Source organism: Ptiloglossa arizonensis, chromosome 14 (assembly GCF_051014685.1).
Source record: "Ptiloglossa arizonensis isolate GNS036 chromosome 14, iyPtiAriz1_principal, whole genome shotgun sequence".
Taxonomy (NCBI): Eukaryota; Metazoa; Arthropoda; class Insecta; order Hymenoptera; family Colletidae; genus Ptiloglossa; species Ptiloglossa arizonensis.
Window position 1 is genome coordinate 5,921,935 of NC_135061.1, and position 118,732 is coordinate 6,040,666.

The 118,732-nt window shown below is 37.6% G+C and overlaps 1 protein-coding gene across 2 annotated transcripts; it reads left to right on the forward strand.

Moving 5' to 3' along the window:
• Positions 1 to 10,249: 10,249 nt before the first annotated feature.
• LOC143154278 (zwei Ig domain protein zig-8) lies at positions 10,250 to 94,939 on the forward strand. 2 transcript variants are annotated; one of them, XM_076326237.1, is made up of 7 exons: positions 10,250 to 10,361; positions 33,185 to 33,346; positions 62,187 to 62,428; positions 66,569 to 66,788; positions 84,035 to 84,218; positions 90,075 to 90,217; positions 94,628 to 94,939. In XM_076326237.1, the coding sequence occupies exons 2-7, from the start codon at positions 33,268 to 33,270 to the stop codon at positions 94,750 to 94,752; spliced, it is 993 nt and encodes a 330-aa protein (XP_076182352.1). In that variant the 5' UTR covers positions 10,250 to 10,361; positions 33,185 to 33,267; the 3' UTR covers positions 94,753 to 94,939. The 2 variants fall into 2 exon arrangements, with proteins under 2 accessions (XP_076182352.1, XP_076182353.1); XM_076326238.1 differs by having other exon boundaries at positions 94,631 to 94,939.
• The last annotated feature ends 23,793 nt before the right edge of the window (positions 94,940 to 118,732 follow it).

Here is a 118,732-nt window from a genome sequence, read left to right on the forward strand (position 1 = left end):
AAACCTTGCCCCCTGTCCGACTTGGTTTCAAAATTATAGACACTCGTAATATATCGACAATTCTCATTTCAAATCGGGATATTGTAATTTATTCCATTTGATTAATTATTAAAGAATCGACTCGTTATATTTCATTGGGAGTTAATTTTCTCGATAGAATCGAAACGATATTATCTTCTACGAAGAGAAAGAATCGATGTAATATTAAAACGATGATAATTCGGAATTGACGTTAACCAAGACACACGTATCGGTCAAAAATACATTAACTTTTTATAAAAAAGAAACTAGTTCTCGAAATTTTCTATATTTTGCATCGCAGCCAATTAGAAACTGATCAATTTTAATTCGGAACATCTTTCGTCACATTCTGTATTTCCCATTACAATTTAAACTTCGTTCCGATTTCGCTTCCACTTTCGAAGAGCGCAACAAATTCTGAAACATTCCAAGTCCCCTCGGATGTTTAATTACGTTCCTTTCTTATAACTTCTTAAATCGTCTTTATCCACGACTGAACTTTGATTATTTCCACGCGCTCCGTCTTGCTCGTCGAATAAAGCCGAACAAGTACAATCCGCGCTGGTTTTTTCACGAACTACACCGCTCTTTGTCGCGTACGAAACGTATCGGAGCGGATCCGTGGATTTCTTGAACTTTGGCTCCTCTCGTCCTCGTTTCTTCACTTTTTTTTTTTCTATTTTGCGCGCTCCTCGCTTCTTTTATTGCTCTCTTAACTGCACTTCTCAAGTCCTGTCTCTTCCCGTCGCCGAATTTCTCATCCGAGATTTTAATCAGTCGATAAAGTCTGCGACGAAATTATGCGCAACTACCGCGTAAAACATGCACACCCTCTTTACGACATCCAGAGTAATGAAACATGCAAAATTTTTCTTAAATTACTTTACACATTTATCCTTCCAACGTATCGCCCTGGTATCTCCCCGTTACAGCTGTCTTGCTATGATTTTTATAATTTATGTTCCATGGAAATCTCGCAGAATTCGTCAGCTCTATAATTTTATTTATCACTCTCGAAACACTCGACAGTCAACAGTCTCCTCTTTTCGCCGGTTTTTACTTCGTTTTGCTCTTATTCCGTGTCTTGGTGATCGTTTACTCCCCCTGACAGCAACCGCAACACCCCATAATTTTCGCTGGTAGGCGTTGGTCGCGTTAAGGAATCACGATAACGGAGCAACGAAGCGTTAAATTGACGGTTTATTTTATCAAATGAAAATCTCCATTCTCTCTGATTTCGGAGCCACGTTACTCCTCACCGTTCCAAGGATCCATTTGTCTTTTTAAACGTCGTGGCGATTTTTTCGCTCGTTTTTACCCCATTGCTGTGGATACAGAATTGTCGACAAGGCAATCTTTCGAGCGATTTATAAATTTGTAAATCGATCGTGCTATCTGAACGATAATTTCTAGTGGAAAATTGAACGTATTGGATTGTAACCTAAGTTCGTCTTATTTTTTCATTACTTTCGAAATTGTCTATTTAAACATAATTGCAATTTTTTCCCCCCTTTTACCCCATCGCAGTAGATACAGAATTGTCGACAAGATAATATTTTAAGTGATTATGAACAAATTTATAAATCGATCGTACGATTTGGACGATCATTTCTAATGGAAAATTGTAAATCATCGTATTCGATGTGAAAACTGATTTGTAAGTATCCAGATGAAATGATAGCAATTACCAACAACCTATACTTCGAAATTTTGAACTCGGTTACAGTCCAACTCGACGTATTTAATGAAATTTCTACCGGGCGAACTTTGATCGGAACTTCGAAAGTTAGTTATACGAGGAAATAAGATTAAATGAATTTTCAGAAATATAGATCGCATCGAAGCTCTAAATTGTACATTTTATTTAAAATTACCCATCGTTTCGAGTTCCTCGGGATTTAAATTTTCATCGCGGCATCGTAATTTATTTCGCTAACGAAAATTGCCTTTGGAATTTCCATTCGTCGGGTTATTTCGATTCAGTTTAATAGAGGGAATTTCTTTTTCTCTCGAATAAACTATGGTTTTTGTTTTTTCTTTCTTTTTTTTTTGTTCCTTTTTCCTTTTTTTTTTTTTTCTTTTTTCGTTCGCATCTCGCGTCGACCCATTCTATACGCGTGCTTTATTGCAACAAAATGTAGCGCGCCCGGTCACGTGACTAAACGAGTCTTTTCACGCGCGTTCTACGAGCGAAAGTCTGTCACGTCATTTCACCGCAAACGTCTGTTCGAAATCGTCACAAAGTACGTGAGAACTTTTATGCAAATGCCCGTTCATCCCCGCCAAATACGTACCAGTTCCGGTTATCTAAACTCGCACTCTTTTTCAGCCATTCGTGGTTTTATACCGCGCCGCGTCCGACATCGTGCTTTATAGTGTTCGTTTTTATTTTACCACCGGTAAAACGTAAAACCTAAAAGTTACCAGGACACGATAAAAACATTTCACGGTGCCAGGAATTTATCACAATGTTTAGAAATATGCTAGTTTCGAGGGATAGAAAAAAATACATCGAGCCGCGGAGATTTCGTATATTTTTCCACGCGAAACGAACGTTTCGGACGACGCGCGAGCCGTACGTTACGAAAATGGCGTCCATTGTTTAGGAAAATATGTATCCTCCGCGCAATATTTAAAAAAACGTGTGGACGTTGACGATGAAAAAGTTTCGACGTCAACCTGACAAAATTGTCGCGACTATCCTCTTGAATGGTAAATTAATTCGACATCGAACGATTTGTTCGGATATAGATGGATAATTAACCAGCTTTCGCTCGCTTGTTTATTAACCGAGTAAATTATTTTTGATAATAAATATGTTTTACATTTTCCAACGGGTTCCTTAATAATTGCAAAACTTCAAAATCGTATTTTAGATAAATTTAAAGAAGAAAGTGTTCTGATCGCCAAAAAACATACCGACTGAAGGGAAACGATAATAAAAAATTATTATTCAGACTCTGCTTTCAAATTCTCCGAAAAATCTCTATTCCACTTAATTTCCCAAGGAAGTTTAACAATAATTGTTCAATATTCGATCCATGTCGCGTACGCAGGATCACCTGCATCGAAAATCAACGTGTTTAAAAACGTCGGACTTTGCGAGATCGAATCGTTCTCCTCGTCGCTTCCCACAAATTTGAACAACACTCCGCTAAGAGTCCTTTTTTCAAAGGAGTTAACTTAAACAAGATCCTCTCGAATCCCACGGACCCGTCGCGAACAACGAAACAGAGACTAGCTTCGAATGTGTCGCGTTCAAAGAATTCCATGGAAAACGAACTTCAAAGTGCACCGACGTTAAGCTTGAAAACCCTTGAAAAGATTCGCAGGACGTTACGAGACGTTCCCTTCGACATTTGCAATCGGTGGACCAAAGAAGAATAGACGAGCACCGCGAGTGGATGAAGAACAATCGCGTAAAGAATGGAGCTGGTCACACGAATTACTAAACTTTTTCGAAATCGTCGATGTTTTCGAAATTACGATGCCGCGATGAAAATTGAAATCCGGAGGAACTCGAAACGATGAGTAATTTTAAATAAAATGTTTCTACTAGCTCGTCCAACGCATCGTTTCTCGCGTTGGCCATTTTCAACGTAATTAACCGACACACTGGCCTCTTAGAATACTAATTACTATTTTCCATGGGCGTCATTGGCCTCGTTCACGCTCGTCAATCGCGATTACGCTCTCTTCTCGTAGGCCTGGCAACTGTTGGGCATCGACTGTTTAAAATCTAGCTAGGCGGATCTCGATAACACGGTTCTACCCAGCGGGCGTAATTAGAACGTGCCGTTCGAGTTTATTATACTCCTTTGAGAATCGTAACGAGCGCCCTAAGCTACATAGAAAACTCCTTTTAACGTCGATCTATCTTCGTTCACGGACGTTTCGTGGATTTTGCGAGGCGATATCGAACGTTCCTTTCTACCGAGTCGACGTTTCTTCCGACGGTGTTCGCCATTTTCCTACGAGTTATACCCTTCAAACCCTTTACGACTGCGTCCCAGCGATCAACGATTCAGCGAATAGCGTTGATAGCGGTTAATGTGCCCGGCTAGCTTACGAAGAGGTTTTATCAAAAGGTACGGGGAGGGATTAGAACCTAACCTTAAAAATACCGCGGTGTTTCATTGTCCAGAATACTGATTTTCCGTTTGGAATTCCTTTCGTCTTGTTTACAGTCTCTTAAAAAATATCTGATAGAAGTTTTCTGCCTTCTGTTAAGGTTGTTCGATAGAATTATCGTGCTCGACTACTTTCTGAAGAAATTTTTCTCAAGTGCAAACAGAAACTGAGAGATAACCTCAAAAGTATACTCTGGTGCTTAAAGTTACTTAAAATTCTACTCTTGTATTTGTAATTTTTATTATTTGTGTTGTTCCGTTGTAATTAAGTACTTTTGCTCAAAATTTCAATTCGATTTACACGATACAGACAGTTTCCATTTTATCAATTTTTTCACACGAGTTTTCGATTAAAAAACGATCGACTACCCTTGTGCAATCGACCTACTCTAGCCATTTACTTACTTGGCAGAGTAGATTTTAAATTACATAAATATTTCACGTTAAGAATGAAAAAAAATCTGAAAAAAATATTCTATCTTCGTGCTTTCTCTTACAAGATACCGTAATCCATAATTCGTATTTTCCTTCTTGTAAAATTCTCATTAGTGAATGTACAAATGGCTTCAAACTCGTCCAAAATTCTCCGAAGGAATTTGCGACGCGAAGGTTACACGATTTGAAAATCCCTCTGCGTTACGATATCAAGGTTGTCGATTCTCGAAAGACTCCCCCTTGCAAAGAGATTTGTCTCGTGTCAGTTTCACGCGACCCCGTCAGTTTCAGGATCCCTCGTTGCCAACGACACGAAACAAAGATCCGACAAACCCGAAACATTCTTTTTAACGATATCTTCCCCGTGACTTGTGATTGATGCTCCGTGAAACTTGAGCTTCCTGTTGCTTCAACTTTCCCCCGAACGGATTGTGGGGGACGAACTTTGGCCCCGACACGACGAAACGAACCCACGGCGACGATTCTTTCGACTCGGGACGGAAAAAGGTGCAATTTACCGCGCTGCTTCGGGCGCGGAAGATTAAACTATAGAAAAAAAGGCGAACGTGCCGTTTAATCATAATAATTTCAATTGCTCCGGAACGAAGTGGAATTGCCGGCGGAAAGTAAAACGAGACCTCGGTGGAAATAAAGGTGAAAAGGGAGGGCTCGTGGCTCCGTGTCTCTTCGTTTGCCTTCTACTCGGGATTATGTTAAAAGAAGAGTCGTATCTCGCGAATTTACATCGAGCCGCCTGTTGACCGTACGAAGACATAATTAATCTCTTAAAATCTCTAACGAGAACGAAGCTTCCTGCAAACAGTCCAACTCCTCGTTTTGGCAATCGCTCGTTCAACCTAACGAAAATATTTTCATGGAAATACGTACCTCGTAATCGGTATAGATACCTGCATCTTCGTAACTTTATGTCGCATAGTCTGCATACAAGAGGGTATCGCGTATAACGTGCACCCGCTTGGAAAATGAGAAATTCCTGAATATAAAATGAAAACGAGACAATGGTAAATCGAATCTTTCCGGAATAGTTCTATTTAATCATTTTTATACAAGTTTTATGTTCATCTTGAACTATTTTCTATTAGATTTTGTATTTGATTGATTGTCATCGAGTGTACTGTCTTTGTTTCGTAAAATTGTAATTTTTATCTTACGTAAGTGTGAGTGTACAATTTGAGGTTAGGTTTCGTTTGTAACATCTTCAACTGCCCTTTAAATATTAGTTGATTCTTCGATATTTATTAGATGCACTCTCCTTGTATGATGATGAGAAATTCCTGAATATAAAATGAAAACGAGACAATGGTAAATCGAATCTTTCCGGAATAGTTCTTTTTAATATATTTTAATGATTTAATAATCATTTTTATACAAGTTTGATGCTTATCTTGAACTATTTTCTATTAGATTTTGTATTTGATTGATTGTCATCGAGTGTACTGTCTTTGTTTCGTAAAATTGTAACTTTTATCTTACGTAAGTATGAGTGTACAATTTGAGGTTAGGTTTCATTTGCAACATCGTAGATTCCACTGCCCTTTAAATATTAGTTGATTCTTCGATATTTATCAAATGCACTCTCCTTGTTCGATAAAATTATCATTTTCTTCTCACGTAAATACGAATTACAGCATTGCTTGCTGCACCTCTCGCGTATTTTTGTGTTTCTTATTTTTATTACGTCTGCGTAATAGAGACGTTGAAAAAGAAAATTGCGTTGCTGTTCCATTTTTAGGACAAGTACGGTAACTATTCCGGGTAAAATATATCGCGCGGTAACATTTTGTAATATAACTTCAATTTACATTTTCTGAAGTACAATCTCAAGCATGTTTTACGCTTTACGTGTCGGAGAACTTTTTTCTATTAAAGTTGTTCACAATTTTCCCATCTACACCGACGTATACAGCTACTAGAAACTGGACAGCTTAATATATTCTCAGCTTCAAATAATAGAAAGAAAGAAGTGTCGTTTGCTGAAGTTACGGTGGCTCTCGAGGCGACATAATATCTTGGCAATAAATTCCTAATGAGCGGAGACGTGGAAGAAATTCGAAGAGAGTGCTTCGTTTTTGTTAATCAAGTATCCAGATATTTAAAGGAGAACTTTAAATCAAGAATAAAAATGTAGATATTTAAATTAAGAATAAAAATGTTAAGTCACATCTATTGTACAATTTAATCCTACTTCTCCTTTGAGAAACAATTATGCTTAAAATACACTATTGAAAATAATTAAAAGTCGCAGTTTTAGCAACGATGCAGGTATCAGAATTAAAGAATATACTATGAATTTAATATCTAATATAATTTCGTACAAAATAAATGTATGTATTAATATTCTATCTGAAACGAGGTAAAAATTGAAATAAATATTTCCACTATTTGACAAAACATCAGTACGGTATAATATCAAAAAAAAACAAGACTAAAGGCGTCGTTATATCTTGAAATTTTATACGAGTAGAAATAATGTAAAATTATTTCAAAAAGCACACGTTTCGTAACATCCTATCCAGCAAAAGTAATGGCCTGTGCAGTATCCACATTAAGAGTTTTACCGAACGTTTACCCGACACGGTATAAACACCTTCCACAGTGTTTCGCGTAGACGATTGTTTAATTAAATTGGATACCGTAACGTTCGTTGCAATCCAGAACGAATGGAACGTTCATGTTCGAGCGTTTAAGCATTCTTTCGGAAAAAAATCTGAATCGTTCGCCACCTCGGTTGCGTCATTCCCTGTTCCTTCCCAGTCATTAAGATATTTACACCGTGGCTCGGCAATTCTCTTTATCGCTAACGACCGGATCGCGTAGTTCTCGTGAACATTAGGGAACCCATTTGAATAATTTCAATAATTACCAACGCGAAATTATCCGAGCGAGATGTATTCCAATGAGACGAAACACGCATGCCGGCGACAGTAGTCACGGTACGACCGAAAAGGTGGTTTAATTTCGTAAAGATACCTCGACCGTTTGCGGTCCCTTGTTTCAAGGTGAATACCAGGAACGAGTATTACGGCTAGCCGATATTTAAATGCTAAGCAGACTCACCGAACCACCGACTTCTTCACTCTCTCGCGAACCGAGTAACCTCTGAATACATTTCGAGGTGTCCGTTCCATCCCTCCTGTCATCTCGTCACTCTGAAATATCATGCGTGTTGTGGAACGACGACAGAAGGGTGTCGAATTGTGGTAATGTTTGTAAATTGTTTTCGAGCTCGTGTTTAGATACAAGTGTAATTTATGAGTCTAATTTTGAGACAATTTGGAGGAATGTTAGACGTCTGGGCAATTTAACTACAGTACACTGGTTTTATTACGATGATGATAATGTAAAATATATTTAAGAACGAAACTTTTGTTCTGTGATCCACACGTCTGGATTTTCTGATCTCGAACGTACGTAACGTGGCCCTTTCGAATAATTTATATCAGTGAACACGAGGGAAAATAATTGTACAATCGTAGAATTTTACCACGATTTTAAAAACGAAGCGTTTAATATATTTTCGATCGTACGATTTAAAAACAGCGTCGTTGCTCGTTTCACACTCTCGTCTCTCATCAGTCTTTTTAATTATTTTCATTCTACCCAGGTTGGTACATGGGTTACTGGAAACACCGCATAAAAATATTGTAAAATTGCATCGTTGCTGATGTGCATCGCTGCACGTTTAACCGCCACAAAGGTTTTCTGGGATACTTAGTACGTTAAAGTGTGTGATGCATAAATTTTATTTTTTATTCGGTAAAACGAGGTATTTTTAATTACTCGTTATGAAACCTTTATACGTTTCGAGATGTGTCGCGTATTTCAAGTAAGCCACGACGTGCACTTTTCGTTTCGATCGAATAGGGGATTATTAATTAAACGTCACTTTTTATTATTTACGTATTGGTTAATTAAACAAGTACAAACGAAAGGAGTAACGAATCGAGCGAAATGGATCGTGTAAAGAGATACGTTTGATTTATTTATCACGGATAATTGAGTAATTCTAGCCCAATTAACCGATATAATATAACGAACATATTAGCTGGATTAATTAGTGATTACTATGGAATCGTGAAGTATTAAACTAGATCTGTATGCTCGATTGAATTGTTTCCAGAAGTATTCTGTGAAATTGATGGAATATTATTAAGTAGCAAAAGTTACGTAATTATGTATAATAGAATGGGATATTCAATTGATTGACAACAACAGTTACACAATATTGTGTTTCTTGGTCATTGATTGTAATATCATTCTATCGTGTAAAATAATTGACATATAGGTAGCTATCTTACGCATAATGTTAATTAATAGTACATTATTGTTCTCAAGTTTTTTTCTAACGAATACATATTATCAATATTTTGAATTTCTTGTTACTTATGTAATTATTATTTCCGTTATGCTCCATCAATTGGAATATAATAAATAATTAATTAATTGGTACAGTATCCACTTTCAAATGATACTGCTTATATTAATTAAATGCCAATTTCACGTAAAGATTATATCCATCGTACCTCGTGCATAGTCATTGAAATCTTACGAGAATGATAATTATCTTTTCGCGTACTTGTCCCTGATTTATTCTTTATTTAACTGTTTAAATATTTTACAAACGCGGAAAGTGAATTTGTGTCAGATACTTAAGATGAGCGTAGGTACTTGTTTAAAAGAAGTAGTATGAATAAGGTGGACCAATTAGCACAGAAAAGAAAAGAAGGAGAATTTGAAGAAATCTCTTCAAAATCTCTTGACCCAATGTAAGTAAAACATTTCAGTATTACTAAGTATACACAGTGTCCTACTCGAAACAGCTCATCTGACTATGTATCTTCTTTAATTACGACGATAAGAATCGGGTGAATAGGTTCTGAGGAAAATTTCCTTTTCAGTGTCAATTGTTTCAAACTCTTTCGTATCACAGGTGTTTCTCCCACTGATAAGTAGGTACTTACGTATTTGTCTCTTGGGTGGGTCGCAGTACTTGACATTAATACGTATTTCGTCACAATAATGACTCTACAATGACCCAGAACTCCTCGGAATCAAAGTTCATCGATACTTCTCAAAATAAATGTTATTCTCGAGAAGAAACATGCTTTGCCAAGAAATCAAACGCATCGTGTATCAGGTAATTTCTTCAAAGAACAGTTGTGTGAAAAGGTAAATCAATTATCGAGGGTTTGCTTTACAAGGTTTCTCGTATTGGAAGTCGACAAAGCCTGGAAAAAGTTAATTATTCTGGAAAGAAAATTTGCAATTCTTTTGTGCCAAATTTATTCGAATAATTTATGTTAGATGGATGTACAAAAAAAATATAATACAATTGTGTCGAAATACTACTCTTAATAGTAGTATAATTTATAGTACTACTCTTAATAGTAATAACAACTCACTTTCTAACGTGAGAGCTTCTCGACATATTAAACTCTTTCGATGGTAACATTCATATCTACGAATAGGTATACGAACCTACTTTTTTGCGTCTCTGACTATCGTTGCAAAGGAATTGAGAATGCACCATTCCTGTAACTTTGAAGATTTATCATCCGTAAAATGTAAAATTTGTTACGAAATATTTTTCAAGCGAGAAAAACGTATTGAAGTCATTTTCATATATTTCGCATTGTTACATAGATTTCTGCACGAGTTTCGAGGGAAGTCTCAAAGGTACAATGAAAAATATCTCGTAAAAGGAGAGAAACTTCCAGGCTGTTGTGAAAAAGTCTCAAGATGTTTCGAATCAAGGTAAATCAAATTAAACGCGACATCGTCCGCCGTAGAACTTGCTTGTAACTTCTTTTAATCTAAATAATTGAAGAAAGGAGAAGAAAAATTGCTACGAACAAATACAGGCCATTTTCTAAAAGCAAACAGAAAACTACTCCGCGGAGAAAATATCTGCTCTATCCGCATACGGAGAATTATACGCGATACGTATATACATTAACATTCGAGGGTTTCGTTTGAAACGAAATACATGAATATGATTTTTTAGAAAAGTTTCTTCCCACAGGAGAAGGAAACGCGAAAGTCGAGGGAACCACGATAATGGATTTAAAGAACCACGCGATATTTTCATGAATTCTGAACTACATCCGTCACCGGCTGATAAGAGAGTCACGAGACCGTTCGATTTTCAGAGGCACCTCTTCAAACGGAGGTTCAAACTTACGAAAATGATGAGGAGATCGTGGGAATGCCACGTATTGATAAACGATAACCAAACATCGTTTTGTTTGTACGATTGCTTCCTCAAATTTTCATTCGAGAATCTAGGAACTAGCGAATGCCTAAAAAAAAATATTTTACATATTTTTATATACTATTACGCGTACAATTAAAATTGAAGATATTTAACATCGTCTGTAGCAAAACGATACATTGCTATCACTCGTCAGCGCGAATCGTGTTTATAACAATAAAACGTAACTTTCTAGTACCAAAGTTGTATATTACAATACGAACAGAGGAATGAAGTAAAATATATAATATTGCATTAAGTAAATCTATTTTAACGGAATAATAAAGGTAAATAGACATTCACGGTAGAAATGCGGGGAACACTAATACGTAGCTATTAACCTAACCTCACTTTGTCGTGTTTCGAGCGTAACCTGCGCCACGAGTGTAACTGGATGTTACAAGAGAACGGGTTAAAAGCATTCTCGGCCGGATTAGAATGAACGTCACCATCAGTATCGCGTTAACATTCACCGATTTGCAGCTATTTTATATTCACGGACCTATCAAGCCCTTTTCGCAGTCGGTTGTATTTACATTCAAGTTTGCTTCCCTCCCCCGCGTAAAGACCGGTGGGTTCACATTGCGCACACCCCGTCTTAAAGTTATGATTATGAATATTCAATTTTAGCCGGTTATAATCCTGGAAATTCCGCCGCCGGTATTAAAGATGCAACGAAATGCAACGAAATGCTAAGCGTAGCAAAATAGATCTCCGCCATTCTCGCCGCGGCATCGCAAACTGTTTATTCGTTAATACAGTTGCGTTCCCTATAACAAGAGGTAGGCGCAGAATTTATTTGCATCGCGATTCGTATCTTTGGTCGCTTCGCTGCAATTATTTAAAGTAAAGTTCCTCGATATCCACTAGTATCTCGAATGTACGCGAAAGATCAGGACCGAACGTATACAGGATACTTCGAAACGTACTAGCATAACTTCAGGGACGATTTCAGCACGTTGCAATAAGAAGAAAAGTTTGTATAAATATTATATATATGACTGACTGAATTGTTTTCCAGTTATAGACGTTTCAGTCTTCTAGTAATTCTTATACTAACTGAGATCTTTATAATACAATCTTTTTTTAAATTTGTAATTTCATAGAATTAAAAATAATCCAAATAAGATCCTAAAACGTTCCTCTTTATCGCAATCAAATTTTCCTCGTACATATTTGTAAATCTTCTTTACACTCATCTTTTAACTTCTTCTTTTCACTCTGTTATTGGTTAACCTTAATAGCACCTAAGCTGAAATTTGCATTGCACTCCGTTTCAAACACACTATTTTTATCAGTATAATAAAGACATTATTGTTAGCAACACGTTGCATGAATTATTATGGTAATTTATATCGTTGCGCATACTTATTAGATTTTTACCAATAAATTAATGTCGTAGAGGAACATTAACGTGTATAAACGTTGCCACTCGGGAGGGTTACAATTTGCCCAACGTGCTGCATCGTATCGGTCGAATCTACAAATATTTGTGGCCCGCACAGAATAGTACACTGAAAATCACGTCGTGCCTGAGGTGTTGGGCTATCCCGGTCTTCGACGAACTGTTTCTCTCTAAACCTAATATTCCAGATAGTTACCGCCTACACCTTACGGTCAAACTTCCATCGAAGATACCGTCTTCGAAGTCCGAAATTGCTGACACGTTCTAGATATTGGAATTCGAACGCGCTGGAAAATTTACAATGTTTCTCGATCGTTTTCTCGTAACTTTCATTCGAGAATTTTTAGTTACGACGCTCGATCGATCTTCCACGTCCACCGATGTAAAAGATACCTTTGCAATTGAACGTGGACCAATTTACAAGAACTTGGACATTGTAGGACAAATCATTACTTATTTTCAATAGCAACGTTACTCCTTCAAATACCTCAAAGATCGCAAGACAGATATCTAAGGATAATTGTTGCATTACAAATAGCGAGGAACTGTAAATTAACTCGTAGAACACTGTTTTTGATAGATAACACTAATTACATAATATTGCCAAATGTAACTCGACTATACGTGTACTTTGGATCTAGAGATTCAAAGTTTCTTTAAAAGATAGCTTTGCAAGTGAACGTGGACCTCGTTGTACAATAAATCGTTACTTATTTTCTGTAGCAAAGTTATTCCTCAACATAACTCAAAGATCACAAGACAATTCACTTAGCAAAGCGAAACTTCAGATCGCGATATGGACAACCACTGCCATCGTGATGATCCAACCTCATCGACTGGCTCGAGGGGCTTGGCACTCTGTCAACCCTGGCACTTGGGAACGATTGGGGAATACTCATCCTTGTCAATCTCTTCTGCCAACCTCCAAAGTGCCACTTAAACCATAACGAGGTCTTCGTGGCACCATTGGTAATACTTACAATCCTGTCATCTTGCAGTTCGTACAAAGGAACAACCACAAAGTGCCTCTCTACTATCATTTCTTACGAAACTCGAGTTTCTTGGGTATACATATTTACGTTTATCTACGGTAACCTAAATTCGAAACGCGAAAGAATCATTTACACCTTGTTATATTCTTTCAAAATTCTTATATAATAGGTTGCTCAATAAGTTTTATTTTTCTAAAAACGATACCACTGTTTTATAAACATGTGTGAAGTTTCGTGCAGATCTGTAAACTCATTCGTATATTTACAGTTGTTCAAAATTCAAGTGTCACAGTATTTTTTCACAATGAAAAAAACAACAAAACTTATCGAACAACCTAGTACTCAATCGAAGAAACCACCAGAAGGATGAAACTTTGACGTAGTACCAAAGTTTTATTAAAATTGAGAGGACACTTTGCAGATGCTTCTTGTTATCAACGATCAATTAGTGTTTCGAATATGCTGTTCCATCAACGATAACCGGTTTTCAAAATGGTCCTTCTGACGCCTAACCTCGCCCTAAAATGAACATCGCAATGTTCGAGGATCCACGTTTATTACCAGAGATGAATCCACTATCACCAACAAGCGCGAATTTATTCATTGGACTTGCGAAGATACGAATCAGTAAATGAAACGCAATAAACGTTACCTTTTCCCTCGAAACTGCTACAGCCCGACAAGATTATGCTGAAATCGACCCGCTGCCCTTATTACCGCGCTCGGTGCCCTCGACTGTATCGCAACGGCTGCATTACGCCATATTGAATGGCATCGTAGCGGGCATTAAACATATTAGACGACTATACTTTGGCCGTCGGAGCACCCGGGTCAAAAAGAAGTGATTTATACGTCGCGTTGCATAAAGGAAGAATGGCCGACTGGAATAGAACCGTGCTCCACCAGACAGAATTGTATTTAATTTCGCAGTGAATGATATATACGGTGTCCCGGTAGAGCGTGAACCGTGATGCTTATTGCCTTGCCGAGTTTTTCGATCTCACTCAAAGCCGTAATAAAAAAGGTAAAGAATATTAATTGTCTATTGGCCGCGAAATTGCTGCGCAGCGTAATTGTTCGGTTTGATTTGCGACTTGAAAGAGTATGATATTGGACTAGCTTCGGATCCATTCGAATTATTGACCGGTAGTAAACTTTCGCGCGTATTTGTTCCTCCGATTGTAAATCTCTGATTTTGCAATATTTACCGTGTAACGGGGGAAGGGCGAACCGAAATTAAACGAGTGCAACGAAGAGTCTTCTTTTTCGTACACGGACTCACCAAGTGAGATCTTTGCACCTGATCTTTGATCGTAGATTAGCTACGAGAAGATAATTTCTGAGGATCCAGTGTGAATATTCTTGGAAAAATTGAAATTTTTCCTGTCTCGAAGGATATCGTTTCAATAGTATTATTGGTATAGTTTTGATCCTGTATTGTATATCAGAAGTTTCTTAAGAATCTTGAATTAAGTTTAATATTCTCAGAGAAATTGAAAAATGTCCTTACCTTTGAGTACATCGCTTCAACAGACACAGAATAAATGAACTTATATGGAACAAATTACACTAAGAGACACTACACGTTAAGAGTGAATTCAAGCTCTCAAAACAGAACAGAAGAAACTTCTGAAGCAATACATCCAAACACTCATCAGATACCGTGGAAACAAACATACTCGTAACACATGTCCCTATTGATGTTGTTAGGGTGTTTAATTATTTACAATAAACATTGTAATGCAAACGCCCGTATTTTCTGGAAACGTAGTACCCCTTTGTCTTGTGTTGACGCTTCAGTTTCGTCGAGAAGTATTTTAGACACTGTAGTCTTTTGATGTTCTGCTACGGGCAATTGTGTACAGCCCAACCTGGTCCATCTCTCGTGTTCTTCTCGCAATTCTCTCAGTTTCTTCGATGTATACATTTCTGCATTAGCAGGGTATCGCGTAAACTTCAGAGAACAGTCGTCGATTCTTTGAAAAATTTCAGTTTCAGTTTCTGTGGCGATAACTGCTTGCAGATTCCCTTTTACTAGAATTAAAAAGAGAATTTATTCTAATTGATTCCAAAAGAAAACATTTTTCTTCCACACTCCTCTTTCAAAGTCACTTAAAGTGTACCATAAATATTTTTCACGTCATTAAAAACAAAACAGATCATTAGCTGAGACACCCTATATATTAAAAGACAAAAGCCAGAGTTCATTTATCTTCATTTACACGTAGAGTCTTCTGTTTCGATTACTCCATCTTGATTAGTATTCATTCTTTTTTGTTTAAGAAAAGAAGTTTTCAATCAAAACATTCTCAACACGTCCAGGTCTTTGTTCAGGTGTTCTCCATCACAAAAGTTGTGATTACTGTCATAGTATAAGATGTTTATGCATTCTAGGAAATTTTCTGGTCAGTGTCCTTTTCACAACTGCATCAGATGCAATTATCAGCTGCATGCTTGAACCACTTAGATGGTTTAAGCATAGCTTCTTTGAGAGCTCCTTCCTCGAGGATTTCTTGACAAAGCTATCTGAAATAATAGCAAAATGTCAAAATGCTTCCTCAAAAGGGCACGTCTTGTAGCTGGAAACCCTAAGCAGTACCAATTCTGAGATCCAGACTCGTGGAAGCCTCTAATGTTTCATTGAACAAGTAGCAGTTCAGAGATAGAGAATATTCTGTAGAATGTCAATGTAGACAATACAGTAGCAGAAATTCAAAGATTGAATCGCTCGTCAGGAGGAAGTACTTAGGTGTTTAAAGGTTTCAGGATTAGAAAATTAGGTGACGTAGAGTCTGGTTAATATGTGTAGATGAAAAAACAGGTTAAATCGAAATGAAAATATTTAGCTAGATGATATTGGTTTCGAACATTCTACAGCTTATCCTATCACTGTACAAAGTATATTTTTATTCAGTTAGTTTGTCAAATGGAAGACTCTATTGACATCGACTTGTACGTAAAAAAAGTAGTACGATGTAAAATCAAATCAAATCCGTATAAAATATTATTACACAACCGAGAAACGATCAATCGAATTACAATTCAAAATTCCCGCGAATTCTTGGTTAAATTGTAGATATACGTACATAACGATAACGGTGGGAATTCAAAGTGTTCGTTTCTAGCTCGCAATAACCTTAATTTGACAGCCAAATAGAGCTCAGCAATGTTTATGTGTCCACTGTACTTTTCTCGATTTTGAGATCGAATCGCGCGAACTCGAGGCGATTTCATGAAATTGCTCGGGATTATAAGCCGCTTTGATGCTCAATCGATAGAAAATACTTTCGTGGTATACTTTACTGCACCCTCGTACGTTCAATATTTACCAACGTTAACTTTGTTTTCCATTAACGTTACTTTTCGATACAAATATTCATTTCGTAATTCCAATATCAATATTTAATCAATGCACAGAGATTTACACGAGTATATATACATCTCGTATGATTATCAATGTTCACCATTATTGTGTACAAACATTCTAGTACACTCATCACTTAAAAAACTAAATCGACTAATTTGAGTAAGGACAAGTTTGAATAATTTTCCAAAGAAACTCTTCAATCGTTTCGCAAAATCTTGAAGATCTATTCAAAAGACTAAAGCATTAAAGCATCCTCCATTATAGTACACTCATCCCTTAAAAAATTAAATTGACTAATTTGAGTAAGGACAAGTTTGAATAATTTTCCAAAAAAACTCTTCAATCGTTTCGCAAAATCTTGAAGATCTATTCAAAAGACTAAAGCATTAAAGCATCCTCCATTAGGTATTACCTAACAATACCATAATGGTATTCGCTATGGTTGCGTGTCTTCATCCACTCTCGTGCATCATCCCCTACCGATTGCATAGCTTTTAGCATAACAAGGACCCAATAACGCTGATTAAAAATTCTACCGAGACACGTGCCAGGAAAAAGTTCCAGCCCATATCTATTGTAGAATTACTCGATAAATAGCGGTAATCGTTAAGAGAAATGGAAGTTTTTACCAAAGATGGCGACGGTCCAATTTTCTTACCGTGACCGATTAAAGTCAGAAACACACGACTCGCAACATATACCTGCGGCAAAATACTGTTCTCGATGCTAATAATTCATCGACACAACAGAAACAAAAACGTACACATGACTGAGTAATGTCTGTTCCATGTTGGAACGTTTTGCACCGATTCGTGTACCATTTGCAGAGTACTCGAGTTGAATGTTTTTAGCGTATAACAGATCGTTACCCAAATTGTAAACATCTGATGAATTTATTACTATTCGTTATCCATTGGCTTCGAGCTACCTTGCACCGAGTTCAAATGCAAATACACACTTATTAGTGAACAAGTTTCCAAGCTGGTTCCATAGGAGTGGGCAATTCGAAACTTTAGAACAGTAAAATAATTCATTATGACAATTAATCGTACGGTTTCAGACCATTTTAATGTTTCTCGATTCGTTCCAAATTACAAAATAAACATTAATAATATAACATTATAAATATGTTTCGTATGAATCGACAAATCGACTGATTTTTGCGATCCCTCTGGAATTACATCGGTATAACTTTTGAATTCTCATTTCAGCAGGAATGATTAAATTACTCGAAAAATTAATTATATTATCTTTTCCACGGTCGGTGCAATAATATTTAGGCCCCAGAAAGTTAACTTTAGTGTCTCGTATTCCATTTTTGATCGCCATTCTGTTTCTACGGATCGATAAAAGATTTTGCGTAGATTCATAAATCACAAGGACCCCTCTCGAACACACTCGAAATCGTATAATCGAGAAAAGCAATGGCGTTGAACCTCTGCCGGATACAAATCTATTTTGAACGACTGTGAAATACTTTAGATTTCTCGTTTCTTGATTTATAGCCCGGCACTGTTATAAATTAAAAGTCGCACGTATCCCTCGCAGATTTTCCGGAATTTGAAAAATCAATCGTCCTCTCGAATCCTTTCTCAAATTTAACGATACGATTACGTGTAACGTTACGATAATCGAATTACAAATTGTATTTAACTATAATACAATTATACTTACAATTAACGACGTTTGTTAATTTTTCGAAATATTGCCATTTAATTTAAGTATAAATGTAAATTGATAATTAAACACTTTAAAGATTTTACTATTACACTGTGGCATCATGTACTCGACATATTAAGTTTGTGTAGATTCGAATCTTGTATCGTATACTATACTTATGTAAATTTATAATTCTTTCCATATATTATATTTTCCATAAATTTATATAGTTACTCTTTAAAAAATTTGCTTGCATTTCTATATTATTGTTCTATATATATTCATTGTGTGTTTCTGGGTTATTAAACAGTGAAACTTAAATATTTCGAGAGGGTCCAATGTTCGTAAATTTATTCGGACCTTTCCTCGAGTAGTTATCCTCATCAACTTCTGAAATTGCTTGCACAGTTTCTGTTTATGACTTTCGTCCCCGATGTACACAAAAGAGAACAACCCTGAGTTAATTAATACCCTTAAATCTACTTAAAAGCAATTTCTTGGTCACTCACTTAAAAGCAACTTTTTTATCACCCACTTAGAAGTCATTTACACCATTTCTATTGTTTATTCAATGTAAGACGTTGAGTCGAGTGGCAGATGATTGCAATGTTGCAAACGAGAGCAACCCTTTTTGCATCAGTGGTCGAATTTTATTTACTATTGAAAATTGAACCTTTTATATTTTGATAAATGTTAAAATATGAGTATTACAAATGCATTGACGAGGTTTTCTTGTTAAAAACGTGTCTAATAATTTTTGAAAACTTTTAATTACGTACAAATAAAAGTAATCATCATTTACTGTATATCTTGCTTAAATGGGCACAAACAAACAATAATACTATTAATTATTAATTTTTCAACATATAACAATACCTTTGGAATCGTTTAAATGATTTTTTTAATACAAAAAAATTATTTCAAATTGAAACGCACCAAATTACACACTCTGTAGTCAGAACTAATACTGTCACGGATACAATGAAATTCGAAATTCGAAAAATGACAAGGTTTTTGAAAAATGCCCGGAAATTTGATTTCAATCACAGTCGACTTTAATCCCGAGTCGTTTACTGCAGATAAAGGTCTGGCAAATTAAAATCTGTCATCGTAAGAAGGGATGGAAAAGCATGCCAGTCTCATTAAAACGAGACTAATGAACATTTTACCGCCCTTTCTCTCCAGCCACTAAAACCTCTCGTTCCGCCAATCACGGGCAACCGCTTTAAACGGTGTTATCCGCCTCAGCCCTCGAAACTTCTGTCCTCGACTTGCCCGCATTCCGCAACAAATTTCTTCCGTTATAAAAACAAAAACCTTCTCGACTTCACCATGCCCCTCTCTGCCCTCTCTTATCCAAGATCGGTAGCATTTTAACGCTCTAACTCGAACCAATTTGAAAATAAGAAATACTAGCATTTCGAACAAATGGTTCTCCACGAGGGGCACAGTGTGATGGGTTTCTTTTTACTTCAGGTGAAAAACGTCAAGGACATTTGAAAGTTTCATTTTCTTCTTTAACGGAATTACCGATTTTGAAATAAGAAATATCAATAGTTCAAATAAATGTTTCTCGACTGTTCATTTGGCTTACAGAGTGCGAAGGATTTATAACAGATCACCTGGATAACTCGTTTACTTATAAAAATAAGAAAGAATATTTTGGACAGGTGTTGTTTGATTTCACGAGGTGTACAGTGTGATGAGTTTCTTTTTATTTCAGGTGAAAAACGTCAAGAACATTTGAAGGTTACATTATCTTTTTCAATAGAATTACAAATTTCAAAGATTCATTACTAATGACTAAATACCGATATATTTAAATTCCGATTAAATTATTCATCCAAAGTTACATTACTTCGACAGCGGAAAGTAACGCATCAAAGTGATCAAGGTAATCGTAAAAGGAAACACAGTGCTCGGGAACAAGAGTCGAGAAATAACTTTCCGATGTATCGCGTTTCCCCTTTAAAGTGTATTTCCATCTTCGAGAGCTGTCGTTCCTCCGCGAAATAAACAAGTGGAAAGGAGCAGTCGCGGGAGCACGCGAGCTCGCAAAGTTGAACATCATTATGCAAAGTTCATTAAAAGCAATTCCCTAGCCTGGCTGGATTCCACGGTGAACCGGTCCCCATCGGTTCCACCGCAGGAGAAGTAACCTTCTAGCCACAGCATTAAACTTATCCAACTTCATCCCGAGCCCTATTGCCGTCGTTTCTTCCCGCGGCCTTTGGCCCCTCCCCTTGGCTAGAGTTAAAAACTTCCAGCAGCTTTATCTATTCGACCTCTAGTTGTTCTTTCTCGCCCGGTGCTCTCGCCTGTTTTGCTTCCCTCTCGCCTCATTTTTCTTCGCATGTTGGACCAATTTTCTTGCCTCGCTGAGGATTCCCTTTTTTTCCCTTCCCTTCTTTCTTTTCAAACAACTCTTTCGTCCCCCTTAGCTTTACTTCTTCGTTCAACGACGAGCTCACGAACGATTTAATTGATCTCGTCAACGAGCCTCTCACTGTCCGAGATGAATCGAAGAAACGTTCGATTAGGGTTGTGGGGAGACTGAAGCGTTGATTCGTGATTTGAATTTTGGTCCAGAATCTAGGAATAGGTTTTACTTGTACGCGTAGACGATTCTTAAAGAATTTTAAAAGAAAGAAATAGTGTAAAAAGAAAAAGAAAATTGTTCTCGCGGAGTCCAAAGGTACATGCACTTTTACGATTTGGAAGGTTGTAAATAGGGTTTTTAGTAGAGCTGTGTGTGTTTCGAAAGCTGATAAAAAATTTTTTACCCGAATTATACCGGTCAATCCTATTTGACATCAATATTACCATCGCTCTAGCAATTGTTTATGTCCGAAAATAATTAGCATCGATAATGACAATACGAATAATGAATATAGAATTTACCTGGTAATGACTAATACGAATGAATAATGCAGAAAAATATATGCGACGTATACTGTTCTTTTACTATTCGTATTTACTTATATATTTTATATTAAAAATAAGGCTTTTTGTCTCGATATTGATTTCATAGAGGATTGAGATTAAATAAACTCTCCTTTCAATTCTGCTCATTATTTACCGATGTTAAAACTCGTCTAAACTTCCTTCTCTAAGAAAGAACCGAGAGAACGTATCGTACAGGAAGATTGATTAACTACGAATAGAAAATTAGTACATAAGGAGATATCCGTTGATTAAAAAAGAGTTCTCGTAATTTCATTCCGGTGAAAAGTTTCGTCCCGAGGAACGTTATTAACCATCGAATACACCATATACATCGAACCATCTATAATCTTAACTTCGTGTACTATAATCTCCGGAATACCAAAGTTAGGTTCCCGACGATCCAATATTCAGATTTCTAATAACAACTTTACGGCTGGAAAAACTAAATATGAAACACTCCGTGCCGAGGAGATAACACAAGAACTTAAAACGTAAGATATTAAAAAAAAAAAACAATTCCCTCGCCGTTGTTCGATCATGTTTTACCACAAATTTTATCAATTTTATCGATCACTTTCCGTCACTGCCACACGTTCATAATCCACGTTGAGCTTCAAGAACTGTATTCATATTACCAAAAAAGGATCAACAATTATACCGATTACTTTATTTCAATTTTCTTCAATCACGTATAGAAAGTCAAGAAAAATACACGACACTATTCACATCAAATTGAATCACTGTATCACTGAACACTAAATCCCTGTACACAGCAATAAATCACAACTCGTACAACACTCTTCTCTCGTTCCAAACAGAACTCACAACTTGCATTCTCTCTAAAGCAACGATCACACATCTGTCCACCATCCTGAAAAAAAAAATATGTATCGTCACCACAACAATTCTTACCGCCGTTTTTACGATTGTTGTCACCGGTGTTGTTCACGCTGCGATCGTTACGATCGTTGTCACGGTTGTTATTATTGCTACTTCGTCCGGATCGTTCCGCGTTCGAACGTAAACTGGTTGGCCCTGGTTGCACGTTACACGGTCCCGCTACTATTTTGCTTTCAGCAATTCGGGGGAAAAAAACCAAAAAAAAAAAAAAAAAAATAGTCCCCGTGTCGAGTTCCCGAGGGAACGATCGTTCCGTGCGTTGGACGCAGCACCGGTGTTACCACCGTGGAATAAATTGGCTCCGCCGCATTAAGTAACACACCAGACGCGACCAGATATTCGGGAATGTTTAACGCGCGGAGCAATAGAAAAGACCAATAGTTACGCAGTTCTGCATTCCGTGGACGTTGCAACGGGTTCGTTGGAACTTGGTAGAATCGCCAGTACCTTCCAGCTAGCGGCGTAATTATTTGATGAAGTTGATAACATCGGGGCGCACGGTTGCAGTATGTTCGCCGAGCAGAACTATCGACGCGTTAGAGGACGATCGATCAGCAACAATAATTAACGAGCACTGGAAAAAGAATATCCACCGCAGTTACGACAAAGCGATTATTAACACGCGGAACGTGAACGATCGCGTATATATGCCCGACGTAGTCACCGTGTTTACGTTTGTTTGTAAATCGGCCCGTTACGGTGTATTGGGTTCGGCGAGACCGATCGAATGGAAAACGAGGAACGGGGGGAAGGGAGACAACTTCGAATTTGAAAGTTGAAAAATTGTGACGTGGGTGGACAGAAAATATTGCGTTCTCTTTCTTCGGTAGAGAAATAAAAGGTGATGATTAAAATTATTAGTAAGAAATTGGTAAAGATTGATCTATAATAGAGACAAATTTTTTGTAGAAGAAACAAATTTTAAAGTCCATAGAAATAAACTAGAATTTGGAACTTAACAAATTGTGGCACTGTGTTTGCTTTATTTGCATACATAGAAAATATTATTGTGTTCTCTTTCTCTGATAGAGAAATAAAAGGAGATGATTAAAATTATTAGTAAGAAATTCGTAAAGATTGATGTATAAAATTTTTTGAATAGAAAACAAATTTAGAATTTGAAACTTAAAAAATTGTGGCACTGTGTTGGAAATAATCAAAAAGGAGATAATCAAAATTATTAATAAAAAAGTAGATGAATTGACTCGCAACAGGGAATAAAATTTGTTAACGATTTATGAAACTGTATGGATTTGTCGTGGGCAGCAATGGTAGTTAAAGTTTGTATCCTGAAAGGGCGATTTTCTTAGAACAACCAACGACAAATTCAATCGTCGAGAATAATCTTTGGAACCCGTTCCATTCGAATGGAATATACATATCCTCGTAATGGGAAATAATAACGAGGATTTGCACAGTTACGAATGAAAACGACGATTAAGACGAGGACATGTTTGCATTGGTATTGTAAGTAAAACGAGTAAGCTGAAAATACATTGTACAATTTTAATGCGTCCATTGAAATCTGGCAAGGGAACTGGAGCGGACGGGAAACAAAAGGTTATTGAATTAAAGGCGACAAAAAGGGCGAAGAAAGCGAACGGGACATAATTCAATGGTAACAATGGCCGAAGAAAAGTACCGTTTTCGAATCACGCGAACGTAAACGCGAAAGTTTATCGTGGAAATACATACATAATCATCGAGCACCGACGAGTTTGATCGAGCAATGTAGCTGCATCGCTGACACGAAATTCTCAGCCAAGCCCCGAGAGTGGTTCTCATGGTTAATGCAACAGTGAAATGCAGCGAAATAACTGGCGACGCGTGTATCTACAAAAATTAAACGACGTTAAAACGGGCAAATTGGATCGGAGATTGCCGATCTGAACCTGGAAACGGAAAAAAATGAAAAACAGAAAAAAAAAAACAAGTAAAAACCAGCGATCCCAACTCGTTCGCGACATCCGTCGTTTCGAAACATCATTTTCAAGGTACAACCAGCGACGGTTTCCGTACTTTTCCAGCTGGAACTGGAAACGAAATTTACAATATCGATACGGTTCTCGTTAGCTCGTCCACTCTTGTTTAACCAATCCCGCTTCAACGTCGTTAGAACGGATTTGATTATCCTTTCGACAGTTTCTTCGGTTTGGAATGAACATTTTCACCCTAGGAGAGATCGCGAGTCTCGTTTCCAGGATCTCCAGCGATACCGTTTTTCAATTATTTGTAACTCGATTGACCTTCCGTGATTGCAAACTTCCTTCCACGTTGTCACGATACAAATCAGGGAAAGAAGCACCATTTAAGAAATTAGGAATCGCTACTGTGGAGTATAGCGATGCGAAAATAGTTTCTAGAATTGATTCAAAGTTTAAAATAAACGAATTCGGTATGGCTAGGTGTCACATCGAACGAAGAGGATTTAGAACAATTTTTTCATTCAATTTCATACTATTTTTCTTTTCTTATTGTTCCTTGAATTCAGAACTTGCAACGACATATTTTAGTTAATCGTTTGGTGTTTTTACGTTCTCGTTGTTTCTTGAATTTTTTATATCTTGACTACCCAGCTACGATATTTCCAACGAAAGCGATATTCTTCACATTTTCGTGTAAATAACCATGTATAAATTTATTTACGATTTTCGACGCTCGTTTACATTATATTTAAATGTTCTATTTACTGTTCGTAAATACCCTGCAGAGGGCTCTCTGTATTGTACGTTACCTTTACCATCGCGAGACTCTTGCATCACTGGAGATTGTTTTGTTTAATTCGATAATTTTCGTTCGGAGTTTGTAACTATTGGAAAATGTCAAAGTGGAACACTGGTTATGTGGGCGCCGTTTATTCAGACTCTGTTTATCTGTGCTCCAATTGTGCGGAGATTGATATCCCAAACTCTAAATTATTCGGTTCAGTGAACAGAAAAACAATTTTCCCTCAAATAATACAACATCTACAGTACTGTCAGTTTACTAGACTAATTATTGTAATAGATAAGTTCTTTCCACACCTGTCTTTTCTCGATAAATTCGTTTACACAAATTCTCTATCACTCTTCCCCATAATTAAGACTCCAAATCACGAACCTATAAACATCCATAGTACTCTCAGTTTACTAGACTGATTATTGCAGTAGACAAATTCTTCCCACACCTGTCTTTTCTCGATAAATTCGTTTACCCAAATTATCGATGACTCGACAATCTCGATAATGCAAATTTTGTCAAGCAATTAAAATAATCTCTATTCGCTTCTAAATTCTATATCCCTCTGCCAAAACTTTGCAATAATATCCCTACAATTTCAACGTAGATTCAACGATTCGTAGATAAAAGCCTTTCGAAGATCCCCACTCTCACCGACACCCTCGTTTAAAGTTCTTCGAATCTCCTGGTCCCGAAACACCGTGTTAAAATAACTTCTGTAACAAGATTCGCGCATCCGGGAGGTGTTTCGTTGATTGCGATCTCATCGTGTAACGTTGGAAACGCGAGCGAGGACATACCCAGACAACAAGAAACGGGGACAGTGTTTCGTTCGGATTCGAAGCGAACGTTCAAGGATTCCGTACATCTATTCAAGTATTGAAGAGGCAGTCGAGCTCGGTTGCGAGTGTGTGCACAGGTCTAAGGTACGCACGCATCTACCCTCAAAGAACCTCTCTCCGCGTTTGAATTATTCCTTACCTGGCCAAAGCTGTTAAGATTGCAGTCCGTGAGAACACTTAACCACGTGTAGGAACACACTCGAGTTCGAGGTACTCGTCGACGCTAACACTGTCTATTTTGTTTCCTTTATGGTCGTTGGTACGTCAGATAGTCGCAGAAGTCACGAAGAAGGACTTCTGGCCAGGTGTTATCGCTTCAATATCCACGATTCTTGCTCTTGGCAACGCCTCGGTCCTCCCTCTATTTGAGCGGCAGATTTCCCTCAGCTCTGCTCGCAAGGTCTCGACCTTAATTTATCAAAGACTTGATACGCGGCCCCGCGCAGCTCTCATTCATCTTCCGTGCCGGTTTCGAGCCGCTATTTGGAATTCCAAATTAGAATTCCGAACGTGTGCTCGCCCCTCGAGGAAACTCTTTCGAAACCGTGAAAAACGGCCGAACTTGATAGGAACGGAACTCTCGCCGCGGGAAAGGGGACGAAATTAACGATCTACGTGCGAGACTACCATCGCCAACGTCACGTGGTCCACGAGTTCCTCTTAAGTAGCCGCGGTTCAAATTTCTTCCTCGAAACTTCGATAAAGATTTAACCAGACCGCGCCTCGTTAATTGTACACGGTACCGAACTTTTACGGGGGAACTCGATCTTCGACCATTTAGCGAAACCTCGATTCCACCGTTTGAAACGTTAACGCGCATGTACGTGTAATTCTTCCGATTGTTGTCACCAGAGTGCGTATACGGGTGTAATAGATTAATGGGGGTGGGTGGGTGACTTCTTTCTGAGGGTGACTTCTTTCATTACGAACTCGAGTAGTTTACGAATATCTAATAACTTGCTCGATAAGTTTCGTCGTTCGATAAGAAATGGAGCTTTGTTAGATTCGTCGTTTTATTTTTCGAAAAATGGTACTACTGTAAATAACATAGATGTAACTTCGTGTAAATAACATAGATCTGTCGACTCGTTCGTATATTTACGGTTGATCAAAGTTCAAGTGTCGTAGTATTTTTTCACGATGGAAAGAACGATGAAAGTTATTAAAGAACCTAGTAATTTTAAAATTAAATATAATTTTGTTTCCTCGATCAGTTCCAAAGCAAATAATTTGTAGTTTAATAGATTCCCGGGCGATCTGTTTAAAAAGTGTGTTACTTTCATGTTTTTGTTAACGAACGTGAGCTACAACATCGTAGATCATTCGGTTTCTTACGTTAGATTGCCAACGCATTATACAAAGTTACCATGTCGAGGTACAAGATACAAATGACTATTTCCGTGTACTCCCCTTTCACTCCGATAAGGATGAAGTCTTAGGTGATTAAAGCCATATCAGTGCAACTATCGGGTTATGATAATTGCATTTCCTTATCACCGATGACCGCCAGATTGCACTGGGTAAAGTGGCACCATTGTTCACTCCTGACAGGATCTGTACTATCAATTTTAATGGAAACGAATATTAACTCGGATAATGTGTGAAAATTAAACACAGTTATACATTGAGGTAATGGTATATTAAGTGTGCATCACTCTAATACTATTAATAGCTCTCTAATATTATTAATAGTATTTAATCGATGCATTAACGTAAATTGATCCACTTTAAAATCAAATTTGAAACTTTCATATCGGAATATTGATATTCGGTGTTGTTAATTTGTTCGTACATGCAACAAATCTCATTAATTGTTAACATACTCTTGGAAAATACTTATTTTAAGAATTATTATCTCAAGAAGAATCTGTCCAGTCATTTCTCCTGTTATTAAATCTGTAGAATCATTTCTACATCCATATTCAATTGTCCAATACACTTATAGATTCAGTGTTCTTAATGTTATACTAATCAAAGTTGAATTATTTCATTAAAAATTCTTGTTAGAATTTGTTACACAAAAGTCCAACATCTTTCGACTTGGTGACAATCTTCCTGTTTTATATCATTGAGAAATTTAATTATTAATACTTATTCGTCAATTACAGCAGTTACTCTCATTCAACGATATTTAAAGAAACTAGAAACCAGCTTCGTCACTGGTAGCTGATAACGAATAAATAGGCTATTTGGAATTAGCTCGTTGCTGTTTAAAATATCATCCCCTGTTCACTCATCGATAAGGAGCTGACACTGTTCAATTTCGAATATGTTTACAAGTATCACAAGACAGAAAGTATAGAGTAACCTTTGCATAGAAGATGAACCAACCGATGTACGAAGCTCTACAAATACCGAGAACCGCTTTCAGCGATAATTACCCGAGCCATACATTAATTAAACGACGAATTAAAAGATTTAAAGAGGGTCGAGAATCCTCCAGGTTGGTCTTAAACGACCAGTAATGAATAAACAGTTGCTCGAGTTCGTGAAAAAAAAAATGCTTGTTAATCACCGTTTAACCATTCGGGGGATTGCTGACGACGTAAATGTCTCATTTGGCTCGTGCTAAGCAATTCTAATTGAAGATCCTCGGATGACGCCCTTTCGATGCAGAAATTCCTTACCGAGAAGAAAATTCCTATAGCACTCCATCGTCCATATTCTCCAGATGTTACCATCTCAGACGGTTTTCTTATTTCCCTAGAAATAATATGAAACTAAAAGGAGAAGGAAGATTTGATAACGCTGACACGATTAAAATCAACCTGGCGGTTCAATGAACTCTCGTTAGAAAACTTCCAGTTATATTTCCGGAAATAATGTTCAAACAACTATTATCGGCAGAACACTTTAAAGGGAATCAAGTACGGTTTGGGTTGAACCTAACCTGAAATTGGAACGAAGCTAAGGGAAGAAAATTTGATAAGGTTGACACGATTAAAATAGACGCAGCAGTTAAACTCGTTTATATTCCATTGTTATACGGTAACAGGTTAAAATGTCAATATTTTCTTTTCAATAAAAGAAGAATAGTGTGTTCCAATACCATTTTCTGGATTTTTGTCACCATTTTGAGACTAGTCACCTCATTTGGTCAACCACAGTACTTTGGTCGTCATCTTCCAGATCTGCATTCTTTTCAAAGCTTCTATAACCTACTAAAAACGTATTATTAACGCTATTAAGGTACTTTTCGTCGCTGAAACCCTCGTTGTCTTATTTTCCATTGTTATACCGTGACAGGTTAAATTGTCAATACTTTCATTTTAATAAAAGGAAAATTCGCTGTACAATCGTGTTAAATTTAAATACAATAATATATAATAAATTTCACCGTAACGGTGTGCACAGTTGCAACGTAAGAGGTTTATTGGTAATTCGAATAACCGATTCCGAACAGGTACCATTGTAACTTCGCTGGATGAAAGGCCTCAGGGACGAAATGTAACGCGAAAGACGAAAGAACACGTAGTTCGTTGCAGACGCGAGATACGTGACGTTCTGCTCCATCCTCGATTTAGACAGCCATTGATTTCACTGCGTCGTTAAAATCCAGAACGGATAATGGCTACAACGCGACAGCCTGTGAATTTCTTGTCCGTTTCAGCTCGCTCCAACGTCTATTGATAGCGAAAGAACCAAGAGGATTTCCCATCTACAGACCAAGCTGTAATCTTCACCGATACCATTTGTAAACGATGAAGCGAGTTGCGAGAAATTTCTCTGCAATTTGATTTGCATTCAACTTGATAACGATCTTTGCATTCTCCAACAAATAAAATCAATGTTACATCGTTGTATCAATTCTGCCTGTGAAATTCTTAACGTACAAGGACCAAGAATATTTCCAGGTATAACAAATACTATACAGAGTGTAAAAAAATCTAAGAAGCTATAATAGAAGCAAAGAGTATTAAATTCACCTCACTGTATCGTTTGATTACCTCTGTGCTATGTTTAAAAAATAAACATTGATCGATATTGTACCGCATCGCTGAATACGTTTGGCGAAAAGATTGAATGAATCGTGAATTGAAATATTCGCGAAGTTCGAAGTATTCTATGAAACGTACACAATGCAAACGAAGTTTAGATGCTTCTTAACAATGTTTAACGAAAGATCACCACCGTGTATCTGTTCCTCGCTTCTACGTATTATGCAATTTGAAATTCAAACGCGTACGAAGCAGCGAATCTCAATAGAGACCGGGACTCGTTGTTAAGACTAGATAAGGCCGTGAAATCTAATGCAAATTGCTCGAGGCATGCAGAATATGAAACTGATGACATAGGATTCGTAGAACCTGATATCTGATAATCTCATAATATCCGATACGTGTCGCAACCTGTCCCGTAGAATCTGGTATTGACAACGCTAAACACTTGCCAGGCGGTATAAACGTCACGAGACACGTTGATGCTGATACAGATCATGCTGGTCACGAGCTCGAAGCTATCGACCACGAAACAGATTTACTCCGATCCGTGAGACCATAGACGGACTCGTGTCGGCTCGAGGTATCTGAAAAAGAGGACTCCGTACTCGAAAGCAATGGAACTCGTCGATAGATGTCTACGAGGTCTTTAAACTTTTCGAGGGTACGGAGATATTAAGCTTCTTGGTGATTGAGGGGAGTGCTTAACGGTGTTGAAAGTCCTAGGGGGGGCTGAGAACTTCGGTACTCTGGAGCAGCGATCGTCCGTTGCTCGAGGCAATGAATTTTATCATTCGTGTCGACTTTGAGTGGTAAAAAGAAAAATTGCCTTTATTGCTCGATTCGTTTCATTTCCATGGAATTTCATCCTGTAAGTGTATCGAGCTACGATGAACTCTCGAAAAGAATGCACAGTATAGTCTTCGTAGACGACCATTGATGACGATTGCTGTTTCCATTTAACAAATAGTTGTTTTTTCGTTGCTTTTGAGCGTATAAACAATACCAATGCGACAGCTCGTTATCATGTCTAATTCGAAGAATAATTGTATTTGGATTTTTATCTCCTAGTATTTAAAATAGAACGTAGAAACCAGCAACGTTATACGCAAGTGCACTCTATGAATATTTAACATCGATTTATTCGAAAATGAAGCTCCATTGTATAAAAGTTGTAAACCATCTACAAATTTAAGTCAAATTGTACGCAGACTACTCTTAAGCACTGCTTCTTTCGTTTCAAAGAAAATTCCTGCTTGTTTTGCAACAGTATCATATTTTTATTTTTATTTACTTACGTAGGTCCTATTCAAAGTAAACGTTCACTGATCTAGTGAGTTTTTAGTGATCTTCGATGTCACAGACGTCTCGAAGGTTTTAGAGTTTTGTAGGTCCTTTCTACCTACCTTCCCCCACTCCTTCGGTGCAACGTCTCACAAATATACAGTTGCACATATTGGATCCCTTTGTTCCATATTGGGTCGTACGTGTGTTACATTAATCATGGAAAGTATCGCGCGCGTGGAGTGTTCCCCGCTCCGGCTTCTTTTTATTAAAAGTATTTCTATTCCACCTATCGCAACAACATGGAAGTTTACATACATCCACGAACGTATACGCTAATCGTGACCAACTTTACGGAAACTCGAAGCGTTATCTTACGCGAAGAAATAAGTTGAAACGATCAGCTGCAAATCGCTAAAATCTCGATTTGGAACACGTACGTGCGTGGATATGTGTACATGCGAGGACGAGTTCTTAAGAATAGTCTGTTCTTAAGAATAACCTGTGTTACGAACACCTGCGTACAGAAATGTAATTGAAACTAAAAAATATACTAAGAAAATACTAAAAGAATTCTAAAAAATATATAAAACTAAAACTAGTGAGGATATAAAGTGTGAGAGAAGAGTGTTTAGAGCAGTGATTGTTGGAAAATTATCGACCCGTGTCGTGTCGCGTAAAATAAAAATAACGTAGCGTAGTTAGCATAGTTACTAATTGTGTGCTTTATCAATGTTTTATTTCTACCACTATCTCATTGAATACACGTATATCCTAGAACTTTCTTCACCTTTATCTTATATCCACCAGAGTATTAGACAATTCCTAGATATACATAAAATCTGAACAAAAAAAAGTAAAATTCATCATTTATCGTCTTAGCCTCGTTTCTTTTGTAGAACCGATCGGAGTAAATTCGAAATTTGCGAGAACTCGGGTCAGTTTCAAGGAAACCGTAAAAAAACAAGGAAATCTGGCCCAGACCACTGATTCTTTCTTTCGTTCAATGTATTCGTCGTCTTACGGTGCTTAATTATAGTTTAATTAAAATCCGTGCACACCGCCCGCGCGGAAGTTTCGGAAGTTAATCCCGGCCAGAGTCGGCGATACTTTCATATTAGCGAGGCACTCGGCTGTTCCACAGCCGCTAAAATAAAACGAGTTAATTATATTATAGCACCGACGTGCCGCACCGCGCCGCGCCGCGACGCCAACTCACCTCGGTTTAACCAACCGAATACCCATACCGATTTTGCGATACTGAACGCTAAAGTGTTCCCGCCCTTTATTAGATTCCAAACTCAGGTAGAAGACGATCTACCTGAGACTATTTCAGCGGAACACTCGTCATCGGGACGCCTCGAGATCGTTCGAAGAATATTGTCGAAAGATGTGACTAATTTCCTTCACTCGATCGAGCGAGATCTTACAAACGAAAGTATTGTGTTACGCAACGATAACCAAATTTTTCCATGTTTAGAAATTTACCAAGAACGTTCACTATTGACGGCTGTCAAACAAATACTAGACAACGTAGAGTCGTCAAGCTTCGAATTTAAGCTTTATAAGGTCTTTTCAAACAACTACTGCCATCTATAGGTTAGGTCTGGTACTTGTGGGACTACCTCGACTCCCTATATGAGAGACCACTTTCCTAATGTTACTCGACGGAAGATTTATAGCATCTTTACTTTGGGATTGTTTGGAGGTTATAGAGAAATTTAGCATGCTATTTTAAATTTCCACGAATTCCTCTTGATCGTTAAAATAGATTTAGAATTGAAAGAAATGTACGAGTATTGTTCCAATACAGGTGTTTAGTACCAAACTTTACCGGTATATTCTCTAAATCTACATAAAAGAAAAATGTTTAGTAAATGTGTGTTACGACAATGGGTACGATGATAATGGAACTGGTAGATCGTAGAATGATAATATAAACACACTACAATACAAGGTGTTCCAAGTTTCTGGTAGCAAACATAACTGGTATATTCTCTAAATCTACATAAAAGAAAAATGTTTAGTAAATATGGGTTACGACAATGGGTACAATGATAGAGTAACTGGTGGATCGTAGAGTAAGGATGTAAACACTCGTTTGCCTTCTTGTCGTAAACAGTCTGCACAGTTTACCTAATTTTCCAACCATTCTCGCAACTAACAGATTTTCGCGCACAAAAGGGACTCGAATGTTACGCAGAGATAAATTCTGGTTCCCCTCGAGCCCGAATAAAATTGAATCCATTCGTAATACACGATCGTGTGTGTTTCAGATGACAGCAATGTCGAGGCAGCGGTACGCGAACCGCAGCAGCGGGAACAGATAAGGAAGGGAGGAGCCACGCGTCGGGCAATCATGTGTAGTGTCATGTGGCTCCTTCGGCTCCTAACGACTTGCTGCCTCGTTTATCTATCGGCGTCCGACTCCCACACAGGTACGTGCAATTCATCGTTACCACTTACAGGTATTCGTTAACCATTTGGTACCAACCATGTACCATTGTCGAAGTGTTTAAACCACTCGTAACGAAACGAAACTTGAATTGTCCTAACATTATTCGTGTACTCGTCTATACAGAGCACATCATACATTCTCATTGAATCATGCTTCCGTTGAAATAGATTCTGATGACACGTAGAGCTTGCGATCTATATTTTTACAATTAAACTAGCTGTACAGTTGAAAAGCGATGGGAGTGTAATAGAATCGACGAGATACCAATTCTTTGAATTTTGTGCAACTGTGCCTTGAAAGATTGCAGAATCGTAGACTTCTGTGCCTAAGGTGCATTTAGAGATTATTGTGTCACTTGTTATAATATCATTTTTAACTTAATTTAATTCGTTCTCTTTCAATACACCGTGCAAACGAATCAGGACTTTTCTCGCATTATTTTCATTTTTGTTACGTAGTCAACAATCGTCTACTCTGTTGAAAATTGTTCCGAGTTTACACGTATGCACAGATCGATGTTCCATGCATATGTACGAGGAAAATTGAAAACCGTGAACGTTTGTTACAAACGCAAACAAATTCCGCGCGAACATGTGTGTGTTAATTTAATTCACTCGCTTTGGTAAACACTGTCGCAATACACTGCCCGTGATTACTTAAAATTATTTTAAAGAAAATAGAAAAAGATTGACGAGAAATCAGGACAAAAGATATCCGACGAAAACATTTTACGAATGAAATGTCGCGACGAATTAAACGAAAACAAGTACGTAAGAACGCGTGTCGTGTTATTAATTTTCTCTAACTCGAACACCATCGAGTAATTACTATATTTCTCATCGTTTCGCTCGTCAATCATTCACGACGCCAATAATTTCAAGACTCCCTTCGGGAGGATAAAGTTATCGACGAAGTCATCGTTTTATCGATGGCGTAGTCGAAGGCCATTATTCAAAAACGCGTAAATGGGTGACAGGAACCTTCGATAAGCGTAATCATCACAATTGGGAAGATCAAGGGTCCTGTGTCGGCTTGCATTCCGGTTGACATTCGACTAACGCGCGAACACGCTCATTCTCTCATTAATCAAGCCTGAACGACGTGAACGACCATACAGTATCGTATCGAGAGTATCAAATCGCCCGAACAGTCACACTGGGAGCTGTTCAAGTGCCTAGAAGCATAGATACCGTAGAATCGCCCATAATTACGTCAACTGTAGACTCCATCTTGATGAATAATCCTTGTCCCTCGTTTACATTTCCTGAAAATTTCGATCAAGAATAAATCCGACCAATTCTACGTATATTGACTAAGCTTGTGAAAGTGAGGTTCAACCAAGAAAAAAGAATATTTCGAGCATACTCCCTGACTCTGTATTTATTTCTATATTTTGCATCAATCCTTTGAAAAATATCGATGCCTTGTACGACAAATTGTGTCGTGTAGTATACTCTCTAACTGAAAATAAAATACATGAAAACGTATTTATGCACAAAAATTCATCTCTTGGGAGAAATATACACGAGAGACCAACCGACTCAAGATTACTTAAACTAACTTCGTTAACTAGCTTCAAGATTACTTAAACCGTTTGAGATTCGTCGGAAAAGTAAATCGATCAGTGATGATTTATACAGTAACATTTATACAGTGACACCATTTATAAAGTAATACACAGTACGCTATAGTTATCTCTTTTAATAATCCATAACTGCCAATATTCGTATTCGGATCAATCTTTTTAGAACTATCTGTTGTAAAGTTCAGATTATAATATCTAGTTTGTTATAACATGCAAGGATCTCGCGTATCCAGTAGTATAGTTTTTGTACATATAAAAATACAAAGTTCGAACAAACAAGTATACAATGATATGTCTTGATGTGAACATCTCTGGACTTGGAACTCGACTAGAAAGAACCCTTACTGACACCCTTAAGATCGTTGTTGCATTCATTCCAACAGTATGGATACTGTGGTAATGAATGAACTCAACCTTGCAAACTAATTTCACGGTCAATGGACAATATCCTAAACCTTTGTTCGCCTTTATTTCACAATAACCACCACCAGTATCGGACGATTCCTACAATACTCTTACACGACGGACCATACCACGTGACACTCAGACTCGATTGATAGAGGTGTGCTGTAACAATCGTGTGTGCGTCGGCTCGCGTGACACTTTCGATTAACTAATGAATCGGGCGAAAACGACACCGCGCGTGTAAAACGTGAGATTGGAGCTGCTCCAATCGGCACTGTGATCTACAACCGGGGCGTAACGCTACGCGGGGAAGACTCCATTAAATGAACCGCAGAATTAGTTTCCACGGAAATTCAGATTGTAGGAAGAGGGGGGTTGTGTATCGGGTACATCGAGCCACGTAAATCCGATGTCGCGTACGGTAAACGTGACCGTTTCCCTTCTTATTACTCGTGTAATTAGTATACGACCGGATGGCCAGGGTACCACTTGAAATTGATTTACACTCGCTAATCTAAAATTTAACACCATCAACCGCCGCCTATCGAGGTTGCTCCCGACCAACGACTTTTAATGTTTGATCAAGAACGTTCTTAGGCTACTTCAACGATCCCTGAACGGATCAAGGTAACGTCGAACCGGTTCGTTTCGCGTTGCTATCGTTCCCCTCCTGGATAAACTTTCTTACGTGGAAGTAAAATAATTACGTGGAAGTAAAAGGAAACATTCTCCTTTAGCGGCGGTACTACGTAAACGGGAAAATGTTTGTTTGGACGAAATTGTTAGAGCGAATGAAATTGTATTGAAAACAAATGGTTATAGAAATACCGAAACGTGGAACAATGGTTATAGGATTATATGCGATAGAAATTGGGGACGAAATTTCATGATGGAAAGTAAGAAAATCAAAAAGTTGCCTGTAAAATTGATTAAACGATAATCTTAGTCGATGCAATTTCCACTGTGTCGATTTTGTTTTTAGAATTTTGTTTTTAGAACATTTTAGAATTTTTCGTTAAATCCGTAAGATTCTTACGAGGGTAATCAAAGTGGGTAAATGAATTGATAATTCCAAGATGTTACAGACTCTGGAGAGAAATTAGTTTGCGATTAATATTATCTTCTAATTGAGAAAACGATGCGATTCGTTGAGATACGTTTAGCTGCAAGAAATCCTGAACCAATATTTGCGTAACTCGTGTAAGTCGTGTTACAACTTCTGGATTAAACTGAGCTAACAATTTACAGCCAGATTTAGAGCTCGGATTAAATGGAATTCAGGCACGTGTGTTTGTATCTTTCGAAAAGTATAGATTCTCCATGGTTGCGACGATCAGATTTACGTTCTCGAGGTTTCAACGTCGTTTCGTTCCGATTGGTCCCGAAACGAACGAACGATCTGCATTATCGTGACTGGAACGTCCGCATGATGCGGTTCATTCGTGTAATTAATTTCAATCGCGTAACGATACGTTACCTCTGAGCATTGCCGGATGGAACTTCAGCTAGAGGATTTCTACTTGTAGATTATCTGGGTGTCGTAAATCATCGCCCTGGATCCATCCATCTTCGGTCGTGTCTTCCTCGTGTACTCGTCTATCCCTTACTATTTTTCACAATGCATATTCCTCGCATTCGTTCGCCACGAGGTTCGCATCTAACCGAGGAAACCGCGTTCACCCGTTTCAGTTCACCTGAACGCGCGAATTCGTGTCCTATCGGTCGCGAAAAGGAGCTTAAAATTTCGTCCTAACGCAGACAGGTCTAACAGAATCACATTTTCGTTTTTAAACGATCGAAGGTCCGATTCCTACTCGTACGGTAAATAAAGACGCACAATTTCAAGGGGTTTTATAACTAAACTTGTATATTTTACATTTTTACGCTCAGATTGTGGATTATTTTTTTGAAAATAAAACGCACACATATTACGAATAAATTACGAACAAAATAATTGAATCAACAAACAAATTTCATTGAAAGATTCTAATATCGAGCAACAAAGTATTTTTAAAGATTGCCTAAATTCGTAAGTAGACGAAGAGTAAGAACAGGAGAGAACAAGGTTTAAGTATAAATAAAATAAATGTCGTACGATATAGTTTTGGAAAATAATTGTTTTACAATTGTACGTACCTGTATATGTAGGATTTTCTTTTTTAAAATTGGAAAACACTCTTTACGTTTTAATTACTATTTTAATTAATCCTAACTCAAAATTTCAATCTTTGGCGAATTTTTAAATCAGAACTTAAATTTTATAATTGATGTATTGTTATCAATGTATTTACTATGTTATCCAACAATGCAATATTACAGTAATTGTAATAAATACATAAGAAAGAAGAGAAATAAATGTTGCCACCAAATTAGAAAACTTTACACACAAAAAACAGTGACTCACAGCGCAGCAATCCATCAATATGGAAAATCAAAAATTGACTCTTCCAAATCTCATTTCGATTCGTGTGCGGAACACCTCGTGAATTTCATATGGACTCATTGGAATACATTTTCGAAACCATTCTTTAAATTTACGACTCTCGTCTAGTTTTATACTTTCCGTCTCCTCTCGAGTATACTTCTCGGACATTTTCTTAAACTATAAAAACATTGTTACTACCGACGTGTACAAACGACTCGTATTCATAGATTCCTACAATATTTACCGAAGAGGATCAAAATCACAGTCAATAATATCACAATGAAAATCAAGCTTGCAGAGACAGAAATATATTTTCATAATTTTTTACAAGCGAACGATCTCTCCAATTTTTAAATCGTTAAAAATCAACAACGTACACTGAAATCCTGAACACCGCGAAATTCGTTTCTCTTAATACTTCTCTGAATTTTTCAATTTAAAAAAAGGAGGAAATAAACCGTTACAAGCTTTTTCGCAATTGCGAAACGAGCTTCACGTGGTCGTGGAGTTATCTCCCTGGTTATCGTTTACGGTCTATGAGTTATCGTTGCTGGCAACACGAAGGTACGCTAACCAGATCTCGTTTCCCCTTTCACGTTGCTGGACACGATAGGACTGCATAGCATTCGTCGACTAAACGTTACAGGATTTCATGATAATCTTCCCTCATATTTAAGCTGTAAAATGTCATCGAGCCGTGTCAATATAATTACTTTCCCAACGTAATGACATTTATACAGAGTGGCACGCATAGCTGGAACCGTTTCAGTCATTCGATAAAATATTAACTCCGAGAGAAATTTACTTAGACGAATATTGCATAATTCAAAGGGCTCGTATAATACATTGTTCACTTGTAACTATTTCTTATAATAATTAATTTCACTTCTTTTCAACGTAAGTTATATTCTTCCAATAAAAAATCCATACATAGTATTATAATATCGAAATAAAGACCTCTAAATAGACATTTATTCGATATATTGTGTTTTGTAATTTAAAAATTCGTTTTTGAAGCAGTATTTAGTTTTAAATGCGAATTAATAAACTTTCTGCTTATATGGTAGGTACCTGTGATTAATTTTCTGACATTATACAAGAGATTATTGTTATTGGGAAGGCTTATGTAAATTGTAATAAAAGGAAGTATAGATATCGTATCAAAGTAATTGCATAATTTCTTCAAGATGAAGTGCCGCCTTCTTTAACATTTTCTCTTTGTCTTTTGTTTTATCGTCGAGTGTGCATTGAAAATTCCTTAATTCATAGTTTTAAAACTTGTAAAACTTATGAACAATAATTTCTTTTTCAAACGACTTTAGTAACAATAACCAAATCTCGATACTTTTGGAAGTTGACTTTACTTAAACGATGTTTCATGATCGCATTATTTAACACGATTAGAGTTATTTATTATAAAATATAGCTGCAGCTTTTGGCGTAGAAAAAAATTCCATTTAAAAAATTAAGTGTGATCCGGAAATTGTTGAAGTTGCAAGCGTAAAATCAATATTTATGGATTCATCGTAATGGATCTAGGTATATGGACCATTCTATATTTGCGAGATCATTAAAACGAATTGATGGCAAACGAGCTTGCACATATCAAACTTAAAATGCGTCTATTCGTTGCGTTGTTTGTTTCTCCGTTGTTTATCATCGTTCGATAGTAATTTCAACAGCGCATCGATGATATAAGTTATCGATAGTTTCGTTAATAAAACGTAATGTTTACTGCCTGGAAAGTATATTATACTTTGATCTATAAAAATTGTCCATTTAAACGAGTATTTGTTGAACCGGACCCATATACTGGACTCGTATTTGTCGAAGACAAATATTAATCAACTTCGATTGATTATTTAAAACGATTTTAATTAATTGCTATCGATCCAAGTAATAAATGCTACCATTTATTCCTTTTTAATTAGAAAATTGACGTTGCATCGTTCGTTAATTGTGTATTAAGAAATTTCACTGATTTTTCTCGAGTCAGAAATTATTTCCCAATTTTTATTATCGATAATACTAGTTTCTCGTCGATTGTCCTCAATCGAATTTTCTTTACCGATATTTTACGAGTTTTACAAACATTGCAACATTCAATTTACATCAGCTCGCTCCAAAAGTTCTATCGAATGGTAATCATAAAACTGAAATTGAATTTCTAAAAATACTTTGCACATAGATTTTAATTACATGTTTCCTTGACGCGTGCTGCACTCGTTCTAAAAGTCGATAAATCGATAACCAATATTTAAAAAAACGCATTACGAACTGTACGAACTTTTAAAAAATTCAATAAAAATCTCAGAATACATATTAACTATGTAACACTTCCTTCATTGGCATAATTATTATTCTCAGTGTATCTTCAGTTACTTTTCTTCGTTTAGTTAACGTTTGTAACATTCTCGTCCCAGAAACGATAAGAATTGTACTCAACATTATTCGTACATAAAAAAAAAAAATCAGTAAACTGAACACACGTAACAACTTTCTCCCTTACAAATCGAGATTAGTAATATCGATAACAAAACACATCCAAAAATTTCAAGCTACGTATTTCCAACAGTTATAGAATATCATCGAAGAAACCACATTAGAATCCCTGAAGGACCTCCTGGTACAAGAAACCTTAAGTCACTCTTCAATTTGCATTCATACCCATCGTTCTAAACTAAATTTAGATCATCCTTGATCATGATCGTTCCTCGACCTGTACACCTTAAAGCGTCAAGTCGTCCAGAAATGTCCAATCTCCAACTCTCCACCGCCCTACTCCCTCCCAAAGGGCCGCGTTCCACCCTAAAAAAAAAAATCCACAAAACGGTTACAATTAATCGGCGAATAACTCCGCGTAGGCGTCGCATCGTTAATTACGAACCGTTAATAGTCGCAGGTGCAGAACCAGCGGAAAAAATCCTGGTGGATAAAAAAAAAGAAAGAAAGAAGAAAAAATGCAATGACGTCCCGGTCGTCAAATGCACATGGCCCTTGACGCGACAAGGAGGTCACGTTTCAAGCTCCAAAAAGCGAGCTTATTTCCCTCAGCCGATTTCACGTCGGCGAATCGGAAACGCATTCCGAATTCGCAGTCGAAAGTGGATCTTCCTTGTCCTCCCTTGGTCCAACCCCACCCTCCCTCGTGCACCCAACCACCAACCGGGAAACGTTCACGACTCGTAGGGAAGGGTGAAGGGTCTACACGAGTCCTCTTCTCGTCGCGCGCGTCCCACCGTCAAATAGATAGAAAAGATCCTAACGCGTTCTGACAGTCACGTTTCCGACTCTGTTAAGGCTGGCAAGTATCTTTCTCTCTCTCTCTCTCTCTATCTATCTCTATCTCTCCGTTTACCTGATTTCACGTCGTCCGGAGCGGAAACGCGATCTGAATTCGATGACTCGACAAAAAGGTGGCAACCCACCCTACGCGCTTAACGGGATATTTTTCAAACAATTGTAGCCCATTTGAATCGCTGCTGCGTGGCAGGCGTAAGGATTACTTTCGAAACGAGTGATCCACTCAACAGTTACACCCGGTTCTCGACGAATCTCGTGAATTTATCGTTCGATCGGAAGTGTTTTTGTAACCATTGCCGAAATTGTGTTCATTCGTGGAAATAGGAATGGTGATAATTAATATCGGAGAGGGTAAAAAGAGTTTTGAATCGATGCATCTGGGGTTATTGAGGTATTGTACTAGTAAGTCTTAATGGTAATGTAATACTATTTCATTGCACACGATTGTGTGTTTTATTTTTCTTACACATTGATTTTAAAGGGTACTATCCTTCTTAGTAAAGCCACCGATTTTTTCACAAACAGTTTATATATAGTAATTTCTAAACAAGGTTGGTACAGTATCTTTCAAGATTAAATATCAAGACAAGAATGGACAGAGACAAGAATATCATAACAAGAAAGGAGAAATAACCACGAAATTTAAACGTATAATGGAATATCAGAGATTTTGTTGCATGTATAATTCTTACTACGAATTACAAAAACTTATTCTAAATTATTCGTAGAGCGAGCTATTCTATTTTTTTAAACAACGTTAGATCTTAATGGATATTTTCAGTGAAAATTCAAATTGTATGTCAATCGTTCGAATACCAATTGACCGGACGCCGATTGTTCAAAATCCTGATTAGATAAACGTTGATATCCCAGCTTTCTATTATTCGTACAAGTAAGCAAAAATTCTTGTGTACGTGGTACGGGGACAGTTTCTTCCGAGTAAACGAACAATCGGGTCAATCCCCATTTATTGGACTACGTTACCCTTCCACTTGTCCGAATAATTGAACAGTTACGAGAAAATTCAACGAACAAAAGTCGCATAGTAGAGAAACGTCTATATAACAACTTTTTCAAAAATAATACTAATAATAATATCGCCTTTATTATAATTATCTAAATGAGAATCAAACGAGCAAGAAACATATTATATTATATTAGTATTTATTAAAATATGTTAAATCAGTTATTACGTTAGGTAGTTTTTACATTAATATGTGAAGGACAAGATATGAACATGCAGGTATTTAATCTTGATTAATTTTTATATGAAATAAAAATCTCACAAACAGTTTATATATAGTAATTTCTAAATAAGGTTGGTGCAGCATCTTTAAAGATTAAATAACAAGATAGAAATCGAATGGAGGTAGATAACCAGTGCATAACAAAAAAGGAGAAATAACCACGAAATTGAAACGTATAATGGAATATCAGAGATAAATTGTTAGTACATAACCGATTTCAATCAAAATGAAAAATCTAAAGATGCTTCGTATTCAGTTATTTGACAACATTTTTTTATATCTATATTTATACTTCCTATTATAATCCCAATCCAATTTTTTGTCTTTTGTCAGTATATTCGAGAGAATTTTATAAATATCAATATTGATACTATTATGAATGTATAAAAAATTAAGAAAATTTCTGTATTTTTTTTCACAGCAAGAAATACTCCTCCTTTCTATAATTTCACTACAATTTACGTAATATACAAATCGTATAGATTACTCTCAAATAGAATGGAACACTTGTATTTTATTTCTGATCACCCTGTACATCGCGAAGGAACGAACCCTTGCTGAATATGTATCGAATAATGTTAACGATATCGTATTCAACGCGATACATATTTTGTATTCAAGCGACGATGTATAGGTGTTGGACCCATTGATTCGACAAGAGGTCCTTCATATTTGAAATAAACGAATGAGCAAGGAGATAAATATCTGTCTCCGGTGCGAACACAAATGGAAATAATAGTCTTGTCGAACTTCGAAACGTTGCGAAATTCTTGAAAGCGTTCGATACTTCCAAAGCTTCGTGGCATGGTTCTGTAAAACTACCATGCACAAATTCCACCAGAACTATGAAGTGAACGAATACTTCGTGTCTGTAACGCAAAGTTGTAAATTTCCAACATAATCAGCTACACGAAACGGGGTTAATCGTTGTTACGTCATATTTAGGTGATCTTGTTTGTTCACAAGACTTCTCTATCTATAATCAAACCGAATTTTTTCAAAAACAGTTACTTATCTTTATAAATGCAGTTTACTAGGGAATAAAATTAAATGATCATTAAAGGAAGTATCAAATGAGTAATGAACACAATAAAGTGGTTCTTTGATATTTTTTTATTTAATTTCAATTTTTCTTTCATCAGAAACTGTTAGGTTGATGCGTACAAAAATTCGAATAATAACCTAGAGAAATTTATTGGAATAAAACAGAAACCAGTAATTCGTTCTCTCAAATTCCTCAAATCTCTCACCAATGGTTTCTCGCGTCTGAACAATTATTTACTGAATAAATTGCCCTGAAAGAAGAAACGTACGAGAAGGAACAATCGAGGAATTTCAGATCCCAGAAATTTTTAGCAAAATCGCGAGAAGCTGGTACATTAATTTACATAAAAATTACTTCGGCGCAATGCAAGGAGTTTGAAAAAAAACCCTCGTGTCTTTCAAACTGCATCGGAATAAACGACAATTTGTATGCACAACAACCTGACGCGTATCTTGAGTTTCGTTTGTTTCTAACGTTACAAGTGCAACCGTTTGTAAAATTTACCATAAACGTATTCAAATCTACGTTTCGGGTATTACTTAGCCGGTATTATTTTAACGTGGCAGGGGGGCTAACGAAAAAGAAGTTTTCGCATCTTCAAAACTCGACGAGACTCTCCCCGGCAGTATCCGCAATGCGGTTGTACAAGCGATGTTCGTAAGCCGCGTATTTCAGCTTGCACGCAATAACGAAATAGAATTTCAAAAATTCGTAGCCTTCCGCCAAGCAAATCGTGAATCTCTTCGAAACGCAAAATCCCCGGGAATTTGTAATATTTCGTATTTTGTGCTGCCCGAACTCTGATTCCATTTGAAGCGAGTGAACCGTGCTTAAAGCAGCGTATCCTTGCGAACGGTAGAGATTTTCACACCTTCCGGCACACGAATACGGAACCATTCTTGAAATTTAAGTGGAAAGAAAGAGCAGTTTTATTCCGCCAGATTTTCGAAACGTCGAGCGTGAAAGAACAAAGGTAAACATTCGGTGTGCCGTTCGGTTGTTACGTTAAAGAAAAAGAAGAAAAAAAAAAAAGGTAAGGTTTCCGGTTCCCTTCTGCTCCCGAGAAATTAAATATTTGACATTACGGCTTCCTCGGTGTACAAACAACGATATTTAACCTTTGTCGCGGACCAGTGTTTTTTAAGATAAAAGCGCGACTCCTGTGAGAACCGTCTTACGATTCGAGAGGGCGCCAAGGAAAATGTTTTACGCGGAGAAATGTTTACAATTTAAACACCTCTGTCCTGTATTTCTCTTATTTTTGTTTTGAATGTCTCCATTCTTCAATTTCTAGAAGTGGAAAATTATGCAAATGCGTTACTTGGATTTTTGGCAATTGTTTCTTTCTAATATGTAATGTAGAATTATATTTGTTCGTTAATGCGAGAGAATAATTGAATTTTGAGCGAATTGCGTGAACATTTTATTGTAGAAATATTATTGGAAGCCTTCTTCTGGGAAAGAAAATAAAATCAGTTATTCCTCGAAAGTCTTTTGATAAATATATATTGAACACAAAATAGAAATTTATTTTTTTTGTGATGTATGCAAAATGAACATTTTAGTAACGATAATTGAATCTATTTCGGTTAAATAATTAGAGACAATTGAAATAAATATCATTTCGTAGATAGATTTCGTTAACTTCAGTTACAAATTCTATCTACTATGTAAACAGAGAATAGGAATACAATTTTTATCGACAGTATTTGAAGTTAGGTTTTAATAACAACCCTTTAGTTTCATTTAACCTTATGTACATTCGTCTATCAGTCGATAATTCAATTTCTCGACCCCGTTTCGACAAACGTGATGCGACTTTAACTATTCACAAAGCATTATAAACCGTGCACTTACGCCCACGCAAAGTGCAGTCCGTCCAACTTTAAATTCTCGTTTCTTTCGGCGCGCGTTATACGCAAACATAGCTAGACTCGGAGCAAAAAAATAATGCAGCTGGAAGTTAGTAAACGAGAAATTATTACCAGGAACCGAGCACAGCCACTAAAGAATACTCGCTATCCTGGCTCGCGAAAGAATAACGAAAGTTCGAGATATACGAAGGGGAGGACTGCATAAAATCTATTCACGTGCTTCAACGAGAGTGTGTAATTTTTCAAGTTCAGTCATCGCGGTACACCACCACGCCGACAAGTTATTATGCGACCGTCGGGACCACGAGTATTGAAAAATCAACGTTACATGGACGAAAGAGACCCCGGAGACATTTGAAAAAGAACAATTTTCCAAATAACGCGCGATATTACGGTAATAACCATGCTATTACCGTCACCAGGGCAAAATTAATAATGAGAATTGATCGCATCGCGTGTCTCGTGAGAAAAATTATTAAACTTATTTCAGTGACAGAAACACAGGGAATATTAACCAGTAGCCGTTAACACCTTGTATTCTTTTTCTACGTGTACTGTTGAAAATTTCGAAAATCGTGAAATCCAGGGGAACGGTTTGAACGCAAAAATTTTGAAACGAAATTACGATAACGACGAAATTAAATAATAAAATATAATATATTTCAGCTGTCTTTCAGTTCTGACTGAATTCTAACAAATAACTGTATATTTCCTTTTTATTTATAAGATCAGTAGAGATGGGGAGAATTTGATTCGAATTAAAAGTGAATAAAGCAACGTGTAACGATTTATTCGTGACTTTTCCAAATTTGATTATTCAATTTTTGTTCACCCATTGTGAAATATTTCATTCTATAATTTAAATCGTAATGTTAACTTAACTAAATTTATTACAAATGAAAGTATTACCATTATCCATTTTCTCGTTTTTAGAATCTTTTTCAATAATTTTAAGAAGATCCAGCTACAATCTTTACAGTATCCGAATGAAGACAATTTACGTAAAAACTTGGACAATTCTTACAAAAGTTTCATCGAAATCGACGATTGTCACTCGGGGATATTTCCTATTGGTCATGTCAATACTGTCGATAACGTCTGCTTTCAACAGACAAGTGAAATGCACAGACTGGCATGAATCACACGGATACAGTGGCGCGCAAAAGTTTTTCAAACTACCAACCTAACGAGTCCTTCAAAGGGAAAACATCGTTACGAATAAAAAGGACGTTTTTTTTATCAAAAACAATTTTTTCTTTTCTCACGACACGTCTCGTCGTACATTGATTCCATTATTGTCAAAAATTCGTCTGGAAATTTGTCTATTTTCCCAGTTGGATGGAAAACCAAGCTAAGTTTTAAACGATTTTGTACATCCGTAGGTTGCTGCAATCAACCAGAATTGTCGAGGATATTTCGAGGTTACGTCGAATGGTGATTTTTCGAAGAGGACCGCGAAATAGAACGCTAAATCCGCACGCGCGAGTGTGGTGATTTAACGATCGACTTATTTTCGGAAACACGCTATAGTCCGTAATTAGACAGAATCGATATCTCCGATATTTCGACGGTGGACAGATTATGACAGAGTTCGCGTGTAGAGGCGCGAAACGGCTATTTCGAAACGCGGTGTCGTGTCGGTTATTTCGTCTAGGGATATTTCGAACAGATACGATCCAGCGTAACGATTGTTCTTCGAGCGACAGCGATGAAAAATGTTTCGAATATTGCTCATCGGTGTCTCGTAATTTACGAAACAATTGGCTACGATTCACAAATATGTGAATTTATTTACGAGAAAAGATACACGAGTCGCGTGGTCAATGGTTACCCTACGAGAGGATACCCTTACACCGGAGAGGTTAGGTCGATAGAAAATGTTAATACAAAAACTTGAAAGAGAAAAACAATTGGAATACCGTCGTGTTTGGTCTCATTTTTATCGGAAGAACCTTACCAAACCATTGACAATACTCTCATGAAAATTCAATGAGAAATATAAAAATATTCAATTTCCAATAATGGCTGTCACACCTCTGTGCGATCGAGTGCTCCGTTGTACGAGACTCTTGATGTACGATAGTTTTATCATTCTTTTTCGGTCCTCAGAACTGTTTGAAGAACCAAAATCGATATTATAATTGTTTTCAATATAAATTTTATCAATATTCGAGATAACACTACATCTAGTTCACTTTCTTCTTTAAACGGTTCGTGTATAACTCCTAATCAGCTCAAAACAAAAAGAAGGTCGCTTTTAAGAACAAATTCTCTACCGTTCCTCTCAAAGAAACCCAAACACCAATATGGACGATATAAATGACAAATCCATATGTATTTTCACCAATACCCATCACAATATCTCGTTCACTCTCCTCACTAGTCCCTTTCAAGAACAAATTCGCTACCGTTCCTCCTTGAAACGTTCCTAACGTAAACAGTGCATCGTTACCTAACCCAGCAACGATCAAGACAATAATACGCGCACGTTCCATTACGCATCGCATCGATCGATCGCGTTCCATCGCGTAAAACGCATACACGTTATCGCGGGGCGTTGTGTTATCGAGCGGTTGATTTATAATTACAAGGTACGCTCGTAGGAATCGAGCGTGTCGATCTTTACGTGTACCCGTACCTAACCCAGACGCCGCGCGGGAGACAAATGTTTAACGACGACCGATCGCCGAAGCGGTAGGATTGTGCACGTCGTATTTCCGCTGGTGGATCGTTCGGTTCCGCGTGTACGTCAACGTGTTCAACATCGTGATACACGTGTCGGTTGCACGGGAATACTTACACGGATCACGGTCCCGTGGGTGTCGCCCACGAGCCGCACGGCACACCTTACCCCGAGACGAATTCGTCGAATTGATCTCGTTGAAAGCTGTATCCCATCTAAGTTTCAAGCCTGTTCAACCCCTTTCGAGCCACGATTCCGACCAGACGATCCTTGGGAGGCTGGCTCGTGCGTGTGCGTCACGACTCGCCCGCGAATGTCATGGGATTCGAAGTTTCGGAGAGCTACGTGTCCCGGTAGCTATCGAACCTACCTTCGTGGAAAGAATCTCCTCTTGATGGTGAACCGATGGCGGACCGAACTCCGACCAACTTCGAAAACTGGAATTTCGTATGTAACGAATCGAATTACCGCAAGTTGTGTAACGATCTATTATTATTCTTAGCCGCGCGAAAGTGGCTCGAGTCTTTCCAAGTGTTTTTATTCTTTTTTCTTTTTGAAAGTAAAGAATATTGGACGATATTAAGGAAAAAACCACTGTAAAGTATAGTGCCTCGCCAGTGAAGTATCGTGGACAGTACTTTAGAAGGGACGCAAAATTTGTATTTAAATTACGGGACTACGTAAAATATTGACTTTAGCGGTGTATGAATTATTAATTTCACCCCGTACAATGATTTCAAAACAAACCTACACTCCACCGCGAACCCCGAGGCAAGAAAACTATTTAAATATATTATACATACATTACACTTTGCCGGTGGTTGTTTGCATAATTATAGCTTTCTATTGCTGTAATCGAACGTGCATTGTTACCGTGGCAATACTTTCGTGATTTACCGAATACTTCCGAAATACTCGACTTGGAAGACAATACGTACACTAAAATAGAATTCTTTGGATTTTCAGGGTAACGAATAGTAGAAATTTATTACAAGGCGTCGATCGTTGAACATTCTTACGACGAACAACTGTTGGTCACGCGAGTGTTGAAAAATATTAGAATCGTAGATAGACGGATATAAATACTGCTTCTTGTTGATGAAAGGCAAATATTAGTCGATAGGCTCGAATTTATCGTAATGATAGTTTCAATGGCCTACAAACGAAAATTTATCATTTTCCTGTACTCTTATGTTACGAACGATAGTCTGATCGTACACGGACTTAAACTACTGCTTTGATCGATAACGTCGTACGCTACGTTTCAGATCATAACTCCGTTATTAATTCATTTAGTCGATTCATTAATTCAATTGGTCAAAGGAAGAAGGTAAATATCTCGAAAAGCAAAGTCTGTAAGATCTTAAATTTTTTCCAAATTGAACGGTGCATGTGCAATTAATTGCATCCTTTCTTTGAATGAAAATGCATATACTTTTGTCGCATATATAGACTTCCCTGTCGGTTCTACGTGAAAAATAATTAAGATACGATGGCAAAGAATGATTAGTTCCCGAGATATTTCCAAAGGAATGTCTTACTTTTACTTTTACCGTGCGAGTAATTCGGGAAATAATTTCGAATAAAAGTTGCTCGGGTCAAGATAAAAGTTTAAAGCTGTGCACAAATATACCGGGCAACTCTGATTAAAATTCTTAAATTACATTTCAGTTCATCCCTCCACAAAGAGGATTAAAGTTTATTTTTCTATGTAGTTCGAAGTTTGAGAAGAATTCGCGCTGGGAACCCGAGTATAAGGAAACACTCTTCGCGATACGGTTACGTGAAGTATATTTTCTAGCGATTTGCATGATTTTTTACTGTATCGACAAACGATACCAGCGATGGAGCCAGTATCTACTTAAACGATAACGATTACTTCTCGAATTGTATTAATATTTCTACAATATATCCTCTCTTTACAAGAATCAATGAAATGTTCTTTACAAATTTTAAAGAGAATTGAACCATACGTAAGAAAGTCACATAAATTAATTCCCTGTATTCTCTAAGAAAGAAAAAATTAAATAAATTTCTATCTGTTGTGTACTTAAACCATTTTTCGATGAAACTGAGATATATTCGTCTCTGTTAATTTCGAATATAAATTCACAATCGATCCACTCTGCCATCGATATCGTCCGATCGTTACGAAAGTATTGCTATCGAAAGACGATACCAGGTACCTATTTACAAACAAACCTGTCACACTGACAAAAAACATCCCCGGTGGCCCCGTTCCACCAATTAGAGAAGTTCCGGTCATTTATCATCGCGATTCGTGCACACGGCGCGTCGGTTCTCATCGAAGTGAACGTCCAGGAGAGGACATGACCGTTGCACCGTAAGTGGCAACAGCATCGATGATTCCAGCAGAAGCTACAACGACGTGTAACTCGTGGCGGTCCGCGAGCTTGGCCGTATGCATAAAACATGAGAGTTACGGTGGACTGTGCCTCGAATCGGAATTATTTACCGTGGTTAGCCAGACTCGACGGAATTACGGGCGTAACCGCAATCGACAACGGAATCGAGGAAACGTGTCCTCCTACGAGCAAAGATATGACGTTCTGCGTGCCCTTCCACGATGCACTTTGTCGCGATTCGAGATGCACTTCGTGTTTGGTGCACGGTGAGCTCACAGGAGGACTTCACGGTAACGGTTATGGCTTTCGAGACGGTCGTAGGTGTAAGTTATAGCGCATACCTGGTGTCGAAATACCTCAATGGGTTTCTTCAAAATGGACCTTCGTTTTAGAAATATTTCGATTCGAAGTACGATACCATCTAAAGTGTTAATTACTTCAATCTTTTTGAAAGAATGAGTTTTGGGTAAGTTTGTCGAGCGAATGACTTTAAAACTTATGGTAATGGAATCCTAGCTTTTTATCATTGTTATTTTGCTTTTTTTTAGTACAATTTTGAAATGCGAAAGTATGTTTGATTTCGGGCCAATAGTAAGAAAAAGCAAACATAGATATTTTGCTTGTAACTTGCGCTGAAGTATTAAGTTTATTTGGAGAAGATTTTAAAAATATGCGTAAAAAAATAGAAACATTCTATTACTTGTAGATTCGTTTTTGCATTTCAAAGTTACACTGTGAAAAAAATATATAAAACGTTGAGAAAAGTACGATAAAGCAATGTAGAATGTTGGTCGAGTTTCGGGTCAGTGTAGACCCACGTTTGGTTTCCCCCGTGATCGTCCAAAATCGTCGATATTACGAGGGTTAAGCACGCTTTCAATTTCGACGACGAAAGTAAAATCGTAGCGAATTAAATCCGATTCGTAGGTGACAGGTGAGAAGGGTGGTGTAGGGGGGATCGTTTAACGGACAATCGACTCGCGGTGCGATCGGTTTTCGCTCCATTTCGGCTAGCCGACTTTTTCAGATCGAATACGTGACCGAGCATAGTGTTTTTGTGCATTGTTCGTTGAACCTGTAGAGAATTGATTGGCCCTTGCGCCAACGTTTCAAACGTTGCGATGCTTTCGATTGATCGTAGGTGTATAACACCAGCTGCCTCGCCTGACTCGACCAACTTGAATACCTCGCTTGTTTTCGACCGTAGAAACAAACAACCAACGGAGACTATTGTTATTCGTTTCGAAAGAAAAAAATTCAGGATTAACCTTTGCTCAATTTTGAATACGTAGAGTCCAGATACGTGCGAAAAGTGACGTAATTAATGAAATAACCATGAGAGATTAGCGAAAAATATTTATTTTAATATACTTGATCTGGTACTGTGCAATGTTAACACACACGGTTCTAGTACGTTCTCTCGTATAGTTTGACAATGTGAGAGTATCGCCATAAGTGGTTACTTTAACAGCACTCCAAGCAGGTATTTCACGTGGTAAAATTTACTATATCTGAACACAGGGATTGTTTAGTACCTCTAATGGGGAAAAATAGTTCTTTACAATGCTTATAATTTGTCACAGGAAATAACAGGCGAAGTAAAAAGTTCTGAGCGTTTTTTCTCTTCGTTTCGACGATGAAATTAACAAAGTTAGAATTTTCGGATTTAGATCAAATATGAGTCGTTTTGTTCGATAACTTTTGTTCATTTTGAAGGCATTGTAAATGACAGTGTACGTAATTTGTATAAATTCAAATAAATATTGTTATCGAGTTTCGTAAAGTGTGCGATGATATTTTTCAGACATTAATCGCAGATTGAAATAACAATGAAATAATTATTCGATGTGAAATGACTCTTCGATACTGTGTCAGGTCCACATTCGATGCAAGGCAATTGCTGTGCAAGTGCACTTTTAAGTGAAACGAGTCAATATTATCCGCCACGTGTACTCCTATTGTACTCTTAAGTAGTACGAGTCTACACTCGTCAGACCATCGATTTCAAGTGTACGGTTTACTTACAGGCTCACAATAAGTACAAAATGTTGAAACATTTATGAAGAAACGTGTTGAAAATATCACTCAAAGTGCAAATTGTTTCTAATTTGTTTCACGCGTAATGTTTACGATATTTATGAACGTATGTACAACAAAATAAATTACAAACAAGCTTCATTACTTCTTCGTAAAATTTGAAATTCGTTGTCGATATCATTGTAAGATATACATTATTGACTTTTTTATTACAACAATTCTATCATAGTACGAAATAAAATAAAATAGATATGGTACGGTCTACTTATCGTTAAACAACGAACAATTAACTATTCTTTCTTTAAACTTAAACAGATCGCTACGAGACAACTTGGATAGTGTCTAATTAAAAAAATTTGAAAATGTAACACACGTAGAAGATCTTGTTAAAAAGTTCTTGATACAACACGCGCGCCGAAATCACGTAACAAATTTTGTTCCGGGAGTTGAAAATATAATAAAACACGTAACAGATGTTGCTGGAAAATTTGATAATTAATCTTTCTCCGCAAAAATCTTTAATAGATGTTGAAAAGTTTGGGAATAAGGCGCGCTACAGATGCTGTTAAGAACTTTGGAAATGGACCCCCACACCGTGATATATATAACGGATCGTGGAGACAAATTTGAAAATAAAATACGTAACAGATTTCGTGGAAAGGTTTGGCAACGAAACGTTGGAAAAATCTCCAATTCCAGCTCGATTCCGTATAGTTGGCGGGAAAATAAATAGGGTCCGATATTTTTTATCGCGTTATCGGAACGTACTTGCAAGATGCAACGTGGAACGTTTCTAATATCTATCGACGAAAAGAAATCCGATCTCCTCGGCGGCGAGTCCTCGTTTCCCAATCGTAATCGGCTTTTGAAATTACATCGCGAGCCCTCTATTTACACGGTATCCGAGCGAGGCCAGCGATCGAGCAATCGAACGTCGATTTTACTGGAAACTGACATCCTTGATTGCTCCTTAGACTTCGAAACCAAAGTAATCGCATCCGCGACTCGCTCTTTCTTTCCTCTTTCTGCTTTGTGTATCTCTCTCTTTCCTCTTTCTTTCTTTTTTTTCCCTTCTTTCTGCTTTGTGTATCTCTCTCTTTCCTCTTTCTGCTTTCTTTCTTTTTTTCCCTTCTTTCTGCTTTCTTTCTCTTTTTCCTTCTTTCTGCTTTTTCTCTCTCTTTCCCCTTTCTGCTTTCTTTCTTTTTTTCCCCTCCTTCTTGCTTTCCCTCTCTCACTTTCCTCTTTCTGCTTTCTTTCTTTTTTTCCCTCTTTCTGCTTTCCCTCTCTCACTTTCCTCTTTCTGCTATCTTTTTTTTTCCCTTCTTTCTGCTTTCCCTCTCTCACTTTCCTCTTTCTGCTTTCCTTCTTTTTTCCCCCTCCTTTCTGCTTTCCCTCTCTCTTACTTTCCTCTTTCTGCTTTCTTTCTTTTTTCCCTTCTTTCTGCTTTCTCTTTCTTTTTTCCTCTTTCTGCTTCCTCTCTCTGCCTTCTCTCTCTCTACTTTGTCTCCCTCTGCCACGAACCCCCATGGTTGTCTTTCTCCCTTCTCGAACTTCGTTTTCCCACGGTGAAGTGGAATAATGCACACTGTGCAATGCCGCAGGAAAGCGCCAAGTCAGAAGTCTCGAGTGTTTGCAAGACTCGAAAAATGGGTCGATTGAAGCTTGCGAGATCCACGCGGCTGACGAGAGCGGCACCGTGATTGTGTTCCGGGTCTTGGTCAAATAAAAATAAAAAATATTCGTCAGTTTTCTCGGCTCGATTGCCCGATAAATCGTCGAGACTCGATCGACGAATCTGAGAACCATCGTCTTGATTGGCGAATGCACATCGATATGCATCCTGGAAAACGTGGCACTGCACCGCCCGGAAAACAACGAAACATCGACGGTCGTTTAAATACGTTAATACGGATTACATTCGATGGAAACAACAATGAAAAGGGGATGAAACGAAGAATACGAAACAATGGAAACGTGTTCGTTCGCTGTACCCGATACGAACGGTTCTGTTGGTTGAATCACAAGCAGCAGTTTTTATGCTGCAATCTAATTACTCATATTTTCAAAAGCGTCGAGTAATAAATAAAAGGTGAAAAATATTGCGAAAGAGGATTAAATGAACTACACACTCAGCTGTGTGTGTATTTTTTTTTCTTTTCTTTTGCGATTTGTGTGTAATTTTAATTTACCATTTTTTAAGCGTGATCAAAGTAATTTAATTCTGGGCGTAAGGGAAGAAATGATAGAACTTTTGGAAAGTTGATTGTCCAAGTTGAGAGCAACGTGATATATAATTTCTATGAATATCAAAACTTCAGCGAACTCGTAACGACGTGAAAGTAAAAGATACATAAAAAAGAAACTCGATTCAAGTTACGTATCTGTGCAAAAGGACACAGTCGGAGTGGGCTGCCAAGTCCTGTAAGAGTGTGCTGAAAAGTTACGACGTTACTCAGAAGTATGTGGAGAAATCGTGATAAAAATTTTAAGTTGCTCGGATATTTTGAGCAACGTGTATTTCAGGGGGGGAAGAAAAATCAATCTTGGTTTAGGCACAATGTGGTACGAATAAGTAGAATGTATACATTTTCGAGTGAGATTTACTTAGTCGTAGAACCTTCGAAAGCAGACTGTAACACGTGACCAAAAAAACATCTCAATTTCTCCCAAAAGTGATCCTTCTTTCTTCAAACAGTACTGTACACGAATATACAAAAAATAATCTACGAAACAAATGTGTCTGCACTCAGAGTTTATTACTTCTCTTAAAAATGATTTTCTAAATTTTTTCAATATGGAACTACCCTCCATTCGATTTGATTTTTCGATCTTGTTTCCATCCAAGTACATTCAATAGAGGACGTATCGACGTAAGAAAATTTTATTCAAAATGAAAATAACATCACAACGAAATTGCATTAAAAGAAAATGAACCAACAGTGAAACAAGCTAACACGTTATTCCATATAGTATTTCGAATAGTATTAATTCAAAAGTCACGAATATTTTTTAGAATAATTGAACAAGAAAAGTTCTATTTAATTTTCTAGACCAGTGGTGTGGCTTGTTCATCAGATCTACCGATCAGCAACGTATACAGTTCTATTTTTCTGCCCCATGGCGTATCTAATCTACTTGTCTGACCAAGTACTAGCTCCGTTCTACTTGTCCAATCCAGAAGAACGTGTTCTAACTCTGCAATGAAGGAAGAACTTCATTCCGGTTTTCCATTCTAGAATTTACATCAATTCATTTCTGTGAGATGGAACATTCGTATTCTTTTACATTTGTAAGAATGTTAATAATTTTAAAAACGAAACCAATGGAAAGCTTCCTACATTTTTTCCCAAGTAATCACATTTTTATAAAGTAGTCATCGTTACTTTTCTATATTTTGAGTTTTCTATATACCATATTTTTTCTAGAAATATTATGTTCATTATGAACAAATAAAGAACGAAACTTAGCAAAAAAAGTTCTTTGAGTGCTCTCTAAATTCCAAAACTTATGTTTGCAGCACAGTATCGACGATAAAACAGATAACAACGAACACTTACACGTGCGTTATTATTTACCACGTTTTAATTTCGAGTAAAACTTTTATCCATATCGCGTACAATATGTTACTTTCCCTGAAAAATAATTAAACATCCACCTAGAAATTTTCCTGTATCTCTAATAATTTTGAAAAGTCTCTCGTTGACGTGAAACTTTACAAGATATTTTCATATTTTCAACTTGGATTACAATTACTGAAAAAAATACACGTTTACCATTAATTGCTCCAAAACCCTTCTAAATTTCATTAGAATCAGTGTTTGGATAATTCGCGAATATTTTTCCCAAGAACGATAGTCTGAACAAGAATTATCTTCTTTCCATTCCAGAACGAGACTGGAAATGTTAATTAAATATAATATAAAAATATATCTGGTCTCTGCATTGTAATAACTCATCACTGGCTATCTCGTTGCTTCGCTTCTCGTTTGTTTGCGCAAATTTGCACACGTACGATCTCCGTATCACAAATACGAAAGCACGGAGCGGAAGTGAGGAGATAGTTTGGCACGTCATTCACAATCAAGGAAGCGGTTTTAAGCAGCTAATTGAATTTGCGACCACTATCGTTCACGATGTTGTCGGCAATAAAGTGATTTCTAAGGCGTGACGTAACTCTACTTCTGCGAGAAATTAATATCTTCGAAACTAGTCGAGGTAGACATGTGTCGCGATGATAAATGAGAGAACGCGTTATGAAACTGCGTTGTAACCGGGAAATTGTTAATCACTTTGTATACTTAAACCGCAAAGAATACTAAGTAAGCTTCAAAACGGGATATATTCTTCTGCATCGAAGCTTAATCTCATCGAATTGACACATTTGAAGTAATTTAACTCGAAAACGTTGAAATTCTTAAAAGAGGGAAACAAGATAATTCTCTTCCGTGTTGTAAATTCTCTCGAGCGTTACTTTGAAATAAATAAATTTCGTTATCTGTGTTTCTTGAACGTTTTCTATAACCGATACGTAATTTTTGTACATTACTCGCTATTAATTAAACACACAAGTTAGTGTTACAAAAATTAAATGCACAATATAGTGCAAGTGCGAATGCAGTGTAAATAATTCACAATTGAACAATTTCTCTGCACTTTTTCGTCCACGTATGACTCAATTGGTAACCTTCTAACCAATGAACACATTAAACCCTGCTGTGCCAACAATTCGGTGTAGAACATCTGCCATTTCGTTTAAAATTGTACCAACATTGTTTCCTAATTAAACCGCGTGTAATTTGATCAAAATTGTTTCGCGCTTGAATCGTGTAATAATTTTATTAAAATTGTTTCGTACTTAAACCGCGTATAATTTAACGAAAATTGTTTCGTACCGAACATACTGGTCCATCGAAGCTAACAAAAGTTACAAAACTTTGCTCGAAGAAACATTCTTGAAACGCCAAACAATAGCCACTTTTTAACACTTTTTAACGCACGATAAAAGAACTAAGGGAAACACTAATCCGCGAGTTTCCACGGAGAAGCGTTCAACGACTCTTCCGTTCTCGCGGAGTGTACATCCGGTAACTCAGCCGTATCAATTCACGAGTTTGGTGGCAGAGTGGTGGAAAAATTCCTGCGTTCGAAAAGGAACCGGTTTCGTCGGTGGTTCACGAGCACGGGGTAACAATCACGGTGTGTTTGAACGAAAGATTTAAAACTGGAGCTCCGAAACGTCGAGGGTACTACGTGGTCGCGAAGGAATTTTTTTCTTCTTTCTTTTCTTTTCTTTTTTTTCTCGGAAATCGATTCGAACGGTTTAAATATTCGTAGTACGAGTCACGTGTAGGTTGTGCAAGGCAAAGGAGACAGACACGTAGAAATCGAGGAGCTGGAAGACTGAAGCTCGATCACGGCCGGGTACCAATGTCAATACGACGTATAACGATTTTCATATTCGAGGGAAAAAGGCGTACCAAGGAGCCAGGGACGCCTCCTCGGTATCCAGGACACGCTTTCGACAGTTCCAGCGGAATTCACGATCAGTTTTCCTTGCCCGAGACCGAGCCCACGTTGGAAAAATTTCCACCACGGAAGCAAAAGAGAAAAGATCGGACGGTGAACGATGGATTGGAACACAGACGAATAAGGGGACGGATGGACGTGCTTTATTCGCTTCTCGGCGCCTGACGCCGCTCCTGGAAGACGCAATAAGGCGTCCAGGCGCCGTAATTAGACCGAGAATTTTTAATCGCGGTTAGTTTTACTTCCACACGGGTCGTTAATATCGGCTCGTACCGTGATGCAATTTCTGAGCCGGGACCAAGGGAGAACCCGGACCGTAACCACTACCCGTGGCGTTTGTGATGAATGGTCAGCGCGAGCTTCGATTTTTCATCGTTAATCCAAGAAGCTACCGTTGAATCAATTAGAGGTTGAGGGAGGGTTCCCTTAATTGGAACGATGTTGTAATATCAGATTCCGGGGGGGATTTGTCAAAGTTTGATCGCCAACAAAAATCGTCTACAAGGGGGACGAGTTACGGTTGAGAGTCAGTTAGAGCTCGCTTGTAATATTTTTATACAATTTACTTGTGTTTTGGGGATGTTATTTAAATCGATTATATTCTTTCTTTACGTTTGTATTGTCGATAGGAGCGAGTAAGGTATTTTTAGTAGTTATGGTTGACAGTTATGGCTTGCTTGTCATCTTTTTTATCAAATTTACATGTGTTTTTAAGATATTATTTAATTCGATTATATTTCTTTCTTTTTTTTCCATTTGGATTTGCAATAGGAGTGAGTAAGGTATTTTTAATAGTTATGATTGAGAGTTATGGCTTGCTTGTCATCTTTTTTATCAAATTTATGTGTGTTTTGGGGATGTTATTTAATTCGATTATATTTCTCTTTTTTTTTTCTTTTGGATTTGCAATAGGAGCGAGTAAGGTATTTTTAGTCGTTATGGTTGACAGTTATGGCTTGCTTGTCATCTTTCTTATTCAACTTAAGTGTGTTTTGGAAATGTTATTTAATTCGATTTTATTTCTCCTTCTTTTTCGTTTGGATTTGCAATAGGAGCGAGTAAGGTATTTTTAATAGTTATGGTTGAGAGTTATGGCTTGCTTGTCATCTTTTTTATCAAATTTATGTGTATTTTTGGTATGTTATTTAATTCGATTATATTTTTTCTTTACGTTTGTATTGTGGATAAGAGTGAGTAAATTCTATGACCTTGAAGTGATTTCTAACCTTGAAATTTAGGTGAAGGTCGGTTCCTCGTGGTAGATACTGTCTTTCGAATAAATAACGTAATATTTTTGTAAAAATAAATTCCCTATTTATCAGACTCGTTCAGATCGGTAAACCGTTGATTAAAAATGACATTGGTGCCAAGTCTTCTACTCGTATCCTCGCTAAAAACAATTCTTCTTCGTAACAATTACTCGATCAGATCGTTAACAATTGTAACTTAAAAAAAAAGTGTATAATTTGTAATCGCAACTAACGAACTTTTTCCATTTCAAAGAATAGGAAACTTACGAATAGTATCCACTGACTCGCAATCTAAATACAATAATACTTTGTTCCCAGTAAGAAATCTACCAACGAAACAACAATGACTTCGTCACCGAGAACAATACAGTTCCCGTGATCCGATTTATTTCGTGAAAAACGAAAAATTTCTCTCTCACGAGAAAGCTTGCTCAGAACCTCGACTCTGACCCGAACCGATCAATTATCCGGGTTACCTAGCAATCAACTCGAACAGCAAGTGTATCACTGTTTCCAAATGCCAAATAATCCGCAACAATATTCCATCATCGATAACAAATAACAGAACCGTACTAGACACTTGTAAATTTAAAATAATAAAAGAAAAAACACACCCAGAGACACGAGCCAAAATACAGAAACATTTGAATTCGCAAACAAACGTGAGATAAATCTACCTTCAATCGCAATGTAAATAACAGTTGAGGGAAAAAGTGCAGCTTAAGGGAGACGAGAAATAGAAGCAGAGGCAGAAACTCGACGGTGCATCGTGCCATGAAAAAAAAGAAAAGAAGAAGAAGAAAAAAAGAAAAGAAAAAGAAGAAGAAAAAAAAGAAAAGAAGAAGAAGAAAAAAAAAGGAAAGAAGCAAAAGGATTTCGCCTACCGTCGCATACTGATCCCCTTTGACGTGCGACTTCCTCGCAAGATTATCCAACCCCCGACACCACCACCCCGTGATGTCGACTCGACTTGGCGAAACACTCGCGAAACTTTCGACGACTAATACCGTCCCGTAAGAGAAAAGTCGGAATTGTCGTCGGGGCGTGTCCTTTCCAATTGGTTTCTCCGAACACAAAACAGGTTCGTGCATCCAGGAACGTACGTATGTAAAAATTTCACCCAAAACTTACACGAGTTTATCGCGATTAACCACCGAAGAGAAGCAAGAAGCTCGCTCCGCAATGGAAACGTGTCTCGAAGAAAGTGTGGCGGAGCTACCCACGCTCGCCACCAGAGGGAAACTCATCGCCAATCGTTTCCCGCAGTTCCCGTACCTGCTCCGATCGGTATATATACGATCCCTTACCGATCTTCCAATGCCCCGGCGTATAAGGCAGGGCCTGCTAGGATCCCTTACTGACGAGTCCACTAACAGGCCCGGGAGAAACGCTCTCCGCAATTTTTCTATTCCTTTCTCATACATTTTCAAACTTTTACGGCCGTTTAAAAAGTTTGCTCGGGTTTGTCTATTGACGAATGCTTAGTTTCTCTCGTAGACGATATTCTTTTGTTTCCTTGGCAATGGTAACTGGAGAACGGTTATTTGGGATTATGGAATTGAACACGAGAGAAGAAGTGAATTGGATGTGTTTAAGTTAGAGATTAATATAATATAGCGGAGCATGGTTATCAACAACTGAACAGAGCGTAACGATTACGTTGGTACACTAATTGAAAAAATAGTAGGTATCGAGTGAATCTACCGTGTTTTGAGTTCTCAAGAGCTGAATGGGTCAGTGTTGTTGTTTTTTAATAGGTAATAATGCTTCGATCAAATTAAGGGGAACGAAACGAATGGAATAAACTTTATTAACGGTTCGTGACCGTTATATTATAATTAAAAGAATAAAAGAATTGAATAAAAATGAAAGTTTGAATAAAAAGAAAATTCGATGTAGGTATCGAACAAGTCGCGTTCTTTCAAAATGAACGTGTCGTTTCTGTGAGGGAAGAAAGTAGTCCTTTATGAAAATTAAGAGGAGAAATAAACTGAAAATATGAAAGAAAGTAATTAGAAAGGTAATTGTTGATTATATTCAAGTTGGACCAGAAATGGTAAACGATTGAGCAATGTATTATATTCACGAGGGAAGAAAATTGTCCTAGATGAATCAAAATAAGAAACAATATAAATGTACAAAAAGAAATAATTATAAAAGAATTTTTTTAATCGTATTACTGACTACAACGATCGTGATTACACGATAGAAAATTATTTGAGCGTATTATTGCAAAAGTGTTCTCTTAGACCTAACTCGTAGTTACTAAAATTTTATTGTAATCTTTTATTGTAAATTTTATGTAAACCTTACACGTTCAGGGGCGATCATTTACACAATACCCGTGCAATTTACATTTTTTATAAAAAAGAATTTCACCGTGTCAATAATACTCCCATATTACGACAAATGAATCTTCCGCAGATAATCTAAGAGTTATTCCATAGCATTCTTTGTATACGTCTAGACGCAGCGTTTGTCCCTACTTTCTATGAGAAATTTACATTTTGTCCGCTGCATTGTAATACCCTATATAACACCCTTGACGCGCCATCTAGCGTTTCTCTAACGAACTATTTCTCGACAAACTTGGGCGTTTTGCCGTAGATGGCGCCACTTGTGCCTTTTTGATTAATTAAATTTCGAACCAATTACATTATATTTGAATTTGTAATTCTGCACAGAATTTCGAATCAGAGATTAATAGATAACGCGTATACGATCGACCATTATTTTTCCTCGTTATTTAAGCGAAATTTATTTAACACTTCTAGCGTTTCAATCGTGAAACAAGTGTTTTATAAAATAGTATTTCTATCAATACGGATCACGATTTCTTCTTTGGATTACGAAATAGCAAGAATTCTTGCCGAACAATCGCTTTCTGATTCGCACAATGTAATTAATAATGAAATAATACAATTAATAACGAAATAATGAAATTAATAACGAAATAATGGAATGAATTATGAAATTTTGAAACTAATAATGAAATAATGCTCCGAATAAGTTGAAATAAAAGGAACGATAGAAAAACTACGTTCAGGGTTGAAGAAACTTTTTTTTTATTACAGATCTACCACTGATAACGGATTCAGTATCAACGAAATCAACGACGGCGGCAAAGCGATCGGTACCGACGGATTCGCCGATGCTGTACTACATCTTCGATGCGCACAGCACGCTGAACAAGCACCAGCATCATCACGATCATCGGTGGGGTCCTCATTTCGAGGGCGAAGGCAAGAATATGACCGTGCAAGCTGGTGGAAGCGCCATACTCGACTGCAGAATATCCTTGCTGCAAGACAAAACCGTGAGTCTCTCTTCTCTCTTGGAGAAAACTCTCTATACGATGTTTCATCTTCGAAGAATCTTCTCACCGGTGAATTAAACGGACGATAACTCACGATTAATTTTTGAATTATTCTGAACTTCGTTGGCCGGTGAACAATCCTTTATAATTTATTTTAATCAGTTTCTTTGTATTTTGATGCCTTGGTTGGTCTCCATACTGTTATCGTCGAAACGGTAACTTCTTTTCCAATTAATTTAATATTCGACCTCATTTTGTACGCTATGATCAAAAGGAGTACGTATAATAAACGTTAAACATCTTAGCATATGAATCTGGAGTACATGCCTAATTGCTCGGTTTGTGTAACCGAGTGAACACTGTGTTTAAAAAAATTTGTCTTGGATAAAACTCTCAATCCAATGTTTCATCTTTGAAGAATCTTCTCACCTGTGAATTAAACAGACGATAACTCACGATTAATCTCTAAAGTATTCTGAATTGTAAAATATATATATAATATGCAAAATATTTACCATTAAATATTTACTATTCAAGTATTTACTATTAAGTATTTACCAGGTATAGTATTTACTATACTTTACCATTAAGTATTTACTATTCAAGTATTTACTATTAAGTATTTACTAGGTATAGTATTTACTATACTTTGCCATTAAGTATTTACCATTCAAGTATTTGCTATTAAGTATTTACTAGATGTAGTATTTACTATACTTTACCATTAAGTATTTACTATTCAAGTATTTGCTATTAAGTATTTACTAGGTACAGTATTTACTATACTTTACCATTAAGTATTTACTATTCAAGTATTTGCTATTAAGTATTTACTAGATATAGTATTTACTTACATACCACTAGAACAAAATTTCTTTGCACGATAATCGAAACAAAATCAATGACAAAACACATGATTTTTAATTCAGAAAAATAGTTTGGAAATTTTATTTAAAATACTCCTGAATAATTTTTCTAAAACATGAAACTTATGACTCGAACGAGATGGCACGTATCTTACCATAAAACCACCATCGAGCGACCCAATTTATGTAAAATATTTACCATTAAGTATTTACTATACAAGATCACGATTAATTAACACTCCACTTCAAAATATCTCAATACGTATATACTTACATACCATTCGAACAAAATTTCTTTCTACAATAATCGAAAAAGATCGACGACAAAACATATGATTCTTCGTTTAGAAAAATAGTTTGGAAATTTTATTTAAAATACTTCTGAATAGTTTTTCGAAAAATAAAAATTATAGCTCGAACGAGATGGCTCGTGTCTTACCATAAAACCACCATCGAGCGACCCAATTTATGTAAAATATTTACCATTAAGTATTTACTATACAAGATCACGATTAATTAACACTCCACTTCAAAATATCTCAATACGTATATACTTACATACCACTGAAACAAAATTTCTTTGCACGATAATCGAAAGAAGATCAACGACAAAACACATGATTTTTAATTCAGAAAAATAGTTTGGAAATTTTATTTAAAATACTTCTGAATAGTTTTTCTAAAAATAAAAATTACGACTCGAAGGAGATAGCTCGTGTTTTACCATAAAACCACCATCGAGCGATATCGTCGCTGTTCATCGAGATACCCAGTTGTTGCAAACCCGTTTGTAAATTCTTTAAATTCTTACGAGGTCCTTCGTCAATGACCCTCGAGCGAATGACTTACCATCGATAAATCTGGTACTTAACGGGACTTAGCCCGGTGATGTGCAGCGTTTATGATCTTTTTAGGGAAATTTACTCGAATCGGCCCGCAACATCGAAACCTCGACCAAACTCTGCACAAACTCGTCCAATAGGAGTGACTATACTTCGAAAGCGTTGCACTTTGCTGAATCCTGGTAGCGCTCGCCTCGGCGTAATATTAAGCTATTAATGTCGTTGCTGTTGCTATTACTGTTAACGACGGTGTCGACTAATTCGATTAATTCGTGCACGATTATCTTGAAAACGCATAACCGGGCCAAAGGTAACAGTTACCGTGGTGGATTACTTAAACGAGCACGTGCCAATCCATAACATGTTTACTATTCGTGACGATTGTCAATTAGGTTCCAACAATTGATACATTGAAATTGCGTTAATCGTATGTTTGAACAATGATACCGCGTTACTTTGAAAGTTTACGCTTATTTTCAAATAAGAGATCAAATAAGAGATCAAATAAGAGATTAAAAAATTGTTTGAGTTTGCTTCTCAGATAATTACACGTTTCTAGTTTCCTTTATTTTATAATATTTTATTGCGTTTTTATTACACTGTTTTTAATATTAGATCGATAACGATATTATATATATATATATATATATATATATATATATATATATATATATAATTTTTTTTTACCAATGTAGATTCATTTTCTTCTTCTAGTTTTTTAATTTCTTTCTTTTGTTCGTTCGATACTACATTTCGTAATGTATACAAATTTGACGCAATGAAAATTTGGTATCGTTACTATTAACGTGCGAAAACATGTCAACAGTATTTTCTAATTTTATATATATACAATTTTACAAATATTCTCGGTAAATGTCACTTTGATCGTGGAACGTTTAGTTATTTTATTCAGTGGTACGTTCAGAGAAACATTGATATCCCGTAATTGAGAATATTCAAAGAAGAATATAGAAAAGAATAGAATAGAGTATAGAAAATATAAGAAAAGAATAGAATAGAATATAGAAAATATAAGAAAAGAAGAGAATAGAATATAGAAAATATAAGAAAAGAAGAGAATAGAATATAGAAAATATAAGAAAAGAAGAGAATAGAATATAGAAAATATAAGAAAAGAAGAGAATAGAATATAGAAAATATAAGAAAAGAAAAAAATATTTAAAGAAAAAAGACGCTATTCCCTTGATCGACCAAATCGAAAATCTAATTTCTTCCTTTTACCAATAAATGCACAGTGTCTAAATACTGTCTTGAAAATAAGTAGAATAAATTCCTGACATTGTACACGAATTTACAAAATGCAATTACAGGTAACGATTATACTTACGTACATAAATTTTCTTGCATCTCGCATCTGGAAAAGTATAATAGTAACAACGGTCGCGATCGATAGCGATTGCACCGCTTCGTTGATAACTGTCCATACGCGCCAATCGGTGTTGACCGGATAATAGTGGGTTGGATATCTATGTGGAAGATGTACGATATCGTGTACACTTAATGGGAATCCTGGGAAACACTATCCAATTCCAGTTACGTGGATAAACTGCGAATTTCAGACTCCTGTTTATCCTATACCGATCGATTGTTCGATTCACCGTGAATTCGAGTATAACGAGCCAACGGAGTCTACGTTTTAGCCCAGTGTTCGATGTCGCATCAGAGTACTTCCATTACTTCCAATGGTTAATAAACGTAACTCAACGATACTTTCTTCAAAGAAATCTATAGTCAACTCGTATCGTCAGAGATCGAATGATTCCGAACAATGTTTCTCAAAGGTCTCCCAAAGATCTGTGAACGTCTTCTAATTAGTGAGAGTGAACGAAATCTGAAGAAAAAATGAAGAAATAATTTTTGAATTATTTTTTATAGTACTGGAATATTCTATAGAACATATTAATACACATCGATAGTTTTAAATATTCTCTTTAAATCGAGACATTCTGCTTCTGGATCTAACAAGAAACACAATTTTGGAGATACATTGAGAATTGATAAATATATCAAAAATTGTAATTTAATTAACTCGAAATTTTGCACACACTTGCGTCAACTTTGTTTCATACTTAACGTATTCGTCGCGCTTCCGATAAAACTAAACTTTTAATCCAAATAATTCTTCTCGAATACGTTGAATAAAAGTATAAAATTGTAACGAATGAAATTAAGTTCTAGCCAAGTCAAGTCCAAAATTTCTACGATAATGTATTTACATGTACGCTTTGTACCGATTAGACCTTGTTCCTCCCGAGTAAAATCAACACAGTGTTTTTCGTTTTGCTTTCGTCGACGCGATTGCACTTCCCCGCTTAATTTTCCCCATTGCTCAAAGTCACTCGGTTCGTGGATTTTCGACACTCACGGCACGAAAACGGCAACGGAAAATGATGCGAGCCATTTGTTGACAGGTGTCCTGGGTACGAAGACAGGATAATGGCGAGAAGGTAAACCTGCTGACGGTGGGCCAACAAACGTATATAGGTGATCCACGGTACACAGTGAAGTTCCAGTACCCAGACAACTGGCGTCTACAAATTAAACCGGTGAACAGTAGCGACGAGGGCCAGTACGAGTGCCAAGTCAGCACTCATCCGCCCAAACATATTCATGTGAATCTCCACATCAACGGTGAGTACCGCACCACTCCGAGCAACTTACTTTTTCCTCTGTATACGTATCGTAAAAGCTAAATGGCGTATCGCGTACACCCGAATGCAGAAAATCGCGAACGCGGTGAGAGACACACGCTCTCGTTTCATCCGTTGCGTCACGTTCGTTTCTCTACCTTTCCTTTTCGACACAATTGCCCTTTGAGTCGTCCGTTATCTCTTTTACGCTCGACGCGTACAGTGTCGCGTGTTATTATACTTCGAAAGCTAAAGATGACTCGTTTCGAATAGGGGACTGTGTCTAACTATTGGAGCAAAGGGAAGGAACTGTTTTACATTCGACACGACTTTTTAGTTATCAAGTATATCGCAATGTTACTTCTACTTATTAAGTACTTCGAAAGCTAAAGATTGCTCTTCTCAAATAGGTAACTCTAGCTAATTATTGGAGCAAAGGAAAGGAACCATTCTACACTTGACACGACTTTTTAGTTATAAAGTATATCACAATGGTACTTGTACTTATAAAGTACAATGTATCTTTGTTTTCATCTGTATGTTACTTTCTTTTTCGCATTATTAATTTTTACTTTACGAAATATGTAAATTATTATATATTTCGAAAGCTAAAGATCGCACTTTTGAAATAGGTAACTCTAGCTAATTATTGGAGCAAAGGAAAGGAACCATTCTACACTTGACACAACTTTTTAGTTATAAAGTATATCACAATGGTACTTGTACTTATAAAGTACAATGTATCTTTGTTTTCCTCCGTATACTATTTTTTTTTTTTACATTATTAATTTTTACTTTACGAAATATGTAAATTATTACATACTTCGAAAGCTAAAGATCGCTCTTTTCAAATAGGCGACTATGTCTAATTATTGGAGTAAAGGAAAGAAATGGTTCTACATTCGACACGACTTTTTAGTTATAAAGTATATCACAATGGTACTTGTACTTATAAAGTACAATGTACCTTTGTTTTCATCTGTATATTATTTTCTTTTTCGCATTATTAATTTTTACTTTATAATGTATAATATATAAGTATATCACAATGTTACTTGTACTTATAAAGTACAATGTACCTTTGTTTTCCCCTGTACATTATTTTCTTTTTCACATTATTAATTTTTACTTCACGAAACATGTAACTCATTAACCAACCTAATTTAAGGGATCACCAAACGATCACACATCTGTTCTATATTTTTCGATGCAACGTTTCACAGAACAGAAGTCAAAATACACATTTTTTAAAGATGAAAGCTACTTCCAGATCATTTTATCGCGCGTCATTGAATTCCCATTTTTGTCTCTTTTTCGATTCAAGATCCCCACAACGCAAATCATTTTTCTTCAAATCGATACAGTCCGCGTATTTTTCACTTGAAACTCTATATAATCGAATTGATCGTACAAAACGAATAAAGAATTTCAAAATCTTACCATTGGTACGAAACGATTCGAAATTGTACTCGACGTATTCGTACATCTAACACCGATACCGTCGCGTGATATGTTTCACCTAATTGTGGATATTTGTTCGCAATTTCGTTGATCCCTTCCAGATTACGATATTTGAAATAACGGAGAATTCGCGGTGTATTCGTGGAGCCTGTCCGTGTTCTTGTACGCGTCCTAAATCCATTTCTCCCCCGTCGTAGTCTATCTCGCGCCATATTTGCCCGAAGTCACTCATTTATTCTGTCAACTTCGTTAACCGTGTTTGCAAGTCTGCTCACGCAACCATCGATGCGACTCAATTTATTTTCCTTCGCATATTAACGATCGTTCACCGTCGACGATTCTCCTCGAGGTTCCTCGTCGACAAAAACACTCGATTTCCATCCCACTTTCTACTTCGTTTTTTTTCTCTCTTTTCTTTTTTTTTTATTTTATTTTTTTTTCTGCGAGCGCCAGACGAGATGCACGGCGCGAGACCACGGTTAAAAAGGGGCTGGTTTCACCGTGCCCCGTAAATGATAACACGATGCGGGCTAAATTGAGGAGAAATAAACGGTCGTCTCGCAACAGAATTACCCTGGGAAAATGGGAATGTTGAGGGCGAAAGGAAACGGCGAGCACCAGGCAATTTTAGTAGTCGCGACGGGGCCACCGAAGGGATGCACTTGATCCTTCCAGCGTTTAAGGATGCAATCGTGGAAGTGATGCAACGATATAAATTTACACCAACGATACAGGACCGTCGCGAAGGTAACGAAACGTGTTACCTAACGATGAAAATGAAAGAATGAAAATTATGGCTCTATTGCGTTTCGATTATCGAAGTTAGAGAAGAGGAGAGTTGGACTATAAATTATACTTCAATATAGTCTTGTTGAAAATTCAAGTTTCTATCTTTTAAATATGTGTGTATACCGTTGCAAAATTTTCGTGGAAATTAATTATATCCTTCTTATGTAATATTACCAAGAGAATGTAAAGTAGAGGGATCGTTTTTAAGTGTACGTTCACTACTGTACTTTTATGTAACGTTTCGACTTTCAATGTAGCAAATTCAATAACACAATGTTGCAAAATTAATGAAACCTTCTTACTGAAGTTCGTTTGAACAGTTGTACAATCCAGATTAACATTGTTGAGATTTCAAAAAGGAGGAATAATCTCGATGCTGAATCAATTTCACAATTGATTTACTAATACTCGTAATTATAAATTCTTGGACGAATGAAATAAAAAGAGTGAAAAATCTCACGCAAACCGAAAAATTGATGTACACGATGTCTTCTTCAATTCAAGCATTTAGAACGATATTAATCGTATTCAAGTCTACTCGAGTGGAGCAATTAAAGATAACAATCTCGAAATGGGTGTGGTCAAGAGATCGTTGACCTACGGTGTAAAAACGCTGAGAAATAAAAAAAAGAGAGACTGGAGATACTCAGTGGCTACCGAAATATTTTCTACGATAACGAAGTCGTTTACGTTAGGCGACTCAGCCAAAATTAACGCGAATCGCGTTGGTTAAGGCAACAAAATTACAATACGGAAGCACCGTACCGTTTCCTTTGTTATTTATTCGCGACGAATGATGTAGCATCTCACGGGACCAGCTACGAGTAATTCAAACGATTAAAGTTACCGAAGGTACTACACAGATAGCAGTGTTGAGAGAATTGAATTTTCCCGCTGGTACCTGCAGCGGAATCCTAAACTCCAGCAGTCGATACCTAGAATCTCCTGCGAGCATCTTCGGTCGAACCACCTATTCACTGACTCCTGAATCGAATTAATCATCTTATTACCAGCTTCCGAATCAAACCGACCATTGACGCGTTAGCACTCGAAAGAAATCAATCGGTGAATTGAAATTTTTCACGCGAGTATCAAAACGATCGAGGAATTTCGCTATCAACGAAATTCTTCTTCCAACGAACATAATTTTGAGAACTTTGAATCTTTGAGAACATATATTTAGTTTCAAAAATGATGTACAATGAATGCTAAGGTTGGAATCTATTCTTGAGCCAAGTTCAATTGAAATTTTACATATTGAATAATATTTGCGTCGATATTGTTTTTTTATTGCGAATTCTTGCCAGATCAACGATAGAAAGAATTTTATTGGATGTCGTTTTCTGAAAAAGTGCTGAAATTTGAAAATACTACAAGTTTCTCGATGCAAATTGCGGAGAGGAAATTATGACTTTCACTGGGAGTGTCGCTGTATTGTCAAAGTGAAAAATTCTGTTAAATTCCAATTTCTTGAGAAGTGTCAAGAACTTGGACTCTTAGCAAGTTCTAAAGTTACTAAATTTCTAAAGTTACTATGCGTATTTTAAGTAATTATTCTAAAAATACACATTGACTCCAAACTTGAGTACAAACTGCAACTGCAACTGCACTTTTAGAAACCTGTAAAGTATACGTCCAACACTACCAGAAAATACTTTCAACGTGTACAAAATACTTGTAAAAATTTTCGAGCACTACATCGCGATACAAAACACATTCGTAAGATTTGTCAGTTCATTTGACTGTCGTATGAATTTATTTCCAACCAATAGGGAAGCTCTTCTGGAAATTTCGAAAGAGAAGAAATAGCATTCGTTTCACCACGAACGAAACCTGCAAATTCCTCGATCGCTATATTGTCAAATTGAAAAATTTCAATTTCTTGAAAAGTGTCAAGAACTTGGACTGTTAGCAAATTCTAAAGTTACTAAACTCCTAAAGCTACTATGCGTATCTTAAGTAATTATTCAAAAAATACACGTTAACTCGAAACTTGAGTACAAAATAACTGCAACTGCACTTTTAGAAACCTGTACCAGAAAATACCGGAAAGTACCAGGAAATACTTTTAACGGGTAAAAAATACTTGTTAAAATTTTCGAGCAAATACAAAACACATCCGTAAGATTCGTCAGTTCACTTGACTCTCTCGCGAATGTATCTCCAACCAATAGGAAAGCTCTTCTGGAAATTTCGAAAGAAAAGAAATAGCATTCGTTTCACCACGAACGAAACATGCAAGTTCTTCGATCACTATATTGTCAAGTTGAAAAATTCCATGAAATTCCAATTTCTTGAGACGTGTCAAGAACTTTGACTTTTAGCAAATTCTAAAGTTACTATGTGTATCTTAAGTAATTATTCAAAAAATACACGTTAACTCCAAACTTGAGTACAAAGTAACTGCAACTGCACTTTTAGAAACCTGTACCAGAAAATACCGGAAAGTACCAGGAAATACTTTTAACGGGTAAAAAATACTTGTTAAAATTTTCGAGCAAATACAAAACGCATCCGTAAGATTCGTCAGTTCACTTGACTCTCTCGCGAATGTATCTCCAACCGATAGAAAAGCTCTTCTGGAAATCTCGAAAGAAAAGAAATCGCGTTCGTTTCACCGCGAACGAAACACGCGAGCCACCGCCTCGATGCAAATTACGAAGAAACGCGAAAAACGTCGCCGGCTCCCGAGGTTAAGATTTTCTCCCGATGACGTCGAGGGAATCGTTTAAATTGGACAACGAAGGGAACGGGTACCGTGGGCGTGGACGAAGCCAAGCGTTGCGACGCCAGAACTGAGAAACAGAGAGAAACGGGAAAGAAGCACTCAGGTATTCAGCGTGAGATCGAGGAAATTGGCTACGTTCCTGGTACTTTTGTGAACTACGGTGACACGAGGCTCGCATTGGGAATCCGTCCGGGTGTACCGGCGAAATGAACCCACCGCGACAGAAACGCAAAAGAGTGGAGAGAAGTTGATTTCGGCTGATTTAACATCGACGGTACGAGTCGATGCAATTGGATGTGTACGCGTTTGCATCGGCGAAACGCTCATGTTCTTCGAGAAAACGACACGTCTTGTGCAGGAAATGTTGTTCAAGAGAACGACCTATCCGTAAGGGTGGTGTTGTTTTTAAAAATACGATGAACGTATCTACGAAGGTGATATTGTTCGAGGGAGGGACTCCGAAACGCGAAGAAACGGGTAAATTTTGCGAATTTTTTTCCAAGTTGTTACCGAATGAAAAATGTAGTCTTTTTCGGAGATTGTAAATACAACTTTCAGTTTCGTTTTAGAATTTTTCTAAAGTTAAAATCGTACAAAATGGCGAAGTTATTCGCTGTTCCTGGAACCCCTTCTGGTGAAACGTTGTTCGTTGGACGATGCAGTTGACAAGAACTGGGAAGTTTGAAATAAAAAAATATTGTCGATTCGTATACTAGAGACTATTATCTAAAATGTTGCGTAAGGTTTGTCGAAAATTTTAATAATTGTAGAAATGGTCGAAGTTTGAAGAAGAAACGATCATTTTTATCCAAACGAAACGTCTTTGAACGTTTCTAAAAGATTAAGTAACTAATATATTTAAAAAATCTTAAGCTACATTGGAGAATACTCTATGCAGAATATCTCTGTAAAATTTGAAGTAAATCGGATGTGTAGTTCCAGGTTGGAAAATATAGTACCGGAGTCATTGATTTCTGGAACTCTTCGTCCAGAGAATAACACACAGATCTTTTAATTAAAAAAAAACCTATCAGTTCACAGCCACGACTGTGTCCAAATATTTGAACATTACATCGTGAAATGAAATTTCGAAAATTACAAAATCCTCGGGATTTATTCTTCCTTCGATTATTGAACTATCGATCGTTCGTTAAAATATTCGTAACTCTTCGCGCGTTGATAGAAGCAATCGCGAATTTTTCTCGACAATTTTTCACCTCTCGTTCTTTTATTTTATTTCTTTCCTTTGGTAATATTTCCATCGCGTACGCGCGACACTGTTTTAATTGTAATATATCGATCCACAGGTTAAATAAATTCCTTTGACGAATAACTGTTCACCGATGGTCGCAACACCGTGTGTCCACGGTCCGTGCGGATTTCGCTGGTGAAAATATTTTCCTCTCGGCGACTGTAAGCTACCTCAAAGAATGTTCACAAAGGACGCGTTTCACGGTTAGCTCTTCCCGCGACGGATTCCGAACACACGCATTCGAACTGTCCGAAAGAGAACGACCGTCGAATGGTCAGCGGAGAGTAAAATACCTTGCTCGAGCAGTTCGCGCAGGACCGAGCCGATGATTTCGACGTACATCAAAGCGAACAGCGAAGAGCACTCGTCTTCGAACCGAGCTTTTCATCGTTAATGCACAGACCGAACGGACCAGAGAACCGAACACGATCCACCGATAGGAAAATAAACGACGTCGTTCGTTCTACACGGTGGATCATAATTGTCGAATTGTCCAAACCTCACCCCTACCATTCGTCGAGGAAAATCGTCTCCTACTTGGTTGAAACGTTCGATTACCCGCGATGGAAATACTCGAGACCTTCGCGCCGAACTAGGTAGCGTGTTCTTCGGAGTGCTTTCGCGAGAGAAGTTACACAATCGTGTTTACGGTAATACGGAACTTTGGGAGGGAGTGAACGATGCGCTTGGCTCGCTACGCCTTAATCGATATTAGGAGATGTCGTTGAAATTAACGAATATCGAGAAATATTTCAGTCGAGTTCGAGTAGAGTTCCGTGTATCGAGAAATATTTTGATTGAGTTCGAGTAGAGTTCCGAGTATCGAGAAATATTCCGATAGAGCTCCAGGAGAGTTCTATGTATCGAGAAATATTCCGATAGAGCTCCACGAGAGTTCCAAATGTGGAGAAATATTTCGATAAAATTCCAGGAGAGTTCCAAATATCGAGAATATTTCAATAGAACTCCAGTAGAATTCCAAATATCGAGAAATATTTCGATAGAGCTCCAATAGAATTCTAAATATCGAGAGATATTCCGATAGAGCTCCAGGAGAGTTCCAAATATAGAGAAATATTCCGATAGAGCTCTAGAGGAGTTCCAAATGTCGATAAATATTCCGAAAGAGTCCCAAGCGAGTTCCAAGAATTCTAGATATTCTTACTTACTAACCATTTTCACTTAGAGAATAAAGAATAAAAATACAGAAATATATGAAAGAGCCAAATGTCCAAACTGAAAGTAAGATGTCAAGAGTAAGATGTAATCGACAATTTTCAAACGAACGATTGTAAAAAACAGTAATCAACAATTTTCAAACGAACAATTTTTGAACACATAGAAAATACATTGCTTGAAAACGAATTCGAGGAATTTCACTTTTAGTTAAAAATGATCAACCGTTACGAGACACATCGCGAACTTGTCGAAGATTTTCTGAGAACAGTTCCGTGCAGAATGATAGCAGCCCGAGTTATCGAAGCACAATAGCAGCCAAAGCTTGAAAAAAAGATGAAATAAAACGTAAGTTTGTATAAACCTGCACCCTGCAGGAACCTTGAGGAAACATCCGTCTGAATTGCATCGAGGACGGTGTTACTCTTAGCGAGCGGTGCGATAACTGCACTCTCGGTGTTCCCGGGTACACGGTTAACACCACGGTTAGAAAATATCGGCAAGCTGACACGCCGATAGATAAAATAATAGAAAAGTATCGGGAAGGGAACGGTGAGCGAAGTTACGGTGTGAAATGGAAGCGAAACGGTGAAGAAGAAACGAACGAAAAACGAGAAACAGACTCGGGAGCATTCCGTTGGCAATCGGATAAATTGGGTTCGTTCGGTGGGTTTTTGCGGGCTGGGATCGCTTAGGAGGATAATTGAAGGTGAAGTGGCATAGTCTGAATGGATGGAAGAGCAGAGTGGCGGCCGTTCGAGAAGAAGACCCCTAGAAAAGCGGAAGACTTCATTTTGCTGGCTCGTGAAAGGCGGTGGAATCGAGATACGTGTACGTTGAGCCGTTCCCTGGAACAAAAGGTTCAGCTGGAGGGGGCAACGGAGGGGAAAGATAGAGAGATAGAGAGATATAGAGAGGTCGGGGAAGGAAAAGGGGGAGGGTGGGGCAAAAGTGGTACTTAGAGGTAGACAGGAAAATGGACAGCGTGCTCGGAAAATGTAAAACTACGGGAGGAACTTCATAAATGAAAAAAAAAAGGAAGGAGCGAGGTAAGAAGCTCGGAGGTAATAAAGCTGGAGGAGGAGAACCACCGAAGGAGGTCCCTCCTTGTTGATGTAACTTACGAAAATAAAGACGCGAAATATGACGAGAGGACGAAATATAGCGCGCAAACAACGCGGGGATACCTACGCCCTCCAGAGGGAGAAAACAATTTCTGGAACGAATGAAATCGCGTTTACGTTCATTTGCCCCTCGCTGGAGGATCGTTCCTTCTCGGTTGACGAGTTCTATCCACTTAACGCGGGAACTGTATTCTTTGTTCGCGTTTAACGTACACCGTCTACTTCTACGGAGAACTTAGCAATGTTTCGGGATACCACGAGTGCGAGCGAGTGTCGGGTACGTCCTTCAACTTGTCACCGATTCTAATTTTCGGTTCGTAAAGGAAACTTTTCGGTCGCTTCTGGAAGGTATCGTCATTGTGTTCTTGTATTCGAAGTGTTAAAGTGTCTCAGTTAGATGGTGTACAAAATACTATTGAAATAAAAAAATGTCGATTCGTATACTAGAGACTATTTTTTTCGAAAATTTTAATAATTGTAGAAATGGTCGAAGTTCGAAGAAGAAACAATCATTTTTATCATTTTTATCGGTTAGATGGTGTACAAAATACTATTACGCGGATAACGTGTTCCATTTTCCACCATTATCGATTGCAGCGCCATTTTGGTATACTCTTTTTCAGAGGCTTAACGAATGGTCGGAAGAAATTACTATATTACGGTCTTATCGCGGAATATCGAAGCAACGTGGCACTTTTAACGAGGACTCTGTAGTTATTGATTTTGGATCACCTTGAATATAATAATAACCTTAAATATGGTTTAGTTAGATTATCGAGCAAGTCCAGTATGGTCGTTTATTAGGAAATTATCCGCTCGAGATGTTTTTAGCCACTTGGGTAAAATTTGACGAGGACATGGTTCGAGTATAATACTCTTCTCAAATGTATGGACAGAATATAATAATTTTCTCAAAATTACGAACGAATATTCACGTAGAATATACATAAAACACCGTGAGACAGTGTCTAGGGAGTAATCATCAGAGTTGTACGTGAAATACGAAACGTTTGTAAAGATTTCGATAAAATTAATTACGTTAATTAACCGAGTCGAAAACTGGTGCACCAGAGTCCCAAAGAAGCCCCTACTTACAGGTATACACACTTTATTGCAAGAGTCTGGTATAAAATAGATATATATTTCAATATTTTTCGGTTAATCCTCGGTTTACCAAGGAAATTGACATAGATTCACAACTTTAACCGCAAAATTGTCAAGCTTGCGGATTCACGAGATAAGAATCGAGTGGCTTTCTTCATCCCGGTCCACTACCGACCGCTTTTCCGATAGAGGATTACGTTCTAATCTCGTACTACCATCCAGATAAGTCCGTAGAAATGATTTAGTAACCTAACGATGGTACACCCGTGGTAAATTTGCAGAGATAATTATCTATCTAATAACATTATCCCAATTAGCAATGCTGGTGAGCATCGATTGTCAAAATCAGCTGCAATCTTACATTTAAGTTAGTTCTGGAATCTGTTCGTAGGCAAACAATTTTAGATCTTAATCCTTATAAACATCCACAATCTCAAGCTTGATGTTTGTGCTAACGATAAGTCCGATAGTACTGTTTCTAAATGCTACTCAGCGTAATTATTTACAATATTACATTTGGTATTTGCGTTGGGTCTAGAATATGTCTGGTGGCAACATTTCTGTACGTTAATCGTTATAAACATCCATAATCTCATCCTTGATACTTGGGTTAGGTCCAGAAGCATCGTTTCTAGACGCTACTCAACAAAATCATTTACAATATTACATCTGACACCTGAATTAGCTCTAGAATACGTCTACTTGCGATATTTCTAAACATTAGTTGTTAAATTGTCCACCATCTCGCGTTTGATGTGCAGGTTACGTCTGGTAGCAACGTTTTTGGACGGTAGTCACCAAAACCATCCCTGTTCTCACGTTCAGTGTCCAACTTTGTCATTTTTCTCGACCGAGTTGTTGTCTGGCCTAGTTTCTAGGTTCGTAAACAACGAGTAGGAATGGCGATGAAGTTCTCGCGTAACTTGGCGTACACCTTGTAGAAATAAATTAATTCCACTGAAACCTATCGCAGCCACAATGGACAACGAAATGTTAACGCGTGTACGCATCACAATTGCAAAGAAAAAAAATAACTGGATACACATCGTTACTTTGTTTTTCTTGCACAGTACATTTAAATTGCGTAACGGTTACACGAACAATAAAACAGCGTGCACTCGCATAAAAGCTGTAAATTTGCAACTTGAGACTTTCCAATGTTTCCACTCAACTAATGGTAGGATCTGACCTCCAATGAAAATACCACACTCTGTTTTATTAATATTCGCAGAAATTGCTCGGAACATTGGACCAGCTTCTAAAAGTAATTGCGAGCACGTCATTGTACATGATTTATATGCACGGTTAAGCAAAAAAAAATTATTGTACGACATACGCGTACGATCGGCCACAAAGCAGTTTATAAATTTACAACATTATGGGAACTAAGAAACGTGTCGTGACTTCGATGCGTGATCAGGTGTGGACTGAATTAACAAATATCTTGACAATGTTGTGATGCAAATATACATGGTAGAAAGATTCTCAGTATAGAAATGAATCGAAAACGTAGAATACAATTTTAACTCAACTAAAATTCGATTTTCGTGAATCTAGCTATACCTGTCGCATTTGTGTACAATAATTATAAATTGATAATGTATAATCAAAAACACTATTATCTCCTAACGAACTCTGAACGCTTTGTTCGTAAATTGAAGAATTCCTCACCTGGTTAAACCGATGTAAAGCAATCTCTAACAATTGTACAGCATCTAGAATTTTGTAAATTGTATCAAGTTGTTCTCATTGTTTTCGATAAATGGAATTTATCGGTCACAACGTGTTTAAATTTCCTTTTCACTTCGCGTCTATACACGAACTCGTATCAATAGTCGACACCGAACCTCTTCGAAAAGAAGTGCATAAATAACGTTTATTTATCGCTGTTCTTTCGTACGAAGCAAGAGTTTTCGTGCAATACGTTACTCCGCGATCGATAAACACACGGTACACACCCTGATACCAGGAACCATGGAAAATCCGTGAAGAAACAGCGAGAGGTGTCCCAGAGAGCAAGAATTACGACAGAAGGGAACCGACAGATCCAGGACAGAATCGATAAGCATTGTACCGGCCATGAATCAGTGTCGTCGTGTCTAGACCGCCTGTGGGATTTGAGAAAAGGTCTTGCAGGATAATCTCGGTGAAACCGCAACGGGACATTGTCGTCAACGACCAACATGTGCGGAAAGAAACGATCAAAAATGGACGTTTCTTCCTGTAAACGTCACAGCGTGAGAAGAAAAAAAAAAAAAGATACGAAACGCGTAAAACGGACACCGAGAGCACCTACCGGGTAAAAGATCGCTATTTAATCCTGGAAAAGACGCGTTTCCAACGAGATAAAGTCATAGAGACTTTGGTACGTCTCTGTCCTCCAGGACCGCTACTTGTCGCCTGTCTTCTCGACTACCTTTTTCTTCTTTGAATTTTCCCACGTTCTTTATGCCCGGTTGCGAGATATCCACGTAGGTGAACTCACGAAGTGTCTACCTGAGAGTGATATATTCCGTAGACGTCCAAATTGGGGGTGAAATATCGTTTTGGGTCAGGTAGAGGGAATCACGGAACTTCCGCATCGAGGAAATTTCACTACGAGAAAATTCTAACCACCGTTTTCGTTCCAATAGATGTTTCACGAGAGGGTGTTTACGAGAGAGTTTAGGATCTTCTGGGACCAGGATCGTTCGAAGAGTCTAGAGAAACGGTGAAGGAAGTACTGGTTCGTCTCGTGAACCTACTCGCAATTGGAGAATACGTTTCACTATTTTGCCACTGGAAATTTGTTTCACCTTTAAAATCACGGTTTGTGTTTCACCTTTGAAACTCGATATTTTTTCAATTGTTCTCTGCGTTTCGTTGCTACTCGGAAATTTTAATGCAAGAAGAAGAGATCGTCCATCTGGAAATGACGATTTATATTTTGACTTTCGAAAGTCGATGTCTCTTTTCTTATTTCTAGGAAAATTTTAAGAATAAAGAAAACTACCTGTCCTTCTGGAAATCACGATTTCTATCTCACTTTCGAAACTTACTATTTTTAATATTTATTCCCTGTGTTTTGTTGTTTCAAAGAAAATTTCGATCGAAAGAGAAGTGATCGCTCGTCTTTCTGGAAATGATTTTTCATCTATGCAGGTGATCGTGTGAAAATGAAATGCATCGAAACCATGGAACAAGATTCTTTCGTACGAAGTTTTGTTTTGAAGGAAATCGATACGGAGAATTCGTTCGTCATTATTTATTACTTTTTCTCGCCACCGCCAAATCGTGCCGCATCGGACGTATACTCGACGAATTTTCCAAATCGATTTTCTCGAAAACGAAACTTCGTAAAATTTTACTCCATATTCTCGATTTATCTTCACATGAAAACTCACCTTCATACATAAATGTATTTTTAGATTGGCTAGCTGTTATCTGCAATCCGAGTTTACAACATTATTTGTAACGAAGTATATAACTTCAACGCTGGTTACTTGCTACCAAGATATTATCGTTAATATCTTAATACAAATTCCTTCGTGAAATATTAGTATCGTATTTCAAAGTAACGTAATGCATCTTTGCAAACGAGCAATGAAATCACAAAGTTAAAGGCTGTAGTTTCCAGCGTAAGTTTAATTAATTTTAATGCTCTACAAAGTCCTGTAAAGTGGAACATTTCCTCGGCATAGTTGCAAACCTCTACACTTTTACGTTGCGCTATATACATCGCAAGTTACTTTCAACAATCTGATTTTGTTATCAAATTATGATTCTGTTCTATACCTTTTCTTTATCGTCCTCCAATAGATCCAATTTATACGAAACATTTTTTCTCAATGATATCTTCTTCAAAGTTTTCCATAAATATTCAGAATAATATATGTCATCAATGACATTGTCTGGTGAAACGTATAATAACAAATAATGTTTCCTTTCGGTCCATCTTACATATTCAATAACGTTCTTCATATTTTCAAAACCAAAAAAGTTTCTTTAATTACTTAAAGTTTATTTCTAATAAACGACTCTAAATATACAACATATTTAAAATACTCGTTTCTAGATCTATATCCTAGATCCTGAAGCATTATATTTCACAGCAGTTGGTGCCCAAACGACTATAAAGGCCTTCCTATAGATTTCCTCTACCAAATTACCTAAATTGCAGTCGGAGCAAAATAAATTGGCTGCTCAAGGTCACCAAGGCTCTATCCCCACCATACGTTTCGTTTACCCCCACCACTTGGTCTCTCGTCTATTCGCCACACCGTAGACGCTTCCTTTGTCTTTAAAACAAAACAAGCCGGGTATAGAAGTAGGAGTTGTGTTTGACATGATTCACAGTCAAGAAAGAAGCTTTGAGCGTTCAACTGAGGTAATCCGACTATAGCCAGCGCTTGAACGCGGGGGAAGAAACATAATCCAAGGAAATGTGTGGAAACTGGGAAACGGAAGGGAAGAAAGAAAACCAAGAGTTAGTGCGTCGAAGGATTTGCAACGATACCGTATCCAAACCGACATTCCGGGGAATCCTCAAATATTTTTCCATTAACGTAACCGTTGTTTCGCAAAAACCCGTCGTTCGACGAAAACTCCGTGCATGCACACGGCCAGCTGCCGTACGCGTTCCTTCTGATTCCACGAGGAATTAAACCAATAAAAAGTCGGGGAAGAACGCTCGGTGCACTGGAACGTGGGGAATCCTGTATTATCCAGCGAGAGAAGTGAAAAGTTGCTGCAGAAGAACATTTTTCGACGAGTATTCATGAGGTCGAATGCCACTGCAACGATCTGTGCGAGTTGTTTCAAGGACCAGTGACAGTGTTCGAAAATACAACCGTACACCATGACAGGATAAATAAATATATAATGCGAAGACAGGTCTTTTTCATTTCACAAATCACATTGGTCGAGGATTCGAGGGAACGAATCTAGAAATTTCAGATAAAATGGTCGATTTTCCTTTTGTTGTATTTTTATACAGGTCTTAAAGCCTTATCTTGAAAAGATTGTAATGGAATTCGACAAATTGGCACTGTTAATATTGTCCAATTATTATTATAAATTTCGCCAAAAGTTTCTTCAAAAGTTTCAAACACCCATTGGATTTTACACAACGTTGTCGTTATTAAAATGTTTCAAAAGATTAGTCTCTCGTCTGGCATAGAAACTGGAGCATTAGTGCCGTACTTGCACAACGTAGCAGTCTACGTATTACATTACATTTAAAGACATCAAGACCAAGGATTGATATCTATAAATCCCTACTTTAGGAGCGCCCTATACATTCGAAACATTTCTCTCCTTCGCATCTCTTTACGGCCAGCGAGCACGCATTTCTCCGAGGTAACTACACTTTCAGAACTGGAATCGGTCCAAAGACTGAAGGAGGAAATTTTGAATCGAACCTCGGTTGTTAGACACACGTACGAACCACCGATGATGCATCATCCATATTTATTGCCTCTGGGAAATGAAATTCATTATAGGGAAAAAAATGTCTGAAGAAAATCGATAGTCAATTAGTCGATTAATATATTGTTCCAAATCGAATGAACAGTACATCGCAATTTAAAATTTTTTGCACTTTCTTTCGTATTAATGTCAGACGGTTGAATAAAGTACAATATTTTCATTTCCATAAGTTTAATTACAGATACTTTATACAATAATTAGAATAATCCCTAAAAACAGCTCTTTTATTAGGTCTTTTTTACTTTTCCACGTATTTGCTATACAATACTACCAACGATGGATAAGTTACTCTTGGAATTCCATAGAAAAGGCTCACTTTAATCTGTCACGAAAGAACTCCACCCTTTATCTCGTCAACCAAGTCTTGACACGGTTTGATCGAACCGTAAAGTAGCTCCGTTGTATCGAAGGTTATTGCCTATACCTATATATATTCCTACATGTACCACTGTATATACTACTGCATATACTCCCTTGAGTCTCAGATTTGGTATACACCCAATTAACGCTTCCGCGCAGAGCACGAACCACCAGTATGACACCGAACTACAAGCTCCATGTACCCATGCTAGTTGGTTCGAAGCCTTTCTAAACCTCTACTGTCTCGCTAAACAGCGCAGGAGTTGATTAACCGCAGTTGACGCACCAAGCTGAAACTCTACTTCGAGATATGGTGATACCACTATTGCTATCACGATCCAACCTTACCGGTTGGAACTGGAAACTGAGGACTAACCGTTTAGCCACCTTGGACAGAAATAGTCTAAGGTACTAAAAGATTGACAGGGCTCGAACAAACTGTTTCTTAGCCTTTCTACCATGGTCCAATTTTGTAGGTTTGCTCTGGAGACTGAGAACTAAGCACTCTGTCAACTTGGACAGAAAGAATCTAAGGAACAGGGCTCGAACAAACTATTTCTTAGCCTCTCTACCATGGTTCAATTTTGTGGGTTTGGGTTAGATCTGGGTTAGACATATTATTATTAACAACGAAATTACTCTGTATAAAGTTTCTACACTACTCAATACTATCCTTTACCCACTCTACCTAGTCCACAAACCTCGTTATTCGATTCGTGTGCTTCGCTATTTCCATCAGCGTCTGTAAAAGTGTATTCGTGCTGTCAATCGACTAACCGTCGTATTCTTTCAAGCGTTGTAAATACCTCGGTGTAAAATCCGTACTACGCGAACGAATTACGTGTTTCTACCAACCCAATGTACACGCGTGTACACAATTAACAATCGTACATCACTCCCATTATTTCGAAACGTTAATATTCGATCCGTCCATGTTTCGAGCTTCCTTCGCCATATTCCCTTCGTGAAAATCTCACATTTCATCCGTTGGAACCCCAACGAAGCGATCCATAAATATGTGGTCCGTTGTTCGGCGATAAAACCAATAAGACCGTGCACCGTGGTGATTTATCGCATTATTCGGCATTATTAAACGGTGCCATTTGTATTCGTCTCGCAGTCCATAGTTGGTGCGCCCGGAAAATGTACCGAACTCGACCGCCATCGTTCCACACCTGCCACTCGAGATTTCGTTCGGTGCTTGAGCGTTCTCGGGTCACGGGGGACGCGCGATAAACTTGGCATTGGAAATGGTCCAGAAAGATGCCGGATAAAAGATCGCATCTGAATTGTGCCTCGTGATCGTTAGATGCACTTACGCGTGAACAACGACGTATTGTCAATATTTATCGGCCCTGTGAAATACTAGGTGCGGAGCCTCGACGTGATCTCGTTCGACCTCGTATCCGATCCGAGTTCACCGACGATAAGGAGATTACTTTTGTACGCAAATCCGCGAAATTGGCCGAAATTTGTGAAATTTTACAAATTTCACGTACAGGGAAAATTAACGAGGTTTCGGTCAATTTTACGCCACAAATTTTCAGGTAATTCGTTTAATAAATTTGCGTAATATTACGTTGTGTAATTTTACACGAAGTAGCATTTGATTATTTAATGCGCGTTGCAAGTGCCCGGTGAATTTTAACATCGTGGGGACGAATGTTAACAGCGTTTGGTGTTTCATTTCCAATTAAATTGTTCTTGAAAAAGTTCAATACATCTCTCATAAATTTAACGTTCGACACGATTTATGATCCACCTGATGTCTCGTAATCAAATTTCAGCGCCGTCCGTCCAAATAGTGGACGCCCTGGGTGAACCCTTGAGGGACAAGTATTATGAGGCAGACAGCACCATTGAGCTATTGTGCGTTGTGCGTCATATAGCGATGCAGGTGCAATACAGCGTCGTCCAGTGGCTCCACGGCAACCGAGTTCTGAACTACGACACGACGAGGGGCGGTATCAGGTGACTAAAATGTTTATATATTAATAAAGTCTTTTCCTTTAACTTTCACCGTTAGAAATATCGCGCAGAGAATTCACGAGAGAAAGAAACCTTTCAAATTGTTTCTTCGATCCGGAACATTTTATAATTACTCAAGTATCACCGCTACATTCTTCGCGAACTAAAACGAAACGAATGTCAATTTTAAATTGGAAGTTTTTTTCTATGTAAGTTTTATAGAGAAATTACGTATTTTGTTGCTTTATTGAGAAACTCGGTGAAATTCTTCTTGGATGCAATTAACCTTCGAAACCTTTTTTGGAGAAAAATATTGTCGAATGAGAAAACGTCAAAGGATTGAAAAATTGTAAATGTGAAGGAATTAGATATTAATGCAAGAAAAATGTACAAGGTCTGATTGAAAGATGAACTGTTAACCTAAATAATCGTACTAAACGTATACGCAACAGTAGCTGTCAGAATGTTAAGTGCATTCAATCGATTTTGACAATGTGTCGTGTTTCTGGAGCGTTTCATATATCACAACTTGAATGTGCAAGAACGTTCTTACAATTGTTCGTTGTCTATCTTGCAAATTGAAGAGAGAATCGTCAGAAAAGTGTAACACTTTTGTTCTCTGTCATGCTTTCAAGTGTCATTGAACATCATAGATGGAACAATTTTAAACATTCCGAATCGAATCGATAGATCTGAAAATAAATTTTATTTGCTATTACAGAAACACACAGTACGGATAAAACGAATGGATTACGTCCATTGGTTTACAGTCAAAGCTTTGTGGAGTTATCCTTCAGACTTTTAAATATTCCAAATAGGGAAAATGAAAATGACAAATGTAGCTACGAATAATTTCGATGCAAATTTTCCTAAAAATAAATTCAGCGAATTGCAGTCGTTTGTCGTTCGAGATCGCATGGTTACAAAAAACCGTCGCCAACGAATATATTTTCTTCGTTGAAGAAGCTCAAGTCGCTGCAGTTTCTTCTCTTTCTTGCACATCATTGAGTAAGACTGAGACATATGAGAATTCGTTATCCGTTTCGTATAACTTAAAACGCTCGCCAATTATTCAACCCCGTCCCTCACCTCCCAACCGTGGCGAGAAAAACGCATTTAAATCGAAAGGGAAGTGCACTCGCTTTATAAATTTAAATTAAAAATCTAAACGAATTAAAAACCAGTCGCCAAGAAATCGAGAAAAAGAACACAATTCGAGAGAATCTGACCACGATTGTAAAACAAAAAACCATTCTCGAATATTAATCGATCGATGAATAACAATAATTATCTCTTGTAGTTTCTGATTGATTTCGATATACAGGTCTTTGTTATTTGTAAAAATTTGAAAAATGTTTCGAATACATTTCAAAGACAATTAAATTCTAGGTAAAAAAATGTCACGAACTCCATTTTCTCTAACGAAGAAAAAATGAAATGAAATTTTACTCGTTACAAAAGGAGACAGAGTCATAATTTCCCCCTCATCGGTCCAATTTCATTCCATACCCAACTATTGTGCAACTCGTTGTTTCCTCAGTCACGGTTGATCATCCCGAATTGCCACAGACTCGTCGTAAATCATGCACGACCTGCGACTGAATGCAAAATGCCCGACAATCTGATAGCAGGGGTACTAGAAGAGGGTACTAGAGATCGTTACGGTGCGTCTACCGGGCGGAAACCGGATCGAGTTACGCTCGTTACACCGAAGTTATAATCCAATGTCAACAATTCGGGGACTGCCTTTACGCCGAAACCCAGGGAACGAGTTGATCCACCTCGTGTAAACTGCTCGCCTTGAAATCGCGCCCTCGGGTCGGGGGGTAGGGACGCACACGGAAACGCGGAACTGCTCCGATCGCCGAGACGAGCGTGAGACGCGCGAGTGGGGAGAAGACGGGTCACGAGACGCGAGAGTGGGAGTAGGGAGGTCGTGAGACGCGCGAGTGGGAGTAGGCAGGTCGTGAGACGCGTGAGTGGGAGTAGGCAGGTCGTGAGACGCGGGAGCGGGAGTAGGGAGGTAGTGAGACGCGAGAGTAGGGAAAGTGGGTCGTGAGACACGAGAGTGGGTCGCGAGAGCGGTGTCGGTGGCACCCGGCAGAGAGTGGGGAGCGAAGGGCAGAATTAGACGGCGGTAAATGGAATTAGTTTGCGCTGTGAGCGTCGTACATACCGGCGCGTGTACGTAGGCGTTGGTCCTCCTCGTTCGCGGAGCATCCTCACCCTACGACCACTTCAACCTGCCGACAGTCCACGTGGCCTGTGGAAACCGCAAACCGTAAACACGTCGCTGCAGGAAGCGCCCGTTTTGCCGCTCGTTATTTTTCTCCGCGATATAACCATCCGCCGACCGGCGAAATGCAAAGCGGCAAGTTATTATCGCCGTGGTTGCCTCACGGCGAGTTTTAATTAACTCTGCCCGGGGGAATGTTCGGCGGCCATCTGACCGGATATCGAGCTCCGTGATCTTGCCAGGGAACACACTCGATCGTTGTTCGACAAACAGGGACGTCGATGAATCCACAATGGAATAAAAATCTTAAAAACTTTGAGGAAACATTGAAAATATGAAATTTTCCATTTTTATAATCGCGAACCTTCCGCAGGTGTACATACACCCGCGTTCGCGTTTCGGGGCGAAGGTTTTTTTAAATTTTCTATTACATATTATGTATTTTCTATCGCATAATTATTATAAATTTAACGAGCTCCAGTGTTCGCGAAATGGAAGAAAGCAGCCGTATGAAAGACGTGACGAAATCTAAAATAAGCTGAATTAATTTCATTTTATAACGTGTAAATTTTCCCCTTAAAATTACCCGACGACGAGATAACAAAGACCGGTGTTAAAAAATAACACCTCTTTTCATTGCATCGGCTTTACCTCGCGTTCAATACTGCGCTCTGTAATGAATCAATCTTAATTCATCAACGCGCTAGACTTAATTTGACATAATCTTCGTGTAACAGAGAACGTATTACTTGCGTAAACGTAATGATTAATTTCTTGTTCGTTCCTCTTGTCGACGAAAAAATGCGATCCATTAAGCAGCTACAAGAGATTTATTGAAGACGACACACGACTTTACATTTTCGACTTATTTTCAGAACGTTCTTATCCAGTTTAAAAATTAAACGACCAGTGAAAGATAATAGACTTTTTATCGGTTCTTCGTCGAATAAATGTAAAAATTCTGATCGTGAAATAAAATAACACCATTTTGAACGAATAGAAATTTTCTCGAATAATTGTTCGATCCAATATAGGTCACGAGTAAATACATTACTCTTATTCACCTTCTATTAGCAAAATAATATTGTATCTACCTCTGCGATGCAACATGTATTTTCTCTCTCTATCTGTCTCGAAGTTTGATTCGACTATCTCATGAAATTACTGGAACCGACCGATTTGTTAGATTAGGAAATTCTCTGGGGAATTAAGATAACCCATTATCGATAACGCAGAAATGAACACGCTACGCAAATGTAAAATAAACCAAACACTTGTAGACAAAAATAGTACAATAATTACCATTTTAATTTCTACGTATCCAATGAATCGCGTTAACGATTTTACAATTACATAATTGAATTAAATTTGCTGAAAGAACTTCACGAAACAATCAAAATTTAATTTCATAACAATTTTTCTCACCATTGTCACACATTAAAAAACGTTCTCTGATCTATATTTAATAACAGTCTAATCTTACGTAGAAACAAAACAAAAAGCAGTTTACACAATTGAATTCGTGCCTTGGAAACGTACAATTTTGCAACTCGTAACTATTTTTCTAGACTCAGTAATTTTCTAAATAGTCTCTCAACTCCAACTTTGACTCCAGCTTAACTAATAAAAAAAAAAACAAATAAAACACTTAATGTATTTCGTTGTTCTACAAATCCGTTAAGCTTCCATCAAGATTAACGATGGTAGGTAGTTTGGAAAGAAAAATGGTACTTTTGAGTCCCTTTTCGTCCATCTTCCCCGAACAGAACGATACTCTACCACCGAAAGAAATGACCCACGACCAATCTCGCGATCGAAATCTCCAACGTTCGAATCAATTAATCACACAAACACGCTCGACGAATCATGAATCGAAACAATGGTCGTCGTGATTAAATCATTCGTACGTCCAGTTACGCGCTAACAGGACAGCAATTCAATCTCGTTTATTATACATTCCCGGGTGCGCTCGCCGAGGCCATTTTTCACGGCATTAAAATTACAGAACTCGCGTCGTGGTCAAATTTACACACCCGTGGAATGTTAATTCCATTACCCGAACGGTATGCATTCTCCGTTCCACGGTCCGCGATGCAATTAACAAGGTGGTAAAAGAACGTTTGGACGAAGGGAAATGGCACCCGGTAAGAAAGAGCACCGTCTGCCGGTTCATTAACGCGATACTGAAAGAAACCAGGCAAAGATCGAGGTTCCTTAACACCGTGGATCAACGAGCAATCGTCCTGGAGTTGCAGCCGAGCAGAGATAACGAACGGATAAATTGCAGCCGTGGAAACTTTTTCAATTAAACGCCACCTCGCTCGTCCCATCTGCCTCGCGTAAAATGGACCGTAATATAGGCTACACCGTTTCCCGTCAACTTTGAATAAAACAGCGTATCATTTCCTTTATACAGGATGAATTAGATCGTCCCCGTATGTAATGGGTTTTTACCGTGGATCGTGTAATCTGTGGGCCAAGGTTGCCTAAATTTCCACCATTTTCAACGCTTTCGAAAAAACGAATCGAAAATATTTTCGTCTGGTTTTGGTAGACTATACGTGTGAAAAAGATTATTTTGGACAGATTTTAATTATTGTTCGTTTGAGGACACTGCGAGAATCTTAGTGCAGAGAGGTTAACAATATAATCTAAGGAAGATGTTTCGATTATTGTAATTCTGATAACACAAATGTGTGCAACATTTTCGCGAATTAAATTTAGAAAATTTTGTGTTGTATATATATTTTCGATAGAATTGGTAATAATTAATATATAAATACTACTGCAAGTAAACGTCTTCCATCGATATTAATTATTTAATTAATACATATCGTGTCCAATCTACCCAAAGTACTCTACTATCGACACCTAAATTTATAAAATATTACTAAATACGCGAGATGGCTACTTTCTAATAATCTTTTCCTTCATTTACAACAAACTTCTCTTATCAACCAATTTCACATCTTTAAAAGAATATCCAATCCCAACCTAATTTCACATAAAAATTCCTCCAATACAAACACTCAAGGTACTCCAGCATCGATTAAACGATACACGTAATAAAGATTTACAAACGGTGGGAAGCAATCGAGGTCGAAACGAGTATCAAAGAAACGGTGCTGGGAAACCAGAAAAGGGAATAACTTCAGCCAGCGATGTAATCCGGGCAATTAATAACAATAAAGAAAGAGAGATGAAAAAGCGGACGAGATCGGAGAGCAGCGGTTATTCTCGGATGAACCTTCTCATTCCCTTGCACCACTCCCTTCGAAACTCCGTATCTTTTCCCGAACGGAGCGCGACTCGAAAATTGTTCGTAATTCCGCTTCGTGTTTGAAAACGGCTCGAAGACCCGAGCCGAGAAAGAAACAAAAGAGAAACGAGAACGTCCATTTCGTCGCGCGTGTCATCCGAACCGTTGTCGAGTATTAAGCGTATAATGAAGAGAGACGGTGAGGGGGACAGCATCCGAGAATAAAAATTTGTTAGTCAATCTCTCAAAAAATTTCGTACACGTGTGCGTTTTCGTTGGTGTTCCATCGGTGTGGAAAAAAATAAAAGAGGATCCGTTCGTTGAAAATTGAAATTTCAACGCGAACCGTACCATGTGTTTCCAGCGTGAAAACTGACCTAATGGAAGAGGGGGCCAATTCGACTCTCAGCATAGCGAGGGTGGGACCAGCTGACAGCGGAAACTACACGTGCCATCTCACCACCATGCCTGATCAACCCGCCACAGTTCACGTGCACGTGCTGAACGGTGAGAACGCTAATTATTCGTCGCGTGAAATCTCCAAGAGTAGAAGCAGAAACTGTTAGAAGCGGAGCGTAGGGTTAATCTTCTTGGAGACATCAACGCGTTTTCTAACACGGGAGTAATTATTGTACCGGCGCGTTTCTTGAATATGGAAACAACGATTGTATCGGTGCGTTTGTTAAGTATTGAAGTAACGAATACACAGGTACGTTTGATTATAGTGAACTTATATCGAGGTCGTTCCAAGGTCAGTATATACTGAGTTATTTTAGATAATTTATATATATTTGTCTAGTTGAGAATCTTGAAATTTCATATATTTCGTAACCATTAAAAGCAATATACTATATTGAGGTAACTTTTGTTATTTGTAATCAATTTTAATAGCCACTGTTGTCTACTTTCCAGGCAGCCAATTATTATTATTATTATATATATGGTAGAAATGACTCTTCTGGGGAGTATCTGTAAGAAATAAATAATAATTTGTAAAAGAGCAGAGAACTATAATTAGTTTTTCGAAAAGTTCTATTTACACGCGTTTACGCGTTCTTTTCCAAAGGGAGACCTTTGAAAAAAAATCTTCGCACTGCTCTGACTCGTGTCTATTATGATTTCCTTTGTAGAGAAACACGTGACATTCCCGCGAACCAAGTGCAAATTAAAGTTATAATTAGTCAAAGGTTTTCCATGTGACGTGTATGTATGTTCCTTCACGTGGAAGCTTAATAAGTCCCTTGGCTTCACTTCGACCGTCCCAACTATCTGTGCAACGGTGCTTTAATTAAAAGTTCCAAATTCTTTTGTTTACCTCTGTTTAATCTAAAGTTTCGCGCTGCACTTAGTCGCGCTAAACATGTGAAACAATTTAAAAAAATCATTTAAATGTAAAATAACGAGTAACTTACTCGCGTGTTCAACGTCGTATAAAAAATTCGCTTGATAAATGATCGTGAGAATGTTATTTTTACTTCTAAATTTATTTTTCTTCTGCTCTATTTACCTACTATCAGTATACACTGTATACATTGGAGTTTATTCTTTGTAAAGTTTTTTATTTGGTGCTGCTTCAACAGCAGATTTGAGAGTAAAAAATTTACTAAGAATTCAACAATTCAGAAAAACAATATTCTTTAACTCTTAACTTTAACTTTAACTCTTCCACGAAAGTACTGAACAGTTTTCCACGAACACAATTTTCCTACATATTTTAAATTAAATATGTTTCCAAACTGGCCAAATTGTTTTGGCAATTATTCGATGAAATCTTCTTTAAAATTTTGGCCAGAATAATGTCAAACGGACACGAGAAGCATTCACCTGCAATCTTTATAACGTTGCTAGAATGAATATCACGTGGTTTCATTAAATATCGTGTAATATTTATGTATATTGCGCTTAATTACAGGTATGCGTGACGAAAGAAGTAAGCAAAGTACCAGAGAACGTAGCTTTCATGACGTTGCTCCGAAATTATAACAATCTTAAGTGCAATGCATAACAAAACTGATAAGATAAAAGAAAACTTATCGTAGCGAATAAAAAACTGCAACGTAAATATAAAGTCTCGTGCAGCCAGTATACCGAAATGTTTATCGGCGATCCAATAAACCAGGTGTTTAAAAATAAAATTCACCGGCATCGAAAAGTGAGCAAAGATAATCTTTTCGCAACAATTTTAAATCTCTTCGTATATTTGAAACGATTATATTTTTAAATGCAACTACCGTGCTGAAATTAATTTTTCCAAGGACCTTCGAAACAAACGAACAATTTAAAGACAAAATTTTATTAAACAAATATGAATTCTAAATCAAATTAATCTATTTTTGAAAAGTTATTCAAAAGTTGGAAAACTCCAGCTTTAGTCTAAAATGAGTTTTGGACTCATTAAATATACATGTACATATAAATGGATATATCGTTGTATTTTCTGTTTATTGGTAGTGTTTTTCGCTTTTGAAAAAGTTCGATTCGAAAGAAAAATTTGAAATAACCGATTAATACAAATGAATCAATTCCAACGTCACGTGGTTCTTTTCAACTCCGTTTCCATTATTTACACTGTATCGTAGCTATTACTGTTAACAAAAAAATCAATTCTACAGGTATTTGCGAATCCAGATTCTATGGGAACCGACAATTCACACTTTCTATTGACCGAGAAAACGAACATGCCATTCGTTCTTTCGGTCTATAGTTGTGCTAAATACGAGCCAGGATTGCGCGGGAAAAAGATTTCTCGAATGCATAGCTACCCTTACAAAATTAGAACCTACAGTTTCGCAACAGTGGTCCTCACATTTTCCACAGCATTGCAATGTTAAAAGTCCCCTCTTTTAATTATATTTGACACTTTTCCACCATGTTTTTTGAACATTACGTTTGGAAAATTATTAGAAAGAGAAAGAATACTATGTGTGCAAAAAGTGTTCTGTGATTTCGTGATACATCACAGTGAATCGAAATTGTGCATTAAATGTTATTCGTATTTTTTAATATAATTTTCACGGCAGAATCATTTCGAAATTTCATTACGTGCATAGATTCCAATTTCAATGCATCGACAGAAGCATGATTACTATATTCCAGGTAATGTTACAATGGGGAGAACACGCAGTATAGAAGCTGGGAAATATTACAAATTATTACATACAATATCTCCAATTCCACAATTTGATATGATACGAGTTGCATAGCATTACTCTTATAAAATATTCAATTTATTCATCAGAACCAAATAGGTTTCGCTCATTTTTCAAAAATACTTCAATTATTTATGACCCAATTTTGCGCAATATCGAAACCTTGCAGATTAACATATAGAATGTATAATGATTTTAATCAATCACTTTCCTAGCATGAATTTTATCATCGACATTTCTTCAATTATTTTGACAAATTATTTAGTCAAAGTGTTAGAAATTTAATTGATCCTATGAAAACGGTTAATAAAAATTAACAAACGTTAATTACTCAGAGAAGTATATGAATTGTTCGTTATATATAAAATATAGATTAGAAGAAATATAGTGGTAACGAGCATAGTTTACATATTTCTTTAAACGTTCTGACCATTATATTTTTCAATAATTTGTTCATACATCCCGAGATAATTAAGTTTTTTAGATTAACTATACTAATTAAGTTTTCAAACACCTCGACTAGATAAACACTCTCGAAACACTACAGTCGCCTACTAAATTGTAAATAGAGACAGTTTGTTTCAAAATAGCACTTAAATACGGTTCTGAAATAGCTAGTCTGGTTATTGATCGAATTCGTCTCGACTTATTTTATTTTTATCCCATCCGAGCATATACTCTAAAAATGTATATCAGGCTCTTGCATACTTCCTACACAGAGACAAACAATGTTAAAGTCAGCAAACGCGACGAACACACGATACTCACCCACCTCCCTGCCTCGAGAGAATATCATTTCCTCAACAAAACGCCAAGCATCCTTATACTCATCGAGCAAACCCAAATCTTCGAGCTAGGACTATAACCACCATTCAAATTTATATCTATTCAAATATTCGAATACTCTGGCGATTAAAATATTCGCCAAATATAATTCAAATGTTATTCGAATATTCGAATGCTCAAAAATAATTCAAATACTCAAGTATTCAAAGATAATTTGAGTATTCAAAGATAATACTTGAGAACACAAATATATTCTGTGTGCTGATTGAGTATATAAATATTCATAGAATACGAATGTGGTCTACTCATTGAGCAAATCCAAACTTTTGAACTAGGGCTATAACTACCTTTCAAATTTATATGTATTCGAATATTCGAATACTCCGACGATTAAAATATTCGCCAAATATAATTCAAATACTATTCGAATATTCGAACGCTCAAAAATAATTCAAATACTCAAGTATTCAAAAATAATTTGAGTATTCAAAGATAATACTTGACTACACTCTCTCAATTTTCCGAACCTTATATTTTCCAGTCCCCTTGATTCTCTAAACCCTTCGATTTTCCGACCACCTAAATTTTCCAGCTCCCTCAATTTTCCAAACCACTATATTTTCCGGTCCGGTTGATATTCCGAACCCTACGATTTTTTGAACTCCTCAATTTTCCGACCTACATTTCCCAACTTCCACCATTTTCAGAACCCCTATATTTTCCGGTTCCCTCGATTTCCTAAACTCCTCGATTCTCCAACCTCCTAAATTTTCCAACTACCTCAATTTTCCGCTCCCCGGAGCAACCAACCAACCCTTCCCCGTATCGCATAAACAAAAGATAACTCTAGACAAACATTCAAAGTTCCTTCGTCAATTCGAATATTAAATCCCTCGAACAGTCCCCAGCCGTAGCGTATAAGAGCTGGTAGACAGTACACTGGAAAGTCTGCGGTGTTTGAGTGTAGGTACCGGTGTTTCAGGAGAAAGCTTAGCCGAGCTGCATCACGGAAGCGCAGAGGGCGTTGGTACGGGCGGTGGAGCCATCGGATCGCTGCTTCTCCTTCTGTCCGTTCTCCTCGACCGGATACAACAGGTGCTCAGATGAAGGCCCGACGAGGTTCGTTGCGTCCCGGAAAGGCGCGAAACGAGCACGGCGACGCTTCGTCACGACATCGGACACCGTCGTGACACAGCGTCGCGACACAATACGGACTTTTATATTATCGCTGAAGAATGGACCTAGCGGAGTGTGTGCGCGAACAAGAGAGCAACAACAACAACAAAAAAATGAAAGAAAGAAAGAAAAAAAGAAGAATAATAATGGACGAACGTGAAGAGAGTCCAAAGCGGTGGAGAGGGGGGCTAGGGAGGAGAAAGTGAAAAGGGGGTTGAAGCGTTGCGAGAGAATGGGGCTGTGCACGCCGGGGAGAGGTTGGCAACGCCTCGTTCAGCATTGTTCTTGCCCCGATTGAAAGTGACTCCTTCCGCCTCGCAGCGCGACAGTGTTTTCTGTTTCACCGGGCGATTATTCCTGTTCGAGTCGGGCTCGCAAAGTACGCCAACTTTGCACCTTTGTCTTTCCAGGTGTTTCACCTCGCGTACCCACCTGTGTTGGGAGGCGACCACTCACCCGCGCGACTACCAAGCGGAAGCTGCTGGTATCAACGAATCGTTCGAATCGGTGGACTAAAGGAGGAAGGATTCACGGTTGATCCGGACGATGGAAGATTCGAACGAGAATCTCGATCTTCGAAAACAGTCGGTCGATTTTTCTTCCCACGAACGTCCACTTTTGGCGCGCGTTTTAATTTGGAATTTTTTATTTTCACACATTGGTCGACGTTCGTCAGGGTGAGACGTTTAAACGTCACCTGGCTTGATCTTGGAGATTGAAGAGACATTTTAGGTAGGTACTGTTTCGTTTCGTGGTGCCATTTTGGTTCTGAATACTTCGAGGTAATTGTTCTTTTTTTGAAATTGTGTATTTTTATTTTTTATACATCTGGTTGGAATCTCGATCTTGGAAAACAGTCGGTCGACTTTTGTTCTCCCAAATGTCTACTTTTGGCGCGCGTTTTACTTTGGAATTTTTAATTTTCACACATTGGTCAACATTCATCAGGATAAGTCATTTGCCTTGATCTTGGAGATAGAAGATATATTTTAGGTATGTACTGTTTCATTTCGTGGTGCCATTTTGGTTCTTAATTATTTGGAAATTGTTCTTTTTTTTGAAATTATGTATTTTTATTGTTTGTATGTCTGATTGGAATCTCGATCTTAGAAAACAATTGGTCGACTTTTGTTCCCTCCATTTGCAAACGTCTGCTTTTGGCGCGCGTTTTAATTTCGAATTTTTAATTTTCACACATTGGTCGACATTTATCAGGGTGAGACGTTTAAATGTTATCTTGATCTTGAAGATAGAAATATTTTAGATAGGTACTGTTTCGTTTCGTGGTGCCATTTTGGTTCTAAATATAATACTTCGAGGTAATTATTCTTTTTTTGAAACTGTGTATTTTTATTGTTTATCCTCCGATCGGAACTTTCAGGATGAGTTAAACAAACTATGGACCAAAACTCATCCAAGGTAATTGATGTGTATACTAAAATACGCAGGTAAGTATTACCTGACGATTATTGAAATTGACGATCTTGAGTGGTAGATTTTTTTTACGATTCGATATGGGAGATGTTATATTTTGAATTTTATTTTACGTACTCATTTTTTATTTATTCCATCTTTTGAAGAATTCTACTTTCGACCCGATTGAAACGATCAATAGTTTACTCGCGAAAGAAAGTGAGGTTATGTAAAATTGAGTACTTCGTTATGAACTCATCGATGAAAAATCTAATAACTCTAACTTAAACGCGATTAAGTTAATATTAATCGCTATCCAATGACATTGATAGTAATTTGTGGTCTTATTTGTTTAAAAATGTGTTGTTTTCGTTTTTCGAACAATATTTCTGTTTAAAATACTTTCTCGTGTTTCTGGAGATAAAAGAGATTTAAGTGGCTCGTCCTTTATTTATAGCTGTGGGTGGCAATCAGTGAGAATAATAAATTTAGGAAAAAAGAATCTGTTGAGCACCCTGATGCCAAACGCTATGAAAAATCCACACCTCTATGTTTAGTTATCTTATTGTTCCACGACTCGAGCTTTGCGTATTGTCGAAAACGATTTCACACTGGTCAAACTGTAAGCAATAACTGTTAGAAGGACTAGACTTTAATACTACAAATTCGTCGACAGACTCGATAACTCCTTCAATTGGAATAAACAAATGAAAGATCCTGATTCGAGTCTCGGTTCAGTGAACTCATTAGCATTTTCTTTTTCTCTCGACACTTTTTACGTTAAAAAACTCTTCTTTGTGTCTTTTAATTATCATTTGCTTTAAATTCTCAGTTCAGCGTGTATTCGCGACAGTAACCTTTGTCAGGATGAACAAACTGTAAACATTTTGAATATTAAATACAAAGAGGGAATTATCAGCTCAGTTGGTTAAAGCAATTATCCGATAAATAAGCAATCTGGATTTGAATCCAAGTTTTTACAAAAACCGTGTAACCAATTACCTTCCTCCTTATAATTAAAAAATTTCTATACACGAGCATTCTTTGGTAAGTGAAATCCGTGCAGAGAGAATTAGGTATTACATTTTTTTTTTATCTACTTTTTCCTCACATTTTAAACCTACGTGTACATATTTTTCTTTATTTTTCCTTTCAAGTTTCTTTGTTATTAATCTACGTGCACTTACAGTTCACAGGAAACAAATTAAAATATAATTTCTTCGCGACCCGTTATTTTGTTCGTTACTTTAATCACTCGGTATTCTTCGTTACAAGATCCAAAAAATCGTGTTCGGTCCAAAATCTGCTCATATCACTAACTAATTTAAATTATTTTAAATGCCGGTGAAACAGAGTGGTTAAAATAACGAAAAGGTTTACGAGACACGAAGAAACTGTATTTTAACACGCTTCCCTTAAATTGGAAATACACAATGCGCGCGAATTAATTAAAAGTTGTGCAATTTGAAGAGAAAAATAAAATAAGGTCGTATTAAATCTAATACACTTGGAATTAATGCATCTCCGACTTGCATCTCCTTCCAGAAATAATTTTTCTTTCTCCCTTGAATACATTTGGTTCAAAGACTTAATTCAAATAAAATACATTCTCACATAATTCTTTATGAAAAGAAATAAAGAAAAATTCGAAATTTGATTTAACACCAATACCCTTTCCAGAAATGATTTTTCTTTCTCCCTTGAATACATTTGGTTCAAAGACTTAATTCAAATAAAATACATTCTCACATAATTCTTTATGAAAAGAAATAAAGAAAAATTCGAAATTTGATTTAACACCAATACCCTTTCCAGAAATGATTTTTCTTTCTCCCTTGAATACATTTGGTTCAAAGACTTAATTCAAATAAAATACATTCTCACATAATTCTTTATGAAAAGAAATAAAGAAAAATTCAAAATTTGATTTAACACCGATACCCTTTCCAGAAATGATTTTTCTTTCTCCCTTGAATACATTCGGTTCAAATACTTAATTCAAATAAAATACATTCTCACATACTTCTTTATGAAAAGAACTAAACAAAAATTCGAAATCTGATTTAACATCAATACCCTTTCCAGAAATGATTTTTCTTTCTCCCTTGAATACATTCGGTTCAAAGACTAGATTAAAATTAAACACATTTCTACGTTCTCTTTCACGGCGAAGAAATAATTAAATTCGAGAAAACTCCATTTAATATCTACCTGAAGAAACACTCGCGTACGAACCACGTACAAAGGTAACGAAACAGTAGTAGCCATAATCCCGTATCTACGAATCAACGTAACTCGATAACTCGCTGTACGGTTCTCCCGTTACGAAAGAATACTCGCTCCGTCGAGTTTCAGCTCGATGCTAATTAAAGGTAGAAAAATCGGCAGGAAAATATGAATGGGAAAAAATTCCACTCGCGTTCCTCGCGTTCGTTTTCGCGGGGCGCGATACAATTGAAAAATAAAAGTTTCCGCTCCGGTCCGTCGCGCGAGACGCTCGCTCGCGGAAAATCGGTACACGCTCGAGCGAGAGACACGCCGCGTCCGCAAATATCCGCCTCGCGCACTGACGCATTACGATACATAAATACGGGGCCGCGAGGACACAGTTAACGCGCGTGGACAAGCTCTCGCCACTGATTTTCCGCGCGACGTTTTACAACCGAACACCGCACAGTCGCCTGTTACGAAACTACAGTTCACCCCGTACATTTTCTTCACGCCGTTCACTGCCGCCCCGACATTTTAACATCCGCTATCACGGGGTACGAACATCCTTCCAGCGAGTGCATACGGTGTTCCCGTTTTCCACGCGAGAAACACGATACGAGTGGATTCAGGATATTGGAACTAGAAAAATAGTTAACGTAGGTCTTACTTAACCTGGTTTACAAATTACAGCGTATTTTGTGCGGTACGATCATTTTACTGACACTTAACCCTTTGGACTCGAGAGGAGATCCTCGGTGGGGACCTAATTCGGTGTACTGTTTTCGATTTGGGAAAACTTGGTGGTTTGGGATTCAAATTGGAATTTAAATATTATTTTCTTGTAGAGTGTAAACGCGTGTACGAGAAGTGTGTAAAAATGTTCCATTCCAGATGAATTTTACGACTTAAAGAATTTTTTTCGAGGCGTCGGTTTCTGGTAGCAAAGAAGCCTCGAGTGCAAAGGGTTAATGTACCGTTCGTTCGCGAGAAGAAGGCTGACGAGTGTTTACGTACCTACTCTAGTTTCACGTCTATTCCCCCTACTCTAACGCACGCACTGTCGCTATTGGCGGAGGTCGATGACGAATCAGAGGCCAGTTCTGACTGTGCGTACGATGGAGGGGAGCGAGTAGACAAGAGTGGGGATGTAGACACTCGTTAGCCTTCTCTTCGTAGACGAACAGTAGACACTATGCAATTTGTTCACCGTTGTTTCGTACTATTTGAGTACGAATATTGAATTTATAACATTGTAGAGCAATTAGTATGTCACTATCGATAAAGTGGAATATTCAAAGCTCTTATAGCGTTATATTGTGCAAGTCCGTACGTATAATTTATATTGGTCGTTTTATTGTCGGAATAACCCGTATTTATTATTAAATACAAACATTAACTAATATCAAATTGCGTTTTGTGTGAATACACAAGGTACTCTATAATTTGCAAACAATGTCAAATAGGACGTATGTAAAAATACACAAGGTACTTTATAATTTGCAAACAAGGTCGAATAGTACACACGTTCGTACGAACTTTTTTTTTTTATTTCAATGTTTCGAATCTACCACTGTCTTAGTTTCCGCGCGAAACGGAACACCGTGTACATCCTTGGGGGCTGTGTTGCGCGCTCGATGACAACGCGGACGAAACAACGGCGAGTACGTGTCAAACACGCTCGTTTTGGCAGCTCGAGTCCAGGCTGACGGACTCGATGGAACTCGAGTCGCGACTTCTCTCCCGCGAGGGCTGTTCAAAATTCACGAGGGCCATGGTTCGATGCCATGGATCGAGGAACGATCCTCGTACTGGTTCCGATCTTACGGCGGTGTGAAATTATAATCGATCGATGTTGCACATTTGAGAAATATTTCGGGGCTTGCAAGATTGAATTTCGTGAAAAGATTAACGGTACAGGTCGAGAACGAATCGTGACGTTAGAACCGATTTACACGGTTTCGATGATGCGAGTGAAAAATTAAGTAAAAATTTTATCAGTCGGATTACCAACCTTTTGAAATATTCCTGGATCGATATTGCAAAATTATAGTACAATAATAATTAATCGTGATGGTAACTGGATAAAATTGTTAGTTACATTTCTTTCTTTTCCAACATGGTATAACTTATACTCGAAGAAACAAGTCACTGGTATTATCGAAACGAAAAGTTGCTTCTAACCGACTGGATTGATTTTTCGACCTCTATCGACTGTCAATTTTTTTACTCAATTTGGCGAGAAGCATAAGCCCCAAACCTTGTTTTTAACGTCCTGTACAAGGTGATCCAGTAACCGATACTGTCGTAATTATTTTCGAAATTGTGGCAGATGGGAAATAATTTATCGAAATGGGTGACAACGTCTTGAACGAAGTCTCTTTTGAAAGGTACGAAAATCGTCTCTGTAGCTTCGATGAAAAGATATAGTTTGCGTGTATTGTATAAAAGCGTCTATCGGTATGAATTCAACGACAAGTAACACAATAATGTTGAAGATCGTATAGGATCGATATCGAAATCGTGTAAAGAGGATCTAGCACGTATTGGAAGTGAGCTTCCAAGGGAACTCTAAGATGCCACGTAATCTCCCTTTCAGCGTGATCAAGGTACTCGTTACGTATTTCGTTTCTAATCTTCTGTGAAATTTAATATTATCGTGTCACGTGTCGCTAAATTTGCCTCGCGAGCTGCGTATACAAACACCTTTCGATACTGAAAAGAAAATAAAGAACAACGTTCGTTTGACGAAACGACAAAGTTTCCAGAAATGAAACTCGTTTTTTCGAGTGATTATAAATAATGCAATGCATATTCGTACACACGTTCTTGATTCAGAGCTGTAAAACGACACACGAGAAACATATTTCAATCCAATGATGCACGAATATAACAGATTGCTGGATAAATTTTCTTCTGATAATAAATAGAGCTATTCGTTGTTTTATTTTTCTAAAAATGGTACTACTATTCGATAAACGTCTGTGAAATTTCAAGTAAATCTGTCGACTCGTTCTTATATTTACTGTTGTTCAAACGTTCAAGTGTCATAGTATTTTTTTTCACAATGAAAGGAACGACGAAACTTACTGAACAACTTATTGACTTTGCTGGTAAAAGAGACGTTGTCGTTATAAAATAATAATAATTTTCATGCGACGCTTGGTAAATTCTCGTTTAAATGCTTCGATCGTTCCGATACGTTAGAAGAAGTTGCTAATAGTTGCTGGATCATCTTGTACATTAATACGCAATTGTACGGTGGTTCGTGGTAATAAACGATCGAAACGTAATATAAAAGTATTGTCAATCGAGGCGTTGTGTTTAAGAAAAATTTTATTAAACGAACTGTTACAATTAAATATAAATTCTATTACCGGGATCATACTACATATTTAAGCGTTGTACAGAATGGCTCCTGGTTGAAAAGTGACGGACGCCCGTACAAATAGCAACAAACGGATACTGGATTCGAAAATTCCGTGACTGTCGTCATTGTCTGTGATTAAGTAGTCTCATTTGCGGTCCGAACATTTACCCTTAGCACGGAAGATCATCTCCGAGAAAATTGTAAAGAAGTTCTACGATCGTGAGTCCCAAGAATATTCCTCGTGCTCGATCATTTTCTATTTCGTGATTGTTCTCGTTAATTTTATTTATTGCACCGAAGGAATTTACCAAAATTCTTTATCATTTAATTTATATACATATAATCTACGTTAGTGTCTAATCGATTTAATCTACCTGCAGGAGCGAACAAAGTAATCCTTAACGCGATTAATATTGTTTGGAACTGCGAACGAAGTGGTCGTTGGCAACGTTAATTTCGTCTACGATTTCAAAATAATTACAAATTATATTAATTGTATCGACAGCTGCGATCCAAACGACCGTTAACAATCTCGTTCGCAACGGCGCGCGAAACGATCGCGAATGTTATTAATACGATAAATCGTAGACAAAGAGAACTGGATATCCTTACTCTCGAATCGATTAATTTTCAGCGGCCGCAAATGTAGAATATCCTGTAACGAAATTACATTTCGTGTATCGGATTTCTTTTTCTCCTTTGAGTGCTGTTGTGAAATCATCCAACGAAAAATCGTTTTGATCGACGTTGCGAGTACTACGCGTATGAAACAGTCCGAGGTACGCCATCTTTTCGAACAAACATGGCGAACGAACATTCGAACGAACTCGGTTCAAAATTGAACGAAATATCATCAGCTTAAAGTAGAACCACCCTCGCGAAAAAAGAGCTGCGGACGAATATTCGATACGGACCACACGAGCGAGGCTCGAATTATCAGTATTATCTAGGTTTGTAAAGAAAACCGTGTTTAAACGAGGCGTGATGGGAACCGGAAGTCATCGCCGAGCGCTCGAAGTCGATGACACCGACCGTTCGACCAAAACGATATCACTCCATCGTCCGTGACACGATAAACGATGGCAGATCAATTGTTATAAAGTTGTATTCTCGTAAAAAAAAAACGCCAGTTATATAAAGAAAAAAACGTTCGACTCGACTCTCGGCGAATGTCGAGGAACGGACGTGGATGTGTGTGCGTGGAACTGGTACTTGATGTTGTTCACTGAAACGAGTGTTGTCTGTTTAATGCGTGACATCGACTACTTGATCTCGCCAATATATCGAGGCTCTTCGTGTGTTTTGAACTCCCGTTTCGTACGGTGGAAAATACAGGTGTCGGGGATTTTCACGAAAGATGTCACCACCAGTTACGAATTTCTCGTATACGTAAAAACACAATTGTGAAAAATCGATCGAAACCGAATTATGAACTTTTTCCCGCGCGACGGTTCGTTTTCGAGGAAATTGAATTTTTTTAACAATACCACCGACCCGAGATATTGGATTATTGTACTCGGAGATAAATAAAAATCTACAATTCCTTCCGAAGAAGATCGTTAGCGTTGACTTACGATGTTTCGAAGAGAAACTTACATTTTTAAGTAGTATTGACCGTTCTACACAGACCATATGGCTCGAAGTTAAGAGGATCAATGATCGGACTTGGAATCACTTCGTGTTTCTTTAATTTGAAGAAATTTCTAAATTCGAGTCGAGGGACCGGTCAAATGCGCTTAAATTAATCTGCAAAGTTTAAAAAAAAAGTTAGATTACTTTCGGACGAACACAAATTGAAATAATAAGTTACGAATGGCACGGTTGAAGACACGAATTTCTCAAACACATTTTCTGGAAAAGCTCGTATGGAGATATTTTATTTCGTATTTTCGACTGGTGTTTTACAGTGACCTCCTTTTCGATTTTACCACAAATTACACAGTCCTTGTATAAAGCTGCGTCAGCTGCAATTTCTACATTGCAATGGAAATCAAGCCGAGTAAGCGAATTGGTCCTCGGGGATAACCATGGACACAACCGATGTTGCATTCTTCCATAACCGAACAACTCTGATTACGAAATGTTTTTTTTTCATTAGGTATTAATACCTGAGCCGTACGATGCACCGCGAACGAATAATTAATTTCTATCATCGAGAAGAAAAAATGAAAAATATTCCCCAATATTTATCTCTCAACAGAGGAATATATTCTCTTACCAGAGACTGTGAATTAGCGAATGTTTTTTAAGAGCGAGACGAACGAGAGTCGTTGTCACGGATTAATGGTTTAAACATTTGTAAAGCGTTGTCGCGCGATTCGAACGACTTGTAAATCGTGACAAGCGAAACGATATTAGACGGAACGAGTTATCAACTGCCAACCTGATCCCGAGCTCGTTAATTAGTGATATCGCAGCGAAGTTTTAAGCGAAGGCAGAACGACACGAACGCCACGCATTTTACATAAAGTAATTTTCTTTTCGTTTTTTCATCCGCCGACGTTCGTTAATGCAACATTCGAACGATCGAAGATGCAGAGCAACTGGAATGTCTCCTTGTCGGGGCAGATCGCACAGTAATACTTGAATTCGACATAAACTCAAAGTTTTCTCCAATGGCGAGATTATAAAATATATGATATGCGTTTTACAAGTCACGGTTCCATTCCTTTCGTCGCCATTTTCTCAATTTCCGTCCTCGTTCCTTCGATACATCGTAAGCGGTGTTATTTTTCAGCGATTATTCGTTTATTTTGTCAAACACCCCATTCTAGCGTTTTATTTATTAACGAAACGAGAATCAGGGCTAGAAGAATGCATTTTTATTCAAAGTGAACTGAGATTTTGCGTCACGGGGTCCGAAGAGACCCACGCTAGGCACAGTAATGGTTAAGAAATACTTGGTTTTTAAGTAGGTGAGAATCCGAAATAGAAATGCATTTTTATTTGATCTGAACTCAGATTTTACGTCACATCAAATTGTTTAACAAATACCTCGTTTCGGTTGTAACTGGATACTTGCTTTCAATATGAATGGGATTGAACGTAAAAATTTGGAGGTTATGTCGACAAGATGTTGATATAGACGTACACGTACAACGACGAAACATTGATACAAACTTACCTTATAACGGCGAGTTACCTTATATCGACGAAACGTTAATAAAATTCTTTTGTAAAATAAATATAGAAAAATATTTTTTGAAATTGAACAGATCCCCCCGTATTTATCTTCTTTTCGACGCCAGATGGTAATCTGATCTGAATTCAAATAAATTTTGAATTTAGAAACGAATGGTGTGAAACTTGTACGCTTTTTTCATTCAGAGACTGAACTCACTGTTTAATTGGGTCACCATCGACCCATTTATCTCGAAAGCAAGAAACTGTATAGCCACTCCCGAAAGGGGTGTTTTTTAAACAACTTGTAGGAACCTACTTCGAGTCCATTCCTTTGAATCTTGTTGTAAGTATATGCAGAGAATTTAAAAAAAGATACGTCTTAATAAACGTATGTCCTATAAACGCAACGAAACATATCTGCATTTATTTTCTATACGTTGTGTTCAAAAGTAGTCTATTAAATAGGCAAAATTCGTTCGCGAAAACATTTTTTTTTAATCTGAGTTTAATATCGACAAAAAAATGTTTGTCCAAATATCCTCCAAATCGAGCAGACGCACGTTTATCAAGATTTTTACTTGTTTATTGAACCTTATAAATTTTGATCTTTTTAACGCGAAAAAGTTGGTAAGTTAATAACACTTCGTAAAAGTTCCATCTATCGTTGTGAAATTCTAAGGATATTTTCTGTTTGTTATTTTTTATCACCATTTTTAATTTTACTTTTAGATATTAACCGCAAAGTGTTAACTATACGAGTTTACCTCCAACAACGTACGCTGATCACACAGGTAAGTGAAACCATTTGAATTACTCTTCGATAATTACACATTTAATTTACCAAAAAAAAAGAGCATCGATGCTTTGAATTTTTAAAGCTACCACACAGTTCGTGTGTACCTACGCGGATAAATGTTTGATTGTTTAAATACAAACGTGTAACCTGCTTTTTTCAAATATTCATCAAAATATAGAAATCGCGATTCGAAATCAATCTCTCGTATGTGAAACGTAAATAAATTCTATATAAACTGTGGGCACATCAATTGTTTTTTGACTTTCGAATAATTACTTGGACAGTTTACTAAAATCGATCTGCAAACTTTATCACAATAAACACATGGTATCTTTTCCATTAATTCTCCAAAATCTCATGCTTCTTCCCTAAGCAAAAGGACTACGTAATCGTCCTGTGTGTCTACATTCCTTAAAATTTCTGTAAAATTTAAAAAATTCACAACACTCGTATAAACATTGCTCGTACCGTAGAACCTGGCGAACTTGAAAGAGAGATATTTCTCGTAGCGTGAGATAAAATGTTCTCGAAACGTATACCAACGAAATCTCCTCCATTGGCTCTCTCGGCCGAATATCGCGAAATAAATCTCCAATCTTGAATCCCTCTTCCGCAATCTAGTCACCGTCATTGCACCACCGGAATCGCAAGAAAAATATTTCGCGTGTCGATCTTCCACCGGTGGCTCCACGGTTCCTGGCGGACCTCTTTCGCTCCGCTGGCTCACAGAAATACGTCGCCCTAAACTTACTCACACTCAAGACAAGATTGCCTCTTTCCCATCGGAAATGTCCATTCCTGCTAGCCGGCTGGACAAACTGGCCGCCGCAACGAACGAGTTCCACCAAAATCCAGGTAGCCGGAGATTGAAGTTCCACGAGGACACCATCCACGCGCAAACTACCTACGTGCTGTGCTCACAGCCCTACTGTACATAAGAGAGTCCAAGGGAATGCACGGGAAGTTGCCCGACGCTCCGACAGATTGGACGTGGCTCCATCGATCCTCGTTGATTCTCCAGGAACTCTATTTATCCGTCGGTAGACACGGAACACTTCCGTAACGGATTCCACAGTGACGACTCCCCACCTCTGTGTTTTCGCATCCGATGTTGCTACCAGGAGAGACGTCGTTCAATGGAGAAGCTTCAACCACGCGTTACGTTTTACATTAACGCGTGATTCGTTCAGAACAACCGTTTTACGATGATGGAATTCGTACAGTGACGTACTTGTTACGTGGTAAAGATACGTAGCAATTTTCCAGTTGTGTGTTGGAGAATCGAAGAGATAGAAAAATTAGGTTCAAATGGAATTTTACAGGTAAGATGTATCCTAGGGAGAGTGAAAGATCAAACTCTAATCTTTTACGTTACCATGTGTTTCGTTGAAAATAACCGTTTGACAATGGAATTCGTACAGTGACGTACTTGTTACATGGTACAGATACGTATCAATTTTCCAGAAGTGTGTTCAAGTATCGAACAGATAGAAAAATTACGTTTAAATGAAATTTTACAGCTAGGATGTATTCTAGGGAGAGCGAGAGATCAAACCCTGACGTTTAATCACGAGTAAAAGAAATACCAACAATGTGAAAATTTTCTCTCCTTTTGGAATACATTTGGTGTACATTTTAAGTTTCAAAAGTTTATTAAAATTCTCCTTTAAAGAAAAGAAAACTTTCATTCGATATCTATTATAAATACACACTATTTATTTTTCGTAAATCGAAAAATCATTGTACCTAGAATAGCTGGTACAGACCTTTGATTTCTTTACTTCTCGATGTCCACGAGATTTCTTTTTTTACACATTGTTCGATCTTTCGTCATGATTTTCTCTTTATATATATTCATTTACGATTGATAATTTTCTCTTTGTGCACGTATACATTCATTTACGATTATTTATCTTTTTTTAAGCGTACACCGTGCCCCGGTGCACACGATCGAATAATTTCCTTAGATTTCCGGCAAACGGATTGCTGAATTCGTCGTTCAAGGCGAGCGAAGACCGTTTGATTGGCGTTTAGGCGATTTCAATTCGAGAATAGCTTGGGGCGATCTCAGGTGATCTAACTAGTTTTCGGACGATCGCGTGCCCGTCGATCTTTTCTGCCATCCGTTGAGTTCCATGCAGCGTAAAATCGATCGTGAACTGCCGCATGAACAGACAAGAGGCTGATTAGACGACCCCTCGAAGTAATTCTACGAAGAAGCTTATCCTATCTGGGTCAACTTCTTAAATCTTTCATCGAGGTAACGTTCCAGTGAAGTGCATTTGTAATCACTTGATACTAACCGTGAAGAAGATATCGAAGAATTTAAAATGGACTGCCTGGACGGAATTAATCGAGGCTGGTAAATTTGCATCAATTTCGTACCGAGTTCGCTCGTTTCTAAATTTGGGAAACTTCGTTTGAGATACGTTTCCAACATCCGGAAGAATTTGAATCCTCAAACGGGAACTTCTTGATACCTGCCCTTTTCATAAATCCGTGAACGACGAAACTTATCGAACAACCTGGTATACACTGGTTCGAACATACGCGCGTCGAAAGATTTCCATTTCGATCGAGAGGGACGATTTCGTTCCTCGTTGCGATATTTTCGTATCTTTGAGGTCGAAATCTCACATCGTGAGTGTAACGTTACTCCCTGCGATTGCTTTCGTACTTTCACGATCGAAACCTCTCGATAAGTGGCTCTCGAAACGTTACCCGGTATCAAATTCAAAGAGTTATGATACGTTTGAATGCACTTCGAGGCAACTGTTTCAAAGATGCATAAAAGACCTCCCCGGTGGACGGTATCGTGATCGTCTAACACGAACAAAACGATAACAAAGAGAACGACAAGAATCCTTGAGCAAAATACTCGTTCGTTGGCAGTACGCGCGAAACGAGAACGACAGAGGAGCATTCTTCCCTCTAGTGTGCTACGCTTTCAACGGATACAACTCTTATCTTTATCTCGGGTTTATCTTCACGGGCGATATAACTGGATCGGTTCTCCCTCGCGGGCGAAATTTTAAGCGAGTCGGAACTGGTAAAATTGAAAAGGAACTCGGACGAGACGCAATTTATAGAAGCCAGCAATTGCTAAGGAACCAATAAGAGCGTTACGATTCATCTAGGGACCTGTAACTTCGAAGCTTCGTCTGTATCTCCTCTCTTAGTGGATCAAGAACGCCTGCGTGTACACGTACACCTCCTCGCTATGAAAGTTATCGCTTCGGAAAGATATTCCACGATTGAACGAAACTTATCTAATTTTTCTCCGATAACCGTTTAATCGTTTTTTACGGTTCGAGTAATTTCACGGAAGATTTTTAGCAAAGACAATTTACAAAAATTACAAAAATGCCTATCTTTTCTTAAAATATGTTTTAAATACATTCTCTCATAAATATTCAAACTATTACACGGGGTTCCAGAGACCTCACCGTATCGTACAGTGACAAAATAACTACCATACCAGTTAAGAATTAATCTAAATTAATTTTATCACACATACGGTGAAAGACAAAAAGAAGATCATTAATTTACACAAAATAACCACCGTACAAGTGGTTACTACTTAATCTAAATTTATTTAATCACACATACGACGAAAGGAAAGAAATAAATTTACACAAAATGGTCACAGTACTTGTTCAGAGTTAATCCAAATAATTACCAAACTTTCAACGTACGAATCTTTAACACAGTCCTCGTGAAATAGCGTGTTACACGCTCCGTTGAGCCACGCGTACTCTCATTGTCCCCGAGGAACTTCGACGATGCAATTTCCACTCATACGTAACGTCTACGAGGGTGGTAAAAAATACGAGAGGAGAGGCGAAAAACGCGGAAGGAGACGAGGAGGACACATACTGGGATAAAATTCTTGTTTGTTCGCATTTAGACGTCTCCGCGAGGGACAAGCGTTCCGTGCCGCGGAGCGGAACATTTCTCGTCTGGTCCAAGGTTTCGCGGTGACACGGTTGTTACGTTGTTCGTTCCGTCTTCGCCTTCACGGACTACGCTTTCCGATTGTTTCACTCTGCCTCGCGTCTTCGCCGTCCACCTGGAAGGATACTCCGGGAAATTAAAGTAAAAGAGTGGATAAAACGAAACTCGCGTGCAACGACTGCCTACCAGCGCGCGATACCAGCTAAAAATTGTGAAGATAAGACGAGCAGCGTCTTGAATCGACATCTTGAATACGTGTGATTGGTGACACTCTCCTTACCACCTATAACCGAAAACTGTATACAGAGATACTTTCGATGAACAGTACTCGTTGACATTTCGATCTGAACATTATTCTTACTGGTCGCGCAAAACTCGCGACGAAACCGCGAGAATCTCGACAGAGGTTACATATAATCTAATAAACGAACCTTTCTTTCGTTTGTGACGAAAAAATTAAAATACCGGTGCGTAAAGAATTAACAATAGCTTCGTCGTTTGTCCTGGGACCCACGTCCTTATTAGACGATCGTACGTAGATTTAACACGGTGAAATTGTTATCGAAAATTTTTGTTTCCGATCGTGACCGTGTTCCTAATGCCGGCATCGCCTCGATACCGGCTGTAAACGAATGCTTTTTATTGCTCGACTTTTATTCGATACGGGGATAACGCGACTGAAATATCATTTCTCGAAATTTTACGATTATTCGTGAGAACTGGTCGCGAATATTGAAACCGTATCGTGGACTTTGTTGGGTCTTGGTTTTGGTTTGTTAACTTTTAAAAATTCTAGCTACGTTGGTAAAAAATGCAAGATTCGGATTGGAAGTGACAATACATACTTCCCTGAACAATTTCGAATCGAATAAATTATTTTCGTAAATTATATTCGATATCGTATAAAAGATACACAATTCTACGAGAATCCTTCCAAATTTTATATCTTTCGTAACGTTGCAATCTTTTTTAAATTCTTTGTTCCACATTTCATTTTTGATACAATTTTCTCACGATCTTGTACACTTTACAAATGTAACACTGTTTGTCGTATTTCTTTTCAGTTTCGGATTAATGGAATGATATTGTAAACTCAACGTTTATTTAACCGTTCGTTTTATCGCGTGGAATTTAATACTTGTATAAAAATAACTTTATTTGCCCTAGCTACTTAAATAAAAAGAAAAATTGGTGAAATTCTTCTCGATCGTCATAGTTTTCTTCCATTCCTGGAAAGTAAAAAGGAGTCTTCGGGATTCGATCGGTACGCGCGCAATGTTCACCGGAAGCTTTGTCCAGAGTACTCTGGGCTGTTTCTTGAATTGATAATTTCCAACATTCCCCGAATCGTCGTGCTGGTCGTATCGTTGCAGCTGGTCTTATCGATACCGTATCAAGCACGTGAAAAGTACGTGACCTAAACTCGGTGTAAAATTTTATTCGAACGAAACCAATGCACTTTGCAATTCTCTTGTCAATTGCGCGGTACGATTCATTAAATAATCAATAATTAATAGCTTTGAGAATAGCTATATAACGGTACGTAACGACTCCTTTTTCAACACCTCTGGATTCAACTCTTCTCGATTCAACACTGTCTTTCCTTTCGAAAAATAAAATGCACTCATCGTCTTGAAGCTAGGTTCTTCTAAACCTAATCTGTCTTAAAATCACGACACAATTGTTTCATGAAATTCACATTCGTTCGACACGTGGATGTATTTGATTCTCCGATTTAAAATTCTAATTCCTCGTTCTCGTTTATCTTCTATTCCACGTTCGAAACTTTTACGCAAATACAAATTATCTCCGCGTACGCGTAACCGGGTTCCGTGGGCAGTGCGATCTCGCGAGCGTAACATTTCTAATCTGAATGCATTATCATTTAATGGGAGACTTTCAACGTTTTTGCGTTATCCCGGGCTCGGGGACACGCGAAAGGTGAAAAACGCGCGGCCGAGAATGCGGCGAAGAAGCACAGGGACGTTGTACGTGCGACGTGTGTGAAACATTACGTTATCTCCGAGTTACCTTAAACTCGTGTACCTCGCGAGCAGCGGAGCACGCAATATCGGATGCGTGTCACGTTCCGCGGAATAAGACGAAATAGAGATCGCGTTCAGTTCTCGTGGACGACACTGTGCCATAGAAACAGAGAAAATCAGAGAAAAATTTAAAATATCGTAGTAAATTTAGCTTAGTAAGTTTAGCTTAGGATAAGTTTAAAAAAATTCAAAATATCGTAGTATATTTAGCTGAGTAATTTTAGCTTAGGGTAAGTTTAGAAAAATTTAAAATATCGTTGTATATTTAGCTTAGTAAATTTAGCTTAGGATAAGTTTAGAAAAATTCAAAATATCGTTGTATATTTAGCTTAGTAAATTTAGCTTAGGATAAGTTTAGAAAAATTCAAAATATCGTTGTATATTTAGCTTAGTAAATTTAGCTTAGTGTAAGTTTAGAAAAATTAAAAATATCGTTGTATATTTAGCTTAGTGTAAGTTTAGAAAAATTCAAAATATCATTGTATAATATATTTAGCTTAGTAACTTTAGCTTAGGATAAGTTTGAAAAAATTCAAAATATCGTAGTATATTTAGCTCCCTTTAAGGTAGTAAGGGTCTTTCCTTTTTCGAAAGGAACAAGTGTTGAACCGAGCAGAGTTGAGTGAAGAGTCGTGAAGCATTGTAGAGAGTTGTCACGGTTGTATTATTTACTGTTATCCAGATATTGTCAAAGTACGAATAACCAGGCGCTACAGTACTCCCTCCACATAATTGGTAATTCGGTGGAGGGGATACAGAGGTACCAAGTTTCTGTATACTTAGAGTTACCATAGGTTTGGCGTCTCTGGGGATTTTCTGAATTTCGCAGTGAAACTTTCGTTGCTGACGATAAGTGCATCTGACGGTGTAAAGTTTTCGGCTCGTGTGCATTCGTGGAATTTAACCCGAGGAACCGTTACAGTCTCCAAGAGGTCATCGAGCAAGCTACGTTGATCGTTGCAATTTTATTACGTGGACTATTGTCTGCGAGGGAAATGCCCAACAAAGGGGTATACCGAACAAATGTTTCGAGGATTGATCTACCATATTTTTGGAATAAATACTACGGAACTTTTAGCGATAAATTATAGCAATGGATTTATAGCAAGAGTTCTCTTGAATTTTAAATTCGAAACGTGACACTATTAGTGCACAATGTACACGTAAAAGGAGTCTCGCATTTTTAGAGCATTCTTGCGCTCTTACATTAGTTATGTTTAACATTTTGTCGAATATAGTTGTCATAGGCCATTGTAAATCATTCTGTGGGTGCTGAATTTAACCCGTGCCAAGTGTGAAAAGGTTAAAGATCAAACTTGATCGATTTCAATGATTTTGAATTTCAGCTTATGTGGTCGATTCTATAGTATTATTATAGAATACTAAAACTTGTTATTCTACAGTATTATTATAGAATATAGAACTTGTTATTTTATAACATTACTATAGAATATAGAACTTGGTACTCTATACTATTACAAACTTTATTTAAAATTTCACAAGTACGAGAGTTCGTTCCTTGTGATCCCTCTAGAGAAACGTTTGAAATTTCGATCGCCGGTCACCAGTGACCACCGTAACGTTCAACGCGTTAATGGAAACGGGGACCTCGTTAAACGTCTCGCAAATCGATGACACGTAAATATATTGGGCCCTGCGAATAATTCACCGGCCAATCCCACCACCTGTGGAAGGTATCGTATAATAAAAAGGATTTACGCGCGAGCAGCTCGGACGGTAAGTGATAAACTGCGATCCGATATTCAACGCAATATCCCGCGTCTGTCGTGTCCACGGGATCGGGTAAACGACTAGCAAAGACTCGATCCTCGATATAATATCGCCAACAGGGTGGAAAACGCAACGATAAGATAACAGGAGGGAAATGCATGGTAATGGGAAAAAAAGAAGACTCGAGGCCGGGAAAACAGAGAACAAGGTGCGGCACGAAATCGAAGAAACTAACACCTTATCGACGGAGCGCTGCGTACGTATTTACGTAAGATATTGGAAACGGATATATATATATATGTGTACATAGAAATGCGCCATAAATGTTCCCTACCGGCCAACCTTCTTCCTTTTAGGGACCACCGCGATTCCAACGTCAACTCTTGCATTGTACAGCGACAGTGTGTTGTATAAACGAGAGGAAAATGCGATACATCGACTTGGAAATGATTTATCCAAGAGTCGTAAGAAATATATTTAATATTAATAAAACGATAACGAACTTGTTATTAGGTACAACGTGGAATTAAGTCTACGATTCTTAGCGATCGGTATCGATGCAAAGTACCGTTTCAATGAATCGATAATTCCATTCACCCTGATAAAAGGAAATCGATAGGAAATTCGTGCGGGTAATAAATTCAATTTTTAAACCACGTCGGGTATCGACATGCCGACATTTTCAAACGATATATTAGTAATGACCAGAAAGTTACATCGATCATTAATGGAAGCTACATCGATCGCTGCCATCTCGAGTAACACAGTCCTTTTAAAGGATTTTATTTTATCCTATACCGAGCTAAGTTCCTTAATGTTTCACTGGAGAATGTCTCGGTAATTCACGAGAAGAGATAATTATTAATCTTCTGTACCAAATACCTTAATAATTCTTTTTTCCTGTGTTCAATACTCTTTCCAACGAACTGTGTCGATTTCTTTAATATCACTCTGTCGTTGTTCAAAACTTCGTGTATCTTTATATACTCAGTACTCATCGTTCGAATTAATTTTTGTACATTCACTCGATATATTTACCGTCTGGAACTTTATATTACTTCTTGTTGTACCTTTGTTACAAAAGAACTTACAAACGTCAATGATTGATCAACTTTCGTACGAAAGACTTTTTTGTAGAAATATTTTACAAGTCAATTCACATGATTCGATTAACTCACTCCGAGTGACGTATCGGCTAGACAAGATGAAGAAACCTGGATCGATTGGGTGAACGTGTAATTGTGTATAATTGTGTAATTATGTAATATAATCGGTGCAACCACGATACTCTGCGGAACCGTGGTATCAATAATTACCGATTAAAAAACTTCTCCCGTTAATGCCGGTACGTATTTCACGATTCAAAGTTCCGATGTTGTTCCGCGTTAACTCAAGTATTCGCGGCAACGCGCATTGAAGTTTCCTCGGTGGTGGAAGTTTCCCGCCAGTTACCGCTTTTCTTTCTAATTTCACCGCAGAAAGTTGCACGATCGATTCTCCGTTATCACCGATCGGAAATTGTTGCGAATCTCGAGACCGATCTGCGCTTCGATGACACTAGAATCTTTGGGATACGTTTTACAAAACAACGTTACAGAGAAATAAAATTTAACGACTAATTCGATTAGGTGTCGACGATACTCGAGTAATTCGATAAAGATCAAATTGCGGGGAAAGATACAAGACTGTTGCAATGCGTTCTAAAATGTACAAATATTGTTTCAGAGAAGAATGTTAAGACCAAAAGATAATTAACACTTTTTCAATTAAGATTGTACCAAATTTGAACGTACAAACTTACGAGCTGAAGAACTGAATATTTCAAAAAATATTGGTTCGTGTTTGATGAGAATTTTTTTTTATCTTAACTATATTTTAAAAGCACTCTATAGAAGTTATAATAAGAGATCGATAACAATATTCGAAACACATTTTTCAGACACAGAGAGTGTCTCTGAAAAATATGTACAAGTATCAGGTAATTACTTGTAAGAAAAAGAAAATATGGAATAATCTTTTTGAGTACAAATAACACAAACATTCAAGTAAACGTCGTTTCTAAACACCCTGTATAGAAGCAAGGGAACAAATTATGTAAATAAATTTAATATAAATAAATACTGAAGTTCCATAAACGAATGATAATATTTCCCCAAGATTTCATTGCTTTTCGTAATGGAGCGAAGGAATCTATATAATTATGGCTTCGAGTGGGCTTATTTATGAAAATTCATACTGTAAATAAACACGGGTGAACGCAAGCCGTAAACACAAGAAAAACACTTCCATTTCCCTTGATCGAATATTAAATTAGAATTTCGAAGTTTGACTATTACGTGCACAGACTGTGATGAACTTCAACGATGTTCACCAAAGAGTTAGGGGGAAGTTTCTAAGCGAGGGAAGGCGTTCGCGGCTATGCGCTCTGACACGAACTTCGTCGCATGTTACATGTGATTCCGCGATACTTGCACGATGCACATGTAAATGCAATGCAAACAATGAACTCGGTTCGTATCGGTACGCAGGAGCGGTGAAATAGCTGCCGTAATTTCAACACCTCGAAATCATTACGATTACTAAATTATCAGACCCTCTGTGTAATGTTGTCTCTAGTCTCGACACGAAGAAATTAGCGCACAGTATGCGTGTATAGTAAAATTGTACTATGATATTATACGTCGAATAAGCTTCATCCCTGAATAATTATTAAATCTGGAATTTTATATATTTTTAAAGTATGCTGATATTAAATACCCACGAGGATAACCATGTGAATAATAATGTCGTGAACTGTTAAATAATGTCAATAATAATACGTGTCATGAACCGTTAGACAATTATTAAAAATTGTAAAATACTAGGTGAAGATTTTTCTTTCGTACTTGGATCGATATTTGCAAGAATTGCTTACGAATGAAAATTGGAATAATTGTTCCGTTGCATCGTTGGTATACTTTCCATATTTTTAATAATTAAGTAACAATTAATAGACGATTCGATAAGTACATCCCTTGGTAAAAAATACAACGTTAATATGCAATATACAGCACTTTTTAATATACCTACCGTGTCTGCTAACTCGTACACTTTTATCTAGTTCCATTTTGTGGATTTTTGCCACCATTTTGAGCCTAGTTACCTCATTTGGTCGACCACTGGGATCGGTACTTTCTCCCAAACAAATACTAAACAACGTAGCCTCGTCAAGCTTCGAACTTGAGCTTTACAAGGTCGATACTTTCTCCCAAACAAATACTAAACAACGTAGCCTCGTCAAGCTTCGAACTTGAGCTTTACAAGGTCGATACTTTCTCCCAAACAAATACTAAACAACGTACCCTCGTCAAGCTTCGAACTTGAGCTTTACAAGGTCGATACTTTCTCCCAAACAAATACTAAACAACGTAGCCTCGTCAAGCTTCGAACTTGAGCTTTACAAGGTCGATACTTTCTCCCAAACAAATACTAAACAACGTACCCTCGTCAAGCTTCGAACTTGAGCTTTACAAGGTCGATACTTTCTCCCAAACAAATACTAAACAACGTAGCCTCGTCAAGCTTCGAACTTGAGCTTTACAAGGTCGATACTTTCTCCCAAACAAATACTAAACAACGTAGCCTCGTCAAGCTTCGAACTTGAGCTTTACAAGGTCGATACTTTCTCCCAAATAAATACTAAACAACGTAGCCTCGTCAACCTTCGAACTTGAGCTTTACAAGGTCGATACTTTCTCCTATAGTAATTCTTTTCGAACAACCAACGCCATCTATACTTCTGAGACTACCCTCGTATCCGATCCAACTTCGTCTTCGTTTCCAAGCGTTCGGTCCAAACGTTTCGTGTGTTTCGTCCACTTGCCAAGCCACAAATCGTGAATCGAACATCTTACTGGCCCGACACCCGTTGCACAGACACGGAAATTAGATTGTTCCCGAAACGACGTCGTATTTCACATATCGTTTCGTAGCCAAACGCGAAGAGTAACGGTGCAAGATGCTCGTAACGTGTACCTCTAAATACTGATCGATGAACGACGAAGTCTTGCACTGTCCAATAGTAGAGATTTATTTATTTTCTACATAGTAATAAGATTAATTTTGTTCGTAGAAATTTGAGTATCTCTACATCTTTGTATCTACAGAATTGTAGAGTATCTCTGCATAATTTTGAATACATCGTACATATATTAGGTTGTTCCAAAAAAGTAATTTCGTATTTCTTGGTGAAAATGAAACACAATTTTTTTAAAGTGTACAAACATTTTATTAAGTTACATACTCTCCATTTTGAAAAACGAAACGACTTCCCTGAGCAACCTAATACTTTCGATGCCCGGTCAAATCACCGTTTTAAAATTTGATTTAAAGTTCTGCATTAATTGTTAGTTCTCTCGATCGTTTAACTCTATGTGAATCCTCGCATTTCATTCGAAAAGAAACGATCTTCGTTTCATAATTTTTGACCGATTGTTAATTGATCAGTGTTAAAGATCTTTGGTACAGAACATCGACCATCTTGGAACACCGAGAGTTCAAATCGCCGATAAATCCCTGTGACTCGCGTGAACCACGGGCAAGCTAATTCTCGCGCGAATTCGCTACCTGTGAAATTATTTTTCCATTGGAACGAATCCGAGAAACAATCGTGCAAATAGACGTTAATGAAAACGGTGTTATTTCACACGGGCGCAAGTTCATCGCGTGGCGCTTCGTCAATTGGATTACGATTCCCTTGAAAACCTGACCAAAAATCGTAACTTTTTAATTACTCGATCCGGCACTTGCACCGGACGGACAGATAACTATCGATTCCTGCGGACGCATACGTCGGTGCTTCCCGTTCGGTAATTGGATTGCGGTGAAACGTGAAACTGGCCGAAATTTTTTCCTCCACCGATCGATTCTCGTCCGGCTTTTTCCCGTCGATGTCATAATTCAAAGCGTTTTCCCGCGCTTTCTCCAAGGCTGGCCAGCTTTCGAAACAATCGCGTTCGTGGAACAACCGCGAAATGTAATACCACGCGGTAAATAATGATCGCGACGCGACAGCCCGGTTTCCCTCTCGTTATTTACGATCGCGGGTAGGGAGCCTCGATATATCGCTGGTAATTAATAATCGAACAATAAACGAACCGCAATTGCAACCGGGAGAAAAGTGGCCGTTTTCTACCGTTCCCCATTGGTGCCTCTTGTCGATATTTCGTTATGCGTTTCGCCAGTTTTTATTCGGGTAACTCTCTTTTTATTTATTTTTCTTTTTTTGTCACA

Coding starts and splice junctions, on each gene's coding strand:
- LOC143154278 (XM_076326237.1), top strand. CDS start 33,268: ATGTGTAGTGTCATGTGGCTCCTTCGGCTCCTAACGACTTGCTGCCTC. Junction 62,429..66,568: donor CCTTGCTGCAAGACAAAACC/GTGAGTCTCTCT, acceptor ATTTGTTGACAG/GTGTCCTGGGTACGAAGACA. Junction 66,789..84,034: donor TGTGAATCTCCACATCAACG/GTGAGTACCGCA, acceptor ATCAAATTTCAG/CGCCGTCCGTCCAAATAGTG.